At 35.8% G+C, this 144179-nt stretch overlaps 6 protein-coding genes and 3 long non-coding RNA genes across 16 annotated transcripts in view; 3 read left to right on the forward strand and 6 right to left on the reverse strand.

The window, feature by feature from the left end:
• Window positions 1-756: 756 nt before the first annotated feature.
• LOC106087414 (myotubularin-related protein 4) lies at window positions 757-62619 on the forward strand. 5 transcript variants are annotated; one of them, XM_059366585.1, is made up of 15 exons: window positions 757-1687; window positions 40453-40574; window positions 40654-41555; window positions 41629-41819; window positions 41880-42075; window positions 42207-42392; window positions 42458-42752; window positions 42818-42923; window positions 45342-45916; window positions 46016-46994; window positions 47060-47225; window positions 50824-50934; window positions 51295-51558; window positions 54681-54892; window positions 62171-62619. In XM_059366585.1, exons 2-15 carry the CDS (start codon window positions 40457-40459, stop codon window positions 62430-62432), a joined length of 4563 nt encoding a protein of 1520 aa, XP_059222568.1. In that variant the 5' UTR covers window positions 757-1687; window positions 40453-40456; the 3' UTR covers window positions 62433-62619. The 5 variants fall into 5 exon arrangements, with proteins under 5 accessions (XP_059222568.1, XP_059222570.1, XP_059222572.1 ...); XM_059366587.1 differs by having other exon boundaries at window positions 54681-54911; window positions 62171-62260; XM_059366586.1 differs by lacking the exon at window positions 757-1687 and adding an exon at window positions 19660-19832.
• Window positions 62620-72205: 9586 nt separating this feature from the next.
• Window positions 72206-72723, reverse strand: LOC106087409 (uncharacterized). Its single transcript, XM_013252435.2, has 2 exons — window positions 72673-72723; window positions 72206-72602 (listed from the first exon to the last, which is right to left on the reverse strand). The coding sequence occupies exons 1-2, from the start codon at window positions 72718-72720 to the stop codon at window positions 72237-72239; spliced, it is 414 nt and encodes a 137-aa protein (XP_013107889.2). The 5' UTR covers window positions 72721-72723; the 3' UTR covers window positions 72206-72236.
• A 25855-nt stretch (window positions 72724-98578) lies between these two features.
• LOC106087412 (synaptic vesicle glycoprotein 2B-like) lies at window positions 98579-105398 on the forward strand. Its single transcript, XM_059366526.1, has 7 exons — window positions 98579-98648; window positions 98713-99037; window positions 101808-102186; window positions 102254-102577; window positions 102652-102778; window positions 102839-102995; window positions 104983-105398. The coding sequence occupies exons 1-7, from the start codon at window positions 98579-98581 to the stop codon at window positions 105191-105193; spliced, it is 1593 nt and encodes a 530-aa protein (XP_059222509.1). The 3' UTR covers window positions 105194-105398.
• A 52-nt stretch (window positions 105399-105450) lies between these two features.
• Window positions 105451-105961, reverse strand: LOC106087395 (peptidyl-prolyl cis-trans isomerase; the record flags this gene model as incomplete). Its single annotated transcript, XM_013252420.2, has 1 exon — window positions 105451-105961. A coding segment is annotated over one exon (465 nt), but the record flags the coding sequence as incomplete, so codon positions are not given.
• LOC106087413 (peptidyl-prolyl cis-trans isomerase) lies at window positions 105949-126749 on the reverse strand. Of its 3 annotated transcripts, none has more exons than XM_013252445.2 (2): window positions 126393-126749; window positions 105949-106512 (listed from the first exon to the last, which is right to left on the reverse strand). In XM_013252445.2, exons 1-2 carry the CDS (start codon window positions 126597-126599, stop codon window positions 106084-106086), a joined length of 636 nt encoding a protein of 211 aa, XP_013107899.1. In that variant the 5' UTR covers window positions 126600-126749; the 3' UTR covers window positions 105949-106083. The 3 variants fall into 3 exon arrangements, with proteins under 3 accessions (XP_013107899.1, XP_013107898.1, XP_013107900.1); XM_013252444.2 differs by lacking the exon at window positions 105949-106512 and adding an exon at window positions 106602-107178 and having other exon boundaries at window positions 126393-126732; XM_013252446.2 differs by lacking the exon at window positions 105949-106512 and adding an exon at window positions 112589-113572 and having other exon boundaries at window positions 126393-126706.
• A 1914-nt stretch (window positions 126750-128663) lies between these two features.
• On the forward strand, window positions 128664-134945 carry LOC106087421 (uncharacterized). The gene is made up of 3 exons (XM_013252461.2): window positions 128664-129631; window positions 129703-129958; window positions 133251-134945. Exons 1-3 carry the CDS (start codon window positions 129211-129213, stop codon window positions 133336-133338), a joined length of 765 nt encoding a protein of 254 aa, XP_013107915.1. The 5' UTR covers window positions 128664-129210; the 3' UTR covers window positions 133339-134945.
• Window positions 134946-135170: 225 nt separating this feature from the next.
• On the reverse strand, window positions 135171-135927 carry LOC131997139 (uncharacterized). Its single transcript, XR_009398079.1, has 2 exons — window positions 135365-135927; window positions 135171-135301 (listed from the first exon to the last, which is right to left on the reverse strand). It is a non-coding gene; the product is annotated as an uncharacterized LOC131997139 (long non-coding RNA).
• Window positions 135928-138623: 2696 nt separating this feature from the next.
• Window positions 138624-140641, reverse strand: LOC131997140 (uncharacterized). Of its 2 annotated transcripts, XR_009398081.1 has the most exons (4): window positions 140334-140641; window positions 139810-140256; window positions 139424-139716; window positions 138624-139357 (listed from the first exon to the last, which is right to left on the reverse strand). It is a non-coding gene; the product is annotated as an uncharacterized LOC131997140 (long non-coding RNA). The 2 variants fall into 2 exon arrangements; XR_009398080.1 differs by having other exon boundaries at window positions 139810-140641.
• A 3454-nt stretch (window positions 140642-144095) lies between these two features.
• The window catches only part of LOC131997111 (uncharacterized), a 757-nt gene continuing 673 nt past the window's right edge, over window positions 144096-144179 (reverse strand). Inside the window, exon 2 of the long non-coding RNA XR_009398059.1 lies at window positions 144096-144179. This exon is cut by the window's right edge and continues 47 nt beyond it. This is a non-coding gene — a long non-coding RNA (uncharacterized LOC131997111).

Consider the following 144179-nt stretch of genomic DNA (forward strand, 5'->3'; position numbering starts at 1 on the left):
TCTTGGGCTGATTCTGTTTATCTATCCCCTGTTGCCATCATAAATGAAGCCACCGACAATGGATCAATCCGCAATAACACACCAATTTTTTTCCAAACAACAACATCAGGCTCTCATAGAGGATGAGGATGTATATATATATTTACATATTAATTTATTAAATCATAGGAATTTATTATTATTACAATTTTACTCACCCTGCAATATATTCTAATAGCAAAACGAAAATGTGATATATCTTGCCTTATATATGTATTTGAACGTTCGATAGTTCATACACACGATCTGTGATACTTTACTACATTTATTATTTGGTTAAACCATTCCGATCTGTTCGATATAGTGATTAACAGACTTATTGTTATTTCGTTTTAGATGTTTTTTTAATTGTAAGATTATTTATTATTTAACAGACAATCAAGCTCTGTTAGAAACAGTGAGGACCGGGAGCAAGTCTTCTATTTACAAAATTCATTTGTTATGATTTTTCATTCATATACACAACTTCATGTTAAGCAAGTAGCAAATAAGACAAATAATCGTGTATTAGAACCAAACAACAATAGTTCTTAGTATATTATATTGTTATCGATAAGTACATTCCAGTATTCCAATGTAATCGAAAAAAGAAAAGACTCAATAAATACTACTACTACTACTACTACTACTACATTGCGTTACTTAATTCGACTAATCTTGCATTTATCAAATCAACGGCGTAGATTTAATTCTTCTCTACTCCTGAGTCTTGTATTGTTGTACGTGTTTGGTCACTTCGTCTTAAAAAAAAATAATAAATTAAGAAATTACTATTAAAACAGGGCTTATAATGGTTTAATGGTTTTAGGAGTAAAAAGAGTAATAACCTTTTGTGCATGTTTTGCTAGTAGCATCCTTATGCTTTGCAAAGATATATGGCAGAAAACCAAAAAACCATAGAGTGACTTGCCACAAAACTGCACAGTAATAAAAACGAAAGAAAGAAAAAACCTTTCGAACAAAGAAGATAAAGAACAAAACAAAGTGTGAAATAATCGAAATACAATCGGAAAAATATGTAAGTTGGGGTAAAATGGGATAGAGTTTTCTAAAGCAATTAGCATTAACTGCCTAAGGTCCATGGCAAAAAGGTTAATAATCGTATATATTCAAACAAAATCGGGTATTCGTGTGTGTGTCTGTATGTGTGAGTGCTAAACAGAACGCAGATAAATTTTTTTCGTGTGAGTGAAAAAAGTGAAAAAATAAAATAAACCGAAAAAGGCAACGAAACGGAATAACAAATGACAACAAGAAAAATATTCTTTGTTTAACGCATACACAAAATAATAATGAATTGTTAATTGTTTAAACCCGAAGCGGCGGTGGCAAACACTCTTTGTTTCCTTCGAATAAAAAAAAAAATAAAAATATTAAAAAAAAATTATAAAGAGAACCACCAAAAAAGAAAAGTAAATAAAAATTACGGCATCGAATAGAATTGCATTTTTGTTGCTGCGATCTCGTAAAATATTGACGTCACTTGGAATACGAAGCTACAAGTACAGAAATTAACATCTTTCAACATCGTAGAAAAACAAAAAAAAAATTGTTTTCATAGATTTTTTTGTTTTTTCAAAAGTCTACTGGCGTTTGATTTGTCATCAAAGTAAATACAAAATCATAGTTGCATCTTCTCACTTATTAGGTAAGTAAAGCGAATGAGATCTAAAAACATTAAGTGTGTTCGTGTACTGAAAATTTGTGCAAATTTGCACAAATTGTTACTGGAAGTCGCTCAGAGTTTGATAATTAAGAGCTTGCAAATTTCTACTAAAGTTATTTTTCCCCCAGTAGAAATTTGCAGCAGCAACAGCTATTAATTCAAATAAATAGCAATTAAGTGTAAAGGCTTTTCTTACTTTCCTGCAAATGTTTACTGGAAAAGTATGCGAACAGACCTATTGTTTTCCTATTTTGATTTTTTTTCTTATTGGACTTTGCACTTTCATTATGCCGGTTGAAACCAGTCTTGCCATATGTCTATGACTTTATGAAGGTTGCGAATATAAAGCTTTTTGCACTTTCTAGTTATGATCACTGAGTTCCTTGCGGATAGTTGTTTATCATTCCATAGATGGGGTGGGCTGATAATTATGGGAAAACAATTTCTTTACCAGTAGTAGATATTCTACCTAGTAAAGAGAATCTAGTGAAGCGTTAAGATTAGGCTTTAGAGGACTATGTTAGGAACATTACTCATCAGCAAAGCAAAAAAAGGATCAGGGTTTAGTTACTTAGGCGTTACCTTCAAGGTATCTGCCGATTGACAATGCACTTTATAATATGGTTGTTGTTATTATTGTAGCATGGCATTATATCTTATTCATTCGTCTGCTGGGATCTGTTGAGTATTCAGATCTAGGAACTCTACGACTTAGTTCGGATGCTTCGAGAGGAATTTAGTGGTGACAGTGCACTCCGTAATGTGGCTGTCTACATAGAAAAAAAATTGGGATTGTGTGACTTTACTGGTTGCAACAAGGAAATGTTCTAATTGTAGTAGTATGGTAGCTCTTGGTCTCAACAACAATTTATAAAATGTTGATCTTGCAGTGATTCATTATCCGTTACCAATGACACACACCATGCCACACACACCATGTACTAAAATACAATATTTCAAACAAAATTCCTCGAATAGCTTGTGTATGATATTGAGTATCGTGTAACTTTATGCGGAATGTGTTACAAATTTAGATGTGGTATTGGTTTGCAAAGAGCACGGACCTTAGACAGACATTGTATTATAACAATAACTGTAACATATAACAAATCCCATGGCAGCCGGTTGTACGTACCGGATGGGCCCGATGGAGACCAAGGGCTGCCGCCTCAGTGTACAACAACAATAATAAAAAATATTATAACAATAATAACGTTTACGTTTGAGGCTTAAATGTAAGAAGGACCAAATCAACATGACGATCATCTGCTTACACGACCCGGAAAATATGCCATGAGGTACTAGACCAGCTAGTATAAAGAGAGCGGCTTCCTTGATGATATCTCGGCATTTTCTCCCACTAGCACGTACATTTGAGTGGGGTGTATGTTAACTGAAGATACAATCTGAAGACATTACAATCGGTTGTCTTTTGATTGAAATACCTTCGGCGTTTAAATGTTATGAAGTTGCTTGATAAGTCAAGGTAGAGAATTATGCGGATTTGGTGTAAAAAAATGATAGGAAAAGTTGCCCCTATACATCAGTTAACATACCGTGTGGCGCAATCAATCTTGACAAATGGCTTCCATCACCCATAGTTTTGGTGGGGACTTCCTCATACACGGTACAAAACTTGAAGCTTTCTATCTGCTATGCCAAAGACATGCCCGGGTGACTGATTTTAACCCAAGACAGCCTATCAACCTAAGACAGTCTGTTGCTGTAGCCACTTGCATGTATGTGGAGGTCGGAAGCTCGGTCTGGTCCAAAGGACCGAACGCCGTGGAAACATAATGGCCATTGGTTATTTAAAGTCGCCAATAACTCGCCTTGTCATATCGAGCCGGTTCGCCCGCCCTCTGAGGCTCTCCGCTCCATACCGTTAGTTGTTTGCGACTGCAATTGCTTTGTATGGAGCATTCCACTATCCGCTATCTGTGGACGGTGGTCTCACGCGAGCAGCTGTTAACTGTCGGCCAGGTTTGACGGTTTTTGACAGCCCTTTTATTGTGGTTAGTATTTTTATTGACAAACATTTTCAATTAGATGTGAATAAAAAAAGTGGCATGTCATAAGACATCATGTACCTTATTAACTGAGTTTGTGCTTGAATTAAATTGTAGCAATCAAATGGGGAATTGATTGATTTGGGGGTCCTATATCACCAAATTGACCGCTTCGGATAAAACTTGGCACAGATGTTGTAAGTCATGAGATAGGGTTTTGGGTAAAATGTCAACCAAATTGGATAAGAATTGAAGCTTCTAGGGGCTCAAGAAGTCAAATCCGTGAATCGATTTATATGGGGGCTATATCAGTTTATAAACCGACTACCATCGCATTTGACAAGGATATTGGAAGTCATAACACAAGTCTTTATTCCAAATTTCAGCCAAATCGGATGCAAATTAGGGCTTTTATGGGCTCAAGAAGTCAAAATTGGGGATTAGTTTACGGAGGTGCCTACATCTGTTTATAGAACGGTTCCTATCATACTTTACATAGATGCTAAAGTCATAAAACAAGTCTTTTTTCCATAGTTCAGCCAAGTCGAATAAAAATTGAGGCTCATATGGGCTAAAGAAGTTAAATTGGGGTATTGGTTTATAGGGAGGCTATATCCAAATCTGAAACGATATGACCCATTTGCAATCCACAACGACTAGCATCCATAAGAATTATCTGTGGCAAATTTCAAGCGGCTGGCTTTACGTCTTCGACCGCTATCGTGATTTCGACAGAAGGACGGACGGACGGACATGGCTAGATCGACTCACAGTGTCGAGACGATCAATATATTTCGACGTGTTACAGACGGAATGACTAGATTAGTATAGCTCCATCCTATGGTAGTGGGTATAAAAACATGTTTTGGCATGGAAACGAAAAGCAAGCTCGTTTCTGTATATAGACCGGAGAGCTGACATAACGGTATGAATACGGCACATAGAATTGGTTACCATTGAATCGGACAAGCTTACAAAGTTTATTAGCTTCACCGCTTATCAAAAAGGGCAATGGTGTGTAATACTTCTTAAATCCAATTGTACTTACCGGATTGACTCGAAAGAGTCGTAATCGTCAAGGGCTCTCGCTTCAGTGCGCAACATAGTGCTACAACCACAACTATGTTTTTTGCCCTAGAATGCGACTTTTTGATTCCATAATACCATTGTCACAAAATTCCTACCAGAAATTAAATTGTTTTCTCAGTAGTTTCAGAGATCAATGATGACATTTTTTATTTCCTAAACATTTAAATAGTCATCTTGGCTTATTAGCATAGAGGCAGGTAAACTGGAAGTTCCAAATACCAGTCCTAAGTTTAATATAATCCAATAAAGCTCATAGTTATTAGGTATGAACTGAAAGCATAAACAAACAAAAAACAAATAATCAAAGATCACCGCCTTGCTGGTTCGAATAAATCGCGGAGGGCTCATTCTTATTCTTATATACAGCGGTCAAAAAAAGTATTCATCATTAGCAAAATTGATAATAAATTCACTTATTTTGGGTAATTGAAGAAAATTTAAAGTAAACAAATAATGCAGTTTTATGCAATAGTTTATTTTTCGTAATATGTTTTAAAATAAATTCAAAAAATAAATTTAATTAGCGCAAAAAATGCAATTTTATATAATAACACCAAAAACAGAACAAAAAAAGTATTCATCATTGATGTGCTATCATCAAAGTCAAATTCAAATATTATTTGGGAATCCCCCTTTTCTGTTTTATTTAGTAAAGGAGACTTTGCCCTTGACAGCAAATATTTAATTTCATTGAAAATATAGTTTTTGTCAAAATGGGTCGTAAGCAAAACGAGGTTTCTGATGAGGTAAAAGTTTTGATAATAAAACATCACAGGAATGGTTTAACTCAAACAAGTAAGAGCGTGCTAAGTTCGGCCGGGCCGAATCTTATATACCCTCCACCATGGATCACATTTGTCGAGTTCTTTTCCCGGCATCTCTTCTTAGGCAAAAAGGATATAAGAAAAGAGTTGCTCTGCTATTAAAACGATATCTAGAAACGGTCCGGTTCGGACCACAATTAAATTATATGTTGGAGACCTGTGTAAAATGTCATCCAATTCGTATAAGAATTGCGCCCATTGGGGCTCACGAAGTAAAATAGAGAGAACGATTTATATGGGATCTGTATCGGGCTATAGACCGATTCAGACCATAATAATCAATTTTGTTGATGGTCATGAGAGGATCCATCGTACAAAATTTCAGGCATATCGGATAATAATTGCGACCTCTAGGGGTCAAGAACCCAAGATCCCAGATCGGTTTATATGGCAGCTATATTAGGTTATGAACCGATTTGAACCTTATTTGACACAGTTATTGAAAGTAAAAATAAAATACGTCATGCAAAATTTCAGCCAAATCGGATAGGAATTGCGCCCTCTAGAAGCTCAAGAAGTCAAATCCCCAGATCTGTTTATATGACAGCTATACCAGGTTATGAACCGATTTCAACCATACTTGGCACAGTTGTTGGGTATCATAACAAAACACGTCGTGCGAAATTCCATTCCAATCGGATAAGAATTGCGTACTCTAGAGGCTCAAGAAGTCAAGACCCAAGATCGGTTTATATGGCAGCTATATCAGGTTATGAACCGATTTGAACCATACTTCGCACAGTTATTGGATATCATAACAAAACACGTCGTGCAAAATTTCATTCCAATCGGATAACAATTGCGCACGCTAGAGGCTCAAGAAGTCAAGACCCAAGATCGGTTTATATGGCAGCTATATCAGGTTATGAACCGATTTTAACTATACTTGGCACAGTTGTTGGATATCATAGCAAAACACGTCGTGCAAAAATTCATTCCAATCGGATAAGAATTTCGCACTCTAGAGGCTCAAGAAGTCAAGACCCATGATCGGTTTGTATGGCAGCTATATCAAAACATGGACCGATATGGCCCATTTACAATACCAACCGACCTACACTAATAAGAAGTATTTGTGCAAAATTTCAAGCAGCTAGCTTTACTCCTTCGGAAGTTAGCGTGCTTTCGACAGACAGACGGACGGACGGATGGACGGACGGACGGACGGACAGACGGACGGACATGGCTAGATCGACATAAAATGTCACGACGATCAAGAATATATATACTTTATGGGGTCTCAGACGAATATTTCGAGTAGTTACAAACAGAATGACGAAATTAGTATACCCCCCATCTTATGGTGGAGGGTATAAAAACTATCAGTGAAATATTAAATAGACCACGATCTACTATACAATCCATCATCAGAAAGTGGACAGAAACGAAAACTGTTGACAATAAACCAAGATCTGGTCGACCAAAAGCACTTTCAGTTGGAGATGTGCGTTGGCTAGTGCGGCAAGTTCAGAAAACTCCGAAGACAAATGCGACCATTCTTCGTAAAAACACTATGGAATATTTAGGGAAGGAAGTTACTACACAAACAATTCGAAATACACTCAAAAGGCATAGTTACAGAGGAAGAACTGCACGTAAGAAGCCCTTTATAAAGAAAATAAACCGAGTGAAAAGGCTAAACTTCGCAAAAATGTATGTAAAACAGCCCGAATCATTTTGGAAAACAGTCATTTTTGCAGACGAGAGCAAGTTTAATCTTTTTGGGTGCGATGGAAAGGTCATAGTGTACAGAAAACCAAATACAGAGCTTGAAGAACGAAACACAGTTGCTACTGTAAAACATGGTGGAGGTGGTTTAATGGTTTGGGGGTGTATGGCGGCTTCAGGAGCGGGAAATCTTGAAATTATTAATGGAGTAATGGATCATAAGTATTACATTGACATTTTAAAGAGGAATTTAAAAGATAGTGCTGTAAAACTTGGGCTTGGTAATAACTTTCAATATTATCAATATAATGACCCCAAACATTCTGCTTTAAATACCAAGATGTGGATGCTGTATAACTGCCCCAAAGTCATTAAAACTCCTCCTCAAAGTCCCGACTTGAACCCAATTGAACATCTTTGGGAACATCTCGAACGCAAATTGAGAACGCGCAATTTTTCGAGCAAGAGTCAAATGCAACAGGTGATAATGGAGGAATGGACTAATATAGACCAAAATATAACCGCTAAATTAGTCCAATCGATGTCAAACCGTTTAAAAGAAGTTATAAGACGCAGTGGTCGAATAACAAAGTATTAATTTTTTTAAATTATGTTATTTATTTTTTTGTTTTTTTGCAATGATGAATACTTTTTTTGTTTAATTTTTTGTGTTCAGCTGTAAAATGGCCCTTTTTGTTCCAATAAATACTATTTTTTTCTTTAAAAACAATGAAATTGTGTACATATATATCACACAAGCACTACTGCATCATTAGTTTAATATGTTTTTATTCCAATTGTCTTTTGTAGACTTATTAAAAAAAAAAACATTAAATGATGAATACTTTTTTTGACCGCTGTACATATTTTATTATTTTTTTTTAGGTATACCTTTACTTTTGTAATATATTACATACATTATATGACTCCTCATGTCATTATTCTACTTGAAATTAAAATTAATTATGTTTAAATATTTTCACTCTCTTGCGTTTTTTGGCATTATGCCTTTGCATTTTATTTCAAGTTCGCCTATCTTCTGTGGTGTGGTGAGGTGATGAGAGAACTGCTGAAATTTGCAGAGTCATCTTCTCATCAACTACTCAATGGGTTTTCATTTATTTTATTGTCTGCCATATGCATAGATTCAGATGTACATACATATGCACACATGCATCTGTTTGAGTTGGTTTGTTTTACTTTTTTTTTTCTTTTCGAATATTTGTACATCGATAAAATAAAGCGTTCTGTTGTATTGTAGCAGAAGCGTAATATTTTTTAAATAAATTTGATTTATTAAGTATGACCAAGAAATAGATACGTTTCTAAGTAAATTTCTATATATATTGATTATATGTACATTCCTAAATATGTATCTTCTTTGGCTATTACTTATATTCAGTTCTGAGGGATTTTCCCTATCTTTAAGACTGAAAATCTCACTTTTTTGCTTTTCTAAGAAATGCAAAAAAGAAAGCTTTTTTTGCCTGAGATCTCTCACACATTCTCTCTTCCTCTTTGATACAGTGGGAGAGCATGACAGTGTCTTTCGAATTTAGAATAATTTTACTTTTGTTTTCATAGCTTTCGTAAATAAACATGCATAACTGTTGTGGAAAAATGAAAAAAATGCCAGCTAAAACGGTGTTGCCAGTATTAAAGTAAAATTTCGGCAAAAGTTCAGACATTTGAAAGGAAATACATTTGAGGGTTAGATTAGATACGAATCTGAGATTAAAATTTTTTCCTAAATGCCTAATATCCGCAGAACATCTTGCCTTAAACAATTTTAAAAGCATACTTGCGACTATTTAACGCTTTATTTTAAAAGTTCAGCCCGGTACGCAGTTCTATCGAAATTTTCTGTAGGTGACACATGGTGAAAGCAACCATACATTCATTCAAATAGAATGTTAAACTTTTACACGTTATTGCTGATAAATAAAATAATGTACACATAAAAACTATACTTTTATTTATCCAAATGTTTTCAGTGATGGTAAATATGATTTTTTCTTAGTTTTCATTAAATGAAGACAAAAAAGTTCACAGTCCTTGCAATGCTACCATAAAACACCAACCATAAACATAAACAATCACAAAATTAATTTGTGTAATAATTTTTTTAAATGAAATTGCTTCAATCACGAAAGTGATATAATCAATCGCAGTTTTGGAAAAAGGTGATTGAAAAAATGTTCAATCAAAAAATTGCACATGCAATTAAAAACATAATTGAAAAATTTTTAAATTTCCAATTAAATTCTTAATTGATCCGATTAAAAAAATGATTAAAATTTTCAATTAATTTCTTAATTGCTACAATTAGAAAATAATTCCCATTTCCGAAATATCCAAATAATTTTGTTAATTGAAAATATGCACATGTATTAAAATGTTTGCGATAGGAGCGCTGCATATGGCGCAACCTCGATTTCGATGCAACTTGGTTCACATATGTAAAGCTCCTGGAATTTTCCACTGTCCAAAATTTGGGTGCCATCGTACAAAAAATGCTTCTTTTGTGGGCACAAAAACTTAAATCGGGAGATCGGTCTGTATGGCAGCTATATTCAAATCTGGACCGATATGAACTAAAATGAAAAAGGATGTGAAAAGGACTAACACCCAAATTTCAGGGAAATCGGACAATAAATGAGCCTTTTTGGGCCCAAAACCTTAAATCGAGAGATCGGTTTATATGACATCTATATGGAAATCTTGATCGATCTGTGCCATATTGCAGAAGTACGTCGAGGGGCTTAACGTAATGCACTGTCCCAAATTTCGGCGACATCGGACAATAAATGCACATTTTATGGGCCCAAAGCCTTAAATCGAGAGATTGGTCTATATGGCAGCTATATTCAAATCTGGACCGATCGAAGCATAGTTGAAGAAGGTGAAGATGTCGACTGGCCTAACACAACTCACTGTCCCAAATTTTGGCAAAATCGGGCAATAAATGCGCCTTTTGTGGGTCTAAGACCCTAAAACGGCGGATCGGTCTATATGGCAGCTATATCCAAATCTGGACCAATCTGGGCCAAAATGAAGAAGGATGTCGAAGGGTCTAAAACAATTCATTGACCCAAATTTCAGCAAAATTGGATAATAAATGTGGCTTTTTTGGGCCTAAGACCCTAAATCGGCGGATCGGTCTATATGGGGACTATATCAAAATATAATCCGATATAGCCCATCTTCAAACTTAACCTGCATATGGACAAAAAAAAAGAAACTGTGCAAAGTTTCAGATCAATATCTCTATTTTTAAAGACTGTGGCATGATTTCAACAGACAGACGGACGGACATGGCTAGATCGTCTTAGATTTTTACGCTGATCAAGAATATATTTATACTTAATAGCGTCGGAAATGGATATTTCGATGTGTTGCAAAAGGAATGGCAAAATGAAAATACCTCCATCCTTCTGTGGTGGGCATAAAAATTTCAAATTTAATTTAAAAAATGATTGAATCAATAAATTATTTAATTGAAAACTGACTAAATTTCAATCGCGATTGTAATTGGAAAAAATCCATATTCAATTAAAATAATTATTGTTTCAATTAATTTTTTAATAAAAATATTTTTATTTTCAATTAATTTTTTTCAAAAATTTTTGTGCAATTTTTTCTCTTTATAAAGATAAAATTTTCAATCACATATTCTTTTCAAAAAATCGTTTAATTCGATTAAAAATGGATTGAAAGAATTAAGTTTTTAATTGAAAACTGCAAAAATTTCAACCTCTATTTTGATTGAAATATTTCGCATTTTTTTTAAAAAAATGAATTTTTTAAAAAATTCAATCAAGATTGTGGTTGAAAATTGTTTCAAATTCAATTAAAAAGTTAATTAAATCAATTTTTTTTTTAAATGGGAAAAAATTTAAGTCTCGACTGTAATTGAAAAAAAAAAAATATTTAATTAAAAAAATGATTGAAAATTATTTTAAAATGGGAAAAAATTTAAGTCTCGACTGTAATTGAAAAAAAAAATATTTAATTAAAAAAATGATTGAATCGACTAATTTTGTTGCGTTTTTTTCCTGTGTACCGAAAATGTTGCTAAGAAAATGTCAATGCACTTTTTATGCCAACAAACATTTCGCTAGAGCTGCGTACCGGTCTCTAGAAAAAATCTTTTAATTGAATCAATTATTTTTTTTTTTAAATGGCAAAAAATGTCGATCTCGACTGTAATTGAAAAAAATTAATGTTCAATTAAAAAATGATTGAATCGACAAATTTTGTTGCTTTTTTTTCTGTGTACGATCTCGAGAAAAAATCTTTTACCAATACATGAAATATTACAACGGCATGGCTATCCTAAAACGTGAGCAGCAGAGTTTACGCACCAGGATATACACGCCATCATGACTGACCCAGGATTGCTCCCTCTCCTCAAATATGTGGCTACAACAACAATAATTTATTTTAAATTTAAATATAGTTTTTCTTCTTTCATCTACCTATGCTTCGTTTTAAAAATTTCTATGTTGTTTTCGTAATGTATAGGACTTTTTTATTTCTTTTATTTCAACTTTGTCTCAAGAAAAGGCTTTGTTTTCTTTATTCTTTTGTTCTTCGCCCCAGACATCAGCATTTAGAGCATTATTCTACTTCTCCAGTCAAGTGATATTGAGCTTTGATCACAATACTTCATTTATATACGTACATATACATATATGTATATGTTTCTATGCTATGCCACATACATATGCACATATAAGTTTGATGGCCCATAGATATAATATAGCGATATGTTTTTTAAGCTTTTACGTTTTCCAATATGCATTTGAACTAAATTCGCTGGTTTTACGCATGTCTGCCAAATATGAGTGTTTGATGTCTGTCCGTTGGTCTGTTCGTTGCGCTGTCTGGTGACATTCATTTGGTTGGCACACATGCATTGACGCATTGAATGGTTAACGTCTTGAATGGAATGTTGATGGCACTTGAAACTCCATAAGATGCGTTACGGATCGATAGTAGCTTTCAAATAGGCACAGTTTCAATTTTCACACTCAATAACAAATGCTTTATATATGGTGCATACTAAAAACGTATGTTTTTTGCTTTTGATTTGTTTGTTTATACACCTGGAAAATGCAAGCAATAGAAAAAGATACCAAATTTCAGCTGCACAATGGGTTGTTATACGGTGAGAGAATAGAAAAAGTATTAAGAAGATAGAAAATCTAAAAAACCTCTATTGTAGATGACTAAAAAAGAGTACAGATGATTGTGAATGAATATGTATGAGTGCGAATTAATATAAATGATTGTGAATGAATATATATGACTATGAATGAATGTATATGATTGTGAATGAATATAGAAGACTGACTGGGAAGGAGAATAGACGACTGGGAAGAAGTACAGACGACTGGGAGGCCACCACAGTGCAGAGGTTAGCATGTCCGCCATGACGCTGAACGCCTGGGTTCGAATACAGTTGATATTTAGACCTAGGTTTATTTGTTTGTTTTCCCTGGAGGCCACCGTAGCAATGAGGTTAGTATGTCAGCCTATAATCCTGAAAGCCTGAGATGGAATCTAGGTGAGAACATCAGCAATGATTTTTCCCCCCGTAATGCTGGCGACATGTGTGAACAAAGTAACAAGGAGGCCCCTTATCATTCAGCTAAAACTTGAACTTGAATGAAGGTTTTTAGACGACTGAAAAGGAGTTAAAGTTAAAATAAAAATATTGTAACGAATACGTAGTATATACATATGTACATTTGTTGGCTATTAACCAAAAGATTGCTCCTAATGATGCCTAATCTGTTTTTCATAAGAAGTCTTAAATCCTACAACCAGCAACCTGCTCCTCCCTTAAGATTTTTGGCTAAAAGCCATCATAATCATAATGCACTTGGCAACAACTCATCAATACATAATAATTTAATGTATTTGCTATTCATATTTTTCTTTTCTTACATGGTTTATCGCCATGTCTAGACAGAGTATATGATTGTGAATGAATATAGAAGACTGACTGGGAAGGAGAATAGACGACTGGGAAGAAGTACAGACGACTGGGAGGCCACCACAGTGCAGAGGTTAGCATGTCCGCCATGACGCTGAACGCCTGGGTTCGAATACAGTTGATATTTAGACCTAGGTTTATTTGTTTGTTTTCCCTGGAGGCCACCGTAGCAATGAGGTTAGTATGTCAGCCTATAATCCTGAAAGCCTGAGATGGAATCTAGGTGAGAACATCAGCAATGATTTTTCCCCCCGTAATGCTGGCGACATGTGTGAACAAAGTAACAAGGAGGCCCCTTATCATTCAGCTAAAACTTGAACTTGAATGAAGGTTTTTAGACGACTGAAAAGGAGTTAAAGTTAAAATAAAAATATTGTAACGAATACGTAGTATATACATATGTACATTTGTTGGCTATTAACCAAAAGATTGCTCCTAATGATGCCTAATCTGTTTTTCATAAGAAGTCTTAAATCCTACAACCAGCAACCTGCTCCTCCCTTAAGATTTTTGGCTAAAAGCCATCATAATCATAATGCACTTGGCAACAACTCATCAATACATAATAATTTAATGTATTTGCTATTCATATTTTTCTTTTCTTACATGGTTTATCGCCATGTCTAGACAGAGAAATGAGATATAATAAAAGAACCAAAAAAAAAACGTCTCATAGGGCCATGAGATTTGGCGAACCGCAAAAAAATGCAGAATGTCTTATTTTTGCCATTTTACCGCAAAATTGATGTGGGAAAATATGATAACAAGAATTACTACTCTCAGAAAAACGTCTTCTATTACTGATGCTGATGACAATGAGGGTTTTGTCAATAATGGGTTTGACCCAAATTTAAGCACAACTTTTCAATTGAAATGTGTGTAAGCGTTTGGGGCGGTTGACTAAGGGATTGATGTGAGTTTTGTCGCAGACAAAAACAAAAATCATCTAAGTACTCTGCAAGGAAATTTCATAAAAAGTAAGAAACTTGTCCTATCAATGATAGTTTTCAAGGCATGAGGTACAAGGCACTTGCTGTTGTGACACCAGAATTGTGCATAAACTCTCGTTTACAATATGCCTTTAGACTTGAGGATAAAAATATGTGTGTACTTGCTGAAACGATTGCTCTTTCTTTCCATTCAATAAGGTCAAATAGAATGAATGATATTGTCCTCCAAACAGACATGACTAACTAATTATCATTTGGGCCATAAATATAGAGTATATTTCAAACACAAGGAATTGGGTTCATAGATGAAAAGGGCCAAAAGTACAAACGTGACTTTTTTGGACTGAAAGTATGTACATAGGTCTAAAATTCTGTGGAAAAGTTGAAAGAATTTCGATTTTCATAAAAATTTTCAGAAATAGGCGATTTTTGTTTTCTTTTAGACCATATTCAGCATTGTCTAGTAAAGGCTAAATGATTTGTATGACTGATTTATTGGGTAGTCAGCTCTTTAGGAGGGAGTATAATAATGGAAAAGATTATACACAGCACGTCATGAGTACACATAACTGGTAAGAAGGGTAAATGACTGTGAACAAATGTAGACAACTAGGAAAGCCTACAGATAATATCGAAGGTATATAGATAACTGCAACGAAACGAATATAGACTATTTGGAAGGACGAATAGGAAAGATGTATCGATGACTGCAACGAATATAGACTACTTGAAACAAATGTAGAAGACTGGAAAGAAATGTTGATGTCTGGGAGAGGTATGGAAAATATCTTTAAACACTCTTATATTACCCGATACTGAAGCCCGAGTAAGGGGGAGTCGTACAGATTGATCTCCCTTCTCTCACGAATTGACAAGACGCTTGAGGGACTACTCCTCCCGAGCTTCATTGTAGAATTTCCATCCGCCGAACATCGGCATGGATTTCAAAGATTGCATAGCCCAACAACTTGTTGTATGCCATCACGGCACACATTTCCCTTGGACTAAATCATCCCAGGCCATGTGGTAGAACGTTCATAGTGGCACTGGACCTATTGAAAGCATTCAACACGGTCAACAATGCCAAACTATTCGAGGACATCGCCAACACTTCAACAAGCTGCTGTAGGTGAACTAGATCCTTCCGGTTCAAAAGACCGATCGTCGCGGAACATGGGGGCCATTGGTTATTTAAAGGCGCCGATAACTCGCCTCGTCATATCGAGCATCATAGGCACTCAGTATTTATGCAAGAGCCGGTGACGCCCAGCGACTCACTGAGACTCTTCGTTCGACACCGCTGATAGTCCGTCACAGCCCTTGCAGCTACTCTTTATTGAGCATTCCAATATGCGGACGCGTCCGGTAACTCACAGCTAAACTTTTCGTCAGAATGCTGCTCTTCGAACTGCGACGGGTTGTCTCCTTTATTGGTCCACCAACGCCCAGAAGCCTCAAGGTGGATCTTCATGATCTAGAGCGAGAGGTTCAGGGTGGGCCTGGACAACAATAATGCAGACACGATAGCAGATGCGGTAAATAACTATCGGGTGATTGTTTTCCTTGGAGAGCGACCACCACCAATTGACCCTAAGGAAATTGACCTCCCTGGAAACCTGAATGGTTCTGGCTCAATTATGATCCGGCAGATGGAACTGCCTCTTACAGAGCAAGGATTGTGCGTCCTGATTGTGGCATGGGCCTTACGACACTCGTCACCTGATAAACTGCCCACTCTAGCCACAGAGTTCCTGGTTCTGGATATTCAACAGACCCAAACAGACGAAAGATAGATAGACACACGATAGACACACCGCTACAACAATGCCATGGCAGCTGGCTGTACGTACCGGATTGACCCGACGGAGTTCTTCATCAAAAAAGGTTGCTGCCTCAGTGTACAATACACTACTACAACAACAACAATAACAATAAAATGTTTGTCTGGAAAGGAGTGTAGACAACTGGGAAGCAAAAAATACTACTGGAAACACGTGTATATACGACAACCAGATCTGCAAATTTGGCAATGAACATTCCATTAAAGAACAGGGGCAAACTTTTCACATATCAATGAGTGCAGTCTGATTCATGTTTAAGCTCAAAGAAAAGGGGCCTCCTTTTTATAGACGAGTTCGAACGGCGTGCCGCAGTGCGGCACCTCTTTTTAAGAAGTTTTTACATGGCTGCCATATCTTTTTTTCAAATTGCACACATGTCTCCAGCATTAGGAAAGTATAACCACCACTGAAAATTTTAGGATGGTCTCGCCAAGATTCGAACACAGGCGTTCAGCGTTATAGGCGGACATGCTATCCTCTGCGCTATAGAGGCTTCTCAGATCTAGAACCTGAAAAATTGCTATATTGTGCTGAAATTTTGCATAGATTCATATTTTGTCCATAGGGGCAAATTGGACATAAAGACCTTACAGATAAAAATAATTTTGAAAAACAACAAATGTGGTCGAAAAAACGACTACGAAAGTTGTTAATTTTCCTGCAACAATTTATTTCGAATCTCAACGACCCAAAGTACAAATTTGTTGTTGAAAGCCACTCTTTGCAAGCCAACATATAACAACAACATATCCATAAGCAAGGCAAAAAACCATCTAACCAGCAAACGCATGTGCTTTGTTCGGGTGGTGGTGTTTTTGTTTTCTTTGTTCGGCTCGCGCTGCTTTGTCTCGTTCGTTTTACTGCTGCTCTCGGGGTTTCCTCTGTCACTCTCTATTATTACCTTTAAAAACAAATTTTAATAATTTTGTTATCGAACTCACGATATAATGTTTGGTAGTCCTGCACGCATCCTCTAGCCTACCGACATCATCCTCTTTATGGTGAAATAAATCAATAAGTACTGCAGCACAGTAATGAGTGTATCAATTAATTAAATATAAAAAAAGTAGAAACCACACAAAAAAAAATTTTTCTGAATACGAAATACATATTTTTTGATGCCGAATTTTCTAAAATAAGTTTAATTAAAAAAAATTAAGATAGGACTCGAACCTTTGTTTGCAAGTCATGAATGGCACGGCAGTTTTGTGCTCTACATGGAAGTACGCCTATTTTTACAACTACCTAAACTAAAGAATTTGTTGAAAGTCGACAGACTTTCAAGTACAGACTTACTTACGTACTTCAACAAGTAAAGTCTTCGATTCAATGCAAAAATTCGTTGAGAATTTAAGGATTCACATTTTTTCTAAGAGGTATTTTTTCTGTGCGATCTACCGATTTAGGGTCTTAAGCTCATAGATACGCATTTATTGTCCAATTTTGCTGAAATTTCAAACTTTGAGCCCATAAAAACCGCATTTATTGTCCAATTTTGCTGAAATTTGGAACCATTGTTTATAATACTTATGTAGATAACTTGCATAATTTTTTGTCATTTAAATCAATAAAAAAAATGTAGTCGTTTGAATTGGTAACATTTTCATGACAACCATTTTGTCACAATCACGTGCATTCGAAATAGAAAAGCTTACAGACAGGATGTCGAGGTTTGTTTGTGTGGTATCTATATTATAGAGGCGTTTCCACAAAGAATTTGATATAAGTACAAACTACCATTGTTCAGCCCTTAAGCCTTCACACGGCTGAGGATGACCTTCTTTAAACCAAGAGTTCGAAACGCGTCATACTATGGTTGGCGTTGTTGTATCTTCTGGCTGCATAGAAAAAAATTCTTCGATCATTGAGCACATCTCCAAAGGGAAATGAAAAAAAAATTATGACTTATACCTTTAAAATTTTTCTCAGTGTATTTTCTCAATTCAATGCAGCAACTTACTGCACAGTGTCGTATACATCTGGTCGCCTTATGGCTCTCGCATGTGTTTTTGACATTTTAACAACATCTGAGTTTCATCACACATTCGCTTATACACTCTCTCTCTCTCATTATATCTCAGTTTTGACATATCACTGAGCTATCAATACGTTTTGGCTATGCGGCATTCAAGTCAGCTGTTTAAATGTTGTTTAATTTTTATATTCGCTTTGCTCATGAATACATAGTATGTATGCATGTTTGTACTGGTGGATATTGGGTCCAGACTGGGCGAATTGCCCCCTCGACCCACCTACTTTAGCCATACAGTTTGTTGTATGAACAACAGACAGGCCAAACGAATGACTAAATATGTACTCTAGTTGCAAACAAATAGCGTAGACAAAAAGCAACGCAACTACGATGAATAACGTCAATGGGCACCAACCATCACCACCTCCCAAACACAAGAAGAGGAGAAAAAGAAAACAATAGAAATAAGCAGCAGACACTGCAAGCAAAGAGTCGTAGTATTATTTAGTCACAGTGTCATTTGTACTACATAATTAAACGGTTATGGTGGCGGCGGTTTGTCTTGTAATTCGTATTGTTCGTATGCGATGATGACCAATAAAGTATAATTTTATCAAATACATAATATTAAATATTTGGTCGGCATAAAAGTACCTGCGGTGGTCATACGTTCTTTATTAACGATAAAATCCTGGCGGTGTATTTGTAGTGTTGTGTATTTTGTAATTAAATTAAAAAATATCTATTTATTCTGTCTGTGGTTATGTTAAAGAAATAACCCAAGATAGCAAGCAAACAACATTGTGACCTATAGTAGTAAAAACATGTCTTTTGATTAATTTTTTTCACTGTCAATGGCGTTTGTCGATAATTTTTGAAAATACCTTAAAAATATGTAACCCCCCTCCAAACATTTGGAAGTGACTTTCTCACTCCCTCCCAGAATAGTCACTTTTTAGGTCCTTTTATATGATAGTTTGTAGAGATTTCAAGATTTACAACAACAACAAATACATTACTGTCCGAATTCTATCATTCATGTTTCGCTAATTAGTTTCTCATAATCAACTGTTATTGCTTCAAATTTAAAAATAGATTTTTTGTTGTTGTTTTGGACGCTAACTCAAAAAACCTTAAACAAGAGAATGTAATATGTTAACTTAGCCTTCTGTAATTAAGAAAGGCCGGTAGCACAGAGGGATAGCATACGCCTCACAATCGTAAGGTTGGCTGTTCAAATCCCAGTCAGGGAAAATCATTGCAAATAAAATCTTCGATTATTAAATCTTGATTTGGAAAAGAAATAAATTAGAAAGAGAAATAAAAATTAGCCTCACTCTAAAAGGTAAAAAAACATTTGGCAAATAAAAATTTATTTTTATAAATGACGTTGATAATCGAATTTTACACTTTTTTTAGTCCCTATTTAGTCACTCATGGGTATGTATCGCCAAGTGGCACGTTTTCTCCCGTACCGAGACACTAATTAGAGTAAAAAATGATATCGCCTGAGATTGTTTTCAACTTCCTTGAGTGCAGATTTAGTGACTCGCACGATAGAAAATGTTTGGAGGGCCATAGTATATACATGTGTATGTGTGCAACAAACATTTGAATACATTGATTTGTTATGTGCCGTTTACAAATAAGTGTCAATAAAATTTATGCATAACACTTCAAAACGATAAAAAAAATACTGAAAAATATCTACTGAGTGCCAGAAAACAACAAAAAATGTATAAGTACCGCTTTTGTTCAACATTCAACATTGCGGTAGGTCTATTTTTTCACTATTTGACATAAATGGAAGAGTGTTGGGGGTGACATAGAAATTTTTGGGGAAGAATGACAGCAAGAGTTCAAAAAATACGAGAGTGAGAGAGGTAAATGCCTTACTCATAATCGGCATTAATTCCATAGTGTTTTTAAGGCAAACACATAAACGTACGCACACCCACAAATACAAAGAGAACTTTCCTAATGCTCATTAAAATTGCTCATTACCATGTTGTTGTTGGATATGTACATGCCACCATATGTGTGTCGATAAGTTTTTGAATAGCCGTTTATTTGTTCAATGATTAGGTTTTAAGTGATTTGCTTTGTTTTGTATGTAAACCTGTCTCTTAAGAAGTATACATATCTACACCCTTTTGTTTTGCACAGTGCCATAAGCCAACAAATTAAATATTTTAAGATTTGATTTAAAATCTTGAGCCCATAAAAGACGCATTTGATACCAGATTTTGCTGAAATTTGAAGTAGTTCAGGGGTCACCCTGAAGCAGAGTCCTTGGACGGGGTCATCCTGCGGCTATCGAAGGAGGCGAAGTACCTTGGCATAATCCTCGATTCGAAACTGTCCTGGAAGAGGAACACCGAGGAAAGAAGCCGTAAGACACTGTGAGCTTTTTACTCCTGCAGGAGGATGTTCGGTAGGAAGTGGGGGGTGACTCCCAAGATGGTTTATTGGATGTATACGGCCAGGCTAGGGAGCATTGGTATGGTGGGATGCCGTAGAGAAGAGGACGCGTGCAAAGGAGTTCGAGAAGGTCCAGAGACTGGCCTGCGTCGGGATCACAGGGGCGCAGAGATCCGCACCGCAGGCCGGCCTGGAGGCGATGCTGGTTATGCAGCCCATTGGGGCCTATATTTGCAACTGCGCCGCCAGGGTCGCGCGTGTTTCTCAACTGCACTGGCCCGAAAAATTTGGACGATGGCATCTCCCATGGTCGAGTGTTCGCTTATTCAAAAATTTGCACAAAATTTTACGGAAAGTCGTTGGTCTTCAAGTAGGAGAGAGTGTAAGTGCGAAAAACATTTTGAAAGGTTTGAAAATGAGAGTTTGCAAATTCCTACTGGAGATTTTTTCCCCACGAGAAACTTTCTTACACTCCCTCAAAAATTTCCTGGCAAATTGTTACTGTATAAGTACGTGAACAAACATTATATTACGCAGCAATCGATAAACAAAAACAGCTGAATTTATAGGGACGATAAGTCATTAACCGACATCCATTTGTTAAGGATTATAGCACCTTTACTTTGAAATTTTTACAATATAATCTGGATTTAACCAAATCCAAAAACAAATCCTGTCTGTTTACACTGCGTTTTTGGGGATTTAAGTGGCATACACAAACGTACATGCGTATACATTAATGTGCATATCGCACACAACCATACACAATTCTTGAAAACAGTTGCATATTTGGTATTTTTATCGATTATTCAGCCATGAACTCAGGTTTAATTGGGATTTAAAAATAAATCCTGCAAATATGGGATTTATTTTTGTATGATAAGTTTCCCATCGTGGGCTGAGTGTCCTCAGAGTGTTGTGTCCGGTCTTAAAAAGCTTAGCTGACAAACCATCGGCTTCAGGTGCCTTGATATTCCTTACAAAGGTTATTGTTATTTTGGACTCATGCTTGTTTGGTGGTAAATACCCAAAACCGTCATAAGGGATTGGTTCGATGGTAGTTGTATCGATCTACAATGGGATACCAACCGTTTTGAAATTTTGGTTCTCAGTATCCTCAGACACTTTCTAAAACTGTTACCATTTATTTAAGGCATTTTTTTTAATCTAAAATAATGTATGCAATTGTCTTTGCCACCTAATTTATTTGACTTTTATAAAAAACTTTTTAAATACAACCACTGTGCATTTCATAAACGTGACACCACTTTATATCTGACAAATGCTTTTAGTGGAAATGTGCATGGGTATTGAAAATGAAAGTTCACTTAAAAATTTTTTTTTATATATTTTAATATAAGATGCAAATGCCATTGCAAATATGCAAATGGATGTGTTTGTGTATGTGTGAACTTGCATATCTTGACTATACTAAATGGATTTAAACAGACCATATAAGAATGTATGTTTTTTACACATTAAATGTATGATAATGTATTTAAATGCATATATGTATGTGCTATATTAGTAATTTATTTATAGATGCATGCACACTGTTTGTTGTTTGTATAGGGTTAATGGACATTTCCAGCAAAAACACTGTGGGCAGTTTAGGAATTTGAATTAGAGACTTAATAGACTTGTCGGAGGGATTTGCAGATAAACAAATGTTATGCCATATGAAAGCATTTTTGTGTGCCGCAGAGTATTTTATTAAAAATTAATTCAATAATTTTTGTACCCACCTCCATTTTTATATTTGTAACAATCTTATTAGTGTGAAACGTAACGTATGTATATATATTGTACGTCCGTAATGTGCAGTTATCATAGTCTCCAGCAAAAAAGGGGATAAACTATTCATTCATTTACAGCGCATATTATTATTGACTCATTTATTAACATATTTGCGCTAATTTAAACCATATATATTTGTATATGTATTGATATTTTGTTGGTTAGTGTTGTTAACTATTACTACACTCAAGAAAAATGGAAAAAGGTGGATGAGAAATTTTTTATAAATCAATCTTGTAAAAGCACTGCATGTTTTTTAGTAATGAAACTTATTTGCATGAGCAAAGCCCTATATACACTCTTTTAGCTCTGTAGAAGTTTAACTATAGGGTAGCTGTCATGAAATGTAAAATCGTTTGGGTTAAAATCGAGACCCTTGAGTCTAGGCCATCCGGAAGACCCTTTCGGTCCTGCTGCGTAGCTGATTCAGATCCTTACCCCTTAGAAGTATTGTAAAATCGTCTGCATAGCAGACGCGTTCAAATTCCTTCTCAGTCAGCATGCGCAATAGGTTGTTTATGATAGTCACCCATAGGAGTGTCATTAAAATACCCCTTGTGGCCTGCCCCCTTCCACTTTGTTCCTTATATTTAAGTCATGGGACCCATAATTTATCCACATGCACACCGCCCATGTGTACCTCTTGACATTGAAGGATTCTTCTATTATACGCACAACTTCGTGCAGAGCATTCGCCAGCGATCTTCACTTGACCTAGGTATGCAGTTTGTATTTGAGCAGTTCCCTGGATGTTCTCTTTATCATGGTATCCACAATACCTTGAAATCTCCCACCCCTTAGAACATGACGCCGAATTTGTTTCAAAGTGTTATCATTGGTTCTTTGATAACATTTTTAAGTACATACTATACAGCGGTCAAAAAAAGTATTCATCATTCAATGTTTTTTTTTTAATAAGTCTACAAAAGACAATTGGAATAAAAAACATATTAAACTAATGATGCAGTAGTGCTTGTGTGATATATATGTACACAATTTCATTGTTTTTAAAGAAAAAAATAGTATTTATTGGAACAAAAAGGGCCATTTTACAGCTGAACACAAAAAATTAAACAAAAAAAGTATTCATCATTGCAAAAAAACAAAAAAATAAATAACATAATTTAAAAAAATTAATACTTTGTTATTCGACCACCGCGTCTTATGACTTCTTTTAAACGGTTTGACATCGATTGGACTAATTTAGCGGTTATATTTTGGTCTATATTAGTCCATTCCTCCATTATCACCTGTTGCATTTGACTCTTGCTCGAAAAATTGCGCGTTCTCAATTTGCGTTCGAGATGTTCCCAAAGATGTTCAATTGGGTTCAAGTCGGGACTTTGAGGAGGAGTTTTAATGACTTTGGGGCAGTTATACAGCATCCACATCTTGGTATTTAAAGCAGAATGTTTGGGGTCATTATCTTGATAATATTGAAAGTTATTACCAAGCCCAAGTTTTACAGCACTATCTTTTAAATTCCTCTTTAAAATGTCAATGTAATACTTATGATCCATTACTCCATTAATAATTTCAAGATTTCCCGCTCCTGAAGCCGCCATACACCCCCAAACCATTAAACCACCTCCACCATGTTTTACAGTAGCAACTGTGTTTCGTTCTTCAAGCTCTGTATTTGGTTTTCTGTACACTATGACCTTTCCATCGCACCCAAAAAGATTAAACTTGCTCTCGTCTGCAAAAATGACTGTTTTCCAAAATGATTCGGGTTGTTTTACATACATTTTTGCGAAGTTTAGCCTTTTCACTCGGTTTATTTTATTTATAAAGGGCTTCTTACGTGCAGTTCTTCCTCTGTAACTATGCCTTTTGAGTGTATTTCGAATTGTTTGTGTAGTAACTTCCTTCCCTAAATATTCCATAGTGTTTTTACGAAGAATGGTCGCATTTGTCTTCGGAGTTTTCTGAACTTGCCGCACTAGCCAACGCACATCTCCAACTGAAAGTGCTTTTGGTCGACCAGATCTTGGTTTATTGTCAACAGTTTTCGTTTCTGTCCACTTTCTGATGATGGATTGTATAGTAGATCGTGGTCTATTTAATATTTCACTGATAGTTTTTTGAGTTAAACCATTCCTGTGGTGTTTTATTATCAAAACTTTTACCTCATCAGAAACCTCGTTTTGCTTACGACCCATTTTGACAAAAACTATATTTTCAATGAAATTAAATATTTGCTGTCAAGGGCAAAGCCTCCTTTACTAAATAAAACAGAAAAGGGGGATTCCCAAATAATATTTGAATTTGACTTTGATGATAGCACATCAATGATGAATACTTTTTTTGTTCTGTTTTTGGTGTTATTATATAAAATTGCATTTTTTGCGCTAATTAAATTTATTTTTTGAATTTATTTTAAAACATATTACGAAAAATAAACTATTGCATAAAACTGCATTATTTGTTTACTTTAAATTTTCTTCAATTACCCAAAATAAGTGAATTTATTATCAATTTTGCTAATGATGAATACTTTTTTTGACCGCTGTATGTCAGTCAGTCAATGTACTTACTCACATGAGCCCTAGTGTAGATAGAATATATCTCATGCGAATGCCGACTCTTTTCGATATGTGTTTATTTTCTATATTGCTTGTTGTTGGCCGCACCAGACAAATGTGTATTTTTGTTTTTAATTTTTTTATTTATTCTTCTACATTTGGTTTGATATTGTTTTTTTATGAACTTATTTAAAACAAAAAACACTTTTTAAGCAAAGAAAACTCAAGGTCACACAATCAAAGCAAACAAAAAAGAAAAGAATTGCAAGTTATTTTATTTATATTTTGTTTTCATTTAACGCTACACAACGCATAGATTAAAAATGACATTAATTAGGCCTCAGTTGTTTAAAAGAATAAAGTGCATTTATGTTCAACAGCAAGAATTTTATGGATTTATATACTCATTAAAAAATTGACATAATACTGAGATGTTTTAATTTTTTAGGAATATCACACCCAAACAAAAATGTTACTAAAAAAATTAAAAACAAGTAAGAGCGTGCTAAGTTCGGTCGGGCGAATCTTATATACCCTCCACCATGGATAGCATTTGTCGAGTTCTTTGCGCGGTATCTCTTTTTAGGCAAACAAAGAATAATGAAAAAGAATTGCTATCGGACCATAAATGAATTGAATGCTGAACATTGTTAAATTATTTCAGTCCATTCGGATAAGAATTGCGCCTTGTAGGGACTCAAAAAGCTAAATCACTAGATCGGTTTATATGGGAGCTGTATCAAGCTGTAGATCGATTCAGACAATATTGGACTTGTATGTTGAAGGTCATGGGAGAAGCCGTTGTACAAAATTTCTACCAAATCGGATGAGAATTGCGCCCTCTGCAGGCTAAAGAAGTCAAGATCACAGATCGGTTTATATGGCAGCTATGTCAGGTTATGTACCGAATTGCGCCATACTGAGCACAGTTGTTGGAAGTTATACCAAAACACCATCTTCAAAATTACAGCCAAATCGGATGAAAATTGCGCCCTCCAGCGCCTCAAGAAGTCAAGATCTAAGATCGGTTTATATTGAAGCTATATCAGGTTATGAACCGATTTGAACCATATTTAGCACAGTTGTTGGAAGCCATAACAAAACATCTCACGGAAAATTACAGCCAAATCGGATGAGAATTGCGCACTCTGGTGGCTCAAGAAGTCAAGACCCAAGATCGGTTTATATGGAAGCTATATCAGGTTATGAACCGATTTGAACCATACTTAGCACAGTTGTTGAAATTGTGAGCAAAACACCACGTGAAAAATTTCAGTCAAATCGGACGAGAATTGCGCCATACTAAACACAGTTGTTGGAAGTCATAACAAAACATCTCATGGATGTTTTGTCAAGAAGTCAAGATGGGTTTATATGGCAGCTGTACCGGGTTATGAACCGATTTGAACCATACTTAGCACAGTTGTTGAAAGTAACAGCAAAACACCACATACAAAATTACAGCCAAATCGGATAATAATTGCGCCCTCTAGTGGCTTAAGAAGTCAAGACCCAAGATCGGTTTATATGGCAGCTATATCAAAACCTGCACCGAATTGGCCCATTTACAATCCCAACCGACCTAGACTAATAAAAAGTATTTGCACAAAATTTCAAGCACCTAGCTTTACTGCTTCGAAAGTTAGCATAGATAGACCGACGGACAGACGGACGGACATGGCTAGATCGACTTAAATTGTCATGACGATCAAGAATATATATACTTTATGGGGTCTCAAACGCATAATTCGAGGTGTTACAAACAGAATGACGATATTAGTACACCCCTATCCTATGGTGGAGGGTATAAAAATTTACATGATCGAAGAAGTTTGATAATAATTTCAAGTCAAAGAAACAAGACTTACCCTACAGATTTCATATTAAAATTTAAGTCGCTATATACTAACGAGTACATTCGTTCACTTAAAATTTCTCTCGCTGACTAAATCATTTTACTTCACAAATAAACCCCATTATCTTCTCTTTTGAAAAATCCTACATTAAAACTAATCACCTTTACTTAAATAATTTTTTAAGTACGCTTCTATTTTTAAGGTTTTTTGTTTCTTTAACTAACAAAGTTGTCATTTTGTCCCAAAGCCAATTATCTACTCCTCAAGGATATTTTTAAATTTTACAAAGCGACGTTTGTCTTTAATTAAAGAAGCAAATTTCTATATTATTCACGACACTAATGTTTAAGACAGAAAATCCTTAATGTCAAGGAAAAATTCTTCAATTCAAAGAAATTTTATATACAAATTTTCCTCTGCCACCATATTTATTAGGTTTTATCTATATATATATAGCATATATTTATTTATGTTATTAAAATTTATATAAATCTGTCAATTTCAATATTTTATCACAGTTTGCACTTAAACTTAAAACTTAAACTTTATTATTTATTTCCTTATTAGTTTGACTAATTGTTAGAAAATTATTTTTATTTTTAGGAATACTTGTATTATACCTAATTATACGCTAATACGTATACAAATATGCATTCATAATTTACAACATCCATAACAGTAATTATACCTTCATTTACACCAATTTGCTTTCCGTTTCCGGTTTATTGAGACAAAGCACAAAGTACAAATCCATAAAGCTGCAATCGGCATATACCGCACGCAACATGCTAAATGGAGCAATTTAAACCTCCAGGTTTTTGTTGGTTTATCATCCATCATTTGTTTTAATTTCGAATTTACAACTTTCAATAAAATCGTTCACATTTGGGGTTGATTTCGAATTGTCTTTTTTTCCGAAGGGATAATGTAATTAGCTTTAATAGCATTTCAAATAATGGATTAAGACTCAACAAGATAGTAGCAAGGAAATAACAGGCATTACCCCCGTTGAGCTTACCATTAATCTGATTCATTTATTGGGTTCAATAACATGTAGGTTCATTGTTTGTAAATAATCATAATAATAACAGGGAATGTAAACTAATGGCACGCATCACTATCGATGACACCAAAACATTAACCTTTGGACACAAAACACAAAAATACTTCGAAAAATGTGCCCTATAATATAATGAATGGGGAAAAGTTGATTAAACTTAAATAAAAAAAAACTTTCCGGCCATGTAAGGTCATGTTTTAAGGGAAAATTAGCTTGGCAAAATTCGAAAATAATTTGTATCCAAAAAAAAAATCAAACAAAAAATGTTCTCAAAATTATTAGAAATAAGATTTCTGGAAACCGTTTTAGTGTCTTATTGCATTTGATGGTTTCTATATTAAAACCAGTAAGGAAAGGCAAAAGTCGGGCGGAGCCGACTATATAATACCCCACACCTACCCTACAATTATATATATGGGAGCTATACCTAAATCTGAACCGATTTAGATGAAATCTTGCAGATAGGTTAAGACCAGTGAAAAAACAATCCATGTCAAATATTGTGCAGATTGGTTGAAAATTGTAGTTACTATGACCATTTAAATGCATATCGGGCGATACATATATATGGGAGCTATATCTAAATCTGAACCGATTTTAATGAAATCTTTTGGATATGTTAAGATCAAAACAAATCAATCCATGCCAAATTTTGTGAAGATCGGTTGAAAATTGTAGTTACAACAGCCATTAAAGTGAAAAAAAGTATATCTAAATCTGGACCAATTTAGATGAAATCTTGCAGATAGGTTAAGAACAGTAAGAAAACAATCCGTGCCAATTTTTGTGCACATCGGTTGAAAATTTTAGTTATTACAGTCAATTAAGTGAAAATCGTGGGATAAATATATATGGGAACTATATCTAAATCTGAACCGATTTTGATGAAATTTTGCAGATATGTTAAGATCAGTAACAAAACAATCCATGCCAATTTTTGTGCAGATCAGTTGAAGATTGTAGTTACAACGACTATTTAAGTAAAAATCGGGCGATACATATATATGGGAGCTATATCTAAATCTGAACCGATTTTTACCAGAATCAATAGCGTCCGCCCCAGAGCCAAAAAAAGTGATATGTGCAAAATTTCATGGTAATTGGACAACAAGTACGACCTGTACCTTGATTAAAAGAATACATGGACTCTCAGACGGATGGATGGCTAAATCGAATCAGAAAGTTATTCTGAGTCGATCGGTACTCTTATCAATGGGTCTGGCTCTTCCCCTTCTTAGCGTTGCAAAAAATGCACAAATTTTTAATACCCTGTACCAAAGTGGTGGTGTGGGGTATAACAATAAATGTATGGCAATAAACCTACTACTTTTGACAGCAGGTGGGTCTTTGTCAAAGTCATTAAAATCAATTTTTTCCAAAATGGTCTTAAAATACTATGAAAATGAGTTTTTGTTTGTTTGGCCTAGGAAATAAAATATTTTTTTTACCAACCACCATAGGATGGCGTTCTAAAAGCGGTATACTATTGATCTAGAACTCCTTAAAGTATATATATTCCTGATCATCTCGACATTCTGAGTCGAACCAGCCATGTCCGTCCGTCTGAGGAAATCACGATTGCGGTCGAACGCGTAAAGCAAATGGTTCATATCGGTTCAGATTTGGATATTGCTCCCATAAAAACCGATCTCCGGATTTGACTTTTTGAGCCCCTGGAAGCCTATTTGTCTGAAATTATGCACATAGTGTTCTGTTATGATTTCCAACAACTGTTTTTAGTACGTTCCAAATTGGTCAAGAACCTGATATAGCTCCCATATTAACCGATCTCCCGATTTGACTACTTGAGCCCTGCGGAGACGCAATTTTCATCCGATTTGGCTGAATTTTTGCACATAGTGTTCTGTTCTGACTCCCAACAACTGTGTCATATCAACCGATCTCCCGATTTGATTTCTTAAACCCAAGGAAGCTTGCAAATTATGGAATTTTATTATCAAAATGCGTGCTTTGTTAAGAAAGTTCATCGCGCGCTGCTTCCATTTTATGGTTAAGCTCTTTTTTTGGCCCAATGGCTACGAAAATAAGCAGAATTGTCGATCTTGGAGTGAAGATCAACCATAAGCATTGCAAGAGCTACCAATGGAACCAGAAAAAGTCATAGTTTGGTGTGGTTTATAGACTGGTGCCATCATTGGATCGTATTTCTTCAGAGATAATGCGAATCGTAACGTAATGGTAAGCACTATCGTAAAATGAAATCCAACTTTTTTTTGCTCAAAATGCAAGAGCTTGACTTGCATGACATGTGGTTTTAACAAGACGGTGCTACATGTCACACAGCACGTTTAACCATGGACTTATTGAGAGGCGAGATCGGTGAACTTTTTTTTCATGTTCAGGACCGCTTAATTGGCCGTCTAGATCGATCGTGTAAAGCTAGCTTGAAAATTTGCATAGATACTAAATATTGATGTAGGTCGTTTGGGATTGCAAATTTTTATACCCACTACCATAGGATGGGGGAATACTAATCCAGTCATTCCGTTAGTGACTCCTTGAAATATTGATCTGGGACCCCATAAAGAATATATATTCTGGTTCGTCTCCACATTCTGATTTGATCTAGCCATGTCCGTCCGTCTGTCGACATCGCGATAGTGGTCGAACGCGTTAAGCTAGTCACTTGAAATTTTGCAATGATACTAAGTATTGATGTAGGTCGTTGGGGATTGCAAATGGAACATATCGGTTTAAATTTAGATATAGCTACCATATAAACCGATTGCATTCTATTTGGCTGAAATTTGGCATGTTGTGTTCTGTTATGACTTCCAACAACTGTGCAAAGTACCGTCCAAATCGGTCAAGTGTTCTGTTATGACTTTCAACAACTATGCAAAGTACCGTCCAAATCGGACAAGAACCTGATAAAGCTCCCAAATAAATAGATCTTCCGATTTGATTTCTTGAACCCCTGGAAGCCGCAATTTTTGTCCGATTTGGCTGAAATTTTGCACATAGTGTCCCGTTGTGACTTCCAACTACTGTGCCAAGCACGGTCCAAACCGGTGTATAACCTGATATAGGTCCCATATAAACGATTTGACTTTTTGAGCCCTTACAAGCCGCAATCGATTTGGCTGAAATTTTGCATGTGGTATTCTGTTATGACTTCCAACAACTGTACCAAGTACGGTCCAAATCGGTTTATAACCTGACATAGCTCCCCTATAAATCCATTTCCCGATTTGACTTCTTAAACCCTTACAAGCCGCGATTTTTATCCAATTTGGCTGAAATTTTGCATGTGGTGTTCTGTTATGACTCTCAACAACTGAGCCAAGTACGGTCCAAATCGGTTTATAATCAGATATAGCTCCCATATTTTAGCAGAATCCGTGGCGGTGTGTTCCCAAGATTCGGCCCGGCCAAACTAAGCACGCTTTTACTTGTTTATTTTAAATGAATACCTACTTGACAATAGAGGCCACCGTAGCGCAGTGGTTAGCATGTCTGCCCATGACGCTGAACGCCTGGGTTCGAATCCTGGCGAGACCATCAGAAAAAAATTTTCAGCGGTGGTTTTCCCCTCCTAATGCTGGCAACATTTGTGAGGTACTATGCCATGTAAAACTTCTCTCCAAAGAGGTGTCGCACTGCGGCACGCCGTTCGGACTCGGCTATAAAAAGGAGGCCCCTTATCATTGAGCTTAAACTTGAATCGGACTGCACTCATTGATATGTGAGAAGTTTGCCCCTGTTTCTTAGTGGAATGTTCATGGGCAAAAATGTGGAAAAATTTTTTTACCTACTTGACAATATTGTCTGTAATTTTTAATCTATGAAACACAAAATGTTCCTAAAAAATAACTTGAATTTAATTTTGAAAATAATTACCTATAAAAAAAGTTATACAATAATTTTTTTTTTGGAATTAGAATTTGAAAATTTGTTCTATTAAAATATACAAAAAAATATCTATAGAAATAAGATTTTGCCGAAATGAAAGAAAATTTAAACATATGAAAAAATATTTATGTATAAAAATTCCTATTTTTCAATTAAAATTTTAAAACTAAGTTCAATTAAATGTTGTTCTGGGTTTTTATGAAGAACGCCTTTGGTTATTTTATTTTTTCCCCGCTTTTGGTATATTCCCATGTAAATGTTTATCTCTGTAATTTAAAACACAAGTTTTTCATTTATAAATGGCTCCGAAATGGCATTTTAATAGTCACATTTATGAAGTCAATTAAGTATTTTCGTTTTTTGTGCATATTTCATCCTTTATTGTATAATTATTCCTCCATGTGCTTCTCGTCTACCTATCTATCTACATACCTTCGTTCCTACTATAAAGTTTACGCTAAGCGTCTACCTAATGTTGTTGTGTATTGCGCAGTATACAAATTTCTATACGTGCGCTTCATATCCTTATTCACCATTTCCTTTTGGAGGCAATTTCTTTCGGAGGAAAAGCACATGGTTTTTGACATTTCGATATAGTCTACAGAGAAGGCCGAAAGCAAGTAGCTCGATTATAGGTATTTAGTGAGGTAAGTGTTGAAATAAAAATTAACAAAAAAAAAGCAAAACTATAAAAAGAGTGTGTAAAGTGATAACAACTGAAATTGTTGAAATTCTCTAGCAAGGCAAACCGTTTGTGTGAATTTGTATTGTGTGTCATGTATATCCGTTTCCGGTCATAGAACCGAAAGAGGATATTAAGTGCCCTTTGCAATAATAGTCAATTGATTTGAGAGTGAATTGAATACAGACTACCACTCTCATTCAATTAATACGCATTTAATAATTAGAACACACAACGTGGGGTCTATACTCCCACTGGCTGTTCTCTTTCACTTCCACCCCATGCTGTTGCTGGACTATTCAATTCAATAAATCGTAGAAAATGTTTGTCTGTCCCTCGTGTCTGTCTGTCACCAGAAAAGCAGGATACTTTGGTTACAGCATGCCGATGATGATGATGATGAAATTATAAGAAAACGTGTGCCTTCATGGCGGCAGAAACGTGGCTGCCCCACGTATACCTTAGTATTCATTAAATTAAATAGTTATGATGACCATGTATCAGAGAATTTTCCAATTTTATTTTTATAGTTCCTATCTACCATGTCCTGCCAACAGACAACAACACTAACAAGCGTCTCATTATAAAAGGTGATGGTAGTGTAATGTCAACTTTTTTTTTATGTGAAATAGGTTTTCCAAGGTTCTCCTTCTACGTGATGGAAATTTTAATTTCATACTTTAACATCAAGTTGTGACCAGGAATAAAGCGGTTTAAACGTTCTATAATTTGGAAGGGCATGTGAAGTGTTAGTGCTTCCTAGTGTATGGTGTAGTGATAAGGTGGACAACAGCGAAGAAGACAAAATACTCTTAAATTAAATATCAACGAAGGTTAGGTTAGGTTAATTGGCAGTCTGCCATCAGACTCACTTAGACGTTTTCGTCCATTGTGAAGGAAGATGCCTTCTAGTTCCTACCGTTGAACCATCCAGATCTCTTTAAAAAGCCTAATAACTTGCGAATGTTCACATCCGCTATATCAGACAGGTTTTCAAAGAAATGAGAACCTAAAGTGAAACTCCTTCTGATTCCTAGTGCGGGACACACACACAGAAGGTGTTCTATAGTCTCTTCTTCTTCAATGTCCTCACAGCTTCTGCAAAAGTTGTTGCTGGCAACCTTCAGTCTGTCAGCATGTTTTCCGATTAGACAGTGACCTGTCATGAAGAACACAATGACTGAGACGTCTGTTTTAGCCAATGACAGCAAAGCGGCAGACCTCTTCAAGTCTAGATTATGCCACATAGTTTCGGAATGGTCACAGCCCCCTCTTTGTGACCATCTATCATTCGTTGCCCTTCGGGCCTGATCCTGAAAACTTAGCACACCCACAGATTCTAGTTTCCCTGGAATGTGTAAGGTTGTTCCTAGTCTCGCATGCTCGTCCACTTTACAATTCCCTGTGATATCTCTATGGCCCGGCATCCAGAACAGGTGAGTTTTGAACTGTTCAGCCATTTCGTTGAGAGATCTGCGATAGTCGAGAGCGGTTTTTGTGCTCAGAAATACGTTCACCAGGAATTTAATGGCTGCCTGACTGTCTGAAAAGATATTTACGCCAATCGTCGTAATAACATTATATCTTAGCCATTCCGTCACTTAGCCATTCCGTCACTTTCTTAAAATTTTTTTTCAAAATTTTGTTAAAATTTTATTTCTATACCAAATTTTGTTAAAATTTATACCATTTTTTTTATAAAAAATTGTATTTCTATAAAAAAAAAATATTTCAAACATTTTTTTATACATTTTGTTTGTTTTTAGATTTTTTGTTTAGAAAATTTTTCTTTTTTTTGTTAAAAGTCTTTGTTTTTTTTTTAGAAAATTTTGTCTTTTTCTATAAATATGTGTTTCTTAAAATTTTGAGACTTTGGCCTGTTTCCAAAAAATGTCTTCTAATTCTCAATTAGCCATAAAATTTTTTTGTCGGTTAATACATTTTCCTTCCTTGCTTCGTTAAAAACGTTGCATATATGCGATTTTTTTCTCCATATTTATAAACAAAACTTGTATGCGCTAAAATTTATTGAACTGATTTTAAAATGTTGTTTCCAACAAACAAAGGAAAAAGAGCCACAACTGGGATATTAACTTTGTTGAAATGTGTGTTATTTATTATACCCTACACCACCACTGTGGTAAAGGCTAGTATAACTTTGTGCATCTGTTCGCAATGCTAAGAAGGAGAACAGCTAGGCCCATCGATAAGTATACCGATGGGCTTAGAATCACTTTCTGATTCGATTTAGCTATGTCCGTCTGTCTGTCCATTTATACTTGTAATCAAGGTACAGGTTGCATTTGATGTCCGACTGTCATAAAATTTTGCAAAAGTCACTTTCTTGGGCTCAAGGAAGAACGCTACTGATTTTGAAAAAATCGGTCCAGATTTACATATGGCTCTCATATATATCTTTCATCCGATATTCCCTGTAGAAGCCAAAGTTTTGGTTCAATCTTTACAAAATTTCTTCAAAATCGGTTCAGATTTAGATATAGCTCCCACACATATGTTCTATCCGATGTGGCCTTTTAAGTCTTTCATATCCACACTTTTGGTCCGACCTTTACAAAATTTAGCATAGGGTGTTTGTGTGCAAAATTTCATCAAAATCGGAACAGATTTAGATATAGCTCCCATATATATCTTTCTACCCATATGGTCTTTAAAGGCTGTAGAAGCCACAATTTTAGTCCGATCTTTACAAAATTTAGCATGAGGTGTCTTTTCTGACATCCCAATATGCATGTCAGGGAGCCACATTGGTGTATAGGTTAGCAAGCCCGCCTATCGTGCCCAAACATCCAGGTTCAAATCCTGCCGGCGCGAACACCATAAAACCTTTTTCAGCGGTGGTTATCCCTTCGCCAACTGCTGGCAACATTTGTGAGTATTTCAGCCGTGTACAACTTCTCAACAAAAAGGTTTCACTTTTCAGTGACACGTCGTTCGGACTCGGCATAGAACAGGACGTTCCCTTATCATAGAGCTTAAATTTAAATCGGGCAACTCTCAATTGATATTGGGAGAAGTTAATTACCCTCTTATTTGTTCCATAATGGAATCTTTGAGAAAACACTATATGTATGGCAAATTTTATCAAAATCGCTCCAGATTTATATGTGGCTCCCATATACATTTTTTAGCCGATATTTGCCTTTAAAACTGCAGTAGCCAGAATTTTGGTACCATTGTTAAAACATCTTGGTGTTCTATTCGATATTTCGGTAAACATAGGTTCTATTGGGTTGCCCAAATAGTAATTGCGGTTTTTTCATACAGTCGGCGTTGACAAATTTTTTCACAGCTTGTGACTCTGTAATTGCATTCTTTCTTCTGTCAGTTATCAGCTGTTACTTTTAGCTTGCTTTAGAAAAAAAGTGTAAAAAAAGTATATTTGATTTTAGTTCATTCTAAGCTTTATTAAAAATGCATTTACTTTCTTTTAAAAAATCCGCAATTACTTTTTGGGCAACCCAATATTTATTAAAAGTAGCAGGTAGACTCGGTGGTGTAGGTTGTTATATAGTCGGCTGTGCCCGACTTTAGCCTTTCCTTACTGGTTTTTTTTTTTTGTTAAATTTTATCATTCTCTGCCTTTAGCAACAACAAAGAGTCTTAAATGATAAACAAATGAGAAAAAAAACTCATATGAATATAATGAAGGTTAATTGTTACATTTAAAATCAATAAAGTATTGCCGAATTATTCATATCCAATGATTATGCCTTAATTGAAACAATTTAAATAATAGCAGCATTTTAATGGTCAAGATGATAGCTGCTGTTATAGAAAGAATTTTTGGTATGTCTTTGTTTTTTTTTTCTTAAGGAAATGAAGTTCATTGTTAATTGCCGAAATATCAACTAGGGATCAATTCTAAGGTTCACACAATTTTTCCATAACATCAAAGGTGGGGATACTTATTCCTTATTCAGCAATAAAATTAACAAATGTTACCGAAAACAATGAAGATTTTCAAACTTTTCTGGGGGAAGATTTTAAAACTTTTCTATACCGGTGGATGCACTCAGTAGCGCTCAGCTGAGCTTCTTGTGATGATAACGAACACCACATAAATCGGAGCTCAGAGTGCCACCAACCCTTATGGTGCTCATAATCAGTAATTGGTGGGAAGCAAGGATTCTGATTAGCTGTCTAGAAATGGATCACCGATGGATCGTGTGTATGCTACTGTGTCATTATTTGAGTAGAATCAAGGCTATAGGCTCTCCTAAAAGGCGTGGACTGCTGTTCTTGGGATCAAGAACATCTCACGTTGGGTGTAAAAATGCAATACCGCAGGGTACTTCTTGTTGAGTACTGGATATTCTGGCTTCTGCAGGTTTTTCAAAAAAGAGGAGGAGCTGTTATCTGTCCAACACCTTCTGCTAATTCCTTGGCCATTGCCTCGGCCTGGTGGAGATGAATACCTTCCCTTGTTAGCATAGATTGTTGCAGTGATCAAAAATGGTTCAAAAAAAGTTCAGTAGAAATATTTCCGACAAGGTCTGTTCGGATCTACTGATACCTCTGACTTTTCGTACACTTTTTGAAGGAGAAGCCCAATGGATAGAGATGGGTTTCTACCGGGTAAATACCCAACGCTTGGGTATTTCTTGGGTAAATACCCAATAAATACTTTTTTTGGGTTTTTTTTCTGTCAACCAATACGCAGAGGATGTCTCCTATGAATGCAGTGCATTGCGTTGGCGAGAGGAAATAAGGAATTGGAGGGGGCGAAAAGGATGTAGTGCTTATTGACATTTGTCTTAAATCTTTGGATGTCAAAGTGGGTGGGAAAAACATTAGCGGGAAGTCGATTCCATATACGAACGGTTCGGGCGAAATAAGAATTCTCTCTATAATGCATTGTGCGGTCCGCTGGCCAATCAATTTCAAATGGGTGTGAGTTCCTGGAATGTCTAGTACCGATAGAACAGCGTCAAACAACCTACATTGCGACGATGATGAAGGGAGGTAATAGAGTTGGATACCCCACTGTCCCCAATCAATGCCATCACTCTCCTCTGTACATGGTCCAGTAGCTCCAGGAATGATTTTTAAGCTCCAGCCCTTACATGTGAGTTGTTGTAGATGTTAAGAAGATCAGACAGAGTGAAGTAATTCTTAATTCGTAATTCGTTTAAGGAAGCATAAACACTTGAATGCTTCTTTCGACACTTCAAATACTTGTTTAGCCCAACGGACATCACTTTGTATTTTCATGCCTAGAACATCAAGAGATTCTGATTGCTCAACATCTATACCGTTGATAGACAAAGATGATCGTAATGGGTCAGCGAATCGTTTGTGTGACAATAAGCAGCACTGAGTCTTCCGTGCATTCAAATCTACTCTATTCATTCGACCCCACTCAGAAATGGCCAGAAAATCCTGGCAGAGTGTATCGTCCATAACTCGTCTCTTCTCCTCAATCTCTCGAAAACTGGGCCTATGGTCGAGTGAGTACGAATGACAGAGATTACTTTCATCCGCAAATGAGTAGATCGGGTTCGATGTCTGACCCAACTGATCATTGATAAAAATTAGAAAAATAGAAGGAGAAAGAGAAAGAACAGAGCCCTGGGGTACATCTGCGGTTAATTTGTGCTCATTGGAAGAGAACCCATCTATAACGACTCGAATAGTGCAATCTCTGAGAAAGCTCGAAATAAATCGAACGAAGCCATTACCGACACCAAATGCGACAAGCTTTGATAGTAGTGCACCGTGGCAGACCCTATCAAACGCCTTGGAGATATCCAGAGCCACAACCTTACTCTCACTAAACTGGTGGATTGAGCGACTCCAAGTGCCATGAGGTCGCCCGTAGAGTGATTTCTGCGGAACCTATACTGTGATCTAAGAAGGCCATTAGACTCTACATACCTCACAAGATGGTGATTAACCATGCTTGGAGAGAGCGGAGCATATCACAATTGGCCGATAATTCGCAGCGTTGTTTGCCTCCCCCTTCTTGGGTACTGGCTGAACGTTCGCAACCTTCCAACGCGCCGGGAAGACTCCCGCACGGTAGGCAAGGTTGCGTAACGGACGAGCGAGCGTCGAAGAACACTTACGTAAGACAAGTGTTGTTATGCCATCCGGACCCGGGTATTTATTTACGTCTAGATTTTCAAGAACCCTTTCAACTTCACGAGTTCGAAAAAATATTTGGGGCATGATGCCAGATACATTTTCTATTGAGGGGAGTGGTTGATTACTATCCGGCAGGGAAGAGTTCCCTGCAAATATATCAGCCAACAAGTAAGTCTTATCAACCGGGCCAGTGAACGTTTGATCGTCTTTAACAAGAGTTGGAATAGAAGCAAGAACCTTAGTACGCAGACGCTGTTCGTAAAGAAATTTTTCGCGCCTAAGCAAGAAGATCTTGCCTGTTTGTGCAGCACTTCAGTATTGGCATTTTTATCCAAGCGCCAGTCGCTGAATGCCACCTCTTTCGATCTGACAGCAACTCTGCATGTCTGGTTAAACCAACTTGTGTCGTCTGATTTAGCCGTTTATTTGGGTATTTATAATTTTGCCGATATCTTGGACATAAAAATATTTTCCAAATAATTTTTGATGATTTCTTATTCTTTGTATATAAACCTGATCTTCTGATCTCATAAAATCGGATTTTTGTTATATATAGCAGCTATATAGACCCATCTCCAGACTTAAAGTCTTGAGACAATAAATTGGTAATTTTTTTATCCGATTTCGATAAAATTTGGCACAGTGATTTCTGGTAGGACCCTACCAATTTCTGTGATGTGTGGTTCAGATCGCACAATATTTGGATATAGCTGTCCTTCGACCGACTGTGGTCCAGATCGGACCATATTTGCATATAGTTGCCATATAGACCGATCTCCCGATATATTGTAATGAGCCTATAAAAGGAATATTTTTCATCCGATATCAATGAAATTTGACACAGCGAGTTGTGGAGCCCATCTTTTTGTTGATTGTCAAGTTCATACCATATTTGGATATAGCTGCCATATAGACCGATCTCCCGATATAGAGTATTGAGCCCATAAGAGGAGCATTTTTCATCCGATTTACATGAAATTCGAAACAGTGTGTTTTGGTACCCCTCTAAACCTTTTTGTTGAATATCGTCTAGATCGGACCATATTTGGATATAGCTGCCATATAGACCAATCTTCCGATATGGAGTATTGATCTCAAAAAAGGAGCATTTTTCATCCGATTTTGATGAAATTTTAAACAGTGCTTTTTTGTGCCCTTCTTAACATTTTAGTTGAATATCAAAGCTCACTGTTTCAAATTTCATCAAAATCGTATGAAAAATGCTCCTTTTATGAGATCAATACCCCATATCGGGAGATCGGTCTATATGGTAGCTATATCCAAATATGGTGCGATCTGGACGATATTCAAAAAAGGTTTAGAGGGGTACCAGAACTTGCTTGTAGGGTCTACCAGAACACACTGTTACAAATTTCATCGAAAACGGGTAATAAATTGGTCTTTTATGGCCTCAATATCATATTTTGGGAGATCGGGCGGTCGGTCTAATGGCAGCTATATGCAAATATAGTGCGATCTAAACAACACTTCACAGAAATGAGTAGGGGTCTACCAGAACTCACTGTGCCAAATTTCATCGAAATCGGATGAAAAATGACCAATTTATTGCCTCAAGATTTTAAGTCTGGAGATCGGTCTATATAGCGTCTATAGATAACTAAAATCGAATTTTATGGGATCAGAAGATCAGGTTTATATACAAAGAATACGAAATCATCAAAAATAGTTTGGAAAATATTTTTATACCCAAGATATCTGCAAAATCATAAATACCCAGCTTTTGGGTATAAATGGGTAAATACCCAGGTATTTACCGAATTTACCGGGGAAATACCTTTTGGGTATTTACCCATCGCCCATCTATACCAATGGATCAAATGTAGCGGGGCTAGATATCTCGATTGCTAGGCCCAGGTTTTTTAACTTTACTTAACATTAGGGTATCCTGTTTGATCTATAGAACCGCATGACATTTTGTGTACTCGGAAGTTATCGATGGGCTAAAAGCCCTTGGGGACGTGGTGATGTGAACCTAAAATTTTTCTTATAGATGGATATATAAAGATGATGAAAATCTAACCCCATTTTTGTTGTTCTTTTCTTTCCTTTACAGCTAAATGGAGGCATCTGATGGATCGCCTCCACCATCATTGTGTATGGTACGAGCCGCTGAATTATATCCAAAACCGCAAATGGAGAAAGAAGATATCGAATTAAAAGTCCCATTTCAGGAACGTAAGTTTTCAACACAACCCCTAATCGAATGCTCTTTATTCAAGTTTGGTTTTCTTAACCATGTTACCATTTTTTTCAGTTGCTGGCGAGTCTGTCAAGTATTTGGGACGTACCGATGATGGCATTTTGGCCTTATCCAATTATCGCATATTTCTACAGAAATCCTCAACCAATGTTGAGACATCCATACCATTGGGTCTTATCGAATCGGCCCAAAGTCGTGATCTGTTCCATTTGATCATATGCTGCAAGGATGCAAGCACAGTTAAGTGTTCATTTGAGACTGCCGAACAGTGCACCGAATGGCAAAGACGCATACAAATGTCTGTGGGTGTGCCCGAGACTTTGGAATCGATATTTGCCTTTCCATTTTGCTCTTGGGCTTGTGACACCTTAAACGGCGGAGCAGGTGGTGGCAGCCAAACATTTAGCAGCATTAACAATTCAAATATCGAAAATGGCCCCAATCCCTCAGCCGTGTATTCAGTGTTGGACTATGCGGAAAGACTACAAAAGTCCGGTTCACGTTATGAGGAAGATTTTATGCGTGAAGTGGAACGTTTGGGTTTTGATTTGAATGGTTCATGGCGTATATCACATGCAAATGAAGATTTCAAGCTGTGTCCCTCATATCCTCCCAAGCTTTTAGTACCCTGTTGCATTTCAGATGATACTCTAAATAATGTGGCCAATTTTCGAGGGTCTCGCCGTTTGCCAGCGGTGGTGTGGCGTCATCGCAAATCGGGGGCAGTCATAGCACGTTGCAGCCAACCCGAGGTGGGCTGGTTGGGCTGGCGCAACACCAATGATGAGCAGTTGCTAAAAGCTCTGGCCGATGCTTGTGCCTTTGATAGGGGTGAACAAATGCGTCAATTTGCCAACACATCACAATCAGCACAAAGTATACAGATACCATCCGGAGATAGTTCGCCCTCCAGCCCAGATGGCAGTCATGAGGAGGTACCTTTGGACGAAGTGAGAGTAAGTAGGAAATTGTTTTTTGAGGTTTTACCGTTTTTCTTATAATTCTTAAATGTTTCTGGCCCCCCTATAGAAAATACTCATTGTTGATGCCCGAAGTTATACATCCGCCGTTACGAATCGTGCCCGTGGCGGTGGATGTGAATGTATCGAATATTATCCTTGTGCAGAAATAGAATTCATGAATTTGGGCAACATTCATGTTATACGCAAGAGTTTCCATGCCTTGAGGCAATTATGTGCTTCACCACCAGATGTGCCCAAGTAAGAGCCAAAGATTTCAGGTCTTATCAAGTTTAAAAAATTGTTTTTGTTTCTTTGTAGTTGGCTGGGCCTATTGGAGAAGACCATGTGGCTGCAACATATTTCCGGCTTATTGGCTGCCTCCATGACCGTATGTCATGCCATTGAGAAGAAGGGCAGACCGGTATTAGTGCATTGTTCCGATGGCTGGGATCGTACTCCTCAAATCGTGGCCACAGCCCAATTGTGTTTGGATCCGTATTATAGAACTGTAGAGGTAAAATAAACAAAGTTTAAAACCGCGACGATCTATAAACTAAAACTCGGAATCGAGATTTATCTAGAGCACTAATGTTTTTAAATAAGGTTTACATATCAGTTCAATTCCATTCGTCTTTCTTTTTTAAGGGTTTCCGAGTGTTGGTAGAACGTGAATGGCTTAGCTATGGCCATAAATTTGCCGATCGCTGTGGTCATGGTCCTGGTTCCGAGGAACTAAATGAACGTTGTCCAGTATTTCTGCAATGGCTCGATCTTGTGCACCAAATACATAAACAATTTAGTTGCAGTTTTGAATTCAGCATGGGCTATTTGGTAGGCATTTTCCCCAGAAAGTGATTTCCCAGATATTTTGTGTCATTATCTCTATTTCGTTACAGATAAAATTAGCCCAACATTCACATTCTGGTTTGTTTGGTAACTTCTTGTGCAACACCCTCAAGGAACGTTTGGAAAATTCAGTTTTCGAAAGAACCTTCAGTGTTTGGTCTTTCCTGTCCAGTCCCATGTATAGAAATCCTTTGTATAAACCGCAAAGTTATAAAGTGTTATGGCCGGCTCATAATGTTAGGGATTTGTCATTGTGGACTGAAGTGTATTTGGGCAGTTTGGGTGGAAATCAAAATGCCATAGATTTTCCCAACTATATCAATGATACTCCAATGGGATCTATAAGTAAACGCAATTACTTTTTTTTTGCAAATAATAACAATTTTAAATTATTTTCTTGGCTTTTATAGGTTCCATGTCAAAGACGAGATCTTATGGGGATTTAATAACAGCAGGTTTTATACCGAATAGTATGTCAAGACGTTCAAGTGATCCAAATATGACCGTAGATCCCAAGTAAGTAGAAATTAGAGAATTGGGACATAATTCGAATTGGAATGCCTGTGTTTTATACTGTATCAAGTCCGTGTTGTCACATGATATCAATAAACATCCAATGCAACTTTGCAAAGGATATCTATACGAAACCTTGCCAGTTATCGGTAATCATCCAATGCAATTTCGCAATGAATATCTATTTGACACACCTGACTTAGAGCTGGCAAACTATCGATAAACGCAACATTCGATTGTTTTAATAATAAAAATCGATCACCTATATTTCAAACGAAAATGAGAATCAGAAGTAAAAATCAGGAGATCGATTTATATGGTAGCAATATTAGTGCCCAGACCTAATAAAGTCAGTTGGAAGTCATGAGAGAAATCATTGTACAAAATGTTAGCTTAATCGGATCGGATCGGAAAATTGAGCCCTCTATTGGCGCAATTTATCTTAAAGGATACATTCAGTATTCGATTGCTTATTTTGCAAAAAATCTAACTTTTGCGATAGCATCCATCGAAAAAATATCAATCGATATTTTGCCAGTTCTAACGTGACATGCAACGGAGTCAATAATCGTTCTTGAAAAATTCATTCGATTGATTATCGCTTGCTTGATAATTGATTATCAATTGTCTATTATCAAATTTTTAAAAGTAATCGACTACAGATTGTTTTAAAAACAAAGGTTTTCTCGTTACCCTATGATCAGTTATCTATTGGGTTGCCTAAAAAGTAATTGCGGATTTTTTAAAAGAAAGTAAATGCATTTTTAGTAAAACTTAGAATGAACTTTAATCAAATATACTTTTTTTGCACTTTTTTTCTAAAGCAAGCTAAAAGTAACAGCTGATAAGTGACAGAAGAAAGAATGCAATTACAGAGTCACAAGCCGTGAAAAAATTTGTCAATGCCGACTATATGAAAAATCCGCAATTACTTTTTGGGCAACCAATATTATTATAATGTATTACCAATTTTTAATCGATTATGGACTTTTCATGATCGATCGATGCATTTTAATTTTAGATAAATCGATATTTATGTTCTATCGATCCATTTTTATGATCGGTGTTGGAAAATTCATCGATAATTTTTATCGATTATTGGTAGTTCTTGAACAGTTATCGATAATTTTTTTTCTGCAATATATAATCAATTTGTATTATCGATTATTTTTTGGTGTTGTTTTTATTGTAATCGATTATAAAATATCGGTTATTGTTGTCGATTATGGTTTTAGAATGAATATGCTTTAAAATCATAATCAATCCTAATGCATTAAAATAGATAATTAAATATTTTTAATCGATTTTTTACAATTATTATTGATATCAAATAATCGGTAGTAAATTTTAATCGTTTTTTTAAAATCGATTAAAATAGCTGCCAATGTATTGTACAAAAAATAAAATGTTTTTATTTTTTACCCTTCAGACAAGCAATTATCGATTGTTTCTAATTGATTATCGATTTTTTATACCCTCCATTCAATCATTTATCGATTGCTTATAATTGATTATCGGTAATATTGTTTTTTATAATTGATTATAGATTTTTTATAATCAATTATCGATTGTTTATAATCAATTGTTGATATCTAATAATCGATAATAAATTTTAATCAATTGAAGTAGCTACCAATGTATTGTACTTAAGAATAAAATATTTTTATTTTTTATACCCTCCGTACCAGCAATTATCGATTGTTTATAATTGATAATCGATTTTGGATTTTTTCTAATCGATTATCGATTTTTTTATAATTGGTTATAGATTTTTTATATTGGATTATAGATTGTTTATAATTGATTATTGAAATCAAACAATCGATAATAAATTTTAATCGATTTTTTACAATCGATTGAAGTAGCTACCAATGTATTGTACAAAAAACAAAATGTTTTTATTTTTTTAGAACCTCCAGTCAAGCAATTATCGATTTTTTATAATTGATTATCGATTTTTTTATAATTGATTATAGATTTTTTATATTGGATTTTAGATTTTTTATCATCAATTGTCGATTATTTATAATCGATAATTGATATCTTATAATCGATAATAAATTGTTTATAGCCGACACTCGATTTGTAATAAACGATATTCAATTTGTTCGATTTTTAATAATCGTTTATTGATTTTAAAAGTCTCTTATCGATTTTAATAATCGTTAAACAATTTTAATAACCGTTTATCAATTTTTAATCGTTTATCGATTTTAATGATTGTTAATTGATTTTAATAATCGTTTATTGATATAAATAATCGTTTATCAATTTTAATAATCGTTTATTAATTATTAATCGTTTATCGAATTTAATCATTAATCGATTATCGATTTTTTTTTAAATTTTACATATTTCATTTCTCTTAATCGAGAATCGATATTTGTTTTTTCACTTTTTATTGCTTTTTTACTACCTTAGTTTGACTATCGGTTCAAATTCGGAAAACAATTCCATAGCCGATCTACAATCTGACGATCGTGAAGAATCACCCGATATTTTAGCGAATTTAATACACGACACCACAAGAAAATTGGAAAATTTAACTAATGAACTTGATAAAGATGATTTCCAATTGGCCACAAAACACAATTCCACTTCCACATTAGAAAGTGCATTGGGCAATGACAGCCACAGTTTGATTGAAAATGGAATGACAAATAATGCAACAACTGGAATGGCACCTTCTACAAATGGCATAGGCGGCATTACACATCAAAATTCAAATGAACAAATCGGCTGTGATTATGACAGTTCATCGATGCAAATATTGCGACCATCGTCCCCGATATCAAAAGTATCGATAGCAGAAAGTTCAAAATTGACAAGCGAAAATTTGCATGTTGAGCAAGAGAAAGAAGAGAAATTGAGGCGAGATGTTACTGATTCTGCGACAAATGGATTTAATGGCATTGAACTTAGTTCGAATGGCATCACAATTGAAAAGCATTCTAATCTGGGTTTGGATGTCATGATGAAAAGTGTGGCTTTGGATGGTAAGTATATATTCTTAGACTCATCGATACGCGCTGTAATATTTTTAAAAATCGTTTTATGCCAATTAATTAACTTTTGTAAATTTTGCTTGTCTACAGATACCTGCCTCAATGGCTTGGAAACGCAATGCAATGGTTCAGCATTAATGACAAACAGTAAAACTGATGATTCTCTAAATCTATGGCATGGCTCCGTTAATACCAGTACCGATACCTTGGTACCTATGACAGAAACTAAAATACAAAATGGCAGTTGTGACCTTACAGATGGAGGAAACGGTGGCAGTGGTGGCACATCAGACGCCTCATTGTCCAAAAGTTTACAGGACTCACACACAACTGCCGCAGTCGCAAATGCTCAAGCCTCAAATACAATGGAAAAAATGAAGATCAGCACAAATTTCAATAACATATTGCCAAAAGTTCATAGCACTACCAATAACAATGTGGCCCTGCAAGCGCCATCCCTACCACCAAGCCGACCAAATCAACTTTCCACGACTAGCAGTGAGAATAGTCCAAAGCTTTTAACTCAAATCACTGCTGCTGCTGCATCATCAGGAAGTACATCTACAAATGGCAGTGAAAATATATCGCTAATAACAAGTCAAACCGAATGTGAAAGTGAAGTCATGGGCATGGCAACTGATTGCGATGGTCGTGGTGGTGGCATGGAGGAAAGCATACTAATATTACCTGCACATCGGAAATTAGAAATTTTTATTAGTGGCAAATGTGAAACAATTGCAGCTAATACAACTACCTCGTCAGCTATGTCGAGTATGCTGCCTCAATCTCAATGGCAGTCCCATGGCAGTCTAGCAACCGCCAGCAGCACCTCCTCAACAGTAGTAACGGCACAGTGTGGTGGTGGTGACGTTGGCTCTTCGGCTGCAGCAACACCAACCTCATCAATGTCCAATTTTATTTTACCTTATGCTAATAGCAACACAATAGCAACCACAACAACAAATACTATAATACCTAATACAACCACAGCTGCCTCTAGCCAAAGAAGAAGACGAACATCTTCAACGCATTCTGGCTTTGTAGCCAGACAACAAGTCAATGGTGGAAGGTTAGTTTTTTTTGCTGATTTTTTGACTGATTCTCATTTCTTTTTTTTTTTTTTTTCTTTTGCAGTAACACTTCTCGTTTCTCATTGCCTGGCGGCGGTGTACGGTCATTGCCTATGACACCACCCGGTTTGACTGAAAGACAACAAGTTACTAATTCCTGCCCCGATGGTTTAGCCCATGCTTTAAGCGAAGAAAATATAAGACTACAACAAATTGTACATGAACATAAGGTAAGTGAGCAGTGGAAGGTGTTCTTTAATAAAAACCATTTCATAATTTAACCTTACTTTCCATTTGGAAGTCACAGGAGAGGTAAGGGTTTGTTTAAAGTATCTTCTAAAGTCGTATAGTATGGGAACAAACGGGTATTTCCTTCTGAGGTTGTGACTAGGTTGCTCCTTATATCCACACTTAATTTGATGCTGACAGGTTAGTAGGGTTCACTAACTGGCTTTATATGTGCCCACCACTACCTCCGCACCAAGCATTAGGCTGGAGACTGAAATCCAAGGTCTAGGGTTTGAGACGCTTTTCCGATATCTAAGAATAACAGCCAGTGGCAGTCCTTCGTGTTTGCATCATCTACAGATTGTTATACCACTTGCTGCCACACATAGGGTCTAAAATAGTGTGGCCAAGATGACAATTGGCCTGGAGTATTCGTGTCCCGGTAGTAGAGTTGGTGCGTACTCAGATTGCCAGTGCGGGGGTCGTGGGTTCGATTCCCAACAGAGGCCTTGGTCTGGCGCTACTGTGGTATCACAATGGACTTAAAATGTGAATCTGTAAAGGACTGCACTCTAACCTTACCTTTTCTTTACCTTATCTCAATGTATTACCAGCCTATTTTGATTTTGTTCTTGCTCCCCGGAACAGTCATCGGCATTCCTTATCAGATTGACGTCCTGTGGCCCAAAAGCTCGTAAGAAATTAGTTTTATTACAGCAGGCCGATTGCTGTTCAATGTAAAAACGATGATGGATTATAATCCGAACCCTCCCGGCACGGGATAACACATCACACGGGCTGGAACTTTGAACTTCAATTGTGTGGTGTTCTTTATTATCACGAGAAGCTTAACTGGGAGCTACAGGGCTTTTGGAATTTTGAACTTATTTTTTTTAGAAACAACACAGGACTTGCATTTTATTTCTCGCCATAAACTTCAATGCTGCATACTCAACTCAAAAGATTTTTTCGCATCAAAAATTAAAAATTTTGGAAAGGGTACCCCCTTTGCTAAAAAATTGCAAAAAAAATAAAATGTTGAATTATTAGGAATTTTGTCTACTTTGCGATTCTTCGCCGAATTTCGAACTACGAAATGCTTTAACATTTTCGAAATTCGAAAAAATGAAGGAGTTATAGCGTTTTCGAAATTAAAAATTACTTTGAAAATGTTAGGCCTAAAATAAAAACATTTTTACGATTTTTCCATAGAAAACTTTGAAGTATTGCTTCAAACAGCACAATTACGGAAACAGCTTTTCTTCACAAATTGAATGCTGCTTCCAGAATTTCGGAGTTCGGAAGTCTAAGGAAATTACAGTAATTTCGAACTCACAATTATTTTTTTTTATTATTTCTAAGTTCAATTAAGCGATTTTGAGCTTGTTTTTTTGGAAAACGACACAGGAGTTGCACAAAATCTCATTTCTCGCCATACACGTCAATGCTGCATACTCAACTCAAAAATTTTTTTCGCATCAAAAATTTTTCATTTTGGAAGGGTTACCCCCTTTGCTAAAAAAAATGCAAAAAAAAAATTTTTTGATTTTTTAGAAATTTGGTTTACTTAGCGATTCATCATCGAATTTCAAACTGTGAAATGGCTTATAATTTTCTAAATTCGAAAAAATTAAGAAGTTACAGCATTTTTGAACTTAAAAGTGAACCTGAAAATTTTTGGCCCAAAATAAATCGATTTTTACAAAATTTTTCAGAGAAAACTTTGAAGTATTGCTTCAAACATCACCATTACGGAAAAAGCTTTTCTCCACAAATCCAACGGTGTTTGCAAAATTTCAGAGTTCGAAAGTCTAAGGAAGTTACAGCAGTTTCGAACTCACATGTATCTCATTTCTCGCCATCTTTTTTTAGTTGTAGTAGTTCTCCCTTTGTTTTCTTTATCTTGTCTTTTGACATTTTCCAAGTCTGCCCTGTGTCTACTTTTCAAAATATGTTGAGCCAAAGCTCTGTGTTCTCCCATTCTTGTTTGCAGCGTTCGTTTTGTTGTTCCTACATATAAAGGGTGATTTTTTTGAGGTTAGGATTTTCATGCATTAGTATTTGACAGATCACGTGGGATTTCAGACATGGTGTCAAAGAGAAAGATGCTCAGTATGCTTTGACATTTCATCATGAATAGACTTACTAACGAGCAACGCTTGCAAATCATTGAATTTTATTACCAAAATCAGTGTTCGGTTCGAAATGTGTTCAAATTTTGACAAATTTTGTTCAGCGATGAGGCTCATTTCTGGTTGAATGGCTACGTAAATAAGCAAAATTGCCGCATTTGGAGTGAAGAGCAACCAGAAGCCGTTCAAGAATTGCCCATGCATCCCGAAAAATGCACTGTTTGGTGTGGTTTGTACGCTGGTGGAATCATTGGACCGTATTTTTTCAAAGATGCTGTTGGACGCAACGTTACGGTGAATGAACACATTTCGAACCGAACACTGATTTTGGTAATAAAATTCAAGATTTGCAAGCGTTGCTCGCTAGTAAGTCTATTCATGATGAAATGTCAAAGCATACTGAGCATCTTTCTCTTTGACACCATGTCTGAAATCCCACGTGATCTGTCAAATACTAATGCATGAAAATCCTATCCTCAAAAAAATCACCCTTTACTAAGTCACAGCTTTGTTTGTCAGTTCCCTTACATTCTTTTTCGACATTCTTTAAAACAACATTGCTTTGTTGTTGTTTGTCGATTGGAGTTTTGACGTTGGAGAATATTTTGTTGTTTGTTTGATTCGCTCTGTATGCATATTTAATGTTGTTTGTTTTGTTCATTCAAGTTCTTAAGCTTTTGTTATCTGTTAATCCAGGGATGTATTTGAAGCTACAATATCGTTTGGTTTCTTCATTTGTTGTAGGGTTGCCATAGTGCTGTTTAGTTTGCGTTTTATTTCGTCGAAAAGTTTATTAATTAATTTGGGTGGAAAACTATTGGTTTTTAATATTTTGGTTAATGTTTTGAAATGGTTTAGATGGAATTGTTCGTCACTAAGGCGGAGTACTCTGGTGATTAAACTTTTAGCGGTGTTGATTATCTGTGATTTTGGTTTGCACACAAGGTCTTAGGTCTAAAGAGCTTAAGGTTAAATTTAATAAAATCTAATTGGATCAAGAAAATCTGAATACAAACGCTAATTTGTAGTGCAAGTCTGTTTGTTTGCCATGAGATGGTAACACCATTTGCCAATCTGTCAAAACAATACAAGGAAAAAAGTGCAAATATTTGTAAAATTTATAACTAAAATTTACACAATGTGTGGACATAACAGTCATATAAACTTTTTTTAAGATTTGTGCACGCAATTGTATAAATATTTTGTTTTAATTTTATTTTACCATTCACAATAGAGGTATTTCTGCAAGAGGCCAAACTTATTTGTGAGAAACATATCATGGCAATCCTGAGAACAGATGTTCTACATAGGTCTGCTTTGGTTATTTATCCAGAACTTCGTTGTCCTGGTTAGATGTCATTTTCATAAAAATTTCGTTGTACTGCACTATATAGAGGGTCATTTCAACGATGGAATTAAAACCCTCACCTTTTTCAACCTAACCTAACATTTTCTTTTCTATTTACAGATGCTTGAAGATGCATTAAGACGTGAACTACATGAAATGCGTATGGCCTTACTAAAGAAAAGTTGTCCAAACTGTAATAATGCCAATGCATCGGCGAACACTGATGAACAGGTGAATATGACATAACATAAGCAATCCATTAACCAATTAAGACTCACATATAAAAACTGACTAGACGATTATTTAGGTAAATTATTTATCATTTTATATGTACAATACCTACTGTATTTCTATAAAGGCGATTTTTAGATAATTTTTTTTTTTAATTTGGCTATATAATGAATTTGATTTATGTTGCCCCACCGCCATCCGCACCACTATAACCCTCGGTTTGGTGTACATGGTTTCTTCGTTTTTTTTTTGTTAAATTTTTACATTTAGCTAGTCATTTAGTTTTATTTTTATGAAAAAAAAGTTATTTTATTGATTGTTGTAATAATTAAATAAACAATAAAACATCATCAACAACAGAGAATGCTTTATGATAATACATCAAATCTACCACCATACCATAGACGATATTATGCCCGATCCCTGCCTTCATCGTATCGAAAATGCCCGAAACATTACCGAAAGCGAAACAACAGTGGTTTACGACGTTATTATAGTTCATCTTATGAAACAAATACCGAAGATGATGAAGTGGCTGATTTATATGATGAAAGTGGTAGTGATGACGATGATAATGATAATGGTTATGATTATGATGATAATGATATGTATTCGGTATCAGGGGTTAGTTTATTATTTTAATTAATTTTTTTTGTTTTGTTTTATTTAAACGTTTTTGTTAATGCTTCCATTTTTATTGCATGGTTTTTACCAATGCCTTTTTGCAATAATTGTCCTTCCATTAATTCTTGCTATATATACTCGTACCTGCTGACCTTTGCATGTAGCAGTGCTTATGTTATGGATAGGGAAAGCGTGGAAGGGAAGTGATGATTACAACTTAATTTTTATAAGGGGTTGACTTTTTTTGTTATAAAAAAATTGTTTGTTGTCCTGATAACGGTATCGAGTTTTTAGCATTCAAACATTGAATAAAGTTTTAATAGCAGTAACCTGATTAAAGTATAAGAAGACAACAGTAGCTGATGGGTTGAAAGTCGATCTATATAAAATTGGAGGCTAAACGCTGTATCAACCAACATGACGCTGAGAAAAAAGTCTCCTTCCCATCGCATACAAAATATGAAGGAACCTATTGTGCGAGAGACTGAGATCTGATGTCACAACAATAATTGGACCCTATCAGTGAAAATGTAAAACTGGCAAAGCCACCTTTGACCAAATATTGCCACTACGCCAGATACTGTCAGAGACTAATTAAATATTATGATATCGTCCATCTTGCTCGACAGCCATTTTACATTCAATGGATGTGAATATTGCTTGCCTATGCCGATAATATTGAAGGAATCAGCAATAAACGGAAATAAAAAAAAAGTTATTAAAGTTAGCGCTAAATAACGTGAACGCTAAATAACGTGCACAAGAAAATATTGAATGTTGATAACTATAACTTTGACTCAGTTGCCTACAGCGGCAGCGTAAAATACCTGGGTGTTTTGCTGGACAGGAAATTAAACTTCAAATCCAACATTTTAAAAAGGACAAGGCGACTCGGCATCAATCCTTGCTCTGTAGGAGTTGAGGCGGCTGCATCTGCCGGAACGTAATTGAGCCATAACGACTCTAGTTAACCGGTTGTCATTTACCGCATTTGCTACCGTGTCTGCATGAATGTTGTATAGCTAGACTTGCTTGATATACCGCTTGAACTAGAGGTTCTCTTTTGTAGCGCTGAACCTCACGCTCTAGATCATGTAGATCTACCTTAAGGTTTCTGGGCGGTGGATATCTATCCACAAGATGATGATTTGGATGGTCGGTCTCTGCGATAATAGCCCAAAAGGTATTGCTTAGACAGCATGTAGCTACGTCTTCGCACTGGTAGGATCTTTGTCTCCTGATGGAGGTGGTCCACATGAGAACTGAGGAGACAGCCCGTCGCAGTTCGAAGGGCGGAATTCTAACAGCTCTGAATATTATTCCACTGCGTGTCACAAAGCTGACGAGACCACACTGGCGCTACATAACTTACCACAGGCCGACCAATTGCTTTGTACGTGGTCAACAAGGTTTCTTTGTCGTAACCACATGTGAGCTGTTTAAAACTGCCTGTCATGCTGCTTCATTTAGAAGCTCAATTTTATAAATATCGCTCTACATTATGGAGATTAACACGACGAAAATGTACATTTATGCCATTACCAAAGGCGACGCCCTTTAAACTACCCGGATTTAAAGGAGATAAGCGATTGAAGAATTACAATGAGGTACATGGTGTCCTCGGCGGATTACTAGACATCTAATGTCTGGTACCATTCTCTTCTTATCCAAACTAACCTGACATCACTATGCGGCGATTGCACTCTATCCACTAGGTGGTGATTATGTTGTTGGGATAGCTTTAACGGTGATATAAAAAAAATCTTTTAAACAAGCCCTTGAATGTTGCTGATGCCTCTCTAAGCTAACATTGTCAGTCTTATATATTTAAAATTTAAGCTTTGTTGACTATATCAGCTTTTTGCGCATTATATGTTTAAAAAAAAAAATAAAATGTTGATTATTTCTAACTCGAACTTATTTATTCAATATTGTTGTTTTTAATTCAAGCTCGAGGTCTTTCTTGTTTTTCTCTTTTCTTTATTATTTATTATTTATGCATCGATATTTCGCATTTCAATGAAATGCATTTTCATGATCTACAACCATTTAAATATATTTTTAAACTATTGACATCACTGTTCCTATTTTATTTAACTTACATATCTAAATGAGAAACAAAAACTTTATAGTTATGCGACCGTCTTCAGAAGTCGTTGTCTGCTTTGCTACTGTTTAGTAGTTTTTCTTATAGGGCTTTGTTCACTTGTTGTACCAACAGTCTGTAGTTGCTCGCGCATCCCTCTGTGTCTGCTTTGTATTTCATGCGTTTTGTTGTTGTCGTGTTGATGATGTGTGGCGTTTCTAGTGTTAGTCTCTTGTAATTTATCTCGTTATCTATTATTCCTACTCTCTCTAAGTCTGGCTCATGGTGTTCTGTTGCACAGTGTTCTGCTAATGCCGTTTTTTTGGAACCACCAAAAATAAGTTAAAAACTAGACTGGCGGGGCATAAATCTCACATTAAATTAAGGAGTAGAAACACACACCAAAAAACGTCATTAGCAGAACACTGTGCAACAGAACACCATGAGCCAGACTTAGAGAGAGTATGAATAATAGATAACGAGATAAATTACAACAAGAGACTAACACTAGAAACGCCACACACACATCATCAAAACGACAACAACAAAACGCATGAATTACAAAGCAGACACAGAGGGATGCGCAAGGAACTACAGACTGTTGGTACAACGAGTGAACAAAGACGGTCGCATATCTATAAAGTTTTTGTTTGTGTTTTGTTTCTCATTTAGATATGTAAGTTAAATAAAATAGAAACAGTGATGTCAATACTTTAAAAAAATTTAATTGGTTGTAGATCATGAAAATGAATTCCATTGAAATGGGAAATATCGATGCATAGATAAAAGAGAAAAGAGAAAAACGGGAAAGACCTCGAGCTTGAATTAAAAACAACAATATTAAAAATAATAAAGCTCAAAAACAGTTTGTAACAGCATGAAATCGTCTTTTATATATGGACCTACATATTTAATACAAGTTTATTGTAAAAAATATACTAGCTGTTAATAACGTTGTAAATTATTTCTGTTTTATGTACTTTTCTCTCTCTTTCTTTCGATGTTTTTTTTTCGCCCTCTTCTTTACCTTGTACAGTGCTCTGCACTTGATAATGTAGAGAATGCTTCGATCTGTTCATGGGAAGCTGTTGAAGATCGCAGTACCAGTGGTCCATCATCCTGCACCACAACCAGTTCCTCAATGCAACCAAATGCCACAAGCGTATTATGGGTACCAGATCATGCTGTTTCGCGTTGCACCAGTTGTCAGACGGAATTTTGGCTGGGCCGAAGGAAACACCATTGCCGGTGCGCATTATAATTCAATGTATAAAAGACTTTTGGTTTTGTAATATTTTGTTTGTTTATTTTTTTCTTTTGGTTACTTTGTTTCGATCTTTTTTTCCTTCTATGTTGAGTTGTGTGTAATTTTTTCAATTTTTGCATTTTTTTGTTTCTTTTTATCTCTTTTTTACTTTATATATACTATATTTTTTGTAGTTAACTTTTCATTTCTTAATTTTGTTTTTCCAATTCACTGTGAGACTGTTACTAACCTCCCCGTTTTGTGTCCAGATTTTTTTGACATATTTGTTTTTGCTTTTTTGAAAAATAAAAGACGGCAGAAATGTATGCAATTTGTATACGAGTATTTAAATTAAATTGAAAACCATTTGAATAGTTGCAAATGTTTTAATTCGGCTGAAATAATCATGCTAGTATCATCTACGAGCATACTGAAAAAAATCATAAATCACTTTTAGAAAGCAGATAACTTCTTCAAATAATGCATTGTCATTTTCTTAATGCATTGCCATTTTTAATAAAAAAAAACAGATATGAAGAGATTTGTGCCATTTCTTTCTTGCACCTACTCAGAAGAAGTTCTAATATCCACAGCTAGCCAGAGCTATAAGCAAAACACATATTGCATCACTTCCTAAAATGTTTTTTATTCTTTATTTTCTGAATAGTAGCAAAAACCCATAGACAGCAAGGTATCGATAGCTAGCCAGAGTTATAGACTTGCTTTACAAATCTTGCCCATAAACATTCCATTAAGGAACAGGAGCAGACTTCTCACATATCAATGAGTGCAGTCCGATTCAAGTTTAAGCTCAATGATAAGGAGCCTCCTTTTTAAAGACGAATCCGAACGGCGTGCCGCAGTGCGACACCTCTTTGGAGAGAAGTTTTACATGGAATAGTACCTCACACATGTTGACAGCATTAGAAGGGAAAACCACCGTTGAAAATTTTTTCTGATGGTCTCGCCAGGATTCGAACCCAGGCGTTGAGCTCATAGGCGGACATGCTAACCTCTGCGCTACGGTGGCCTCCACCTTGCTTATTTCTATCATATCGTGGTTTTGCTGAATTTATACCAACTTTGTTGCCAACATGTTATTAATTATACCCACCACCATAGGATGGGGGTATACTAATCTAGTCATTCCGTTTGTAACATCTCGAAATATTGATGTAGGACCCCATAATGTATATATATTCTTGGTCGTCTTGAAATTCTGATTCGAACAAGCCATGTCCATCCATCCGTCTGTGGAAATCACGACAGACGGATGGATGGACATCCGTCGAAATCCGATCTACCGATTTGACTTCTTAAGCCCTTGGAGGCCACAATTTTTGTCCGATTTGGCTGAAATTTGACTTGTAGTGTTCTGTTATGGCTTCCAACAAAGGAGCCAAGTACGGTCCAAATCGGTCTTTAACCTGATATAGATCTCATATAAACCGATCTCCCGATTTGACTTCTTGAGCCCCAGGAAGCCTCAATTTTCATCCGATTTGACTCAAATTTTATACATGGCGTTCTGTTATGACTCCCTACAACTTTCTTAAGTACGTTTGAAATCGGTCAAGAACATGATATAGCTCCCATATAAGCCGATCTCCCGATTTGACTTCTTGAGAACTTACAAACCGCGATTTTTTTCCGATTTGGCTGAAATTTTGCATATAGTGTTCGTCCAATTCGGTCTACAACTAGATATAGCTCCCATATTTTAGGTGGTGGGTTCCCAAGATTCGGCCCTGCCGAACTTAGCACGCGTGTACTTGTTTTTCTTTAATCTATTAATCCATCTTCTTTTCTTCCTTTATATTTTGTGTAAACACTTTATTTCATTGTAAATAACCCATACTTATTTTTAATGTTGTTTTAATCATCTTCTACTGTTGAATTATTGAACTAAATACAATTATCACACATACATACACATTAACAATTATTAAGAATTTTATTATAAATGTTATAGAGATACTTTTGAAGGGTTTGTACCAAACAGCATAATAATTATTCCTTCAAGAAAATGTAAAGAAATTGATACAATGATACATATAACATACCTGCCAAATATGATCTGAAACGGTCTATAAGCTGATGACTTCAATGACTCTTATATTGGGTTGCCCAAAAAGTAATTGCGGATTTTTCATATAGTCGGCGTTGACAAATTTTTTCACAGCTTGTGACTCTGTAATTGCATTCTTTCTTCTGTCAGTTATCAGCTGTTACTTTTAGCTTGCTTTAGAAAAAAAGTGTAAAAAAAGTATATTTGATTAAAGTTCATTCTAAGTTTTATTAAAAATGCATTTACTTTCTTTTAAAAAATCCGCAATTACTTTTTGGGCAACCCAATATATAAAAATGAATTTTTGTTTGTTTGTCGGTTTGTTTGTTTTTTCCGTATAGACTCAAAACGGCTGAACCGATTGCCTTCAAATTTTCACAGATTGTGTAGCTTGGTCTGGAAGGAAACATAGTCTATATAATTTTTTGATATCGGAAGGGGAGCGGACACTCCCCCTTAGCTCAAAAGTACTACCCAAAAACAAAAGTGTACCGATCAAGACAATATGGGACTCAGATGAAAGGTATTCAGGAGTAGAGTACGAAAATAGGTTTATTGGACGAGCATAGATCTCAAATGAAAGGTATTCGGGAGTAGATTATGAATATAGTGAGGAAGGAGGAATAGGCTTTATAATTTCTTGATATCGGAAGTTGGCGGACCCTCCCCCGTTACCCCAAAAACACCACCCAAAATCAAAAGTGGACCGATAAGAACAATATGGATATCAAATGAAAGGTATTGAAGAGTAGAATATTAACGATGTACTAAAAATTGGGTGTAAGTACACAGTAAGTCGCCCTAACCCTAAAACTTCTAAAAGCAGACAAATTGATCATCCACATCAGTGTGGGGCTTAAATAAAAGGTATTCGGGAGAAGATTACGAATCTGGCATACAAAATTAGATTGAAGTGTTGGGGGTCACCCCACCCCCAAAAATGCCCCAAATGGTCATATGACCCGTCATGACTATATGATGAAACTCGGTTTGTTTTTTTTTTTTTCTTAAAATTTCCATAGATTATGTAAATTTTTGTGGAAGGAAACATAGGTTTTATAATTTTTAGATATAGGATGGTGGCGGACCCTCTCTCTTACCCCAAAAACGCCACCCAAAAGCAAAAGGGGACTGATAAGCACAATATGGGTATCAAATGAAAGGTATTGGAGACTAGAAAACGAATATGGTCTTTGGGTCGAAGTACCCAACGGGCCAACCCAACCCCAAAAATCCTCTAAACAGATATATCCGACGTTCCTATCAATATGGGACTCAAATGAAAAGTATTCGGCAGTAGATTACAAATATGGCATAAAAAATAAGTCCAAGTAGTGGGATGTCGCCCCAAATGGGGGGAACCAAGTGTTTAGGGGCCTGTCCTAAATCAACCCATAAACTGAACTTCATTTCCGTCGAAATGTCAAAATGTCTCCCCTAAAAAGCCTGGGGTACCGCGGGCCCGCCCAAAACCCGACAAACTGATACATAGACCAATCACGACAATATAAAGCCGTGTTTGGGGAGCCGCTCCATCCTAAATACCTAGTATACCATATTCCCCATTTGTCTTCTCGAGCAACTTCATGGAGAGGTTTGAACATCATATGGAGGCTATACCAAAAGGCCAAAAACCTTAGAAAACTTAATTCCAGCGGTACCGTTATATGAGAGACAAGTCAAAGCGTGAACCGATGTTGACAATCGAAGGGCTTTATCCCCTGAGATATTGAAATGCCAAATTAAGTCAATCTATTGTTTGGAAAGATTGATTTAGTCTACTTAAGATCAAGCGGTACTTTAATATGGGTGTTAAACCCAAAATGTGCACCTATATTGACAAATTTTTGCAAAGTGTTTTAACCACCAAGAATCCATAATGTGAAGTATCGAATAAATTGATGTAAAATGTGGCTTTAATATTTTTTAAATCCTCTCATTGATATGAGAGAAGTCTCCCATTTGCCCAATAAGAAGAAGTGTAAGAGAAAAAAACGTAAAAAGATGTGAGTTCTTAGTTGTTCCCAAAAACGTGAAAAATAAAGAAATGGGTAGAGAGGAAATGCTTCTCCAGTAAGTCCATATACAGGGCGTCTCAGTAGCCGAGTTGGTAGCGTGCTTCCATTACCACTGCAACGGCCGTGGATTCGATTCCCACCAGAAGCCTTAGTCTGTCGCTACTGTGGTATCACAATGGACTTAAAATTGTTATTTCGACAGTCACTTCATGGCATATTTTTTCTAAAGTTTTCTGCACTTTCCTATATGCCCCTCGATATTCATCAAGGTCGTCATGTCGTCGTTTTGTGCTCCATTAAAGGTTATAGCCCCTCGATATGCGGCAAGGTTACCATGGCGTACACTATTTGTAATTGAACTATCTCGAAATCTTGCACCAATTCGAAGAGCATCGTTTTCTGAGGTATGCATATTGTGCCCCATTGAAGTTATACAATGTCCATCCATCTCTCATATTTAGATCGAGGGGTGTCGAATTCACCGATCTTTTGAACTCACATGTATTTTATTTTCGACTATTTCTAAGTTCAATTATTCGATTTTGGGCTTGTTTTTTGGGAAACAACACAGGAGTTACACCAAACCTCATTTCTCGCCATAAACGTCAATGCTGCATACTCAACTCAAAAAATTTGTTCGCATCAAAAATTGAAAATTTTGGGAAGGGTAAACCATTTGGTAAAAAAATGCAAAAAAAAAAATAAAATGTTGATTTTTTTGGAAATTTGTTGACTTTTCGATTCCTCGTCGAATTTCGAACTGCGAAAAGCTTTAACATTTTCTAAATTCGAAAAAATGAAGGATTTACAGCGTTTTTGAACTTAAAAATGACCTTGAAATTTTTAGGCCCAATATAGATCGATTTTTACGATTTTTTTCATAGAAAACTTTGAAGTATTGCTTCGACCAGCACCATTACGGAAAGAGCTTTTCTCCACAAATCTAATGGTGCTTCCAGAATTTCGGAGTTCGAAGGTTTAAGGAAGTTTCAGCAGTTTCTGACCCACATAGATGTTTTTAGGATTTTTTTTAAATTTCAATTATGCGATTTTGATCTTTTTTTTGGAAACAAGGCAGGAGTTGCTCTGAACCTCATTTCTCGCCTTAAACTTCAATGCTGCATACTCAACTCAAAAAATGTTTTCGCATAAAAAATTGAATAATTGGAAAGGGTTACCACCCCGCAAAAAAATTAAATTTTGATTTTTTAGAAATTCTGTTTACTTTGTGATTCGTCGTCGAATTTCGAATTGCGGAATGCTTTAACATTTTCTAAATTCCACAAAAAGAAGGAATTACACCGTTTTCGAACTTAAAAATTACCTTGAAATTTTTAGGCCTAAATCGATTTTTTTCATAGAAAACTTTGAAGTATTTCTTCGACCAGCACCATTGCGGAAAGAGCTTTTCTCCACAAATCTAATGGCGCTTCCAGAATTTCGTAGATCAAAAGTCTAAAGAAGTTACAGCAATTTCGAACTCACATGAATTTTTTTCGATTATTTATAAGTTCAATTATGCGATTTTGAGCTTTTTTATTTGGGAAACAGCACAGGAGTTGCACTAAATCTCATTTCTCGCCTTAAACTTCAATACTGTATACTCAACTCAAAAAAAAATTTTGCATCAAAAATTGAAGATTTTGGAAAGGGTAACACCCCTTTGCTAAAAAAATGCAAAAAAATAAAATGTTGATTTTTTAGGAATTTTATTTACTTTGCGATTCCTCGTCGAATTTCGAACTGCAGGATGCTTTAAAATTTTCTAAATTCGAAAAAATTAAGGAGTTTCAAACTTAAAAATTACCTTGAAATTTTTAGAAATTTTTTCTTAGAAAACTTTGAACTATTGCTTCAGTCAGTTTTTTTTTTTTGCCAAAAATGATACCGATATTCTTTTTTGATAAGTATTATATATACTGATATCTTTTGTTCAGTTACCTTTAGTAAAATTTGATGAAGAATATTTTTGTCTTTGACATAATTCTTCTAAAATGGAATTTTGGAGGAATTGGGCATCAAAAATTTTACCCTAAAATATGTGTTTAATTCTTTTGGCGTTTGATTTAAGTTTTGGAGTTGAAAAGCATTCCCTGTAGTGGAAAGCAGAGCCCTCTGGTGGAGCTTTATTATAAACATTTTTGTTAAATAAAGGGTGATTTTTTTGAGGTTAGGATTTTCATGCATTAGTATTTGACAGATCACGTGGGATTTCAGACATGGTGTAAAGAGAAAGATGCTCAGTATGCTTTGACATGTCATCATGAATAGACTTTCTAACGAGCAACGCTTGCAAATCATTGAATTTTATTACCAAAATCAGTGTTCGGTTCGAAATGTGTTCATTCACCGTAACGTTGCGTCCAACAGCATCTTTGAAAAAATACGGTCCAATGATTCCACCAGCGTACAAACCACACCAAACAGTGCATTTTTCGGGATGCATGGGCAGTTCTTGAACGGCTTCTGGTTGCTCTTCACTCCAAATGCGGCAATTTTGCTTATTTACGTAGCCATTCAACCAGAAATGAGCCTCATCGCTGAACGGTGAATGAACACATTTCGAACCGAACACTGATTTTGGTAATAAAATTCAATGATTTGCAAGCGTTGCTCGTTAGTAAGTCTATTCATGATGAAATGTCAAAGCATACTGAGCATCTTTCTCTTTGACACCATGTCTGAAATCCCACGTGATCTGTCAAATACTAATGCATGAAAATCCTAACCTCAAAAAAATCACCCTTTAGTTCAATTTACAAGTTTTTTCAAAAACTGAGTTGCTGGAGGTTTCAATTCTTTCACTTAAGCATTCCTCACAGTGTTATCAGTAATATTGCTGAAGACTGTGCATATAACCAAACAGAAAGGATTACGGATAATTTTATGCGGAATATTTGCCAAATTTTCAAAAAAAAGGGATGAATTTTACTCTTTCTATATAGGTTATTTCTATTTTTGCTTCTTATTTCTTAATCCATTCAGCTTTTCGAGTAGTTTTTTGAAAAATTTGAATTTTGTTGCAAAAATGTATTCCAAGGCCCATTGATTTTGTTATTGCTCCATTGCTTTGCTTTAATTTGTATACTCCCTAGGCTACTTATGAAAGAAATATGAAAACTTATTATTTTTTTGCTTTCCTTCTTTTCTTTGCTTTTATTCCCGCTGCACCACCACCACCATCCTCTGCACAGATCCTGTGGCCAAATATTCTGTGCTGATTGCTCTGAATTCTGGGCCGCATTGCCCGATGCCAAACTCTTTAGCCCGGTGAGACTATGTGGACCTTGTTATACGGTCACAACACGTAGTATACAACAACAGCAGCAGATCAACCATGATATGCAACATAACATAGTAGGTAGTAATAGCAGCAGCCTGCATTTGCAACAGAACTCTGCCGTTGCTGTAGCTGTAGCCGCAGCCGCAAAACCAGCAGCAACATCAAAAGCCTGAATACAAAATAAAAACCAATGAAGAATATGCCTAAATTATGGGGTTTAAAAGGAGTTAAAGGAGACAAGTAGACAATGGGGCTTCACAGCCAGGAGTGAAGCCCAAAATAAAAACAAAAAAAAAAAAAGATTACACCTACCCAACAACCATGTATACCCAAGATGAAGATGAAGACGAAGAAAAAGAAGTAGAAGATGATGTATAGCGTAAGCTAACAAATGTTTAAAACATAATAACGATAATTGTATGGATTATAAACAAATATAAGTTAACAAAATTATACAGATCTTCACATAGACACCAACCAATCAACCAACCAACACGTACAGACTATACAAACTGACCTAAACACGGACTTTATATACATATGAAAAAAGAAATTATGCATATATTTATTTATTTTTGTTTTTAACTTTAAGGGCATGTTTTAGATTTTAACATAGGATATTTAATAACCTTTTTCAAAAACAAAGAAAAAAATTAAATTTTGTAAAAATTTATTTACATAGAAAATTTTCTCATTTTCTTATTTAAAGCCTAGTACTAAGTTGGGAACAACTGTCAAAACGCTCTGTAAAAAAATGGTGACGAAAAGAACACAAAGACATTCCGCAAAAGCGTTACTGAGTTCCATGAGCCAAATAGCAGCGACATGTCGCTGCGCCAATACATATTTCGCTTCAATTAATTTCTCATCGCTTTAATTAAATTGGGCGTCCAGGTAGCCGAGTTGGTAGCGTGCTTGGATTACCAGTGCAGGGGTCGTGGGTTTGATTCCCGCCAGAAGCCTTGGTCTGTCGCTACTGTGGTATCACAATGAACTTAAAAGTGTCTAAGTGAGTCTGTAAAGGACTGCCACTCTTACCTAACCTAATATCTCACGATCTGGATTGTTGCTGTATCAGTGAGTTCTACATTGAGGCGGCTGCCCTTGCCGATTAAGGACTTCATCGGGTCAATCCGGTACGTATTTGCTCTTGTTGTGTGTCTTTGTATGACTTTTTGTTTGTGTTATGTCGTTCAATAGAATGCAGCATATTTCGCAATCAATTAACAGAAAATTTTCACGCGAATGAACTCAGTACTAGGCTTAAGGTGGATATTAAGTTCGTTTACGGGTAAAAGTTTCCATTAAACATTCTTTCGCTTATTGTAAACATTCAGGTTGTCCATATAATTTTGGCCTCAAAAAAAAAGGCGCTGTTAACAAACAAAAGACATGTTGGTAACCCCATCATATGTTTTTCCACCTTCATTTGTTTTGGTAAATTGTATTGTTTGGGTACTTATCAGAGACGTAGCCATGATTTTATTTTGGGGGTACATTTTAGAATAGTAAAAGAACCATAAGAACGTATATCCACTAATATTCGAAAAATACGAATTTTAAGGTTTGGGAGAAATTGGAAAATTTTGTAAAAATTTATTTACATTAAAATTTTTTTTAATTTCTTACCTAAAGCCTAGTACTAAGTTGGGAACAACTGTCAAAACGCTTTATAAAAAAATGGTGACGAAAGAAACACAAAGATATTCCGCACAAGCAAGCGGTACTGAGTTCCATGAGCCAAATAGCAGCGACATGTCGCTGCGCCAATACAAATTTTGCTTCAATTAATTGCATATATAATAAATTTCTTACGATCTGGATCATAAACTCTGTATCAATGTAGATACCCTTGTTGTGGTGCTTTGTATAAAATTTGTTTGTGTTATGTCGTTCAATAGAATGCAGCATATTTCACAATCAATGAATAGAAACTTTTCATGCGTATTAACTCGGTACTAGGCTACCGCTCGGGCCTGATAGCCACCGGCCTGGCTACGTCCTTAGTACTTATATTCAGTGTTGCCACTCAAGAAAATTTTTTTCTGCCAAAATTTAAGAAAAATCTTACCAAATGTAGGACCACAACCTACCAAATGTTCTACAAGCCAAAAATGGGGTATATGTCTTTGTACCCACCACTGAAGAGTAGGCCATTTGACATTCCATTTGGAACACATCAAATTATACATTTTCAAGGCAAAATACTAGATCGTCGTTATTCATATAGGATCTAGACATGCCCGTCTCTCTGTTGGTTGAAATCACTCAACAGCCTGAAGTTCAAAGATGGCCTATATCTTGATGTAGTACCCTTTATACCGATCTCCCGATAAGAAATCTTGAGTTCATAAAGTCTATTTTTGCCCCGATTTTAATGTACCGATTTATGTGTATGAGCCCAGAAATGTGTTTTTACTTCCCATTTTCGTCGTTACAGTGCGAGATGCATGTACCCCTCAACTTTTAAGTATAGACGAGAATTTATATGTTGGAAAAACCTACCAAAAATTGAGGTCAGCCTACCAAGAGAATTAAAACCTACCAGAGGCAACACTGCTAAGCTTGCTAACAATTGCTATTTACTGACAACAATAAGAACATAAATGCGTCTAAATCACATTTTTCTCATCATGTTGGCTCAAGTTGAAAAATGTTCCGTGCACGCTTTCATTGAATGTCAAATTTCCACACAGTGAAGAACTTAGTTATGCAAATGAAACTATTTTCACCGCATTTTTTCACAATTTTTTTTTATAGAGTTTCACTATGTAATCTGAACTTAATAACCACCATTAAGTAGAAACATTTTTCAATACTTTTCTTTGTATTAAATTTTTGTCAAAATTTTATTTATATAGAAAATTTTTTCAACATTTTATTTTTTTACAAATATATTTTTTTCAAAATTTTTTTGTATACAAAATTTTGTCAAAATTTAATTTTTTTTATTGAAGTATAGTTGACTTTCTATTGTCCATTTGTATGTGAAAAAATTTAAAAAAATAAAGACAAAATACTAAAAAACCTTATTATATCTTTCGATTCTCCAATATTTCGAAACGTCGCCGATGTTCGTCCTCAGGGTTTTGTTTTTATGTAAAAGGGGAAAACCCTGAGGACGAACATTGGCGATGTTTCGAAATATTGGAAAATCGAAAGATATTATAATAAAGTGACAAAAAAATATTTTTTTTTTAATTTTTTTCACATATGCCTCAATCCGAGCAAACTTAAAAAAAATCTTATTTCTATAAAAAAATTTTATCACAAATTTATTTCTATAGAAACTATTAACTATTTTTATTTCTATAAAAAATGCAAAGTTTTATTTCTATAGAAAATTTTTCCATTTTTTTTTAATTTTGTCAGCATTTTATTTCTATAGAAAATTTTGTCAAATTATATTTGTAAAGAAAATGTTATATTAAATATATTTGCGATTTTTTTTTAAACTTTCATTTCTATAGAAATTTTGTCAACATTTTATTTCAACTATTTTTTTGGTTTTTATTTTTATATAATTATAATTTTTTAAATTTTATTTCTATAGAAACTATCAACATAGTGGTTTTTTAAATTTTTTTATTTCTATAAAAAAATTGCGAAGTTTTTTGTCAACATTTTATTTTTATAGAAAATTTTGTCAAATTAAAGAAAATTTTACGATTTTTTTTTAACTTTCATTTCTATAGAAAATTTTGTCAACATTTTATTTCAACTATTCATTTTTTTTAAAATTTTAGTTTTTTAGAAAAAATTAAAATTTTTTTTATTTATAGAAAATGTTCTTTAAATTTTTTCTCTGGAAGATTGTCTCAAAATTTTATTTCTATTATGATTTCTTTAGTAAATTTTGTCTTAATTTTATCTCCATAGAAAATGTTGTAAACATTTTATATCCATAGAAAATGTTGTCAATATTTTACTTCCATAGAATATGTTGTTAACACTTATCTCTACAAAAAATGTTGTCAACATTTTAACTCTACAGAAAATGTTCGTCAACATTTGATTTCCATAGAAAATTTTGTCAACATTTTATCTCTATAGAAAATGTTGCCAACATGTTATCTCTATAGAAAATCTTGCCAAAATTTTATTTCTATAGAAAATTTTGCCAAAATTTTATTTCTATAGAAAATTTTGCCAAAATTTTATTTCTATAGAAAATTTTGCCAAAATTTTATTTCTATAGAAAATTTTGCCAAAATTTTATTTCTATAGAAAATTTTGCCAAAATTTTATTTCTATAGAAAATTTTGCCAAAATTTTATTTCTATAGAAAATTTTGCCAAAATTTTATTTCTATAGAAAATTTTGCCAAAATTTTATTTCTATAGAAAATTTTGCCAAAATTTTTTTTCTAAAGAAAATTTTGCCAAAATTTTATTTCTATAGAAAATTTTGCCAAAATTTTATTTCTATAGAAAATTTTGCCAAAATTTTATTTCTATAGAAAATTTTGTCAAAATTTTATTTCTATAGAAAATTTTGCCAAAATTTTATTTCTATGGAAAATTTTGCCAAAATTTTATTTCTATAGAAAATTTTGCCAAAATTTTATTTCTATAGAAAATTTTGTCAAAATTTTATTTCTATAGAAAATGTTGGCAAAATTTTATTTCTATAGAAAATTTTGCCAAAATTTTATTTCTATAGAAGATATTGCCAACATCTTATCTCTATAGAAAATGTTGTCAACATTTTATGTCTATAGAAAATGTTGCCAAAATTTTATTTCTATAGAAAATTTTGCCAAAATTTTATTTCTATAGAAAATTTTGCCAAAATTTTATTTCTATAGAAAATGTTGTCAACATTTGATTTCCATAGAAAATGTTGTCAACATTTTATCTCTATAGAAAATGTTGCCAACATGTTATCTCTATAGAAGATATTGCCAACATCTTATCTCTATAGAAATGTTGTCAACATTTTATGTCTATAGAAAATGTTGCCAAAATTTTATTTCTATAGAAAATTTTGCCAAAATTTTATTTCTATAGAAAATTTTGCCAAAATTTTATTTCTATAGAAAATTTTCTCAAAATTTTATTTCTATATAAAATTTTTTCAAAATTTTATCTCTATAGAAAATGTTGTCCAAATTTTATTTCTATAGAAAATGTTGCCAAAAGCATTTGACCGGGTTTCTGTATCGCGATATCTGATTCGCTTGAATCTTCATCAACAAAATTTTTATAGAAATTTTTTTCAAAATTTTATTTCTATAAAAAATTTTGTGAATTTTTTTTTTCAAATCTTTACAATATTTTTTTTTAATTTTTCCATAGAATTTTTTTTATTAAGTTTCTTAAAATTTAAACATGCCCTTACCTACGACAGACATACTATAACAACCTATCGACAATTACTCCCTATTAACAAATTACACACACACGCAACACACACACACGTTTATTGTTACTTATTAATATATCTATTATGTAATAAATGAGGAAATTAACAAATACACACACGCATACAAGCGGAAAGACACATTCAATTATGTATTAAAAAAAAAAAAAGAAAAGGAAAAATTGAATTTGAAACTGTAACTGAAAAAACTGAACTGATATAAAATTTATTTATTCATTTTATGAAAAAAAAAAACAAAAATTGTATAGCAAACAACATGAAAAAAAAAAACAGCGCCGTATACATTTCAATTAATCAAAAATTGTTATGTTAATTATAATCTATAAAACATATTTAAAGAAACAAAAAGAAAAACAAAATCACTAACTAAATAGCCAATACCAATTTAAGCATAAATTTCGAACTTTTTTGCCCATGTGAGCAGAGTGCCGAGTGCCGGTATAGATTTGATATATAAGTATGTATGATTGTATTTTCCTCGTTATTTGTAGTTTATTATTATTTTTCTCTTTTTTTTTGTTAATTTCTGTGATAAATTCCTCCCTTTGGTTAAAAAAAAAAAACTATAAAATAAATGTCATTTTAGAAAAATATGCTTTGTGTTGAATAATTTGGGTTAACAAAAATTGGAGATAGAATAATCCTAAAGGCAAGAATAGTTTTTAGTGAAACCGAAGATGTTTAACCGCACGAGAGAGTTCATAGAGGTAGTCCCCCGTACATGAGACTATTCCCAGACTCTCCTGCTAGAAATGGTAGCCATACTCTACCATATAAATAACATTATGTTGCGATTCGCTCCTTAATTCTTTAGCTAAATTTCTGATAAATATTACGATATAGAAAATCTCATAAGCCTTCGACAGATCGAGAGTCGCCGAGAAAATTCATATAGTAATTTTTGTTTGTTTGTCTTTCGAGACGAGCTCAATGATCGGAGATTTTCTTTGTGAAATGGAAAAGGAAAGCCAGAGTTCGCAGCACACACCAACCACTATGGGCCGCGTTTCGTAATTTGGTTAGAATTACTCATCGGCCACATTAGGTGTAAAGCCTTCAAGGGCCGTACGTTGGTATGTTGTACTTATACCGAATTTATAAGCTAAACTTTCCCCAATGTATGTGTTTTTTTTTCTTTTTTGTAATAGCAGATTGTTGTCTACACAATTACCCTACTCCCATGGTATAATGGTGATTCGGTGCATCTGTTGGAAGTTGTATTGATGGTCTCAACGCAAGACAACGGCAACTGCTCTCGCTGTTGCTCCATGTGCCCAGGTTCGGATCCCGGCTAGACTCTGCCGAATTTTTTATAATTTTCAAGTTAGAACGACGAAGAACATTAAATTTCACCATTTTCGTTTGTTTCTCCTTTGAGACTTGCTCAATGATCGGAGATTTTCTTTGCAAAATGGAAAAGGAAAGCCAGAGATCGCAACACACATCAAACACTGTGGGACGCTTTCGTTTGACTTTTGTGTGTTGTGTTTGTGAGCAAAGCAATGGTAATGATATTCAATGGGGAAAATTCATATTAGTGCTCAGCAGGAAATACTTCAAAAAGGCTTGAGAGGAGTATTTGCAACAAGAGTCTTAGCTACTGGTAAAAAGAAGGAGAATCTTAAATTATTTACTGAAATCCTGGGAATCATTTTGCTCTTCTTTTGGCTTCAAGAACTATAGGAATGACCACAAACAGACTGAGAATCTTGGCGAGCTACTGGAAGTGTGGAGCTTTTGTCGGGGCGCAGGAGATTGTACATCAAGATGTACGGTCGGGAGTCTGAACAAGGTCCTTAAATATTTAAACAAAGATTTGTTGGGGGCGCAGCGCATTGTACATCAAGATGATAAGCAGTTTACCACTGCATAAAGTTTCCAGCTTATAATCGGCGGAATCCACTATATTTGAATGAAGTCTTGATACTTGAAGTCAGCAACTAAAGGTAAGCAAAACATAAAAGATTGACACAAATAAAGTGAAAGGAGTTATCTAGAACTGCCCAGAGTTGTGGAACACCTTTTCCACTTGCCACTATAGACATACACCTAAGCCGGTAATCGGTTTGTTGTGCCCTCTGAATACAAAAAAAAAATATCCTCGAAAAAGAAAATCTAAGTTAGGAATTTCGTGCTACTTACAAAATCCTTAATTATTTTCCATGCCACGCCCCTAAGTTGGTTCATATCTGGTATTGTGTCGCCACCTAAGTGCCGGTATCTTTTAGACGTGAAAGCTGGGCAATGACAAAAGAAATGATACAACGTCTCATCATCTTCCGCGCATTGTTTTCCATGTCACGCCCCTAAGTTGGTTCATGTCTGGTATTGTGTCCCCACCTAAGTGCCGATATCTTTTAGACGTGAAAGCCGGGCAATGACAAAAGAAATGATACAACGTCTTATCATCTCCACACACATGCTATCACTTGCCGCAACGATGACCTCCTTACAAACTGACCTCCTTACTTCCTTTCAGTAATAGCCTCGTCTTCATAGGATTTTCGCCTACCTACCGACTGGTTCGCTGTTCCACAGGGTTGCATGCGGCTTTCTTCTGGCCCTCGCCGCCAAATCGTCTGCTCTTTCACTCCCCCTTACACCGTTATGGCCCGGCACCCAAACGATGCGGATTTTGCCATTCTCAGAGAAGGCGTTAATCTCCTTTTTTCACTGCAAGCCTGTTTGTTACCTTACCATCCAGGTTGTAATTGGCCTTATAGCAATTTTAGTGTCCTTAAAGATGTTCACACTCGACGTCCTCGCGTTCGCACCGCACTACCTCACGCATGCCGTTATAGCCCGGATCTCCGCCTGTAGGACCCTATTATGGTCAGGCAGTCTAAAACAGATCTCAGTCCTTGGATTCTCAATGTAGATCGCCAGGCCCTCTCTGTCCTCGAGCTTTGATCCATTCGTATAACATGATCTTTCAGATGGCAATACTACGGTTCAGTTAATCCAAGACTGTGCCACTGGCAGTAGTGCCTCGCACTCGACCTCAAAGTTCATCTCAGGTATCCTATGGGAAACCTCTTCCCTTCCTTCCAAATTTCCTATCGTCGCCTATAAGCTGCTCCCATCCTCAATCCATTCTCCCATCACCTTAAGTCTCATAGCCGCAGTAGCGTCACACTCAATCTGTATGTCAATGGTTCGGATGGAAGAAAGGAATGGAAGGCCATCGTAGCACAGAGGTTAGCATGTCCGCCTATGACGCTGAACGCCTGGGTTCGAATCCTGGCGAGACCATCAGAAAAAAAATTTCAGCGGGGTTTTCCCCTCCTAATGCTGGCAACATTTGTGAGGTACTATGCCATGTAAAACTTCTCTCCAAAGAGGTGTCGCACTGCGGCACGTCGTTCAGACTCGCCTATAAAAGAGAGGCCCCTTATCATTGAGCTTAACCTTGAATCGGACTGCACTCATTGATATGTGAGAAGTTTGCCCCTGTTCCTTAGGTGAATGTTCATGGGCAAAATTTGCAAAATTTTGCAATAGTTCGGATATCTAGAAAAGTCTCCAGTGCCCTAGTGGGCTTGGTCCTCATCGCTCCGTCTATGCCAAGACAACATGTTCTCTGAACCTGTTGTATGGTCCTTATGTTGCACTTTTTCCCCATAGCATTCCACCAAACTACTAAAGCGTAAGTAAGTATTGGTCTAATCACGCCCCTGTAGAGCCAGTGGACTATCCTCGGAGTCATGCCCCATTTTGAGCCTAAGGCCCGTCTACATAGTGCCCAACATCTGTGAGCCTTCTCAGTACGCTCCCGAATGTGGCACTTCCAATTCAGTTTCCTGCCCGAGATCACACCTAAGATATCTAAATCGTTTTGTTGGGGAAATGTGGCGCGTTAAATAGGCCCACCTTCGTCTTCCTCGTTAACAGGCATTACCTAAGATATCGAAATCGTTTTGTTGAGGAAATATGGAGCGTTAAATAGGCCGCCCCTTCGTCTTCCTCGTTAGCAGGCATTTAATTTTGAAATAAAATTTTTACAAAAATTTTCTATAGAAATGGGTTAGACCTAGGAGCCTTAATGTTAACTCCGAGAAGACTGAAATCTGCCTAGGAAGCCGAAACATATTATTTTGTTTCCAACCGAAGAAGGTCCTGGTAAGGCCGAAATCGGGACCACTGTAGCCTGACCAATGCCTTCCATACCACATTTTCCCTAAACTGTGTAAAGGGTTTTATTTTTGTTTTCCATTTTAAATGGAAACAAAAATCCATGGGTGTAAGCTGGACACACAATGACAAAATATTTTACAGAAATTACATTTGGACCAATTTTTCTACCAAATTAAAATTTTTCAAAAAATTTCGCATTTTTGTAAATTTTTTATAATTTGTTTTTCCTGAGTGCAGCTGCCATAACAACGAGTTTCTACACAGATTTATCTCTCTAAATATTTGTATGATTAGTCAAAGTTTTATGATTTTTTTTTACGAGTTGAGAAAAAGTTCCACTGCTGATAACGGTTAGTCTTATTCAAATGTTGATTATTAGGGTACCTGATAATGATTTTTTCCATTCATTCCCCAAAAAACTAAAATAGAATTCTTTTAACTTTTCACAACAATACACTTTATTAAGTTCCCCTATATGTGGTATAACCAAATGGGGACAATAACAATGGAATATGATAATGTTGTCCTCTTTCGCATTTTACCACAATCTCAATGTAGGGATAAAAACTTGGGGTTTTCTTGGCCTCAAAATAGGGCTGTATATTAAATCGCAGTTTATAAATTCCACTTTGAAAGTCGGCATAGCCCAGCAATTGACTAACACGGCCATCTTCGTTGGTGGTGGCCTGGCCCATCTCTTGCCACTGGTCATTGGGCAATTGACGATATAGCACTAAGGGGACACCGGCAGCAGCTTTACCCACAGCAGTGTCTAATATATGGCAGGATATTGTTCGTGTATCATCCATGTTTCCAGATTTAAGGCTCTTTAAAGCAAATAAAAACGAAAAAAAATCTAAATGCTATAAAAATCAAAACACGCTTAGTATCACCCACCTCCTTGGTCTCGACTCGTAGACGTATACGCTCCCAACCGTTGCTCATTTTGAAGTGACGGGCTTATATTTTGAAAAGTTAACCACAAAATTGTATCTGCTACTATCTTTTGATCTTTGTTTACCCATAAATGTGTGTGTGTGTGTCCACAATGTTTTTTTTTTAATTATTATTTATAATTATTTTATCACTTATACAGTTGTGGGTAAAATATTAGCAGGTTTTGCAAAATATTGTGGTTTCGGGAAAAATTGCAATAAAACCACAAAAAATAATTGAATTATTTTCGTAAATCCCCTTAATTAAAAAGAATGCCAACGCATATTTGATTGTTTCCAGACTTGTTGGTTAGTTAATGTTTGTAGACATTTTCAGTCAAAATTAAACGAAAAAATTTTGTATCAAAAAAATTTATTCCATATGATTTTTATACCCTCCACCATAGGATGGGGGTATACTAATTTCGTCATTCTGTTTGTAACACATGTATTGGGTTGCCCAAAAAGTAATTGCGGATTTTTTAAAAGAAAGTAAATGCATTTTTAATAAATCTTAGAATGAACTTTAATCAAATATACTTTTTTACACTTTTTTTCTAAAGCAAGCTAAAAGTAACAGCTGATAACTGACAGAAGAAAGAATGCAATTACAGAGTCACAAACTGTCTGTCGAAAGCACGCTAACTTTCGAAGGAGTAAAGCTAGTCTCTTGAAATTTTCCAAAAATCCTTATTATTAATGTAGGTCGGTTGGAATTATAAATGGGCCAAATCGGTCCATGTTTTGATTTTAGCTGCCATATAAAGCGATCTTGGATCTTGACTTCTTGAGCCTCTAGAGGGCGCAATTCTTGTCCGATTTGACAACTGTGCTTAGTATGACGTAAATCGATACATAACCTGACACAGCTGCCATATAAACCGATCTGGAATCTTGGATTCGGAGCCGCTAGAGAGGGCAATTCTCATCCTATTTGGCTGAAATTTAGCATGAGATGTTTTATTATGACTTCCAACTATTGGTTGCCCAAAAAGTAATTGCAGATTTTTTAAAAGAAAGTAAATGCATTTTTAATAAAACTTGGAATGAACTTTAATCAAATATACTTTTTTTACACTTTTTTTCTAAAGCAAGCTAAAAGTAACAGCTGATAACTGACAGAAGAAAGAATGCAATTACAGAGTCACAAGCTGTGAAAAAATTTGTCAACGCCGACTATATGAAAAATCCGCAATTACTTTTTGGGCAACCCAATACTATGCTAAGTATGCCATATAAACCGATCTTGACTTCTTGACCAGAGAGCGCAATTCTTATATGATTTGGCTGAAATTTTGCAAGAAGTGTTTTGTTATGACTTCCAACAACTGTGCCAAATATGGTTTTAATTCGTATATAACCTGATATAGCTGCCATATAAACCAATTTTGAATCTTGACTTCTTAAGCCACTAGAGGGCGCAATTCTTATCCAATTTGGCTGAAATTTTGCAAGAAGTGTTTTGTTATGACATCCAACAACTGGTCCATAACCAGATATAGCTGGCATAAAAGCTGATCTGGGATCTTAACTTCTCGAGCCTCTAGAGGGCTTGATTCTCATCCGATTTGGGAGAAATTTTGTACAACGGCTTCTCTGAATCGATCATCGATCGAGCTTGATACAGCTCCCATATAAACCTCTCTCCCGATTTTGCTTCTTGTTTTTTTTAATTTTGATTTAATTTATTTTTTATACCCACCATCGAAGGATGGCTAAGTTCGAAGATGGGCTATATCGGACTATTTCTTGAAATAGCCCCCATATAGACCGATACGCCTTGTGCCCATAAAAGCCTCATTTATTGTCCGATTTTGCTGAAATTTGGGACAGTGAGTTGTGTTAGGCCCTTCGACAGCCCCCTTCAATTTGGCCCAGATGGGTCCAGATTAGGATATAGCTGCCATATAGACCCATCCGCCGATTTAAGGTCTTGGGCACATAAAAGGCTCATTTATTGTTCGATTTTGCCAAAATTTGTGACAGTGAGTTGTGTTAGGCCCTTCGATAGTCCTCTTCAATTTGGCTCAGATGGGTCCAGATTTGGATATAGCTGCTATATAGACCCATCCGCCGATTTAAGGTCTTAGGCACATAAAAGGCGCATTTATTGTCCGAAGTCGCCGAAATTTGAAACAGTGAGTTGTGTCAAGCCCCTCGACATACTTCTGCAAAATGGCACAGATCGGTTCAGAATTGAATATAGCTGCCATAAAGACCGATCTCTTGATTTAAGGTTTTGGGCCCATAAAAAGCGCATTTATTGTCCGATTTCGCCGAAATTTGGGACAGTGAGTTAAGTTAAGCCCTTCGACATATTTTTGCAATTTAGCCTAGATCGATCAAGATTCGCATATAGCTGCCATATAGACCGATCCGACCATTTAAGGTCTTGGGCCCATAAAAGGCGCATTTAATGTCCGATGTCGCCAAAATTCGGGACAGTGAGTTGTGTTTTTCTGCAACTTGACCCAAATTGGTCCAGATTTGGATATAGCTGCCATATAAACCGATATCTCGATTTAAAGTCTTGGCCCCAAAAAGTGGTAGCGTATGCTGATGACGTGGCAATTGCGGTTAGGGGAAAGTTTTCCAGCACTGTAAGAGATATACTTCAGGAAGCTCTACGTGCAACAGCAAAGTGGTCTGGGTATAAGTCCGTGAAAGGCAGAAGTAGTTCTTTTCAGCAGGAGATACAAATTGCCTACAGTGGCAGCTGTCTCTTTGGGTGGAGAGAATGTTCCATTTACAGAAAGCGCAAAATATCTGGGTGTTTTGCTGGACAGGAAATTGAACTTCAAATCCAACATTTTGGAAAGGGCAAGAAAGGCCACTCTTGCCCTAGGACCTGCAAGAGGGCCATTGGCAAAAGTTGGGGGGTTTAAACCGCGTATCATGCTATATGGTGTTGTGGTCTGGTGGACGGCACTTCAATAGTCCAACAACTGTTCAATAATTAACCGGATCCAAAGGATGGCTTGTTTGTGCCACGCAGCCGCACTGAGGACAACACCATCTGATGCATTGAATTTAGTGCTACATCTTATGCCTCTGGACATTGTAGCTAGACAAATTGCAGCGAACACTGCCCTGATGTTAAGGGAGCTTTCTCATTGGTCATGTGGTGGCTACAGACACTGTGTTATCCTTGATACAATATCCGATGTTCCAGGCAGTGTGGATTACAGGCTACCTGAGCCGCTTTTTGATAAAAATTACTTTACCACTATTCCTGATAGAACCGATTGGAACTACGATATCCCTGGTAACAGAATTTATATAGGCTTCTATACGGATGGTTCTACACTAGACGACCAGATGGGCTTTGGGATGTTTTCTAAAAATCTAGAACTGGTCATATCGAAAAGGTTACCCAACCACTGCAGTGTGCATCAGGCAGAGATCTTTGCAATGAAGAAAGCAGTGGAATGGCTAAGATATAATGTCATTACGACGATTGGTATAAATATCTTCTCAGACAGCCAGGCAGCCATTAAATCCCTGGAGATCGTATTTCTGAACACAAAAACCACCCTCGACTATCGCAGATCTCTCAACGAGATGGCTGTTCTGGGTGCCAGGTCACAGAGATGTCCCAGGGAATTGTAAAGCAGATGAGCTTGCGAGACTAGGAACTACCCTATACATTCCAGGGACACTGGAATGTGTGGGAATGCCTCTAGCGATATGTAAGCTAAGTTTTCAGGACCAGGCCCGAAGGGCAACGAATGATAGATGGTCACAAAGAGGGGGCTGTGAGCATACCAAAACTATGTGGCCTAATCTAGACCTGAAGGGGTCACCTGCTTTGCTATCATTGGCTAGAACAGACGTCTCAGTCATTGTGTCCTTCGTGACAGGTCGCTGTCTAATCGGAAAACATGCTGACAGACTGAAGGTTGCCAGCAACGACTTTTGCAGAAGCTGTGAGGACATGGAGGAAGAAGAGACTATAGAACACCTTCTGTGTGTGTATCTCACACTGGCAGTCATAAGGAGTTGCACTTTAGGTTCTCATTTCTTTGAGAACCTGTCTGATTTAGCGGATGTGAACATTCGCAAGTTATTGGGCTTTTTAAAGCGATCTGGATGGTTCAACGGTAGGAACTAGAAGGCATCTTCCTTCTTATGTTCCTGTGGTATCACAATGGACGAAAACATCTAAGTGAGTCTGTTGGACGACTACCACCTAAACCTAACCTATATGATTTTGTAAATTATCTAAATTTAATTTCCATCGAAATTTTTGTCAAAATTTGATTTTTAAAAACAAAATTTTTCAAAATTTTATTTTCTCTAATTTTTTTTAATAATTAAAACAATTTTTTTATCGTTAAATTTGTAACATTGTATTTTTACTATATTTTTTTTGATTTTTACAACAAAATTTCATTAAAATTTAATTTATATAGAAAATTTTATAAAAATGTCCTTTTCTTGCAAAAGGGCTGCTATTTAATTGTCCTCCAATGTAGTTGATATTGTTATCGAGGAATCATAAAGATAAACACAATAACATTACCTTTCTATATCATCTTCATCTGTGAGATTTTACACGAATGTTGAGGGAAAAATAAAACGTATATAACGTACGATAGAAGATTGTAAACTTAAAGATGAATGTAAAGAGGTGGGCTAAACAGTTAAAGATAACTTAATGGTTTTATTAGTCCATCGTTTTGTACTGTGGCGTTTCCAAACGAGAAGAAAGAGCATAAACACTTTACATCACTATTCTGTTTTTATAAAAAATTTTGGCAAAATTTTATTTCGATTCCATTGCAGGATATTGTCCGGTTTTAGACCATTGTCTAATCCTTTCTATTCAAAGAATAGCATAGCAAAAAACATTTATGTAAAAGTCAGCAAAGAGTGTGTTGTTGCTAGAAGCATTTGACTGGTTTCCTGTATCGCGATTTCATTTTCGACCAAGAAAAATCATCAGCAGGAGATGTCAAATGTGAAGCACCATGATCCATTGGACATCTCCTGCTGATGATTTTTCTTCGTCGAAAATGAAATCGCGATACAGTAAACCAGTCAAATGCTTCTAGCAACAACACACTCTTTGCAGACTTTTAAAGGTTTTTTGGTATACTATTCTTAGAATAGAAAGCATTAAACAATGGTCTAAAGCCGGACAATATTCTGCAATGGAATCTCAATAAGATTTTAAGATCAAATAAAGAAAGCGCAAACAAGCAAAATTTTATTTCTATAGAAAATGGCGTCCAAATTTTATTCTATAAAAAATGTTGTCAAAATTTTAAATTTGACAAAAAGGTAAAACCTAAGATATTGACAAAATATGTAGACGACATTTTTGCAATTGTGAAAAAATCAAACGTGGCAGATAAACTGAAGACTCTGAATTCCTTCGACAAATGCATGCAATTTACGAAGGTAGAGGAATATGATGGCAAACTACCTTATTTGGACTCGGTAGTTTATAGACATGGCAACCAGCTGAAAGTAGATTGGTATCAGAAATCGACGGCCTCTACAAGATTGATCAATTTTTACTCCAAACACCACAAGAGAGTAATAACAAATCTCAATATATCAGAAAGAGAGGACGTGTTTTTTGTTTGCTCCATATAATTTAATGTTTTGGCTAGTTTAATCTCTGTGTATTACGTTTAAAATTCGTCTTAAATTGATGACACCGTTTTTAGATACAATATAAGTTTTTGGAGAACAACTAACTTTTGGCACAAAATACAAAATCTATGTTGAAATTATTCAAAATATATTTTGGCGCACTAACATCAAAAAAGCACAAAAAATTTCTCAGTCCAACAGAAATTTCTCACTCAATACCAGAGAAAGAAAGAGTAATCAAGTGGTTAATAAAAATGTCGATGCGATTGAGTGAATCACAAACCCAGCTTTTGGATGTTATAACACACTCAAACGATAAACTACACAGCGAGAATATGGGGAAGCTAACGGCATCATCGAAGTGAGAGAGAGAGAGAGGAGATTGCACTTCAAGAGAGTGTTTTCAAACCCCCTCGTATGGCAAGACCAGTTTCACTTGAGCAGTTATTAGAAAATATTGAAAAACGTTTTGCAGAGCAATCTCTTTTCTCTTCAAAGCAAGTGAAGAGAGATTGCTTTCACATATCAACAAAAGGCTGGAAGATTTTGAGGCTAACCTCTTAAACTCATTAAATTCTCAGATACAGTAATTGGAGAAAACTGTACATGAACTACATGAGAGAATTAATAATATTGAAACAGGGTGCGATGATATTGGAATGATGAATAGCGCAGTAAAGAATCTTAAGGCTCAAGTTCAGAGGCAAGATGATTGGATCGTTTCGTGCGATCTTCGCATCAATGACATTCCCTACAATAGGACTAAAAACTTGAACGCCATTTTCGCGTGCAAAATAAAAACGGCAAAAATCCCCTGCATGGTACTACAAATGTTCAACTTCTTGCGCAGTTTATGAAGAATAATATTTTAAAAATGATCTCGCCCTACAGGAAAAAGTATAAAACTGGTTTCGATTCTGATGCACCAATATATATAAATGAAAATTTGACTTCAACGAATTTTAAAACACTGCGAGCTGCAATAAACCTAAAAAAAACGTAAATTTATTTCAATTGCCTACTCATATCGTGGTTTGATCTATATAAAGCCAGGAGTAAATTCTAATCCCGTTTTGATAGCAAAATATTGCTGAATTGAATCAGAATTTTCAGCCAGCAGCTTATGAGAATAATTTAATTTTATATTAAATTTTATTTTACTAAAATCTTTTTAAACTTTTGTCCTATCGATTTTTTTTTTGTTAAATCAGTCCAATTCCAATGACGGATTGCGGTGTCTAATTCGCATTATGTCGAAACAGAATGTTGGCCTTAACATCTGTCATATCAATGCCCAAAGTTTAAAAAACAAAGTAGATGAATTTAGATACATCTTCAAATAGTCCAATGTGGATATCTTCTGATAAACCCAAATAAATCTAAATTCATGTTTGTTATTGACAGAAGGCAAAACATATGTAGTGAGTCTCCAGTTCTCATCGGAGGCCAGCAAAGTGAGCAAGTTTACAAAGCTAAAAATTTAGGCATAATAATAAATAGCATGGAAGGATCACGTCATCGCAACGACAGAAAAAGTATTTGGAATGCTTAGGACACTATACCAAACTCAACTACTAACCCCGCAACATATCCGAACTCTTCTGGCAAAATCTTACTTACTGCCAACACTGATGTATGGTTCTGAATTGTTCGGAAAATGTAACTCAAAAAGCAAGCTTATAATGCCATCGCAAGGCATTTTTTGAGGTTAGGATTTTCATGCATTAGTATTTGACAGATCACGTGGGATTTCAGACATGGTGTCAAAGAGAAAGATGCTCAGTATGCTTTGACATTTCATCATGAATAGACTTACTAACGAGCAACGCTTGCAAATCATTGAATTTTATTACCAAAATCAGTGTTCGGTTCGAAATGTGTTCATTCACCGTAACGTTGCGTCCAACAGCATCTTTGAAAAAATACGGTCCAATGATTCCACCAGCGTACAAACCACACCAAGCAGTGCATTTTTCGGGATGCATGGGCAGTTCTTGAACGGCTTCTGGTTGCTCTTCACTCCAAATGCGGCAATTTTGCTTATTTACGTAGCCATTCAACCAGAAATGAGCCTCATCGCTGAACGGTGAATGAACACATTTCGAACCGAACACTGATTTTGGTAATAAAATTCAATGATTTGCAAGCGTTGCTCGTTAGTAAGTCTATTCATGATGAAATGTCAAAGCATACTGAGCATCTTTCTCTTTGACACCATGTCTGAAATCCCACGTGATCTGTCAAATACTAATGCATGAAAATCCTAACCTCAAAAAAATCACCCTTTATATCTACGGCCTGAGAAAAAATGAAAGATGTTCGCAGTTTTCAAAAGAATTGCAAGGAGTTGATTTTAACAACCTTTTAAACATCAAGGCTCTTATAGTGTTGCATAAAATTGTTTATAAAAAAACACCGCAGTATCTCTACAATAAATTGAATTTTGCCTAAACCACCAGAAGGATATTGATCGTCCCAAAGCGACACAATCTGCTAGTGTCCGAATGGCATTTTCTATTTAAGGCAGTCCGTCTATGGAACTCCTTGCCAACATCAATGCAATTTTTAAGCAACGCCAACAAGTTCAAAATATCTCTTTTCAACATGTATTAAATATTTATTCATAACTAATAATTTTTGTTCAGAAGTAGTAACTAAAACAAAATACATTTTAATTCAAGGAATTAGTTCGTAATCAATTGCTGTACACACAAATTTTATGCTATTAAAATTTACATACTCTAATCATAAGATTGTAATGTTTTGTTGTATGTGAAGTCATAAAATAAATCATAATCATAAACATAAACACGGCCACGAATTTTATTAGAGGAATACAGAAGGTAAAATTTACAAATCACTGACATACATACAAGGATTCTCGGAAAGATTTGGCAAATCAAATCTATACGACCAGGACAAATACCAAGTAGAAATGTGAATGAATTATTCAACAAGACAAAATGTAAAATTAATCAGTAAGGTAGGGCAAAAGTCGGGCGGTGCCAACTGTATAATACCCTACACCTGCCAAATAAATACAATGTGAGAGATATATCTGTGGACACTTTTTTTCTTCTTTTAAATCCCTTTATTTTATTTATATTTAGTTAAAGTTTAAGAGTAAAGTACAATAAAATGTTTGATATCAATAGAAAAGTAAAACAGTAATCAATGTAAACTAATGGAATGGCGTTCGGTTTTAACTCGCGTCTTTACGTCGTCACGGCTGCGGATAGACTGATTTCTGTGTGCTTCGCTTACTCGTCTTTGTGTTTACCAAAGCCAAACACACATACATTCAAACTTTTCCCACAATTCGGCCATCCTGCGGGGAATTCGTCTCGAATTCTTCATCTTCGCCCTCAAAATCGCACCACCTCTTCATGTATTCTGCACAAGTTGTAGTTTTCATCGGTCCCTCACCAGAACCACGTTTGAAAACATCGTAGGTATCATTTGGCTTTACCCTCATCACTTCGTAGGGTCCCAAATATTTCGGTTTCAGCTTAAGGCCTGGACCAAATTGCGTGCGCTTTATAGCAATTAAGTCACCCTTTTGGTATTTAGTGGCCTTACGTCGTCGTAGATTGTAATACAATCTGTTTTCCTGTTGGACTTTTAAAATTTGCTCTTTCGCAGCTTGTCTGTAAAAGTTTCTTTCTTCAACGAAATTCGAATTCAGCTCATCCTCAATCATCTTCAGAATTTCAGATTGTTCGGGAGTCCTCATCTTTACTCCAAACATTAGTTCAAAAGGTGTAGTGCTAATACTTCTGGAAATTGTCGAATTTATGACTTGCTGTACTTTTGCAACGTGTCGATACCACTTTGCAGGGTCATCCATACTCAACTTTGACAAAACGGCTATAATCGTCGAGTTCAATCTCTCAATTTGCCCGTTGGCTCGTGGCAAGCCCGTCGTTATCAGGAAATGTCTGATGTTCTCCGTCTCACAATACAGTTTGAAGTCCTCTGAGGTAAAAGCAGTTCCTCTGTCCGAAATTATTTGATGGGGATTTCCAAATAGAACACTTTGCGACTTCAGCTTAGATAAAACTTCGTTCGTCGATGTTGTCTTTGTTGGGTACAACCAACAGAACTTTGTGAAGGCGTCTATCACGGCAAAAATATGTTTATACTGTTTGCTAGTTGATTCCAATGGTCCTAGATGATCAATGTGGTAGGTATGCAATGGTTGAAACTCTTTCGGTAATGGGTGGAGTTCGCCCTCCTGTTTTCCTTTTTTCCGGTTAGCCATTATGCATGGAATACAATTCTGCAAATGATATTTGACCTTCTCTTCTAATTTGGGTATATAATACTCCCTTCTTATAATCTCTTTGACTTTGTCTTTGGCAAAATGCCCTTTCTCATGAACAGCTCGTATTACTTCCCTCTGCATTCCCTTAGGAATCACCATTACCTCATAGTCATCAACATACCTGCACAAAATATTTCCTTTCATGAAATAGTTATCATGAACGTCTTTTTCTTGAAGAGTGCTTATAATTGCCAATAACTCATCGTCTTGTTGTTGAGCTTTCTCCAATCTGGTTAGTAAACTATCCTCCACTATCGTCATTATTGGAAATCGGCTTAATGAATCGACATGTTTCATCCTTACACCAGGTCTATGCTCCACTTCATAGTCGAATTCTTGCAGTAGCAACACCCATCTGGCAACTCGTGTACATAAATCTTTTTTCTCCATCGTCTTGGTGAATGCATTGCAGTCGGATACTATTTTAAAATGAATTCCAAGTAAGTATACTCTGAACTTCTTCAGTGCCTCCACAACTGCGAGTATCTCTAACTCGTAACTGGAATATTTCCTTTCGGCGTCCGTCGTCTTCCTGCTCATGTAGTATACTGGATGCCAACCGTCGTCATCTGGAGATCGTTGCAATAAGATTGCGCCATACCCGTCCATCGATGCATCCGTATGAACTTCTGTTTCGTATCGTTGATTAAAAATATTTAATACGGGTCCTTCTGACAAAATCTTTTTCAAAGCGTTAAACGTAGCAATCTGTTCGTGACCCATCTCGAATAATCTTCCTGCCTTCGTTAAGTCGCTCAAAGGTTTAGCCAATATTGAAAAATCTGGAATGAATTTCCTAAAATAACTAGCAAGCCCTAGGAAACTCTGTAACCCTTTAACGTCTTTCGGCATTGGGAATTTCAATATAGCGGCGACCTTGCTGTTCGATGGAAATATCTGCTTATTCTCGATTACGTGGCCAAGAAATTCCACGCGTCTGACTAAAAATTGGCTTTTCTTCAAGTTTAGGTCAAGTCCATAATCCTTGCAAACTTGTATTACCTCCTTCAGATTTCGCAGGGCCTCGTCTTCGTCTTTCGATGGAATAATAACGTCGTCGACGTAAGGAAGTGCAACACCTCTTCGTGTCAAATCACGAAAAATTGTGTTAATAAACCTCTGGAACACAGCAGGTGAGTTTGACAAACCAAATGGCACCTTACAAAACTGGTATTGCCCGTTGTGAGTAACAAATGAGGTGTACTTACGGCTTGCTTCGGCTACACTCACGTGGAAGAATCCGTTCTTTAAGTCAATTGTGCTGAACACCGTAGCCTCTTGCAGTCGGTCTAGCTGATCTTCGATGAGTGGTAGGGGGTATCGGTCTTTAACTATGATCTTATTCATGCGTCTAAAATCAACGCATAGTCTATACGAACCATCCTTCTTCCTAACCATCACCACTGGACTGCTATATTCAGACACAGATTCCTCAATGATGCCATCAGCCAACCACTTGTCCACTTGCTCATCCACTGCTTCCCTTTCAATCATTGGTAATCTACGAGGTCTGGAAAATATGTTAGTGTCTTCGCTCAGGATGATATTCATTTTGACATTCGTAGTTTTGTTCTTCTCAGGTCTGTAATTATCAATGAGCTTCATAACTTCGCGTTTTGCACCATCACTTGCCATTAAATTCACGTCTACTTGACTCTCTGGCTCGTCAGCTGTTCTTATGAGCATAATGTTGTGCTGCTGGGAGGTAACGTCGTCTTTGATCTTTTAGAACTTTAAACTATTCGCCGTAATTTCAACACGAACATCGGAGCAGAAATCCTTTCCTAGCACCACGTCGATATCCATAGAATTTGCTGGAACTACGTGGAATGTCAATTGGTAGTCCTCCTCGTCGATTTCAACTTGATGCGTGAAGTTTCCCAGCGGCTTTATTCGGTTGTTGAGAGTCCTTTCACCAAATCCAACCAAATAAAAATCAGATTTCTTAAGAGTTGGTCTTCTTAGATCATTGTAAACTTTATCGCTGACAACATTATACCTGCTGCCTGTATCGAAGATCGCCATGTATTGTAAATCAGAAAATTTAACAACTTTCTTCATTATGTCATCAGGAACTAAACGTCGCATATTGGCTCTTTCATTTTTGCGCGGACATTGTTTTGATATGTGGCCAAACTCATTACATCCAAAACACTTGGTCCCTTTATCTTTATCGCTGCAATTTCGGGACGTGTGCCCTTTTTCGCCACAGTTGTAACACAACTCCTTTTTCTCGGCCTTGTTTGTTGTCTTATCCGGTTGTTTCGTCTTATCAGGTTGTTTCGTCTTGTCAGGTTGTTTTTGGTTAAAATTAAACCTTGGTTTAATCTTTTCCTGCATCGTCTCGTAGCATCTTAATTTCTCCTTAAACTCTTTAAGATTTCTGGCACCATACAGCATCGCCTTATTTGTTGCTAAATCATTTATGCCGTCGATTACGTATTGTATCAAAGCGTCGTCTTCTATGTTGCCTCGAGAAGCTAGCTCTTTCATCTTTAAAAGATATTCCAGGTAATTTTCGCCTTTTTGGATTCGTCGTTCGGACAATTGTTTATGAAGCTGTGCGCTGTTTGTCGTCGACTGGAATTCTTCTACCAATTTGCTTTTAAGGGTACTCCAAGATGTTATACCACGTTCGCTTGATATAAACAATTTCGCAAGCCCTTTCAATGAGCGTTTAGCAAACACAAATTTCTGGAGGTCATTCCATCCCATAACAAAAGCAGTTTCGTCGAATTCATCCAACCATGCGCCAATGGGTAAGTCATCAGTTCCATCAAAAGGTCGAATGGAGTCTTCAATATCTCGGAAATTTAAAGTAAATCTGGGAACGTCATTGTATTGATGCGTCTGACACGATGAAACCTCTCTATTTACACCACTAGGCAGTTCGCAATTCATTGTTTGCTGTACGTGAACACTTTCAGCTTTGAGACACTGTTCGCGAACCAAATCGCCTGCAAGCAACAGCTTGTCATTATGTGAACCACCACCAATTGATTCTCTAACACTTGCTTGGCTATCTGCTCTCATTATTGTGCGGTCGTCTTCGTTGCTTTCGCCGTCGTCGTCGTCGCCTTCATCATCGTCTTCGTCGTCATCAACAGCAGCAGCTAACATTGCACCCTTTCGCAGATTATTAAAGATGTGTAAACACAAATCACCATCGATGTAGTCGATACCCAAAGCGTTACATATCGACACCAGGTCAGCTTGACACAAATTTGCCTTTATGTACGTTGCTTTGTTTGCATACATTTCGCTGTCTACATCGTAGTCGAAGCCGTCGAACAAGCGTAGTCGTTTTCGGTTGTCACGATCTCCTTCTCTTCCAAAAATGAATTTATGCATCGCAACCACCACCGTACGCTTGGCAGTTCTTAAACGATTGTCAACCGCCGTAAAATCCCCTAAACATGCCATGGTTCTCTTTTATTTATTATGAGTATTCTTTCTACACAAGTGTGTGTGTGCGTCTTTGTTATAGTTTTATTTTCTTATATTCACAAGAACTGTCCGCTGCACACAAACACATAAACGTGCACTCAATTCAAATCAGATATTGTATCAAATGTCTAAGGTGTCTTGACAATGTCTTACACACAATCACACTCTTCTCCTCAACTTGCCTCTACACACACAACGTTGGGATGTCGGCGTTCTCATATACACTTCTGAAAATTAACCGTCGTTTTGTGTATGGTTGCGAGAGTCCGTCTCTCTCTCACTAACACATACACTCGTCGTCTGTTGTTATTTAAACCACCTCCGTATTTTCAAATTCAACCGTCGTTTTGCGTGATTGTGTGAGAGTGTGTGCGTTGCAGAATTAAAGAAGTTGTACACCTGTGATTCCGTGCTTGGACATTCGTGGATAGAAACTATTCTGCTTTTTTCTTCTCTTTTGATGTGCTTGATGCAGACAATAAATATACTTCCTCGTCGAGTCTTTTCCTTTCTTTTTCTTTCTTTTTTAACCGTTCAGGCTGATTGTCGCCTTTCCACATTAACCATTGAATTACTCCGTTCGTCTCGACCGAGTCGCGTCGCGAGGTTTCTTCTTTCACTGCGGCTTTTATTGGCCGATCGTCGTTTTAGTTCACTGAGTCGACTCTATTTCGGTTGAGCCCCCAATTTGTGGACACTTTTTTTCTTCTTTTAAATCCCTTTATTTTATTTATATTTAGTTAAAGTTTAAGAGTAAAGTACAATAAAATGTTTGATATCAATAGAAAAGTAAAACAGTAATCAATGTAAACTAATGGAATGGCGTTCGGTTTTAACTCGCGTCTTTACGTCGTCACGGCTGCGGATAGACTGATTTCTGTGTGCTTCGCTTACTCGTCTTTGTGTTTACCAAAGCCAAACACACATACATTCAAACTTTTCCCACATATCTAATTCTGAAGCAATGTTGATGGACTTCTGCGGATGTTTTCGGATGGGTTTCTAAATGACCCGTATCACATTTAGCGCAAATATGTTCAAACTGTAATAACTACGGTTGACAAATGACCGCTTTATTGCAATTGACTCAAAATCTGACAAACAAATATATGGGAGCTATATCTAATTCTGAACCGAGCAAAAACGCTGTAACTCCTTCATTTTATCGAGTTTCGATCATTTTCCAGCATTCCGCAGTTCAAAATTCGAAAACGATTCGTACAATAAACAAAATTGCGTTACATTTCACATTTTATTTTTTTTGGATTTTTTTAGCAAAGGCTAACCCCTTAGGAAAATTTTCAATTTTTGATGCGAAAAAATTTTTCGAGTTGAGTATACAGTATTGAAGATAATGGCAAAAAATCGGATTAGTGCAACTCCTATGTTTTTTCCTCAAAAAACAAGCTCAAAATCGCATCATTAGCATCCGAAAAATGGTAAAAAATCGAGGTGAGTTTGCAAACCTCGCAATTTTTCAGACACCGTTGGATTCGTGGGGAAAATCTCTTTCCGTAGTGGTGCTGGATGAAGGAATAGTGTAAAGTTTTCTATGAAAAACATCGCAAAAATCAAATCCATTTTAGCGTAAAAATTCAAGGTCATTTTTAAGGTCAATAACGCTGTAACTCCTTCATTTTTTCGAATTTCGATCATTTTCCAGCATTCCGCAGTTCGAAATTCGAAAACGATTCGAACAATAAACAAAATTACGTGAAATTTCACATTTTATTTTTTTTGCATTTTTTTAGCAAAGGCTACCACCCCCTTATGAAATTTTTCAATTTTTGATGCGAAAAAATTTTTCGAGTTGAGTATACAGTATTGAAGATAATGGCAAAAAAATCGGATTAGTGCAACTCCTATGTTTTTTCCTCCAAAAACAAGCTCAAAATCGTATAATTAATATTGGAAAAATGGTAAAAAAAATCGAGGTGAGTTTGAAATTGCTGTAACATTGTTAGTTTTGCGGATTTCAAAATTCTGAGGACACTGTCGGATTCGTCAGGAAAATCCCTTTCTGTAATGGTGCTGGACGAAGCAATACTCTTTCCTATTTCCTTGAAAACTTTAGAGTATTGCTTCAAAATCGCATAATTAATATCCAAAAAATTCAAAAAAACCGACGTGAGTTTGCAATTGCTGTAACTTCCTTAGTTGTGCAAACTTCACAATTTTTCAGACACCGTTGAATTCGTGGGGAAAATCTCTTTCCGTAGTGGTGCTGGATGAAGGAATAGTGTAAAGTTTTCTATGAAAAACATCGCAAAAATCAAATCTATTTTAGCGTAAAAATTCAGGGTCATTTTTAAGGTCAATAACGCTGTAACTCCTTCATTTTTTCGAATTTCGATCATTTTCCAGCATTCCGCAGTTCGAAATTCGAAAACGATTCGAACAATAAACAAAATTACGTGAAATTTCACATTTTATTTTTTTTGCATTTTTTATGAAATTTTTCAATTTTTGATGCGAAAAAATTTTTCGAGTTGAGTATACAGTATTGTAGATTATTGCAAAAAAATCGGATTAGTGCAAGTCCCATGTTTTTTCTTCAAAAAACAAGCTCAAAATCGTATAATTAATGTTGGAAAAATGGTAAAAAAAATCGAGGTGAGTTTGAAATTGTTGTAACATTGTTAGTTTTGCGAATTTCAAAATTCTGAGGACACCGTCGGATTCGTCAGGAAAATCCCTTTCTGTAATGGTGCTGGACGAAGCAATACTCTTTCCTATTTCCTTGAAAACTTTAGAGTATTGCTTCAAAATCGCATAATTAATATCCAAAAAATTCAAAAAAACCAACGTGAGTTTGCAATTGCTGTAACTTCCTTAGTTTTGCAAACTTCACAATTTTTCAGACACCGTTGGATTCGTGGGGAAAATCTCTTTCCGTAGTGGTGCTGGATGAAGGAATAGTGTAAAGTTTTCTATGGAAAACATCGCAAAAATCAAATCCATTTTAGCGTAAAAATTCAAGGTCATTTTTAAGGTCAATAACGCTGTAACTCCTTCATTTTTTCGAATTTCAATCATTTTCCAGCATTCCGCAGTTCGAAATTCGAAAACGATTCGAACAATAAACAAAATTACGTGAAATTTCACATTTTATTTTTTTTGCATTTTTTTAGCAAAGGCTACCACCCCCTTATGAAATTTTTCAATTTTTGATGCGAAAAAATTTTTCGAGTTGAGTATACAGTATTGAAGATAATGGCAAAAAAATCGGATTAGTGCAACTTCTATGTTTTTTCCTCAAAAAACAAGCTCAAAATCGTATAATTAATATTGGAAAAATGGTAAAAAAAATCGAGGTGAGTTTGAAATTGCTGTAACATTGTTAGTTTTGCGAATTTCAAAATTCTGAGGACACCGTCGGATTCGTCAGGAAAATCCCTTTCTGTAATGGTGCTGGACGAAGCAATACTCTTTCCTATTTCCTTGAAAACTTTAGAGTATTGCTTCAAAATCGCATAATTAATATCCAAAAAATTCAAAAAAACCAACGTGAGTTTGCAATTGCTGTAACTTCCTTAGTTTTGCAAACTTCACAATTTTTCAGACACCGTTGGATTCGTGGGGAAAATCTCTTTCCGTAGTGGTGCTGGATGAAGGAATAGTGTAAAGTTTTCTATGAAAAACATCGCAAAAATCAAATCCATTTTAGCGTAAAAATTCAAGGTCATTTTTAAGGTCAATAACGCTGTAACTCCTTCATTTTTTCGAATTTCGATCATTTTCCAGCATTCCGCAGTTCGAAATTCGAAAACGATTCGAACAATAAACAATATTACGTGAAATTTCACATTTTATTTTTTTTGCATTTTTTTAGCAAAGGCTACCCCCTTATGAAATTTTTCAATTTTTGATGCGAAAAAATTTTTCGAGTTGAGTATACAGTATTGAAGATAATGGCAAAAAAATCGGATTAGTGCAAGTCCCATGTTTTTTCTTCAAAAAACAAGCTCAAAATCGTATAATTAATATTGGAAAAATGGTAAAAAAAATCGAGGTGAGTTTGAAATTGCTGTAACATTGTTAGTTTTGCGAATTTCAAAATTCTGAGGACACTGTCGGATTCGTCAGGAAAATCCCTTTCTGTAATGGTGCTGGACGAAGCAATACTCTTTCCTATTTCCTTGAAAACTTTAGCGTATTGCTTCAAAATCGCATAATTAATATCCAAAAAATTCAAAAAAACCAACGTGAGTTTGCAATTGCTGTAACTTCCTTAGTTTTGCAAACTTCACAATTTTTCAGACACCGTTGGATTCGTGGGGAAAATCTCTTTCCGTAGTAGTGCTGGATGAAGGAATAGTGTAAAGTTTTCTATGAAAAACATCGCAAAAATCAAATCCATTTTAGCGTAAAAATTCAAGGTAATTTTTAAGGTCAATAACGCTGTAACTCCTTCATTTTTTCGAATTTCGATCATTTTCCAGCATTCCGCAGTTCGAAATTCGAAAACGATTCGAACAATAAACAAAATTACGTGAAATTTCACATTTTATTTTTTTTGCATTTTTTTAGCAAAGGCTACCCCCTTATGAAATTTTTCAATTTTTGATGCGAAAAAATTTTTCGAGTTGAGTATACAGTATTGTAGATTATTGCAAAAAAATCGGATTAGTGCAAGTCCCATGTTTTTTCTTCAAAAAACAAGCTCAAAATCGTATAATTAATATTGGAAAAATGGTAAAAAAAATCGAGGTGAGTTTGAAATTGCTGTAACATTGTTAGTTTTGCGAATTTCAAAATTCTGAGGACACCGTCGGATTCGTCAGGAAAATCCCTTTCTGTAATGGTGCTGGACGAAGCAATACTCTTTCCTATTTCCTTGAAAACTTTAGAGTATTGCTTCAAAATCGCATAATTAATATCCAAAAAATTCAAAAAAACCAACGTGAGTTTGCAATTGCTGTAACTTCCTTAGTTTTGCAAACTTCACAATTTTTCAGACACCGTTGGATTCGTGGGGAAAATCTCTTTCCGTAGTGGTGCTGGATGAAGGAATAGTGTAAAGTTTTCTATGAAAAACATCGCAAAAATCAAATCCATTTTAGCGTAAAAATTCAAGGTCATTTTTAAGGTCAATAACGCTGTAACTCCTTCATTTTTTCGAATTTCGATCATTTTCCAGCATTCCGCAGTTCGAAATTCGAAAACGATTCGAAGAATAAACAAAATTACGTGAAATTTCACATTTTATTTTTTTTGCATTTTTTTAGCAAAGGCTACCCCCTTATGAAATTTTTCAATTTTTGATGCGAAAAAATTTTTCGAGTTGAGTATACAGTATTGAAGATAATGGCAAAAAAATCGGATTAGTGCAAGTCCCATGTTTTTTCTTCAAAAAACAAGCTCAAAATCGTATAATTAATATTGGAAAAATGGTAAAAAAATCGAGGTGAGTTTGAAATTGCTGTAACATTGTTAGTTTTGCGAATTTCAAAATTCTGAGGACACCGTCGGATTCGTCAGGAAAATCCCTTTCTGTAATGGTGCTGGACGAAGCAATACTCTTTCCTATTTCCTTGAAAACTTTAGAGTATTGCTTCAAAATCGCATAATTAATATCCAAAAAATTCAAAAAAACCAACGTGAGTTTGCAATTGCTGTAACTTCCTTAGTTTTGCAAACTTCACAATTTTTCAGACACCGTTGGATTCGTGGGGAAAATCTCTTTCCGTAGTAGTGCTGGATGAAGGAATAGTGTAAAGTTTTCTATGAAAAACATCGCAAAAATCAAATCCATTTTAGCGTAAAAATTCAAGGTCATTTTTAAGGTCAATAACGCTGTAACTCCTTCATTTTTTCGAATTTCGATCATTTTCCAGCATTCCGCAGTTCGAAATTCGAAAACGATTCGAACAATAAACAAAATTACGTGAAATTTCACATTTTATTTTTTTTGCATTTTTTTAGCAAAGGCTACCCCCTTATGAAATTTTTCAATTTTTGATGCGAAAAAATTTTTCGAGTTGAGTATACAGTATTGAAGATAATGGCAAAAAAATCGGATTAGTGCAAGTCCCATGTTTTTTCTTCAAAAAACAAGCTCAAAATCGTATAATTAATATTGGAAAAATGGTAAAAAAAATCGAGGTGAGTTTGAAATTGCTGTAACATTGTTAGTTTTGCGAATTTCAAAATTCTGAGGACACCGTCGGATTCGTCAGGAAAATCCCTTTCTGTAATGGTGCTGGACGAAGCAATACTCTTTCCTATTTCCTTGAAAACTTTAGAGTATTGCTTCAAAATCGCATAATTAATATCCAAAAAATTCAAAAAAACCAACGTGAGTTTGCAATTGCTGTAACTTCCTTAGTTTTGCAAACTTCACAATTTTTCAGACACCGTTGGATTCGTGGGGAAAATCTCTTTCCGTAGTAGTGCTGGATGAAGGAATAGTGTAAAGTTTTCTATGAAAAACATCGCAAAAATCAAATCCATTTTAGCGTAAAAATTCAAGGTCATTTTTAAGGTCAATAACGCTGTAACTCCTTCATTTTTTCGAATTTCGATCATTTTCCAGCATTCCGCAGTTCGAAATTCGAAAACGATTCGAACAATAAACAAAATTACGTGAAATTTCACATTTTATTTTTTTTGCATTTTTTTAGCAAAGGCTACCCCCTTATGAAATTTTTCAATTTTTGATGCGAAAAAATTTTTCGAGTTGAGTATACAGTATTGTAGATTATTGCAAAAAAATCGGATTAGTGCAAGTCCCATGTTTTTTCTTCAAAAAACAAGCTCAAAATCGTATAATTAATATTGGAAAAATGGTAAAAAAAATCGAGGTGAGTTTGAAATTGCTGTAACACTGTTAGTTTTGCGAATTTCAAAATTCTGAGGACACCGTCGGATTCGTCAGGAAAATCCCTTTCTGTAATGGTGCTGGACGAAGCAATACTATTTCCTATTTCCTTGAAAACTTTAGAGTATTGCTTCAAAATCGCATAATTAATATCCAAAAAATTCAAAAAAACCAACGTGAGTTTGCAATTGCTGTAACTTCCTTAGTTTTGCAAACTTCACAATTTTTCAGACACCGTTGGATTCGTGGGGAAAATCTCTTTCCGTACTAGTGCTGGATGAAGGAATAGTGTAAAGTTTTCTATTAAAAACATCGCAAAAATCAAATCTATTTTAGCGTAAAAATTCAAGGTCATTTTTAAGGTCAATAACGCTGTAACTCCTTCATTTTTTCGAATTTCGATCATTTTCCAGCATTCCGCCGTTCTAAATTCGAAAACGATTCGTACAATAAACAATATTACGTAAATTTCACATTTTATTTTTTTTTGGATTTTTTTAGCAAAGGCTAACCCCTTGCGAAAATTTTCAATTTTTGATGCGAAAAAATTTTTCGAGTTGAGTATACAGTATTGAAGATAATGGCAAAAAAATCGGATTAGTGCAACTCCTATGTTTTTTCCTCAAAAAACAAGCTCAAAATCGCATCATTAGCATCCGAAAAATGCTAAAAAATCGAGGTGAGTTTGCAAACCTCGCAATTTTTCAGACACCGTTGGATTTGTGAGGAAAATCTCTTTCTGTAGTGGTGCTAGATAAGGGAATAATATAAAGTTTTCTATTAAAAACATCGCAAAAATCAAATCTATTTTAGCGTAAAAATTCAAGGTGATTCTCAAGGTTAAAAACGCTGTAACTCCTTCATTTTTGCGCATTTCGATCATTTTCCAGCATTCCGCAGTTCGAAATTCGAAAACGATTCGAACAATAAACAAAATTACGTGAAATTTCACATTTTATTTTTTTTGCATTTTTTTAGCAAAGGCTACCCCCTTATGAAATTTTTCAATTTTTGATGCGAAAAAATTTTTCGAGTTGAGTATACAGTATTGAAGATAATGGCAAAAAAATCGGATTAGTGCAACTCCTATGTTTTTTCCTCAAAAAACAAGCTCAAAATCGCATCATTAGCATCCGAAAAATGCTAAAAAATCGAGGTGAGTTTGCAAACCTCGCAATTTTTCAGACACCGTTGGATTGGTGAGGAAAATCTCTTTGAGTAGTGGTGTTAGATAAGGGAATAATATAAAGTTTTCTATGAAAAACATCGCAAAAACCAAACGTTCTTTGGCGTAAAAATTCAAGGTCATTCTCAAGGTCAAAAACGCTATAACTCTTTCATTTTTTCGAATTTCAATCATTTTCCAGCATTCCCCAGTTCGAAATTCGAAAACGATTCGTACAACAAACATAATTACGTAAAATTTCACATTTTATTTTTCCTATGTTTTTTCCTCAAAAAACAAGCTCAAAATCGCATCATTAGCATCCGAAAAATGCTACAAAATCGAGGTGAGTTTGCAAACCTCGCAATTTTTCAGACACCTTTGGATTTGTGAGGAAAATCTCTTTCCGTAGTGGTGCTAGATAAGAGAATAATAAAAAGTTTTCTATGAAAAACATCGCAAAAATCAAATCCATTTTAGCGTAAAAATTCAAGGTCATTTTTAAGGTCAATAACGCTGTAACTCCTTCATTTTTTCGAATTTCGATCATTTTCCAGCATTCCGCAGTTCGAAATTCGAAAACGATTTGAACAATAAACAAAATTACGTGAAATTTCACATTTTATTTTTTTTGCATTTTTTAGCAAAGGCTACCCCCTTATGAAATTTTTCAATTTTTGATGCGAAAAAATTTTTCGAGTTGAGTATACAGTATTGTAGATTATTGCAAAAAAATCGGATTAGTGCAAGTCCCATGTTTTTTCTTCAAAAAACAAGCTCAAAATCGTATAATTAATATTGGAAAAATGGTAAAAAAAATCGAGGTGAGTTTGAAATTGCTGTAACACTGTTAGTTTTGCGAATTTCAAAATTCTGAGGACACCGTCGGATTCGTCAGGAAAATCCCTTTCTGTAATGGTGCTGGACGAAGCAATACTATTTCCTATTTCCTTGAAAACTTTAGAGTATTGCTTCAAAATCGCATAATTAATATCCAAAAAATTCAAAAAAACCAACGTGAGTTTGCAATTGCTGTAACTTCCTTAGTTTTGCAAACTTCACCATTTTTCAGACACCGTTGGATTCGTGGGGAAAATCTCTTTCCGTAGTGGTGCTAGATAAGGGAATAATAAAAAGTTTTCTATGAAAAACATCGCAAAAATCAAATCTATTTTAGCGTAAAAATTCAAGGTCATTTTTAAGGTCAATAACGCTGTAACTCCTTCATTTTTTCGAATTTCGATCATTTTCCAGCATTCCGCAGTTCGAAATTCGAAAACGATTCGAACAATAAACAAAATTACGTGAAATTTCACATTTTATTTTTTTTGCATTTTTTTATCAAATGAAATTTTTCAATTTTTGATGCGAAAAAATTTTTCGAGTTGAGTATACAGTATTGTAGATTATTGCAAAAAAATCGGATTAGTGCAAGTCCCATGTTTTTTCTTCAAAAAACAAGCTCAAAATCGTATAATTAATATTGGAAAAATGGTAAAAAAAATCGAGGTGAGTTTGAAATTGCTGTAACATTGTTAGTTTTACGAATTTCAAAATTCTGAGGACACCGTCGGATTCGTCAGGAAAATCCCTTTCTGTAATGGTGCTGGACGAAGCAATACTCTTTCCTATTTCCTTGAAAACTTTAGAGTATTGCTTCAAAATCGCATAATTAATATCCAAAAAATTCAAAAAAACCAACGTGAGTTTGCAATTGCTGTAACTTCCTTAGTTTTGCAAACTTCACCATTTTTTAGACACCGTTGGATTCGTGGGGAAAATCTCTTTCCGTAGTGGTGCTGGATGAAGGAATAGTATAAAGTTTTCTATGAAAAACATCGCAAAAATCAAATCTATTTTAGCGTAAAAATTCAAGGTCATTTTTAAGGTCAATAACGCTGTAACTCCTTCATTTTTTCGAATTTCGATCATTTTCCAGCATTCCGCAGTTCGAAATTCGAAAACGATTCGTACAATAAACAAAATTACGTAAAATTTCACATTTTATTTTTTTTTGGATTTTTTTAGCAAAGGCTAACCCCTTGCGAAAATTTTCAATTTTTTTATGCGAAAAAATTTTTCGAGTTGAGTATACAGTATTGAAGATAATGGCAAAAAAATCGGATTAGTGCAACTCCTATGCTTTTTCCTTAAAAAACAAGCTCAAAATCGCATCATTAGCATCCGAAAAATGCTAAAAAATCGAGGTGAGTTTGCAAACCTCGCAGTTTTTCAGACACCGTTGGATTTGTGAGGAAAATCTCTTTCTGTAGTGGTGCTAGATAAGGGAATAATATAAAGTTTTATATGAAAAACATCGCAAAAACCAAATCTACTTTGGCGTAAAAATTCAAGGTCATTCTCAAGGTCAAAAACGCTGTAACTCCTTCATTTTTTCGCATTTCGATCATTTTCCAGTATTCCACAATTCGAAATTCAAAAACGATTCGTACAATAAACAATATTACGTAAAATTTCACATTTTATTTTTTTTTTGTATTTTTTTAGCAAAGGCTAACCCCTTGCGAAAATTTTCAATTTTTGATGCGAAAAAATTTTTCGAGTTGAGTATACAGTATTGAAGATAATGGCAAAAAAATCGGATAAGTTTAACTCCTATGTTTTCCCCTCAAAAAACAAGCTCAAAATCGCATCATTAGCATCCGAAAAATGCTAAAAAATCGAGGTGAGTTTGCAAACCTCGCAATTTTTCAGACACCTTTGGATTTGTGAGGAAAATATCTTTCCGTAGTGGTGCTAGATGAAGGAATAATATAAAGTTTTCTATGAAAAACATCGCAAAAACCAAATCCTCTTTGGCGTAAAAATTCAAGGTCATGCTGAAGGTCAAAAACGCTGTAACTTCTTTATTTTTTCGAATTTCGTTCGTTTTAAAGTATTCTGCAGTTCGAAATTCGAAAACGATTCGTACAATAAATAAAATTACTTAATATTTCACATATTTTATTTTTTAGCAAAACATTTTATTTTTAAAGAAAAAAAACACAAAATGGCGCATAATTCCCTCTTAGGAGATTGTAGGCTCCATCTTTTAAATAGTAGGATAACTGCAATATTAAAGCGAACCTACATCTCACGTTTATAGAAATATTGGATTAATTAAGCTGATTGCTTCTAGATGGCGCTTTTGCTTAAACAAATATTTGCAAGATCTATCGTACAACATTTGAACTAATAAGCCGTTTGAATTTAAAGTTGAGAGTAATAGAATTTTACTGAAAAAACTAAAGCAGAGCAACCATATAAGCATTTGCGTCTCTATAATACCATTTTATAGTTTTGGTAGGTTCATCTATCATCCTTGATCCTAAAAAAGGTGAACATATTTCTTTAATAGGGATTAAAATACATCAGTCAAAGCCCCATTGAAGAAGATTTTCGCACTTTATGGTCCACAGAGGAGGGCCAAGAGAATAATAAAGGGACTATTAAAGTGTATTTAATGTGAAATGGATCAAGTAATGAATATGGATGAACTGCTCTAGTAATGGTTTCTAAAACTTGGTTTAAACTTTTTGTGATTGATGTTAAGTCCGGTTATGAAACACTTATTTATTGAGAACAAAAATTGATTGATGTTGGAGCCTATAACTGCAGAGACCAATAAAAAAAATTGTTTTATACATTTTTAACTGTCTTGGATCATTTTGAACTATTGAAAATTATACAAATAAGGACCTCCGTGGAGGAGTAAATGCAAATTTCAATGAATTGCCCATGAACTGGGGCAAACTTCTCACATGCAGTCCAATTCAAGTTTAAGATCAAAGATAAGGCATCTCATTTTTATAGCTGAGTCCGAACGGCATGCCGCTGTAAAACACCTCTTTTGAGGAGAAGTTTTTAGATAGTACCTCACAAATGTCCCCAGAATTAGGAGGGGATAACCGCCACTGAAAATTTTATGATGGTCTCGCCAGGATTTGAACCCAGACGTTCAGTGTCATAGGCGGACATGCTAATCTCTGCGCTACGGTGGCCTCCTCTGTGGAGGAGTAAAATAGTTAATTCCTTTCAAAAAATATTTCTCTTTTCTCACTCAATAATTCGTCAAAAAATTCTTATAGACTACGTTTAAAAAAAATTGACATCATGGTGAACTTTTATCCCCCAAAAGGTCGCTGGCTTGCTGACCTTGAATGTCAAAAATTTACTTTTCAGCCTTATTTGCCGAATGATCTACATTTTATTTTGATATGTAGTGTATATATTTGCGCAAAGATTCAAAAAGATCATCTTAATGCCTAAATATTGTATCCAATTATTAGTCTTAAGCAAATATGGCAGAACAAGGGACCTAGTGATAAGAAAAAAATTGATATACTACCTGCAGCTAAAGTAGCAAAAGTTATAATAGTGGTGAAATGATGTAGGCAATCTTTAAAAAGATACAACACATTCATTACCAACATGGCAATGGGCTAAAAATTATCTAGAGGAAAATTACCGGCATTTAACTTTTAAAGGGATACAATTTTAGTATTTCCATAATGTCTCAGAAGGATAATCAGGTAGCTACAAAAAATGCCGCCACCATTGATGAGGCCCTGGAGAAAGCACGTAAGTAAAAACTGCCCAATAATACGGTTATTTGAAAAAATTACTATATTTCGGTTTTTTTCAGACTTTGGATTATTTAATATCCAAATCATATTATTTTCTGGTGTTGTCCTCAACAACATCGTCTTGGAATCAGTGGGCATTAGTTTTGCTTTGCCGGTTGTGGCCTGTGATCTGAATCTTTCCTATCAGCAACAGGGTGTTCTAGGAGCCATATGCTTTCTAGGCATTATTGCAAGTTCGCACTTTTGGGGCTTGCTTGCCGATACGCAGGGTCGTAAGCGAACCATGAAACCTACACTATTACTGGCCTTTATAGTGACACTTATATCAAGTTTTTCGGTGAATTTCGAAATGATTGTCATTCTGCGATTTTTAAATGGAATCTTGTAAGTACATATAAAATATCAAAATGAAGCAACCGGTGGGTGCACAGGATACCTGCCATCAAAAAAGACCAAATATCTAGATTTATATCAGTGATGGGCCCACTAACACAGTTGAAGATGCTAAATTGTGTTTGTATGAGAGGCAGTAAAATCGAATAATCGACGAGGTGAAGAAGCTCCGTTAAAATCGTTCTGGGAGATTTTAATGCGAAGATAGGGAAGGAAGACATTTCTGATCCTACAGTCGGAAAGTTTAGCCTCCACTAGATAACGTCCAGTAATGGGTTGAGACTGATAGATTTCGCCGCGGCAAAAAACATGGTAGTTAGTAGCAGATTTCACCATAAAAATATTCACAAAGGTTATCACCTGACCAAAACGCGAGGAACCAAATTGATCGCGTTGTGATAGATGGAAGGCATTCATCCAACGTGTTAGATGCACGATCGATCCGTGGAGCGAATATAGATTCGGATCACTACCTTGTTGCAGCAAAGGTTTGCAACCGTTTGAACATGTCGAGTAAAGTACGATCTGACACTGCACGGAAGCTGGGCTTTGAAAAGCTGCAAACACAACAGATGGCAGCGGCATACTTCACTCGACTGACCCAACTGCTTGATGAAAGCACTCCTTGTTCCGATGATATAATGGCGCAGTGGCAAACTATTGCCCACTCCATGGAAAATGCCGCGAAATCTGTACTTGAGTACCAGAAGCCTCCCCCAAGAAACTCATGAAACTAGCCAAGAGTCTCGAGATGCTACTAAAGCCAAGAATGCTGCATTTAGAGCAATATGAAGGAGAGGAATCGGGAAAAAAAGGAGAGAGGAGAAACGTCTATTCCGCAGAAAGAAAAATGGAATGGAAAGGCGTGAGTGTAAGCGAATTGAGATGTTCAGGAGTCAGAATGAAGTCCGGGAATTTTATCAAAGAATTAAACATCAAACCGATGGCTTTGGTACAGGCACATCCTCCTGCAGAGTCAAAGAAGAAAATCTGGTAACTGACACAGATAACATGCTGAGGATATGGAAAGAACATTTTACCCAATTGCTAGTGTCCGACGTTAGTGGCGAAGAGGATACCGCCGAATCAATCAATGATAATGGTATAGAATGTGTAACTCCCAGTCAGAATGAGGTCCAGTTAGCAGTGACCCGACTAAAGAACAACAAGGCAGCAGGAGCCGACGGGTTACCCACTGAACTATTTAAGACCGGAGGCGACAGGCTGATAAGGCTTATGCATCTGCTTACCTGCGCAATCTGGCTAGAAGAACGCATAGCCGATAATTGGAACCTCAGCATACTATGTCCCGTACACAAGAAAGGAGACAAGACGGAATGTGCCAACTACATACATACAAGATATTCTCGAGTGTACTGTGTGAAAGATTTAAAACTAAAGTCAATGCGATAATTGGGTCCTATCAATGCGGATTTAGACCTGGTAAATCCCCCTTGGACCAGATATTCACACTGCAACAAATCCTGGAAAAGACCCGAGAAGGACAAATCAACACTGCAGGATGACACTTGCTGGTAGACGCTCCTCAGTAAGGAAAGAAAAGAATCTCTCCGAACCATTTAATACCAAAAGAGGTTTCAGACAAGGAGACAGCCTATCGTTTGATCTCTTTAATATCCTGCTGGAGAAGATTATACGAGATGCAAATGTGAATAGATATGGCACACTAATTACAAGAGAGCACATGCTACTTGCCTATGCCGACGATATCGATATCATAGGTCGGTCACCGGAATTAGTAACTGCAGCCTTTGAAAGAATCGAAAGAGAGTCAGTGAAAATGGGTCTGGCAGTAAATGGAGATAAGACGAAATGGATGGTCTCCACTCCCAAAAAGCCTTGTACAACCGAGCAGATAAAGAAAATGGAGAAAGTTGGGAACCACAACTTTGAGATAGTCAGTAACTTTATCTACCTCGGCACCGCCGTAACCGAAACGAATGACTGACTGCTTAACAGATGCTACTTTGGATTAAGTAAGCAGACAAAAGAAGAAGAAGATTAGACTATACAAGACACTGATACTATCCGTGCTGTTGTATGGTTCTGAAGCATGGGTACTTGTGAAAGCAGATGAGGCAGTGCTTGGAGTATTTGAGAGAAAGATTCTTCGTAAATGGAAAATATAGGCGACGTATGAACCACGAACTGTATGAGCTGTATGACGACGATAGCATAGTTACACGCATCAAAAGACAACGGCTGCGTTGGCTAAGTCATGTTGTCAGAATGGATGAAGAAGCTCCAGCAAAGAAGTCTTTTGAAGGTAAACACGGTGGTACACGCAAACCGGGAAGATCAAAGGTCCGATAGAAAGATCAAGTGGTGAGAGACACCTCGAAACTTGGTGTCCGAGATTTTAGAATGAGCGCATTAGATCGAGGCGCTTGGAATGCTATTCCACGTTCGGCTAGTGGAACAAATGTTCTGTCATAGCCAATTAAAGTAAAGAAGGAGCTATGTAAAATAACAACAATGCGTCCAACGAACGCAGACACACGAAGTAGCTTACACTGCACGAATGCTGCTGTTTGTTTTTCTATGACCCTCGGGCATAGGAGTTTATCTGTGGTAGTGTATTGTTGTCCATTTCTGATTAGAATGTAATGGCGAGAGGACAGTTTTTGTGTTGCACATGGTGTCAAAAGCCTCGAAGAGGTCCAGTGCTACCACCATTGTTCACTATCGGGCACCACCTTCTGCATAAATAATTTACTTATTAATCTTACACCCGTTTTAGCATTTCGGCAGCTTCGGCCACAATATACGCCTATATGGGTGAATTCCATTGTTCTAAGCATCGTAATAATGCCATATTATGGGGCTCACTGATTGCAGCTTTCAGCGCTATATTCTTCCCCATTATCGCATGGATCTTCATTAATCAAACATGGAGTTTTGAAATACCCCTATTGGGTATAACCTACAGGCCATGGCGTTTATATTTTGTTATCTGTGGCATACCAGGATTTATATGTGGTATACTCTTTAAATTTTTGCCCGAAAGTCCAAAATATTTATTAGGCATGGATAGACCTAGTGAAGCCCTGGATATTTTGAAGTATATGCACCACAAGAATACAAAAGGAAAAAATAAACTTAAAAATGATGTTTATGAGGTAATTTTTTTATTTAAAGACAATATGTATCAACATATTTTGTATAAGATGTATTAACCATGTCTAGATAACCTCTTTGGTAGCTGATTTGGATACACCCATACGCAAACTCAAGAACTCTACAAATATTAAATCTTTGGGAGCCCTTTGGATTATGATATGGGATCAAACAGCTCCTTTGTTTATGAGCCAACATATACGTAAAACTGTATTGGGTTCCATTATTCTATTTATTACTTTCTTTTCGGCTCATGGAGTTTATATGTGGTTCCCCTATATCCTGAATAATGTTATGCTATATGTGGAGCAATCACAAGAGCCACGTTATCTATGTGATATGCTGCGATATACTCAATCCTCGAATTTTTCTACAATGCAGGATCATAGTATGGTAATGCATTTTCCATTTTTAAATTTTTTCTTTTTATTTCGATTTACTTTTTTTCTAAGGATAATTTGGTGCAGAATTCCTGTGTCACCAAATTGGAGATTTCCACTTATACACACACTCTTGTTTTAGAGCTTATCTATGTTAGCCTGCTACTTTGCGTTATTTATGCTAATCGCAAATTTGATCGTGTTCGTATTTTATGTAAGTCGTGACTTGATGTTTTTTTTTTTAATAAGTTTTATAATTATAATTTTTTTGCAGTTATAATTCTCGGAGCCACTGGAGTTTGTGGGATTTTAAGCCTGCTAACCACCGTTCCCTTATTGGCGATCTATTTATTTGTCATTATGCTGTGCTGTGGTCTTGGAACAAGTGTTATGAATACCATACTTGTTGATATTTATCCAACAAATTTAAGGTACGTGAGGTAAAAGTGGCCGTCTTTAAACCAACTAACTTAGACACCTTTAGTCCATTGTGGAACAGTGAGTTGTGTAGGACTCCTCGACATTTGTGCCTAATATGGCCAACATCGGTCTATATTTTAATTTAGCTGCCATATGCACACATCTTCCCTCCGTTTAAGGTATTGGGCTCGATTTCACTAAAATCTTGCGCAATACTTTGCGTTAGAACACTAGACGTCCGCGCCGAGTATGGGCCACTTTGGACCATATTTGGATTTTAATGCCATATAAGTATGTATGTGTACCGATTCCGGATTTAATGTTTTGAACTCATAAAGATTTATTTATTATCAAATTTGGAACAATGAGTTGTGCTAATATCCCCTGTTCCTTAATGGAATGTTTATGAAAAATTTAGTAGAGTTCCGTAAGACCCCGATATCCTTGGCGTGTATAGTCCAAATCGGCATGGTCCGTAACGATCTATTTCCTAATCTAATATTTTAAGTCCATAGAAGTCTCATTTATTTCCCAATATCGCTCAATTTTGAAACAATGAGTTGTGTAAGTCTACGCGACATCCCTGACGAGTATGGTTCAAATCGGACGATATAATGGGATATGGCTGGCATATGGACCGATCTTCCGATTTAAGGTTTTGGGCAAATTTATCACCATAAAGTGGGAACAGTAACGTGCATGAAACCTTATGACGTCTCTGCAAAATAGGTTTCAGATCGTACCATATTTGGACGTAGCTGTTGTATAGACCATTCTTCCGATTTATGATCTTGGGTTCACAAAAGGCAAAGTTACTACCCGAGGGCCAAAAACAATAGTATTTTGCTTATGACCCCTGGATACCGTTGACCAAATAATATAGATTGAATCATAGGTCTACATACAGCTGTAAACCCATTTCGCGAATAATCCTCTTGGGTTCATTAATGCTTTTTTCAACGGGTTTCTCTGAAATTTGTGATAAATATTTCTATTTCCGTGGTGTTGAGTACGCAAAGAAGTTAAGCTCGGCCGAACATAATGCGTTTTAATTGTTTTTTTATAACCACCACCGTAAAGTTATATATTCTTCATCATCTTGACTTCTATCAATTCGATCTAGCCATGTCCATCCGCCCGTCTCTCCGTTTGTCGAAATCATGAAAGCAGCTGAAGGAGTAAAGATATCCGCTTAAATTTTGCACAGATATTTCTTATAGATGTAGGTCGTTGAAGATTGCAAATAGGCTACGTCGGGTAAGATTTGGATATAGCCCCCATGTAACCGATCTCCGGTTTTAGACTTCTTAGGCCGCTAGAGGCCTAAATTTTTATCCGATTTTGCTGAAATTCGACGAAAAGACTTCAATTCTGACTCTCCATATACCTGGACAGCATGATCTGAATCGATCAATAAATTGATATAGACCCTATATAAACCGATCCCCGAATTTTACTTCTTGGGCCTCTATAAACCTGAATTTTCGTCCGATTTTATTGAAATTTTGTATGCGAAGTACGCTTATATCCTCCAACAGCCCCACCAAATACCGACCAGATAGGCTCATAAAAAGATATTTGAATTAGATTTCTTGAGCTCCTAAAAGCCGCAATTAGCATGCAATTTGGCTGAAATTGCACGGTGTGGGTTATTTGAACATTCAATAATCGGCCCAAATCGGTTCATACCCTTAATTTTCTCGCTTATAAATCCAACTTTCGATTTGACATCATTAGTACCTAGCATCCGCAATTTTGGCTGATTTTTTTCAAATACGATGCTGTCATGAAGCCCATCTTGAGCCCATGGAAGCCTCAGTTTTCATCTAATTTGGCTAAAAATTGGAAAAAGTATAGAATTCAATAAAGAATTGGAAATTTGTATTAGAAATTTGACCGTTGGCAACGCAACTGAAGTTGTTTTTCTTTTTTTGGAAATTTTTTTTTTATTATTTTTTTAATTTATTTTATTATTATTTTTTTATTATTTATTTACAGAGCCATGGCTGTTTGTATTTCCCTAATGTTAGGTCGCATCGGCAGTGTGGTTGGAAGCAATGCTTTAGGTGCCCTTATAGAAACACATTGTGAGGAAGCTCTCTATAGTTCGGCCATATCCCTGATTATAGCTGGATGCTTGGGATTATTAATGCCAAAGCCAGCAAAAAGCCTTAAGGATGCAGAAATCATAGAAAGTGGTACGCAATAGGAGTATGCTAAGCTGCCGGAACCAAAGATGTTAGCAGCCAACTTAGGGTTACAATTTAGAATGAGCAGCAAAACATCAATGATGGATTTTTAAAAAGAATTAAAATTTTTTACACATCGAAAAGCAAAATTCATATACATAGTTAATTATTTGCTATTTTCCATATAAAATTTTCTCCTTATGGCTCAGGACATGTTAGTCCCTTAAAGCCATCCTTATTTATAAGAAAATATTACCAAAAAATTTATCAATAAAAATATATTTTTTCAAAAAAAAATGTTTGTTTTTTATTATTGCCACTCCTTACAACTGTCCACTGTCGCTGATGACAATATTTTTCGATGTTTTACCCGATTGACTGCCCATGGCTTCGATTTTCTTTACAATATCCAAGCCTTCGACAACGCGTCCAAAGACCACATGACGATTATCCAGCCAAGCTGTCTTAACGGTGGTTATAAAAAACTGTGAACCATTGGTATTGGGTCCCGAATTGGCCATGGACAAAGTACCCGCCTCGGTGTGTTTCAAAACGAAATTCTCATCATCGAATTTATTGCCATAAATGGATTTGCCGCCGGTGCCATTATGCGCAGTAAAGTCTCCACCTTGGCACATAAAATTCGGTATGACACGATGAAAGGTGGAGCCTTTGTAGCCAAATCCTTTTTCACCGGTGCACAAAGCGCGAAAATTCTCCGTGGTCTTGGGCACAACATCGACTCGCAGCTGCAAAAACAAAAGTAAATGAAATGTGCATTTTGGGGATTATAAAAATCCATTTATTTTTATTTACTATAACTCTATATAATACTTTTTTGCAATAACAACAACAAAAATATCTAACAAGCAACTTGGCCCACACACTGTGTTCTACAATAGTTGAATTATTATTTAATTTCACCACAATCGGCTATTATGATCTCCTTTAAGGGACGACCCTCCGGACAACCATAGGATTCCATTTTCTTAACAACATCCATGCCTTGAATCACTTGACCAAATACCACATGCTGACCATCTAGCCAGGGCGTTTTCACTGTGCAAATAAAGAACTGCGAACCATTGGTGTTGGGGCCCGCATTAGCCATGGATAATATGCCGGGACCGGTGTGCTTGAGTTTAAAGTTCTCATCCTTAAAGGTGGTGCCATAAATCGATTTACCCCCAGTACCATCATTTTTGGTAAAATCTCCTCCTTGACACATGAAGTTGGGTATGACACGATGGAAAGAGCAGCCCTTGAAGCCAAAGCCCTTTTTGCCAGTGCACAGTTGGCGAAAATTCTCTGCCGTTTTGGGTACCACATCTTTGCGTAACTGAAAAATATTTTTTATTTGTTTTTATCATTACAAACCTCAGACCATTGTTCAACTTGCTAGGGAAGGAGTGTAAAAAAGCCGTGCGATTTTTAGCGATTTTGTTTAATGATAATTCTTCATGAAATGATGTTTATTGATAACTCTTCTCTTCACTAATGATAATTCAATTCGTTTTTTTCTTTTTTGGAAAATACATTCATTCTAAATTACATCAAACATCACAACACCACACACTTATTTTAATTCGCCACAATCCTGTACAACAATCTTCTTTTTGGTCTTGCCCGAATCACTGCCGAAACTCTCGATTCTCTTGACCACATCCATGCCATCAACGATGCTGCCAAAGACCACATGTTTACCATCCAACCACTCAGTTTTCTCGGTGCAAATGAAAAACTGCGAACCATTGGTGTGGGGACCGGCATTGGCCATGGACAAAATGCCAGGACCGGTGTGCTTGAGCTTGAAGTTTTCATCGCGGAAGGTCTCACCATAAATGGATTTACCGCCAGTGCCATTGTGATTTGTGAAATCACCACCTTGACACATAAATCTGGGGATTACACGATGAAACGAGGAGCCCTTATAACCGAATCCTTTCTCTCCCGTGCAGAGAGCACGAAAGTTGTCAGCGGTCTTGGGTACAACATCGGAGCGTAACTGCAAGGGGAACAAATAATCACAGATTCAGAGATAAGCAAAGCGTTATAATACAGGGAACAAGAAAAAAAAACTCAACAAAACATAACAAGGTCATCTTGGATATGTAGTTATTAGTAGGTGTACTCCTTCCAATATATGATTGATTTGAGGGATTCTATAATTAAATTTAGGTTAGGTTGTGTGTTGATGCCTCAAACTTGCAATATTTTGTAATCCTTCTTCGATTTGCCACATTTAAGTTTCTTTCGACGGGTAGATAGACGATCTTATTTTTCACTCTGCTCTCCCAGTTCTCCCTTAGGTTCCTCTATTACGAAAATATATGATATATCTGACTTTTTCTGGTCCATTTTCTAAGAAATGTGTTCCATCCGCTTGGCTTTTCTGATTATATTTCTACGAAAATGGCTATTTGCCCTCTTTGTTCTTCTTCTGGTTTCTCTATGGCGAAAATAGTTGATACTTCTCATACATACGTCTTAATATCCGATAAACAATACAGCCTCTATATAATTTCGGCTAAATTTCTTGAATTGGTAAAGTTCAAAACATGTAAAAATTGTCTCAAGCAGAAAACAACTTGATTACAATAGAGCGTAAAGCCCCAAAAATAGTTCTTAGTTATTCACAATAAGGATGATTTTATAAGATTGAACGTTATTATCTGGAAACTTGTAGACATTTACTTAACTAAGGGAGTGAAGATAGAATGAAGAGTAAAGTCTACTTGTTAACAGTTGATGCATTTGAGAGCGAAGAGAGAGAGAGAGAGAGAGAGAGAGAGAGAGTCAAAAATTTGGTTGCAACACTTTCAGCAATTATGGAAACACTTTTATACTGTCATACATCAACAAATAAGGCAGATAGACTTAAAATGTAGGCTAATTTTATAACAGTTAAAACAATTATGCGAAAACTGTTACACTGTCATACAATAGCATGTATTTAAGAGAGTGAAGATAGACTAAGGATGAAGGGTCGTTTGTTAACAATTGGAGCAAATTAACGAAAACTGTTATACTGTCATACATCATAAAATTTTTGAATTTTTTTTGTTTCATGTCAATTGTTTTTGTGAATAGTCACATTAATTAAGGGATATTTTTGACAGCCTAAAAATTTGGTGCAATTTTATAAAAGTCGGCGGAATTGTGTGAAAATATTGGGTTGCCCAAAAAGTAATTGCGGATTTTTCATATAGTCGGTGTTGACAAATTTTTTCACAGCTTGTGACTCTGTAATTGCATTCTTTCTTCTGTCAGTTATCAGCTGTTACTTTTAGCTTGCTTTAGAAAAAAGTGTAAAAAAAGTATATTTGATTAAAGTTCATTCTAAGTTTTATTAAAAATGCATTTACTTTCTTTTAAAAAATCCGCAATTACTTTTTGGGCAACCCAATATAATACTTGACATATTTAAGATAATGAAGATAAGACTAAAGATTTACGTTAATTTTATAATAGTTAACGCAATGTATATTGACAGTATAACAGTTTCCGTATAACTGTTATACTGTCATACATTATTATATTTTTGGATTTTTTATTCTGAATGATAACTATTAAGAGAGTCAGAGGAGCGTCGCGTTGAAAAAAATTTAGGATAGTTTTATAATAGTTAATGCAATGTATTTGACAGTATAACAGTTTCTGTATAACTTATATACTGTCATACATTAATATATTTCAAAGGGTCAAAGGAGCGTCGCGTTGAACAAAAAAATTACTCTGCAAACAAATGTCCAAAAATCAACTCGCAAAAATAAAACAATTAATTTTTATTTTTAGTAAAAATTTGAACAGATTTAAGCTACCAAAGATAGACTTAAAATGAAAGGTCATTGAATAACAGTTAAGCTAAGTTTCTGGGAACTGTTATACAGTAACGTATTCGAGCAGGATTCACTGAATAAGGTTAAGCCAAGCGATCAGCCGATATACTTTTTTTTTAACATTTGGCAGTACTTGGCATTGAGGATGTCAACTTGTTCTCTTTTTACATTCATTCTTTGTTTACGTTTTCTCCTATATGATGACATTTTCAATCGTCAGATTTGACATCCTTAATGATGTTTATGGGGCCTATCCACTTTGTGTTTTTGCATGTGACCTAACCTTCTATTAGTGAATCCTGGTATTCGAGATAGTGGAAACAAAATAAAGGTTTTTGATCATTTTATAACAGTTAAACATTTATACAGAAACTGTTATATACCGTCATACATTGACATATTTTTGGATTTTTTTTGTTGCATGACAATTCCTACATTCTATTGCAATTCTTTTTTTCTATTATCGACAATTCTAATTTTCTGGAAACTGTTATACTGTCATACATCACAATTTTTAAAAGAGTGCACACAAATGGAATAATTGAGGTCATTTTATAAGAGTTAACGCAATTATGATTCACATACTTTGTGGATAGTTAAAAATATAAAGAGTGCTTTTTTAGCTATCACGCAGTTTTCGTATCATGTTTCTTCAGTTTGGTCTATAATTAAAACATAAATTATCTTACAAACGAACAACGCTTGCAAATTATTGAATTTTATTATCAAAATGAGTGCTCTGTTAAGAATGTTGTGAAGATCAGCCAGAAGCATTGCAAAAGCTAACAATGCATCCAGAAAAAGCCACTGTTTGGTGCGGTTTATTGGCTCGTGACATCATTGGACCGTACTTCTTCAAAGATGATGCGAATCGTAACGTAACTGTGAATGGTGAGAGCTATCGTGAGATGATATTCAACTTTTTTTTTTGCCCAAAATGCAGGGGTTGACTTGCATGACATGTGGTTTCAACAAGACGTTGCCAAATAGAACGCGTAACAATGGATTTATTGAGAGGCGAGTTCGGTGAACATTTTTTCAAGTTCGGGACCGGTCAATTGGCCGCCTAAATCGTGCGTTTTAAAGCCTTTAGACGCTTTTTTGTGGGGCTTCAATTGACGCATTGGAAGACAACATTGAAGCATTTATTCGTGAGATACCGGCCGAAATGTTGAAAAGAGTATGCCAAAATTGGACTAAGCGAATGGACCATTTAAAGTGTATGTTCTTTCAGGAAAGAGCTCTGTACCATAACGATATCCGCAAAAGAAATTCTGGGAAGGGATTTAGAGTGTACGAAACCAGGATATTTGCCTGCGCTGTAGGCCGCGGGTTCTAGAACAGTGAGGTCGAAGTGTGTGGAATTCCTCATGTAGTCCTAACATGGTTTAGCAGATACGATGGCGCCTTATTGATGCTCGAGTTTCTGAAAAAATGTGTTGCCCCTTTGGATTTACAACTACAATATTTGGATAAAAGTGGAATATGCTGACAAAGGCTTTTGGAAAGTTGTGCTTATTTAACTTATAACAGTGAAAATTCTACAAAATCTAATTATTTTTACAAATAAATGCTGCATTTGTCTTTTCAAATTGTTTTATGTTTCATTATATATTAATTACGAAGGGGTGGTTTTTGTGGTAATTACAAAAACAAACATGTGTTCCATACGACGCACACACTCACATCTGTGTGTACACATGCCCGTAAGCATCTGATAAATTTTTTGATGCCGTTTAATTTTTTATATGCAAATGGCAACATTTTGGACAAAGAAACCCAAAAAAAATCAAATGTGGTAACCTTGTTAAACCACCGAAAGAACGATTTTCGGAAATTTTTTCGCAAAAAAGAACGTAGTACCAGCCTTAAGACCAGGGCTTCCCAACCCAATTTGCTTTGCGCACCCCCAAAATTTTTTCGATTTCCTTGGGCCCTCCAAATTTTGCACTCGATTTGCGCAAACCTCCACCTAATAAATATGGCCCGGTATACACCATATTCGGGTTGGATGGCGGAGCACTTAGTTCAACTCACTGTGCCAAATTTTATCGAAATCGGACAATAAATGCAGCTGTTATGAGCTTAAGACCGTTATCGGCAGATCGGTCCAAATGGCAGCTATATCCAAACATAGACCAATTTGGCCCATTCAAAAACTTAATTTGCGTATAAAAGTAATACGGGTCTGTGCAAAATTTCAGCTCATTATCTCTAATTTTAAAGACTGTAGAGTGGTTATAACAGACGGACAAATACACGAACATTGGTCAATAGTCTTAGAATTTTACTCCAAAATATATATACTTTGTAGGGTCGGAAATTGATATTTCTATGAGTTGCAAATGGAATGACTAAATTAATATACGCCTTATCATATGATGGTGGGTAAAAAAAAAACAAGTAAAAACGTGCAGTGCCGAATCTGGGGACTCATAACTATGGTTTCCGCTAAAAATTTATTTGAATTATTTCGTAGCCATCAAATCGGGAATTGATTGAGGTTTCAATGGTCTTAAGAAGTCATATCGGTACTTAGAGCGGGCCTATATTGCCATATTGACCGAATAGGATAAAAATTGGCACTGCCATTGTAAGTCATAAGAGAGGTTTTTGGGCCAAATTTCAGCCAAAGCAGGTGAACATTGAGGCTTTAAGAAGTCCAATCCGGGATCGGTTTATATAGGGGCTACATCCAAATCTGAACCGATATGGCCCATTTGCTATCCCCAACGACCTACATCAGTAAGAAATATTTGCGCAAGATTTCAAGAAGCTAGCTTTACGCGTTCGACAGAAGGATGGATGGAGGGAAGGACGGACGGACATGACTAGATCTACTCAGAATTGACAGACGATCCACCTGTTGGGAAGCGCTGCCTTAGACGGAAGCAATCGATATATAAGTAAATTTCATTCTAAACTACATCGCACCTGTTTGTCGAAAGAGTATGAAACCTACTTTCATATTATTTTTTTCTTTACAATATTTTTCTGTTATCAAACTCCCAAAAGCGAATAAGTTACAGAATACCACCAAGTGTGAAATTCGCCTTCGACAACGGAAATAAGGGTGAATACATATGTGGCGGCTAGTGTTACAAATGATATTTTCCCAGTTATGCGTGTCAATCATTTCTTCTATTTATAATCCTTAAAGGACAAACCGAATCGACCAATAAAACGCTTCCTCTGTTACTTTAAGGTAACGGATGCCTTTTCAGAAGGTCGGACGCCTTTTATATCAATTGACAAAAATAAACCAAGCTTTTATCTCACTCAAATAAAATATTGATGTATGATTTTCTATAATTGTTATTTTCCCCCTTCTAATGTCCTAGAAAAACTTATAAAAGGATTGTTTAACCATATAGCCACTTTATTATTGATCATGGGAATTTTGTCCTGCTACAATTGGACGTAGCAAAAGTGTCAATTGCTTTGGCATAATTAAAAAAAAATCGATTCGCATGTAAAATTAAAAGAGGTAAAGTTTTACTACTTTACACTACACACACACACACACACAAAGGCAGGCGGCACAGAAAGAGAAAACAAAAACAAACACGCTTGAGATTTCTTTTGGACAGGAAAAAGTAGAATGTTTTATTTTTATAAAATAAAAAAAAAATAATAATTATAAGAATTTCATTTTGGAAAATTTAAAGAAGAGAACAATTACATTAATTACACTTTAAGCATATTTTAAATTGGTAGTTGTTGTGTTAGAAAGGGAAGGAATGATGTGGTGTGAAAGATGGCGACGGCGGCAGCGTTAGACTCTATATCCTCCATATATCCATCTGCGATACATGTGCGCGATGCGAATGAACCACTACTGCATGCATGCAGCACCACATAAGCAATTGAATGGTTTTGTTTTTCATTACTATTAAATGGAATTATTAAATGCTCCCTCTGATTTTGTTTATTTTGCCGGTGTGAGCGAGAGACGGCAGAACTGCTGACTAAAGCTCTCTCTCTTTCATTTTTTCTTTCTTAAAAATACGTTTATTAAAATATATTTAATATAGTTTGTTGGTTTTGTGTTGCTTTTTTGCTTTATTGATGTTGTGTGGCGGCGTGCATAGACGCGCCTTTGTGTGGTTGGTTGGAGAGGGGGAGAATGTTTGTTTACAAAGCACCACAATCGCTGACAACGATCTTCTTGGTCGTCTTGCCCGATTGAGAACCATAGGATTCGATATTTTTTACAACTTCCATGCCATCAACCACCTGACCGAAGACCACGTGTTTGTTATCCAACCAAGCGGTCTTTACGGTACAGATAAAGAACTGAGAGCCATTGGTATTGGGGCCAGCATTGGCCATGGACAAGATGCCGGGGCCGGTATGCTTCAAGGTGAAGTTCTCATCGGCGAATTTGTTGCCATAGATGGATTTACCGCCAGTGCCATTGTGATTTGTGAAATCACCTCCTTGACACATGAAGTTGGGAATGACACGATGGAAACAGGAGCCCTTGTAACCGATACCCTTTTCGCCAGTGCAGAGAGCACGGAAGTTCTCAGCGGTCTTGGGAACAACATCGCTACGGAGCTGCAGGAATATACATAAGAGAACATGGGTGGTGACCACAAAAGATGATTAGATGCGAGATAAATAGGCAATGGTTTAGGTATTGGTATGGTACTTTGTTTTTAGTTGTATAAAGGAATTCTACTATAGTTGTGGTAATTGGGCACAGTATGGGAAGATTTTATCAAAGGAGTTTCACACACGCACACATCAAAACTGTTAATAATAACCACCAACAACAAACACACTAAGGGATTTAAGGAAATTTTGTAATTTTCAAGGCGGTGGAATCATAGTAAGGCGGGAAATACTTCGAAAATTTGATTTTGATTTGACACGCCCTATTTAAAAACCTTTCCAACATACAAACCATATCAAACAAAGATAAATTAAGTCAGCGATGTCCAGCCCCTTAAGCTGGAGTTACATACCACGCGCAGCACTTATGCGTATTTGAGCAATATAATTCGCCCACATGCGTTCTTTTGTCTGAGTTACATATCAAGCGCCTTTTGCTGCGCACGAATTTCTAAAAATCAGCTTATTCATGTCATTTCCAAAGTTAATTTCAGTAGAAATTGGAAATCATGTGGTTTAATATGATTTTAATAAAAGAATTTCCCTAATTTACAGACTGCTAAACAATTTTTGAACAATATATGTACATTCAAATCATATGTTTTGCGCCCTGACACGCATTTAAAGTTGAGATTTGGTTAACTTATTCCGTTAGATGCATGCGTGCTATTTTAATTTTTTCTGACATGCACGCTGAAGTACGCATAAGTGCTGCGTGATGTATGTAACTCCACCTTTACAGGTAGCGTTGATGGCAAGTCAACACCTATTCTTATTCTCCTTGTTTCAGTCGTTGTTGAGAAAATAACGAATGAATATGCGCAGGGGTATGTGCATCGTTTTTGTTTTTATTTTAAAACCAATTATTATTATCCATTAAACGTTTGGAAGACATAAAAAAGTATTTAAGTTTTCTTATCTTATGTGAATTTTTCCAAAACACCAATTATTCAGTCCAAATAATGATTTTTTACATATTGAGAAAATTAAAAATACTTAGAAAGAGTATTTCACACATACAATCACATTTTCATTTCAACTAACCCTACTAGAGTCTCTCTTAAGAGAACACTAATTTGCAAAGGCTAGATAGCTATCTCTTTCCAAAACCTTAAGTGGAACCGAACGTTATCTGTTTGTTGGAACACAGCTGTTCAATAACTATAGATTTTCCATCGCCTCTCTTAAGAGGCACCACATACAAAGATTAGAAATAAATTAAGAAAATTAAGAGAAGAGAGAATTCAACATAACTGTGTACGAACAATGAATGAGTTTACATTGGTTTGTGGGCACTGCTTTGCTTTTAAACTTTAAATTATTTTATCCATATAACACAACCTGACGCTCACTCTTGACTCTTTAATTGGGTGTAGGCTCTAAAAGGCTTTGTCTTAGGGTTGGACTCGATTTGGCTTTTCACGTGAATTAACTGTCAAACTCCATATGAAAAAAAATTGTAAATGAAAAATGCGTGAAAAATATAAATGTTTTTTTAGGCTAATGACTTAAAACTACCAATTAGACACAATTAATCCTAGTGTTATATGTTGGGAGGATTGTGTTGATGCAGAAAATTTGACGTAAGTATATTTAAGAAAATTAAGATATTTTGTTGAAGTTTTTCATTTGCTTTATGGATTGGTTGCTTTTTAAATATTGGTCTGAAAATTCATTCTTCCGGTAGCCTTATAGATTATTAATAATAAAACCTATAAGGAAAGACAAGAGTCGGGCGATGCCGACTGTACAATACCCTACACCTATCCTTTAAGTACAAAGTGGAAGCTATCTCTTAGAGGTAGACATTTTTTAATTCCTTTTAGTCATCGCTCCTTTTAGTTACGTTTCACAAAAGGAACTAGTTCCTTTTCTTAGCTCCTTTTCATTTGTGATTCCCTTATTTAATTCGTTTATACAAAACAAAGAGCTTTGAATTTTGTTTTGAACCTAAAACAGAGTGTCTTTAATTGTACATATAGATACAAACATTCAGACTGTATATACACATAGATACAAACATTCCGACTGTATACGTAATTGCATTTAAATTCACTTTTTGCACTTTGTTTTAAACATGTATTAAGTCTCGATGCTAAAAAAAAGCACGAATCGAAGCGCGTCAAAACAATTTAGGCCACCCCATTCATTTAATGTGAATGCCACAAATATTTTACTTTCCTTTTACCTAAATCACAACGCACACAATTCTTGTCCATTGAAAAAGTTGACGCTTTTATTTAGTTGTTGTATGAAACTGAATAATATGGCATGTCAATCAGCTGGTCTACAAATTAACAAAAGGGAGCAAAAGAGAAAAGTGTACATGCAAAAAAGGAACTATGCAACTATAAAAAGGAAAGAGATCGAACTAGTTCCAGTAGTTTCTACTTGGATAAGTTCCAATGAACTAATTCTATCCGGAACTACTCAGCTCTACTATCTCTTATTCTGAATCAATTTTGATGGACCTCGCCGGATGTTTTCAGATGGGTTATTAAACAATCCGTATCAATTTCGAGCGAATATGTCCAAACTGTAATAACTACGGTTGACAAATGACAACATATATATGGGAGCTATATATAAATCTTAACCGATTTCGACCAAACTTCTTAGATATTGCGTTAGTCGTCGAGGAAAGTATTATAGAAAATTTTAGCAGGATTGGTCAATAAATGCGCATGCAGTGGCTCTTGAAGTGAAAATCGGGCGATATATATAACCAAATCTGAACAGATTTTTTTCAATTTTAAAAAGGCTTCCTCTTTGGCCGAAAAACATGCCTGTACTAAATATGAAGACGATCGAACGAAAATTGTGTCCTGTACTTTGCACACAAATTAACATGGACAGACATGCGGACATACCTAAATCGAATTAGAACGTGATTCTGAGTCGAACGGTATACTTATCAATCTATCTATCTCTCCTCTTCCTTCTGGGTGTTACAAATAAATGCACAAAGTTATAAAACCCTGTACCACAGTAGTGGTGTAGGGTATAAAAAACAGCAGACACACCAGTTGGAAAATGTCTTTGCCAAATCAATACAAACATTCCACATAGTGTTTGAAACAATCGATAATCTGTACAAAATTTCTCACATATAAAAAAACAGCTAATTTGCAAAAAATGTTTAATGATATGGAGAAAAAAAAATGAATCATTTTTATCTATACAAGTTCTCGGTCAGTTTGCATGTGTGTCTACACGTACTCAGGAGTATGAGTGTATGTGAAAAAAAAACAAAATTTTATAATGGTTATGACATCAGAAATGGTGTTAAGATTACGTGATGGTTGAAAACAAGTTTCATTAAAAAATTAACAACAACAATACGGACTAAGGACAAAAACAATACACACATATGATAACGTTTACAAAACATTAGCTCCAATATTATAAAAAAAATACATTCCACTCAAAGTGTCATAGGATTCCATAGCTGCTGAAAACCTTACTAGCCAGGCTAAATTAAGGTTTTCCTTAAGAAAACCTTATTCAACCAGGCTTAATTAATAGTCAGCCAGGCTGAATTCAAGTTTTCCCTCAGAAACCCTTATTCAGCCAGACTGAATTCAAAATTTCTCCCTGAGAACCTTAGTCAGCCAGGCTGAATTCAAGTATTCCCTCATAAACACTTATTCAGCCAGGCCGCATTCAAGTTTTCGCTCAGAAAACCTTTTGCAGCCGGGCCGAATTCAAGTTTTACCTCAGAAAACCTTAGTCATCCAGGCCGATTTCAAGTTTTCTCCTAGAAAACCCAAGTCAGCCAGACTGAATACAAGTTTTAACTCAGTAACCCTTATTCAGCCAAGCTGTATTCAAGTTTTCGCTCAGAAAACCTTTTGCAGCCAGGCCGAATTCAAGTTTTCCGCCGAAAACCTTGTTCAACCATGCTGAATTGAAAATTTCCTTAAGAAACCCTTATTCACCCAGGCTAAACTAAAGTTTTTTCATTGCAAAGCTCTGTGTCGATATATACCGTCTGTATCCTTGAAACGTATAACAGTTAAGCAGTTAAGCAATTTGTCTATTTGTCTATTTTGAAAATAGTATTTATTCTTTTTATTTTGTTTACATATATATAGCAATTAGTAAAACTAGGCTACAACAATCAATCATATTTTTCCTAATAATCCTTTTTTCCTAGACCCCTGCTCTAATATACCCATGAAGAAAACGGTATAGTTTAGTTAAAGAAGAAAAAAACAGGGGTCGTTAGCTCTGATTGCCTGCCCGTTGCCATTACTTACGTTGAAGGACACATGTTAGTCAACAATAACAACAGCAACAGGATTATAGCATGTCAACAACAACCAAAAGCAGACAGACAGTAGTTATAGCATTAAGTGACCTTTCAACTATACTCGAAATGTAATTAATCGATTATCTCATGCCAAGACCTGTGTGTTGTCCACTTAATTTTGGTTGTTGGTGTGTTATGAATGAACAGACCCAAAAAGGAGACGACTATAGGACATGGCCTAGAATGTTAATAATTCTATTTAGTATTCCTATCTCTGATGGGCCTTCCCATATCCTAAATCGTATCACAGGTACAGTTATTGCAAAACCTTATCTTTTACTTTATATCATGACAGCCAAGGGTAATTTGCAATAGTTTGGCCCTCCACTTTTTTTTTTGACATCCATGACATGTCCTTTGCATTTGTTTTTCTTTTATATACGGTTAGCCTCAATTGTTTTCCATTTGATATGGTCTTTAAACCACAATGCAAAACGCTTAAACAAACAATACTGCCAAGGGTGGACTTGCCATCCAACCCATTCGAGCACAATGTGCTAAGCAAATACATAGTTCAATACAGTATATATATCACCTAAAATATTAAACGTTTTGGTTGTTTTTTCAACATTTTTTCGTGTCACAAAAATTATAGGTGGGAAATCACTGAATATATAATTTGACCCCATTAATCTATAATGAGAGTTAAGGTGGTTTTGTTGAGACATTAGCCACATATTTTCACATATGTACATCAATTTGCCCCAATCTTTTAGCATATATATTTCTCTAAATTACATGTTCCCGCGCGATAATTACAGTAAATTTTGTATCCTAATTAGGTGCAATTTTACATTTCATAGCAACAAGTTAAGTGTCAGGGTGTTGAAACAGCTGAAAGTTCTCAAAAAGTTTTAATTTACTTAACGTCAGAAAAACTCAAACAATAAAACTCAAATTCAGCCTGGCTGAATAAGATTTTTTACAAGAAAACTAGAAACTAAATATGTTTTTTTTTACAAGAAAACTTGAATTCATCCTGGCTGATTAAGGTTTTCCATAAAAAGAACTTGAATTCTGCCCGGCTGAATGAGGTTTTCTTAAATAAAACCTGAATTAAGCCTGGCTGAATAAAGTTTTCCTGGAGAAAACTTCAATTCAGCCTGGCTGCATAAGGTTTTCCTGGAGAAAACTTCAATTCAGCCTGGCTGCATAAGGTTTTCCTTGAGAAAACTTCAATTCAGTCTGGTTGCATAAGGTTTTCCTGGAGAAAACTTCCTTTCGTTTCCTGGAGAAAACTCCAATTCAGCCTGGCTGAATAAGGTTTTCCTTGAGAAAACTCCAATTCAGCCTGGCTGAATAAGGTTTTCCTTGAGAAAACTCCAATTCAGCCTGGCTGAATAAGGTTTTCCTTGAGAAAACTCCAATTCAGCCTGGCTGAATAAGGTTTTCCTTGAGAAAACTCCAATTCAGCCTGGCTGAATAAGGTTTTCCTTGAGAAAACTCCAATTCAGCCTGGCTGAATAAGGTTTTCCTTGAGAAAACTCCAATTCAGCCTTGCTGAATAAGGTTTTCCTTGAGAAAACTCCAATTCAGCCTGGCTGAATAAGGTTTTCCTTGAGAAAACTCCAATTCAGCCTGGCTGAATAAGGTTTTCCTTGAGAAAACTCCAATACAGTCTGGCTAAATAAAGTTGCACTGGAGAAAACTTCAATTCAGCCTGGCCGTATAAAGTTTTACTGGGGAAAACTTCAATTCAGCCTGACCGAATAGACTTTCCTTAAGAAAACTTGAATTCATTTTTGCTAACTAAGCAAGCTCTTTTAAGCAAAAGCTTTATTTCAGCCTGACTGAAAGTTTTCTAAAAAAAAAAACTTTAGTTTTGTCTTTTTTACTGCAAAAATAATTTTTGCCAATCATTTATCTTCCTTTTCTCCTTCTCTATCTTAACATTGAATAATCAATCATATGCCTCGATCATTTACAAACACATTTACATTTATTAAAAATATTTATAAGCTATATACCACCTATGCTTATTGCTTAAGGAATAAAAAAATGGGTTCGACTGTAGTTGGCATAATATAAAAACCGGCAAAACAAGAACGCGACCACCACCACTTTGCACAATATATTATAAATCTTTATATTGTGTATAAAGTTGATTTTGATGATACATTGGTGACGTAGCGCATTCGTATTTATCTTTCTCTAGTACAAAGTTGGCAAGAAATGTTGGCACATATTCAACAAACATTTTACATATTTCATATTTTCAATGGTGGGTTTACCTATCAAAACATCAAGACGTAGCAAATGATATCGTAGAGTAATTTTTATGTCAAAATGTTAACATTTGAAAGTATTTCCGCCATGCACAACCTACACAAGAAAAAGCCATTCTATTATCAATTAAATTTTTGATATGAAATGAATAGAAAAGAAAAAGTGTCTAATTTCTCTTCTAATAAATAAATAATTTCATGAGTTTTTAAATGTTTACATGTTTTGTAGGAATTTTATTGGCTCGCTGAATGGGATAGATTTTCCTACACAAATTTTGAACAGTTTAGACAAGCCGTGGGAGAATCCGAGGTAAGGTTATCTTCATCGGCTTTCGCAAAGAACTTTTATCCCCATTGAAAAATCAAGGTTTAACGAAGCCTTTAAAAGCTAACATCAAAGGCTTGGTTACTTGGTCAGAAACTCATGTAATTCAGGCAACACTTTAGTTAAAAGCGAAATAAAAAAAAATCGAAATCATTTAAAGACTATATATGCGATCCAGTAGTGGAATTCATGTTGACGTATGTGTCAAAACCACCACCATATGTCTGCTGGCGGTGGGGTGTATAAATAATGACATGAGATCTATACTGTCACTCTTATGGAGTAGTAGTGGAATTCAGTAAAGTGTTTTAACGAAAATCGTCTAGTCAGAAAGCGATAACAGAAACGTTAACAAATTTAGTATTCAGTAGCCACTTTTAACGATAATCGACATCGTTAAAATCAGCTGTTTTCGCTAACGAAAAGAAATTCGTTAACTAAACGACGGACAATTATTTGGTGTTTTCTTTAACGAAATAAATAAAAATAAATATTTAATAAAAGAAGTATTTCTGGCTATGAGAAGAAATATTTATAATTTCTGTCGATTCCTCTTTGTGTTTCTCGTTATTTTGGGTTGAGTTGCCAGAGAGAAAAAATAGACAACGATTTCTGTTAACGAAGATTTAGAGAATAGCATAATCGTTAGTGCAAACGATTTTTTTTCCGACATGTTTAACTAAACGAAGTTCGCTAAAAGTTACAGAATTGCGGTACAGGTCATCGATAGTATACCACATATACATTGCAATGAGTTGACCCGAAAACGACTCTTTTTTTGACAATGTATACAGTGGTGAAAGAAACATGCAAATGTTCTATCACTTTATTTGCTCCATATATAAAACAATCACCCTTATTCCCGTTGTCAAAGGCAAAAACGACAGCAATCGTAGTCGAATGCGAATTTCACATTTCATGGTATTCTGTAACTTATTCGCCTTTGACGGTTTGATAAAAGAAAAATATTGTATTTAATAATAAAAAGTACAAAAGTAGGTTCCATACTCTTTCGACAAACAGGCGCCGCCTCACTGTACAACACACTGCTAAAACATCATAGATTTGCGAAGAGATTTCGGAAATTTCGAGTTTTGGAACGAGGTTTTTCCCGTACATTTTAGGTGTGAGCAAATCTACTTATTTGACTACTACTTAGGTCTAGAAAATAATGAAGAAATCATTCTCCCTCTGGATTTCAACAAGTTTTTTTTTTTAATTTTATTTTTGTAATAATTTCTTAACGATAAATATACCATAATGATTGCATATCAACAATTTTAGTAATCATAAAAGTAAATTTGACCACAATAGACCACAATATCAATCGGCAAAAATAAAAATGTTGCTGATAAAAAGTTCTTTTTTTTTTTTAAAGCAGTACTCATATCAAGGAATTCAAAGAGGAAATTAAATAAGCGCTAGAAGACTTGACGGTTATTCCGATCGATTTTTGGAATTCATTCGAAGCTTTCTTGAAAGAAATTTTTTTTGTTTGAAAATTTATGTCATTTTATTAAATTGGAGTAAAAAAAAATAAATAGTATAAAAAAATAAATAATATAAAAAAATAAATAATACAAAAAACTAAATAATACAAAAAAATATATAATATTAAAAAAAAAAATATATAATATTTAAAAAAATAAATAATATTAAAAAAATAAATAATATTAAAAAAAATAAATAATATTTAAAAAAATAAACATTTAAAAAAAATTAATAATATTTAAAAAAATAAATAATATTTAAAAAAATAAATAATATTTAAAAAAATAAATAATATTAAAAAAATAAATAATATTTAAAAAAATAAATAATATTTAAAAAAATTAATAATATTTAAAAAATAAATAATATTAAAAAAAAAAATAATATTTCAAAAAAAAATAATATTTAAAAAAATAAATATTTAAAAAAATAAATAATATTTAAAAAAATAAATAATATTTAAAAAATAGATAATATTTAAAAAATAATATCTAAAAAAAATATTTAAAAATATATCTACAAAAATATTTAGAGTAATATTTAAAAAGAATACCAAAAATATTTAAAAATATATCTACAAAAATATTTAGAGTAATATTTAAAAAGAATACCAAAAATATTTAAAAAACATTTAAAAAATATTAAAAAAAAAATTAAATATGTTAATAAATATTTTAAAAAATATTTTAAAAAATATATTAAAAAATATTTTAAAAAATATATTAATATTTTAAAAAATATATTAATATTTTAAAAAATATATTAATATTTTAAAAAATATATTAATATTTTAAAAAATATATTAATATTTTAAAAAATATTTTAAAAAATATATTAATATTTTAAAAAATATTTTAAAAAATATATTAATATTTTAAAAAATATGTTAATATTTTAAAAAATATGTTAATAAATATTTTAAAAATATATTAATATTTTAAAAAATATATTAATATTTTAAAAAATATATTAATATTTTAAAAAATATATTAATATTTTAAAAAATATATTAATATTTTAAAAAATATATTAATATTTTAAAAAATATATTAATATTTTAAAAAATATATTAATATTTTAAAAAATATATTAATATTTTAAAAAATATATTAATATTTTAAAAAATATATTAATATTTTAAAAAATATATTAATATTTTAAAAAATATATTAATATTTTAAAAAATATATTAATATTTTAAAAAATATATTAATATTTTAAAAAATATATTAATATTTTAAAAAATATATTAATATTTTAAAAAATATATTAATATTTTAAAAAATATATTAATATTTTAAAAAATATATTAATATTTTAAAAAATATATTAATATTTTAAAAAATATATTAATATTTTAAAAAATATATTAATATTTTAAAAAATATATTAATATTTTAAAAAATATATTAATATTTTAAAAAATATATTAATATTTTAAAAAATATATTAATATTTTAAAAAATATATTAATATTTTAAAAAATATATTAATATTTTAAAAAATATATTAATATTTTAAAAATTGTGCTAATGTTTTAAGAGATGTTTAAGAATCTACATGTTTTAAAATAGATGTTAATAAATATACATAGTTGTAGGCAAATGTGTATGTGGAAGTGGCGTTCCTTGACTCCATAGGTAAGTAAGCTTGTTCCGGTACGTAGGACCAATCGCCGAGGAAAGGCTCCCAGGTGGGCTTCTCGTGAAGACCACACAAACACTTCGTCCTGTATTATTCACCTAGTTCACACTGGTTCAGGATAGCTATAAGCACCACACAGGCTGAAACATTGAGGTCCAATCTGTGTATCTGAGCTAACGGGCGCGCCCATAGGTTGCGGATAGCCGGAAGCTCCATACGAAGTAGCTGCAAAGGCAGTCGCGGCGGTATTGAGCGGAGTCTCAGTGAGAGGCCGGGTGACACCGGCTCTTGCACAAATACTGAGAGCATATGATGCTCGATATGACAAGGCGAGTTTATTGGCGCTATTAAATAACCAATGATCACCTTATTACCGCGGTGATCGGTCCTTTGGACCGGAACGAGGTTGCTCATCTACAGGAGCTTGACGAGGATCGCCCCCTCCACATGAAAATGTGACTACAACACCTGGTTCAAAATAACACCCGGTGTCCCGATTATGACCTGGGACTACAGGTTACCTGTTTAACTGCCCAGCCAGACCTGCCAGACCTGCTCGACAAAGACCGATATCCATTTGGACGCATCTCATCTTAGTCGCAGAGTTTCTGGATCTGGATCACAATACTACAACAACAGTAGTAGCGACATTTGCGAGACATAGTGGACTTTCTGGAAGCCAACGGACTCAAGTTTTAGCAACTTTCGCCTACAGCGCTTAGTTTGGGTTGGAATCCTGTTAAAAACATTAGAGTAAAATTTTTAGCAGTGGCTAAACCTTACCTAATGCTAGCGACATTTGTGACGCCTCTAGCCCAGAAGTGGTGTTGCCCAGCGGCAAGTCCCTCGAACTTGACTAAAACAAAAGGTCCCTTATCATTAAGGCAACATTTTTATGAAACAGCCCCATTGGATACAAGAGATTTTCCCTTCCTGATATTCCTCAACAAATGATCATATCCAAATTTTAGACACTCGACATTGAACCTTAACGACGACCCTTGATTATGCGTGAATGAGCACCAATAGACGATTCCTATGCCAATAATCTGGCGCTAGCTACATGATTACAGTTTCCTGTTGGATTTCTTCATACTGACTCGTGCAGCTCTGGGTATATATGAGTTGAGAAAGAACCTAGCAAAAGACATGCTCTGGGATGATTGAAGAATTAATAACTAGCAGGCTAACGAAACAACCACATGGACCTGAGTTTCCGAGGGGAGTGATGCTTACCCAATGGTAGGCATCACTTGTTCTTAACCTAGCCTATTGCAATGGTTTAACTTGTAAATCCATAAAAATCCAAGAATTTAGAATAAAAATTAGGAGCTTAATTTTTTAAACTTCAGACACCACAAATCAATCAGCTTTAAATGTAGTCATTTTATTCAAATTTTTCTTTTATCTGGCACTACTCCAAGAGTTGCACCTATAATTGATTTCTTATATGACTATTCAAAACTGCACTACGGTAGAACAGCAAAAACCATACCATTTCCAATGTATACTTTTTTTGTTTTTTTTTTCGCTATACTCCATAAACACCCATTGGTCTAGAGATTTTTCCTATTGGGGGAAATTTATTGTAGTATAAGTCGGTATGTACTTGATTTCCTCGTCTTCTTTTTATGCAGACAACTCATGCGCTTAAACTCAAGGTCATCCCTGGTCATTTGCACATTGAGGGGCTTTTGAATTTGTCATTATTGTGAGGAATTGATTATAAAAAAAAATCTATTAAATTAGTTTTAAAAAAAAAATATATATATATATATATATATATATATATAGTAAACATACATCCATATAGTAAACTTGTTTTTAAAGATCTTAAATTCTAAAAAAGAACAAAATGGAAAATTCCGAAAAGAACATACAAAAGCAGCGCTGCCACCGCATTCACATACCCGCTCACACACACATAAACACCTACATTAGTGTAAGTCTGAAAAAAAGCACGAGGCGGGAAAGAGGGCATAACCAGTAAAACCAAGCAGCAAGCTAAATTAAAACAATCCACACTAACCACGCCAACAACACGTTCCCCAAAAACGCAGAAAACAACATGACATCAACAATTCCCGCAGTGGCCGGCCGGTGAAGTGATTGATAATCAGCGTTTAAAAAAAAAAAGGAAACCTTTACGAAGAATTCTAAATAATTGGCTGTACACTTTCTTTTCCATTCTTCTTCTACGTTATCAGCTATTCTTTTTTTTAACACATCATCGTTGTGATGATGCTTCTTGTAGTTTTGCTGCATTTGGAAGAGTTGAGATGTCCATTCTCACGTTTTCTATTACAATATGTCATCGGTTCGTTGTTCACCAACACCCGGCCACGCTCGTTCTCCACACCAACACATGCGCGTCCCTAGGTTAATCATTTCACACACACACACACGCGCGCACACATTCATTCGTTCACACACATTACTTGCACACACTCGGTTACAAACGGCGTCGTTCCCCAAAGTTCTTTTATTCCCCTGCTTTTATTAAACTGCAAGTTGTGTTCTTGCAGAAATCTGCCTCTTTCTAACCTCACTTTATATTTCTGTCGGCCAGAAGAAAAAAACGCCACCGAAAATATTTCAAATTCCTTAAATCCCACACTTCATATACATACACACTTGCTAGCCTACTTTCTTAATGGCAATAACCGGCAAAAGGAAGAGTTGTATATTGCAAAATTAAAAATAAAATAGTTTTCTAAGGCACTCAAAACTAATTAACAAGAAATTACATTCACACTAATTTCTTACCTCCATAGTAATGCGACCCAATGGCTGACCATCAGCGGTCATATCAAAGAAGACACGAGGTAAACCCATTTTATTGCTAGCGAAACTGCGAACACTGAATCCAAACTGCAACTGACTCGTTGTAGCGCTGTTGAAAATGATAGGTCTTGCTGCGCCAACTGACATTTGACGGCAGCAGCGTGCCAGAGTTGCCCCTAGGAAAGACATGATTCTTGAGTGGATAATATACTTTAACCGCTTGAAAATAACTATTCAATATAGTTCGGCCAATGAATTTTGGGAAAATGCACGTGCGATCAATTAAAAATGCACTATAGCGGTATTTGTTATTTTGAAAATTGCGTAATTAAGGGTGTTACCCACTGCTGAGTTTGTGCAAAGTTACCAAGGATATTCCCAGAAAAAAGTGAAAATCTCCGCATTTTAAAACACATTGCTTTCGTTGGGCGTTTCTGTGGTTCATGAATTTTTGGGTCTGTTTTCAATATATAATTAGATTTGTTTTCTACTTTTGGACCGGTATTCACAAAACAGTTTTAAAGTCGGTTTGTTTGACAGTTCTATAGAGAAAATCTGTAGAATAAGCCTTCTTGAACGCTACATTAAGTTATGTGAATATGGGCATATTAGTCTAGTTAAAGCCTAGTAATGACTTCATTCTCAGAGAAAATGCTGTAGGTACTGAGTTTTGTAAGCAAAAAATTATGACATGTCGCTGCGAAAATACAAACAAAAGTCAAACAACAACACACAACAAAGATAACATTTTCGTAAGGAATTAATTATCTTTGTTGGCGCTGCGACATGTCGCTGATATTTTGTTCATAGAACTTAGTACCACTTCCATGGAATGTGTTCGCATTTTCTTCGTCATAATTTTTTTGTAAACGGACTCTTTTCTTTGTGACAACATAAACAAAAATCAAACAACAACACACAGCATTGAGGCAGAGTTGATTCGGCTCATTTCGTGAGCATTTAATTACATTTGCAATTAAACTTGTGCGAAATTTATTCTGATGCAGCGACATGTCGCTACTATTTTGCTCCTAGAACTCAGTACCACTTATATGGAATGTGTTCGCATTATCTTCGTCCCAATTTTTTATAGTGCGTTTTCCCGTTGTTCGTGTACAAAGTCAAAGTCAGTACTAGGCTTAATGCGTTATGACAGTTGTTCGGGTGAAATGACGAAATCAGTACTAGGCTTTATTTGTGTCGTTGTTGGATAAATAAAACGCTCTTGCCGCTCATGGCGAAACAATTAAAGGTGATGGTGATATGGTGCAATCCGCCATCTTGCCATCAAGCTGATCGACGTCATCAGCTGACATCTTAATACCTTGGCGAAAAAATTGAAGGTGGTCCGCCATCTTATCGTCGTTTTGCCAACACACGCAAGCAAATTTGTATGCGTGTGTGTAAACGTGTGCGTGCATGAGCGGAGAATATGCCAGGAAGAAGATAACAGCAAAGAGAATGCAAACAAAAATCTGACATCTTAATACCGTCAAACCTGGCCGGCTGTTAACAGCTGTTCGCGTGAGAACACCTTATTAAATCTGCCTTGCAACTAAACATTGTTGTTGTTGTAGCCACATTTGCATGTGGAGGTGGCGATCCTCGTCAAGCTCTTATAGGCGATCAAGCTTGTTCCGGCCTATACGACCGATCGCCGGGGAACATGATGGCCATTGGTTATTTAAAGGCGCCAATATCTCGCCTTGTCGTATCGAGCATCTTAGCATTTAGTATTTAAGAAAGAGCCATTGTCAACCGTCCTCTGGCTTAGACTCTCCACTCGATACCGATGATTGTCCGCCACTGCAGTTGCAGCTACTCCATATCGAGCAATCCACTATCCACAACATGTGGACGCGCCCGGTAGCTCTCAGCTAAGCTTCTCGTGTTGAAAAAGTATACCACATAGATTGGAGCTGAAAGTTCCAGCCTGTGTGATGCTCATAGTTATCCCGTGCCGGGACTCAACTACACGTGCACAATATGAGTTTACGTAGTGTGCGTCCTTTTCAACAGTTTTTGTATTACGTTTCCCTACTCTGTTGAGCAATTTGTTACTACATCAGTACCATTTCGGAACATATTGACGCAAAATTTAATTTCATTCCATATTCCTCAACACAAATTTCAGGGTTGCCTTGATATGTATATCGGCAATTGGACAATTTGAATGTTGTACAATAATTTTGTTTTATGCTGAAATCGAAATATAGAACTATCGAAATACGTAGAATCGGCTCCGATAACGATATCAACAAATAATGCATTGCATTATTGCTTGAAAGTCCGTTGAATATAGGAAATGGAAAATAAATGTAAAAAACAGATTTGCTAAAAGAAGTTTAGAAAGAGTGTTTTGCTTGCTGTTAAATTAAGAAGGATTTAAATAAATTTCCTGCTTCGAGAGTGTTAAGTGAGGTGTTGAGAAAGTGCCACAGGATATCGATTTTTTTATTTTTTTTATAACCTTCAACCTTCAAAACAGGAAAAACACAAGTGTAAGAGCGAAGAGGAGGAAAGGATATTAGTGAAAACAAGGGGTTCACTAAGACGTGTCATTGTGTGGGCTATATAGTAGGAAGTGGCAGTGCTACGGATATTTTTTTGCTTTTATTCACAAGTTATTTTTAAATGGTGTTTTGCAAATAAACAAAAAGAACACAACAAATTGAATTATTTTATGCTGTTTGCTTCAGTCAAGCAACAAAGTAAAGAAAGAAAAACAAAATCAAAAGCAGCAATCATAGCAAAAACACAGGTGTAAAGGAAAGAATAAGACAAAACATACATACACACAATGCCATCTTGTGGTGGACCAGTTTATCAGCCCACAACCGTTTCATATGAGCCTCCTCGCTCCAACAGTGGCAATGGCTCGGGCGGTGGCTTGGGATTTTTGGGACCGGCTTCTTCAATCGATTCACCTTTGCGCATATTTCGCAAACCCAAGCCCCAGGTAGCCCTATTACTATTTGCCTTAATTTCATTAGCCGCTGGTGTTGCGATGTTGGCCAGTGGTTGGATTGACTGGATAGAGGATCAGGAATTCGAAAGACAACTTAAAGAACAAACGCCTGCAGAGAATACAAAGAGCAGCAGTGGAGAACAAGAAGAAGAAACGAGTGAAACACAAACAGAAGCGGTTTCTTGTGTGGAAATTCCATTGGGCATAGTATTGGGTGGAGTTTTTATGACCTGTTTGGGTATTGCTGCCATGGGTAAGTTAAGAAGAAAATGCCATAAACAAAGGTAATTTTTGTTTTTTTTTGTTAATTTTATTTTTTTTCAGGCGTTTACCTTAAAGTTGCTGATTGGCGACGTAGCTGCGTATGTCCTTGTCCATTCTTTGATAAGAAACAATCGCTGGCCCGTCAATTACAATGCCAAAATGTAGAAGGAGGCTGTGGTGGTCAAGGCATAATGGCCTTGAATCCATCAACAGATCCCTTGGTGTCGCACACACAATATGCTCCAGTCTCGGAACTGCCATCGTTGCGCGCGGAAGATGAGGAAAGGCGTAACCTAATGCCTGATAATAAAGATTGGTATGATAATATAAGTGATTGCAGTTAGATGTCAATTTTTTAGTTAAAATGTGGTATTTAATCATGACAAATTCACGTCCCAGATGTGTTGTAGTACACAAAAGACTGCTACTAAAAACAATAGAAAGCATTTGCTCTGCCTTGACGTACTAACCGCAAGTGAGCAAGCACAGACAGATGAATGAAGCAAACCGTGGAATAAGAATCTGGGTTTTATCCATGATCTGTAAACTCAGATGATTTCTTATGATTTGTTACTTTTTATTCAAATCTTTTTGGTTTTCCCGGGGCATTTATCCATGATCTGTAAACTCAGATGATTTCTTATGATTTGTTACTTTTTATTCAAATCTTTTTGTTTTTCCCGGGGCATTTTTTTCAGAAAATGATTTGTTTTTCTTTCAAATTCGAATCCCAACTTATAAATTTTAACGAAATGTTATTACTTTTCATACATGCATACATATATGACGAAAAGATAAACAGCCTATGAATAACATTACCTCCTGTTAAAGTGATCTCAATTTCTTTCACAAAGATATATTTAAATTAAAATATAGCATATGTATCCGTCTATAGTCTTTTGTTCATTATGCTCTAGATAATGAATCATGCAAAGTATAAATCACAATTCAATTGTCTCGACCTACGTTACTATACAAATGAGTATGTAAACATCCAAGTATCCCTACAGCAACTCTGTTTGATTCAGAATACATTTAAAAGTGATTCAGCAGCTCTTAATCTAGAATAATTATTCAAAAATACTTTTTATACCAATTGCCATTGTGGTGGTATGATGTAAATAATAATAATAATAATTTTTTAAGAAGTGTACCATCCATCTTTTATCAAAGTTTTGTTTTTGGATGGCATGCTGAAATATAAATATTTGTTTATTGTATTTATAAAAGCCATGATTTACCATTTGAGATGTGAAAGACTCCTCCTGTTCGATCCTCATTATTTTATAAGGGTTGGCATAAACAAAATTATGGGGAAGTTTTTTCGCAGGAACCCTAAGTAGCTACAAATGGCAAATAATGGGACTAGAATATGGAGGATCTCCAAAAACGGAATCTACCACTACTTGTGTCGAATATCCATTAATTTTTGTTGTTGTTGTTGCAGCAGTGTGTTGTACACTGAGGCGGTAGCCATTGTCGATGGAAAACTCCATCGGGTCAATCCGGTACGTACAACCGGCTGCCACGGGATTGATCCATTGTGTTTAAACCTTCCTAATGCCTATCAACAGGTCGATTGTTCATGCTGTAGCAGTGTGTGTTTCATTCGTCTGCTGGGTTCTGCGAAGGTTCCCGACTATGATGGGGTTCGTCCAGAAGATCTGGTCTAAGGTCGAGTAAAATTGGCTGAACAACTGACTAGTGGCAAATGGACCCGAACTATTCTGGTTTGCCGAGGTGGTTTACTTCTTCAGGTGTAATGGATGGCGGTCGATCTCCAAGGACTGCGTTCTGTAGCTATTTACCGTATCTGTGTGAATGCTATCTAGCCCCGCCTGAAACGTAGCTTGTCAATAGCTTAGTAGCGCTGAACATCACGTTCTAGATCATGTAGATCCACTCTGATGTCTCTGGGCGGTGGATGTCTATCCACAAGATGGTGATTAGGATGGACCGTGCGATAACAGACCAGCCGTCTGGAGAGTGTGGAATCGAGGAATAAACTAACTACTAAATTTCATACCACCACCTTGTTATTGCCGAGTCCGAAAGGCGTACAGCATAGCGACGCATAGCTAGTGGTTCAATCTCACACAGAGGTTATCAAAGAGGAGCCTCTCAGTGATGATCGTACAATCGTCCGCATATGACATGATCTCAATGCCGCCTGGAGAGTGTGGAATAGATAGTGGTTCAATCTCACAAAGAGGTTATCAAAGAGGAGCCTCTCAGTGATGATCGTACAATCGTCCGCATATGACATTATCTCAATGCCGCCTGGAGAGTGTGGAATAGAGGAATAAACTAACTACTAAATTTCCCATGGAAATTTCATAAAGGAACAGGGGATACTTCTCTCACATCAATAAGTGCAGTCCGATTAATGTTTAAGCTCATTGTTAAGAGGCCTTCTTGTTATGGCCGAGTCCGAACGGCGAACCGCATAGCGACACCATTTGGAGATATCACCACGCCTTGGCGAACTCCCTGTGTTACTCTATCCTACACAGAGTTAGTTCGCAACCTAACATTTTATGCCCGGCCTTCAAAAAATGTGGTATGACTGACCTTTTCGAAGTCTTTCGATTGGTTCAGAGCTACGAGGACCATCCTATTGCATGGCTTGATTAAATTGCATATTTTGCCCACACATATCAATGAGTGCAGTCCGATTCAGGTTTAAGCTCAATGATAAGGGGCCTCCATTTTTATAGCCGAGTCCGAACGGCGTGCCGCAGTGCCACACCTCTTTGGAAAGAAGTTTACATGGCAAAGTACCTCACAAATGTTGCCAGCATTAGGAGGGGAAAAACCACCGCTGAAAATTTTTCTGATGGTCTCGCCAGAGTTCGAACCCAGGCGTTCAGCGTCATAGGCGGACATGCTAACCTCTGAGCTACGGTGGCCTCCATGGCTTGATTAAGACAACGGTTAATATGTGTGGTGATGGCGTGCAAATCAGTTGTTGTTGATAGAGGGCCTCGTCAAGCTCTTATAGGAGAGCAAGCTCGTTCCGTTTTATACGACCGATCGCCGCGGAAACATGATGGCCATTGGTTATTTAAGGCGCCAATAAGTCGCCTTGTCGTATCGAGCATCATAGGCACTCAGTATTTACGCAAGAGCCGGTGCCACCCGGCCTCTCATTGAGACTTTCCGCTGATTGTCCGCGACTGCCGTTGCAGTTACTCCGTATGGAGCATTCTACTATCTGCAACCTGTGGACACGCCCGGTAGCCCACAGCTATGTTTATCGTAACAGTCATGAACACCGCACAGATCCTACCTCAAAGTTGCAGCCTGTGGGGTGGTCACAGCTATCCCGTGCCGGGTGCAAAGCAGTCGTCGTACTATCCAATCTACGACATACGTACTGTTGCTCTTCGTCTCTACCTGCAACCCAAATCACCATCCCAATCCCTATTCCCAAGGTCATCGTACAACATCTTACCAGAAAATTTCTCTTAAAAAAATTTCTAAGGAAATATTAAAAAAAAAAAATCTTAAAAAAATTATTTTTTTTTAATTTCATTAAAAAAATCAAAAGCTATTAGAACATTTTTTTTAAGTTCAAGCTTTACTGTTTTTTCTATACTTTATTTTAGTCTCAGCAGTGCTGAAGAATCTGATCGTATGCTAGAACCGGATCCAAGAATTGTTCTACGTCCAATGGGACGTGTGGAAGATGCCTAAAAAGCATAGAGAAAAATCTTTAAATAAAAAAATATGTATTTAAAAAAACTCGAGAAGAAAAAGAAGTCAAAAATGAGAGTATAAATAAAATATTTATATTAGTGGAGAGGAATCCTCTTTATCTCGTATCTCTCTCAAAAAACAACAACAATCAACACCAATACAAAATATTAAGAGCAGCAGCAGCAGCAGCAACTACAGCATGAAATGTTAATGTTGTAGACTTATAAATTATTAAAAACAGAAAAATAATAATATGGTCATTACATTTATTTTTAACTTCTTATTGACATTAAAATTGTACATTTAGTTTCATGCATTATTTTACCATATGAATTTTTTTTTTTAAATTTCTATTTATTACAATTATTATAACAATTAACTATCATTAGATGAAAAACATAAATTTAAACAAAAGAATTGTTGTGTCGTTTCAAAAGAAATGGAATTCCAAACGAATTTACTCACAAACAATACAAAAATCTATTAGAGAAACATATTCACAAAAAATAAGAACAACAACAATAACAAAACAACACTTACACCAACACTTATGTACCACGTGCAAAAAAATTATGGTAAAACAAAAACAAACACTTAAAATTCATATAAAATATGAGACATAAGCAAAATTAAAATTTTATTTATTAAAAAAAAAATAAATTGCCTAACATGGCGGAAAAAGAATAAATAACTCTAAAATATTAGGGGCCCTTGTGATGATTTTTTCACATTTGATCACAATGGCTATGGCAATGATCGTAAAGTCTCTGCTGGAAGTAACAGAGTGTTGCCTATATTTCCCAATTAACTGACAGCTCTATACTTGAATGCGATCAAAGAGAATTTAAATCGCCATTCTCTTGAAATGTGAAAAAAACATTCATAACGGTCTTTCTTTCTCTCACTGTTATCAAGTACTAGTTACACATCACAAACACTTACACACTTAAACAACAATCACACACATGTTTTGAAATCTCAATATCGTTATCGATTTCCACAATTATTTGTATCTGATTTATATTTTGGACTAAGCTTTTAGAGATTTTAAAATTTCCATTTTTCCAAATACCTATAACGTATGTATGTATTACATGTACAAAAGTATGCTACACTGCTATGCCTGGCGGCAAATGTAAAATTTAAATATGTATTTTCTAAGCTTTAGGCTTTTTTTCTACTTAAATTCTTTGTAATGAGAAATCAGGTGTTTCGTGCTCTTTGTACCCACAAATAGTACAGAGCACATACACAGTTACAGTTGAGCTTTTCATTGCAAATGAATTGTATTGCTTTCGATATTGAACTTTTTGGTTTTTAGTTTTTTTTTTTATTATAAATGTATTTATTTAATAAATTTTATTTATTTATTAGAATTCATACATTAAAACAGTGTATGTGTTTTATTTATTCTAAGTTAGCTGTACTATAGTAAGAGCCTGAGACTTTTTTATTTTATATTAGAACGCTAGTAGGGGAAGTCAAATTTACATAAAAAAAAATTATGGATGAAAATCAACTTTTGCAATAAGCTTAGTGAATAATTTATTAATTTGTAATTTATTTCGAATAAAAAATAATAATAAAACACACATACCAATAAACATACAAGTGCATTTCATTTATAAAACTAGCAAAAACGTCTAAAGTTAGAACAGGTGAATAGTTTTTACATTGCATAGTATTTCTCCAGCATTAGTAGAAGATAACCACCGCTGAAAATTTTTTCCGATGTTCTAGCCAGTATTCAAACCCAGGCGTTCAGCGTCATAGGCCGACATTGTTGCGGAGGCCACTGAGCCCTCGACCCAAATAAACGATTCATGATCTAAAATTTTATGATGATATTTATTGGCATCATATACAAAATGGTTTGCTGGGTTATGGCGATGTCGGTCATTGGGTGTGTAAAGATTTAATTGGCTCCTGGTCATCTTTATTCGAATCGTATCGACACTCACTGTGAAAATAGAAATTTAGAACATAGGACTCCTATTGTGGGTAATGAAATGGGGTGACAAACCTGGGAAGAAACGTGCAGTGTAGACCCACATTAATGTACATATATTCGGTGCGACAGTTTTTCTTTGAACGATGTTTTTCTTTATACGCCAGACAGAGCGAGAGTTCGCAAGAATTGACAAATATTCGGCCGGCTATATATATATATATATATCACATTGTATATGTGTCTGTGATCGTGTTTGGTGCCGTAACCTGGGCTTCATGAATGTAATCATGGTGTGGAACTGCTGCTGGGAGTTTATGTTCATTGATTAATTGTGGATATTTAGCCCACACCGTGCGCATACGTTTGACAAAAATTTGCCAAATGCGGTGGTTTTTGCTGTATACGCACGGGTGGAATGTGTGGACGTATGTGTGTAAACTTTTTCTTTGGTTTTTGTGGCCATGTTTTATTGCCTGTGACTCCTATTTTAATGTTTTCTTGGGCCAAATTATTGGTTGCATGGGACGGAATATTATTTATGCCCTGTTTTATGGTGCCGGCAGAATTATTTGCGAATTTATGAGGAAATATAATTTTTGGCTTGTGGTCGGTGGCGTGGTTGGTGGCGAATGACATTTTCTCGTAGTTGGCCATATGTTGGGAAGTGACCGGAATTGTGTATTAATACAAGTACAGGGTTGGTTACAAGTAGGGATTCATTCATAAAATCCCGCGAAACATGGGGAATGCATACTATGCGATGTTTAAGACCGGAAAATAGAATTTAATAAAAATTTTGATTAAAAAGAAATTTAAACCTGGTTTTTGAAGAAAAAGGACAGATATTGTCAAAAATGGCGTGAAGAAGCCTACTTTGTGATAAAATGAGGGTATAAATAGAGCAATGAATCGAGAAAGAGGCCATTTTTTAAAAAAAGTGTCTATCGAGTTTATTGAACAGGCGGATGGAAATTTGTTAAAACGAGCGGCAAAATTGAATTTTAAAATTCATATTAGAAGTATCTGTGTTGTGTCGGCAATAGTCTTGATTTTTTTTGTTCTTTTGGTTTTTTGTGACGTCGTATAAGTCAAAGGCGAAGTGAGTGTAACTATGATGGACAATTTAGAGCAGCAATTAATGATTTATTCCGATAGGTCCGGAATAGTGTCCTGTGGATTCAGGAGGCATCCATTTTTTGGTCATACACCCGTTTTTGCAACAAGTAGCCTGCACCAGAATAATAAATCGCTCGGATCTGGAAGTGGGACACCTTATATATATTAACCTTTTTTTCCATACAAACAAAGTTCAACGGAATAAGGACAAAATATCAACATTAAACAGCAACAAGTTTGTACACCTTTTGTTTGGAGATTGCCAGGTATGAGAATGTGTGTGCTTGTGCGGTTGATTTAACATACAACAAATACCCGCCAAGAAAGTCATTAAGGAGCCTCCCATATAAAATATCGTTTCGGGAAAAATTTGCAAAAATTTTAAAAAGGTAAAGAAATCCGTCCTAAGTTATTTGTCGGTGTAAAGACGACTTGCTAGGCATTAATACCAGAGAATTCCAGAAATTGGGCAATGCTCTTGTGAAGAGGCGCGATTGCCAAGCATATTTTATATGACCATAAAAAAAAAAAAAAAAGATCTCATGAGAGAAAATTAAGTTGCCCGGAAATAGAAAATAGCAACCTTGATGAAAAAAAAAATATATGATGTTAACTAATTAAATCGTCTTAAAAAATCTAAACCAACATTTCTTTGAATAGTTTAAGTATTTATTTTATTATAATTATTTATTATTTTTATTATTCTTATTTTTTTTACTTTTTTTTATTTTTTTTATATCGAAACGACTTTCAGACTATAAAAACCTTTTGTGTTAAGGGCAAAACAAAGTACAAAGTTTTTACCTTTTTTGCGTGCCAGGGGTTTTAGACATAGTTATCCCTTGTATTCTGCTTAACTGAGCTCACTTAGGTAGGAAGTAAAGTCCAGTAGATTCCTAATTGGGAAGTAAAAACGCTTAGAACTTTGTGGGTCCTGCATTTTTAGTTTTTTTTGACTGTGTTATTATGATCAGCAAAATTTGGACGAGATTGTGTTTTTTTTTGTAATGCTTTAGTGTTAGTATGAAAACAAAATATGTTTAATAAATATGTCTTATTGTAATTGTGAGAAAAAATCATGTTTTGATATTTCAACATCTTTGAGAGGCAATATGTAAGGTAAACGGAGTGATGTGAAGTAAGGGGGTGTCAATGGGGTTCACAAACATGTTGATGAGGATCTGTGAACCATGGAAGGGCGGGCAGAGTGTGAGGTTTCCAAGACCAATAACCTCTGTTCAATGCAAATGTCCCTTTGTGTTAGTGTAATGGTAAATTGTTTTAATTCCCTTCATTTTTTTTGTGTTATACCTCGGGCTAGGTATTGGTGGGTTGAGGACCATCCTGAGAGTGGTTGAGTTGCCGGGGGACCAAGCCTAGTGCCAATATGGGGACATAACAGAAATGGCGCCCAATCGAAACTAAGGACTTCTAGTATTAAGAAATGTCTGTGATATTAGAAGTAGATATAGATAAGGTACATGACCAGCGAAGTACCAAGCAATAGAACGCTAGTTTTTATGAAATAGCCCGAATGAACTCTAGTCAAAACTGGAAACATCTAGTTGTTATTGCAGCCGGACTTATGTGATAAGTTATTGATGTGCAATATTAAATTTAGGAGTTTTTTGATTTTAGGCTAGATTTTAGAAAATGGCGGGTCCAGTGCAATATCTTGTTAGTCAGTGTAACAATGAATGTTTTGTGATCGACCTGTACATATTCATATTTTGTTTTTGTTTTTTTTATGTATGCAATTTAAAGGTTGAGAAAATTTCTAAATAGAAATCGTTAGTAGCCGTTGTGAATATGAATCCACAAGTCAGATGTATTAGCGAGGACTTATTATTCTCGGAACTGTTTTCGTGTACCAGAAAACTGCCAGAATAGTAGATTTTTTTTTTTTTCAAAGACCATAATTTGTTGTTTTAATGTATGTCTAGGACGTTTTTGCATTGAATGCTCATTTGAGAACACTCTTTTTTTTGTTTGTGCATGTGTCAATTTTTTTTTGAGTTAACCAGACCGTTTAGTGATTTGTCCATAAATTGGAAGGTGTTTAACTTGAGACATGCAATACACCCTGTATGTTCGCTCCTGAGAATACCTTTACATATTCCTCTCGTTTATAAAAAAATAATAGCAAATTCACAAAATTTTGATTTTGCAATTCCCCTTTTTATTTTATTTATTATTTATCTATTTATTTATTTGTATGTGTCGTATTGAAAATCTTGACAATTCTTTCAGATTCAAACATTGTTTTTTTTAAATCGTTTATAAAACCTACTACTATTTTTAGCTTTTTGCAATCTTTTTATTCAAACTAATTGCAATTTGCGGTCTTGACAACTGAGTCTTGTTTGCTTATTTTTTTTTACACACATCGTGTTATGAATACAAGGTCACGTTCAAGATCTAAAAGAAATAGGACAGAGTCAGATCTGAACAATACTGTAACGAATATAGACCCTAAAAGAACGAAAATGATTAATTCAGGGAATCCAACGGATATAGGCAACGGTCAGATTCGGGATTTGTCTGGCAGTATTATATCTCGACCCGGTCCATCAAACGGTGTCCCTGTCCCACCTTCCACTAGTGAGGCAATGCAACAGGGGCCAAATAATACTTCAAACGCTGAAGCAGCAGGTTTAATGCCAGCAAATCGGTCTTTCGAGGAAACTATGAAGGCTATGATAGGCAATGAGTTGCGTGATGTCAGGAGGACCGTGGAGTCACTAGCCAGAACAGTGAGGGACTTGTCCAACATGGTGATTCAAGATAGGGCCCCGGCTATGGCGTTACAGAGGACCGAAGCCAATGACAATTCATCTGTCGGTGGTAATACTGGAGTTGACACACGAAATGACGCGTCCAGTACCTCGTCCACTAATAGGCCTAGATTTACGATGCCTTCCGCCAATAGTAACAATTCTTTTCCGAATTCTATAAATAACGAACAAATAAAGATTAGGGTTGATAAATTTGGTATTAATTTTGATGGCAACTTACAACGATTGACTGTTGAGGAATTTATCTTCCGGTTAGAATGTTTGCAGACCCAGTATGGTATACCTTGGGAGGAAGTTCTACGGGATTTTAGATTGTTAGTTTCCGGTCCAGCTTTGGAGTGGTTTTGGTATGCTCAGAGGCTGAAGAATTTTTCCAGCTGGTCCCATTTAAGAGAGGCATTAATGTGTCAATATAGGACAACTAAATCCACTTTCGAAGCAATGAGAGAGTTAGTCGACAGGAAGCAGGTGGTAAATGAGCCAATAGACGTTTATTTTCATAATATGGCCCAGCTTCGCGCCCGATTAGTTCAGCCAATAAGTGATTTAGATATGGTGAATATATTGAAAGTTAATGTAAAGGAAAATATAAAAGTTATAGTTTACCCCATGTCTATTTCTACGGTCGAGATGCTTCGAACAGAGTGTAAGGAGGCAGAACGTAACTTTCCACGTAGAGAACAAAGGCCAATCCAAATGAATTCGCGCCCCGCTAGACACGTAAATGAAATGTATGTTGGCGAATATGGTAGATTGGAGACAGATTTTCAGCCGGATGTAGAAGAAGTGGCTGCTATTCGCTTTAACCAGCAACAACAAACCAGGCAGTTAGTATGCTGGAATTGCCGTGAGGGAGGTCATGTTTTTATGGATTGCCCGTCTTCTGAGAGGGCATTATTTTGTTACAGGTGTGGTAAGCCCAACACGATCACTCCGAAATGTCCGAATTGTCAGCAGGGAAACCACAGAAGGGGCGTGGAGAAGATCGGGGAACCGCGTCCCTCGGAGAATCCAGGCAAATAGACCATATGACTATATTACCCCGCAAAGTATCTGAAGATGGAAGTGATAAGGGGAAACAAGATTTAGATGTCGATGGCAAACAATTTTTCCCCCAAAAGAGACATTACCTTCCCATAGAAATAAGACGGCACAATTATGCGCAGGTGCGAGCCAGAATTTTTGGTTCAGAATCCAGCCCCAAACCATTATCAAAAAGAATTTTAAAGTTACGTCAGAAATCAGCCGAAAAGCGCAAAAATAAACGCTTTTTGGTGGAGTCTGTTCACAGGGCGATAAGTAAAGTAGGCGACCCAAGGGTTTACGCCGAAGTAGAAATAGGAGACAAAGCTTTAAAAGGATTATTAGATACTGGTGCATCTGTTAGTATTATGGGGAAGAGATGCAGAGAATTCGTTGAAGATTCACAGATAGAGTTAATGCCAATCTTTAATAACGTTTCTACCGCCAGCGGCGACAATTATAAAATAATAGGAAAGATTTTATGTCAAGTGAAGTATAATGATTGCGTGAAGGAAATGATTTTGTATATGTGCCCCGATTTGGAGCAAGAACTCTACTTGGGAATAGACTTCTGGCGAAACTTTGGACTTGCCCCTAATATATTAGGTGTGGCCGAACTAAATGTGGAGAAAATTGTTAAAGACTTAGCCGAAACTAATATAGAGTATAAATTGAAGCCCCATGATTTGTCAGAGAAACAAAAGGCCAAGCTTAAGGAAGCCATTGGTGAATTTGACACTTTTGAGGAAAAGGGTCTAGGCCGTACGAAACTTGAGAAACATACCATCAAACTTATAGAGGGCGCAGAGCCTGTTAAAGATAGGTATTACCCGATATCACCGGCCGTACAGAAAATAACCTATGATGAAATTGATAATATGCTCAGATTAAACGTGATTGAAATAAGCGAAAGTCCGTGGAGTAACCGGACCACTGTAGTCAGAAAACCTGGTAAAAACCGTTTTTGTCTTGATGCTAGGAAATTAAACAAACTTACAGAAAAAGACGCCTATCCACTCCAAAACATCGACGGTATTTTGAGTCGTATAGATGAGACGTACTACATAAGTAGCGTCGATCTAAAATTTGCGTTCTGGCAAATCGAGCTGGACGAAGAGAGTAAGAAGTATACAGCCTTTACGGTAGCGGGTCGACCTTTATATCAGTTTCGAGTAATGCCCTTCGGGCTTTGTAATGCCGCACAGAGACTGTGCAGATTAATGGACAAGGTCGTCCCGAGTAGGCTGAAGGAGAATGTCTTCGTCTATCTTGACGATTTGCTCGTGATTTCTTCCGATTTCGATGAACATGTCAAGCTCTTAAAAGAAGTGGCTCAATGTTTGAAGACCGCCGGCTTGACGATAGGATTGAAGAAATCACAATTTTGCTTCCGGGAGCTGAAGTACCTCGGTTTTATCATCGGTGACGGGATGTTGAGGACAGACCCTGACAAATTGGAGGCGATAAGGAAGATACCGGTTCCCAAGAGCCCTCGAGAGGTTCGAAGTTTTCTCGGTACTGCAGGGTGGTACCGCCGATTCATACGGGACTTCGCAACAATATCGGCACCACTGACCGACACCCTCAAGAAGAGCAAAAAGTTCACGATGACTCCCGAAGCGTTAGGGGCATTTGAGGAGTTAAAAAAGGCCCTTACTTCAGCACCCGTGTTGCGACACGCTGATTTTACGAAACGCTTCTACATTCAATGTGATGCGTCTGAATACGGCATCGGAGCGGTACTCTTCCAACTGAATGAACAAGGGGACGAGCATCCGATTGCGTTTTACTCGCAGAAGTTAAATCAGTGCCAGAAAAATTACAGCGTAACGGAAAAGGAATGCCTTGCCGCCGTAATGGCAGTGAGAAAGTTCCGTCCTTACGTGGAGTTGATGGATTTCACTGTCATTACGGACCACGCTAGCCTGCAATGGCTAATGAACTTGAAGGATTTGAGTGGGAGGCTCGCCCGGTGGTCGTTGCAGTTGCAAGGATACCGCTTTGAAATACAACACCGCAAAGGCAAAGACAACGTTGTTGCTGACATGTTGTCGAGATTACCAGCCGTAGACGAAATTGATATGGGTCAGGTCTTGGACTTCGAGACCAATGAATTTGAATGCGATGAGTACAAAGATCTCATAAAGACTATAGAGGAGAATCGTGAGAGACTTCCGGATTTGAAAGTTACTGGAAACCTGGTTTTTAAAAGAGTGAGAGACGGCCGTGACGATGGGCTCCAAGAATATGATTGGAGACTGTGGATTCCTGAGGGCCTAACCCACTTATTAATTCAGAAGGCACATGATGAGCCAACCGCAGCTCATGGCGGGATGTCAAAGACCCTAAATCGGCTCCAAGAGAAATACTATTGGCCAAAGATGACATCACAAGTGAGGCAATACGTATCTAATTGTGTTACGTGTAAAGAGACGAAGCCAGTAAATTGCCGAACACAACCCACTATTGGCAATGAAGTCCAGACTGAAAGACCCTTCCAGAAACTTTATGTGGACTTCTTAGGTAAATACCCTCGGTCTAAAAGCGGAAATGCCTACATATTCATTGTAGTAGATCATTTCTCAAAGTTCACATTTTTAAAGGCGATGAGAGATGCCACTGCCACAAATGTTGTCAAGTTTCTGGTGGAGGACGTCTTTCGAAAATTCGGAGTACCAGAAACAATCCATAGTGATAATGGGGTACAATTTGTTTCAAATCACTTCAAGGAAATGATAAAATCTTTTGGTATAAATCATTTACAAACTGCACCATATTCACCGCAGTCCAATGCCTCTGAGAGGGTTAACCAGTCAGTACTCGCAGCAATCAGGGCATATTTGGAAAGCGACCACAGGGACTGGGACCTCTACCTTTCCGAAATTGAGTGTGCACTTCGTTCATCCGTTCACAGTGCGATTGGTGTTACACCCTTTTTCGCCCTTTTTGGGTATCATATGTACTCTAATGGAACGGATTATAATCTGGCTAGAAAATTGAAGTCGTTAACTGAGCACGAGATCCTGAATTTGGATAGATCAGACCGCATGACACTAGTTCGCGAGAAGATTAGAGCGAATATGCACAAAGCATTTGAAGTCAGCTCAAAGCGCTATAATCAGAGAGCTCGAATAGTGAAATTTGTGCCTGGGCAAGAGATTTATAAGCGGAATTATGTGCTCAGTGATTTTGGCAAGAATTTCAATTCAAAATTTGCCCGGAAGTTTACGAAGTGTCGAGTGTCGAAAATGGTTGGCAATAACATGTATGAATTGGAGGACCTACAAGGTAGACCCCTAGGTGTAGCCCATGCGAAGGATCTCAAGATGTGATGCTTTACAGTGAGTGCAATAAACTTTTTTTTTCACTGATTTCGAAAATAACGACTATGGCCGGCTGAGTGTCATATTATGAATGTGCAATAGATCTGTGATTCTAAAGCTAACTACGTGCAATATAGGATTAGGTAAATGTTACTGTCAACGTCCTGCATGTTAGTGATTGTCTTTAGATTATAAAGTGCAGAAATGTATTGAATGATTTACCCAATGTGAAATCCAGCGTATTGTATGGAGTGAAGCGCTCAAATGTAATCGTGAAGTGCCCTGCAAGGAGGAAGAGAATATATCAGAAAGTAACTTCATTATCGACAGACTAATATTTATGCTTCCCTAATACCACAGGAAATTTTCATAGCCCGGCTGATGAGACTTCAGGGTGTGGGAGTTCCCCACGTTGGGACGCGAACCTTCAAATAATTCGATGAGTCTAGCCTCTCGCACACCGTTTATTCAATCGTCGACTCAGAATCCCCGGTGTTTTGTTGCGGAGGCCACTGAGCCCTCGACCCAAATAAACGATTCATGATCTAAAATTTTATGATGATATTTATTGGCATCATATACAAAATGGTTTGCTGGGTTATGGCGATGTCGGTCATTGGGTGTGTAAAG

Source organism: Stomoxys calcitrans, chromosome 4 (genome assembly GCF_963082655.1).
Source record: "Stomoxys calcitrans chromosome 4, idStoCalc2.1, whole genome shotgun sequence".
Lineage (NCBI taxonomy): Eukaryota > Metazoa > Arthropoda > Insecta > Diptera > Muscidae > Stomoxys > Stomoxys calcitrans.

What these genes read in the sequence shown, in the direction of transcription:
- LOC106087412 (XM_059366526.1), top strand. Translation starts at nt 98,579, where the DNA reads ATGTCTCAGAAGGATAATCAGGTAGCTACAAAAAATGCCGCCACCATT. An exon ending in CAATGCAGGATCATAGTATG is followed by an intron (nt 102,578 to 102,651) that starts GTAATGCATTTT and finishes AATTTGGTGCAG; the next exon opens with AATTCCTGTGTCACCAAATT. An exon ending in TGATCGTGTTCGTATTTTAT is followed by an intron (nt 102,779 to 102,838) that starts GTAAGTCGTGAC and finishes ATTTTTTTGCAG; the next exon opens with TTATAATTCTCGGAGCCACT.
- LOC106087413 (XM_013252445.2), bottom strand. Translation starts at nt 126,599, where the DNA reads ATGTCTTTCCTAGGGGCAACTCTGGCACGCTGCTGCCGTCAAATGTCA. An exon ending in TGGGTCGCATTACTATGGAG is followed by an intron (nt 106,513 to 126,392) that starts GTAAGAAATTAG and finishes AATATTTTTCAG; the next exon opens with TTACGCAAAGATGTGGTACC.
- LOC106087421 (XM_013252461.2), top strand. Translation starts at nt 129,211, where the DNA reads ATGCCATCTTGTGGTGGACCAGTTTATCAGCCCACAACCGTTTCATAT. An exon ending in TTTGGGTATTGCTGCCATGG is followed by an intron (nt 129,632 to 129,702) that starts GTAAGTTAAGAA and finishes ATTTTTTTTCAG; the next exon opens with GCGTTTACCTTAAAGTTGCT. An exon ending in ATGCCTGATAATAAAGATTG is followed by an intron (nt 129,959 to 133,250) that starts GTATGATAATAT and finishes ACTTTATTTTAG; the next exon opens with TCTCAGCAGTGCTGAAGAAT.
- LOC106087414 (XM_059366585.1), top strand. Translation starts at nt 40,457, where the DNA reads ATGGAGGCATCTGATGGATCGCCTCCACCATCATTGTGTATGGTACGA. An exon ending in AATTCAGCATGGGCTATTTG is followed by an intron (nt 42,393 to 42,457) that starts GTAGGCATTTTC and finishes ATTTCGTTACAG; the next exon opens with ATAAAATTAGCCCAACATTC. An exon ending in AATATGACCGTAGATCCCAA is followed by an intron (nt 42,924 to 45,341) that starts GTAAGTAGAAAT and finishes TTACTACCTTAG; the next exon opens with TTTGACTATCGGTTCAAATT.
- LOC106087409 (XM_013252435.2), bottom strand. Translation starts at nt 72,720, where the DNA reads ATGAGCAACGGTTGGGAGCGTATACGTCTACGAGTCGAGACCAAGGAG. An exon ending in TACGAGTCGAGACCAAGGAG is followed by an intron (nt 72,603 to 72,672) that starts GTGGGTGATACT and finishes TTTGCTTTAAAG; the next exon opens with AGCCTTAAATCTGGAAACAT.